This window comes from Clytia hemisphaerica, unplaced genomic scaffold (genome assembly GCF_902728285.1).
Source record: "Clytia hemisphaerica strain Z4C2 unplaced genomic scaffold, Clytia hemisphaerica genome assembly, whole genome shotgun sequence".
Lineage (NCBI taxonomy): Eukaryota > Metazoa > Cnidaria > Hydrozoa > Leptothecata > Clytiidae > Clytia > Clytia hemisphaerica.
Window position 1 is genome coordinate 1,583,872 of NW_027103721.1, and position 143,407 is coordinate 1,727,278.

Sequence of the window (143,407 nt, forward strand, 5' to 3'; positions counted from 1 at the left end):
ACTTTAATGGGATAAATTTTCGCGGGGATTAAAATTAGTATAATTGGGACCATCCGCGAAATTTTAAGATTTCGCGGGGACTGAATTTTGCGGATGACATTCTTAGAAGACAATATTTTCATGATTTTGTGTCTTTTTATTGCCAAATTAAGCATAGTGGTTGTTGAAATACGCATTATTAGCGCTTCTTCTGATGCTAGCGAAATCCGCGAAATTTAATCCCCGCGAAAATTTATCTCATTAAAGTAGGTTGTATAAAATCTAGGTTTTCAAGATCCTTTTAAAGCTCTAACTGAATAGAGAAGAGAAATGTCTCTATTTCGGCTATCACTGAAAATTTGACCGGTGGTAAATATGGCTATAAATCATTAATATTAATACTTCAGAAACATTGGTAGAAGCAAAGAGTAAATGGGTAGAATATGCTTGTTATAAATGTTATAAATATATTATAAGTTATATAGGACCACGACAACGCGACAATAGAGCTAATGAATGAAGTGTTGACCATACTTTCTCATTTTATAATGCATTTCTAATAGGCCATTTTACCGTAAAATGAATCATGGGTAACCAGGACCGATTGCATTCCTAGTAATAACTTTCAATTGGTCAGATGAAAAATCTTCAATTTGTTAGACCATTAGACAGAGGACGTTGCTTCATTTGTTCCATGAAATTGCTGATTGGTTAGATTCCAGTAATTGACATGTCCCTTCTTCGCTTCTGGCGCTCCTTTTATTCAAAAATGAACTTTGAAGAAAATCAGTTACTAACTGAGTATTGTTGTTAGATTGAGTGTCATTTTTCTTTTTTTATATATTTTTAAGTGGTTTGATTATTGTCATTTGTATAACCTTTCATCATGGGGGGGGGGGGTGGGTTTACCAGCAGACCGCATGTGCGGCGAAAAATTGGCTTTTAGAATTACCTTGACTACCCCCACCCCCCGGGTCCTTCACGATACATCATTCATTGACTAATTGAACTTTCATTACACCTTTCTTTTGCGCATGCTCAAAAGCATCCATCGCTTCCGTCAACGGGAAAGTCTTCTGTAGTAAACCAGTCAAATCAATTTTCCTCTGTTCAAAAAGAGCAAGTGCTTTATCAAAAGGTCCACAACGAGAGCCAATCAGAGTTAATTCTTTAACAACTACAGCGGCTGCATTGATTTTTGTGTTTCCTTCATGGGTGCTTTTCATGACTAAAGTACCTCTAGGACGTAATAAGTTAATAGCCTGGTTAAAAGCATCCTCGTTTCCAGTACATTCGACCACAATATCAAAAGCGGATGCATCACTGGATTCTACACCTATTCTGGTCTGTAAATTATCATTCTTCAAAATGTCAAGTTTTTCATGATGGCGACCAAAGACTGTCAACTGACTTGGTGTTAATGCAATCGTTTTGGCAATTAACAGACCCAATTTTCCATCCCCAATTATAGCGACTTTATGTTTTTCAGTAAATTTCAACTGCTCTTGTATTTCAAGAGCGGCAGCCAGTGGTTCCACAAAACAAGCGTCGCTATTGGAAACGTTTTCAGGAACAGGTAGAAGATTTTCAGCAGGCAGTGTTAAGTATTCTGCATGTGTACCTAACAGATAATGATTTGAAATTTGAAACAGATACCCGTATGTTAGAATACAGTCAAATCTCTCTAATCCGAACCTCTCTAATTCGAATCTCTTTTAAATAAGAATTAAATTATTGGTGAAGTGTTTTTTTCAAAATCGGGCGTGTTGGTTGATCGAAGACAATCTTTTTGATTGTAGAAGTAGAAGCACCTCTTAAGTTGATAGAGTAGGCGCTGAAAATTGTTTTTTTTTTTCTGTTAAAAATACTGTGTAATCAAATGTTATGAGATAAGTTAAATGTAAAAAGGGTAGATAAGACACCATTTAATGGGAATAATGTCTCTATCTAGAAAGTATAGCCTAACCAGTAAAAGCCATCGTTTCGACTACCTTCGAAGGGTCGGTGAAAAACCATAACAAATACAGCCCTGGATCAGTTTTATTGTGCCAAAACGAAATGCACTTTAATTTTCGATATTTGAAAATTTCAGTGGTTACAACATCAGTAGGCCTCATAAGAACAAATTTCAATTTCCAAATAGCTCACCGTGCGGAAAAAGTTTTATTCAACCAACTAAAAATGTTAAATTTAAAGATCAGTGACAGTGCACTCCAATGAAAACATACCTGACCGATTGATTATACCCATGACTGTACGTTTCGAGCAATGACTTTTCATCCCTTCCAAACAAAAGCGACATTGATGACAACAACAATTAATTTCACCTACCACTCTCTTACTGTACAACTCGCTTGTCTTGTCAACGACTTCACCTTTGAAAAAAAGAAATAAGGTTTTTTTCAATGATTAAAAATTTGTTTATTGACTCATTTCGAGGAAAATCCAATATCTTCCTTGAATTCAAAGAAAAAATCAAAAAAATGTGTCGTAATGTTGGATTTTGGTGAAAGAAAATTCTTCCAACATTTAGCATCCAGTATTGGAACCCTAAGTTGGTTGTTTTCATAATATGGATAATAATGTAGGGTACATACCTACAAACTCATGACCAATAATGCCAGTGTATGGATAGTAACCTTTCATCAACTCAATATCTGTATTACAGATACCAGAACGTAACACTTTGACTAAGACTTCATCTTTCGCAAAATCTTCAGGAATATCATAACGAAATGTCAATTCTTTGTTTTCAAGCCAAACACCTTTCATCGTTTTGTTTTTGTTGTTGAGATTCTAACGTTTTTTCCAATCTATGAAATGTAAATGGTAATTATAGGTTAGGTAAAATTTTCTGTAGGAATGAACTTTTTTTTTGACATGGGCATGTCTTGTGGGCATGGTTTGAAGAACGAAAACTCAAAAGTATAGTTTCAACATTATATCTCCCAAAGACTAATGATATTATGTAGAAATTCTCTTTGTTGAGCCATCTCCAATAACACCAATAGTAGAAATCAAGCATGGGTCTGATCCTTCAGGCTTAAAACTTTTGTTTTGTAGTGCCTCGCGAAAAATAATTTGCAAACGATTTCAGCAACGATATTCTTTCTCAAGAAAAAAGTGAGAGATTGTATAATATTTTTGCCCAGAAGTCCAGAGTTCTTCTATTGTTCTAAGAATAAGAGGTAAGATTTTATCACTTCCATAGCCCATGTACAAACATGTCTGCGATCAAATGTGGTAACCTGGTCAAGATTTTTCTTGTAATTTGGAAAGTCTCTTATAACACTATCAATTATGATGTAATGTCTTAATTATGATGTAAAAGCACGAATGTTATTTAAAGATGACGTCAATGTAGAGTTATGCGCTAACTCACGACTTTTGTTCATCAAGACGTGCATTAAACCAATCTTGCTTGATTTGGCGTGAATGGAGTATGTAGTTCATAAACTTGTTAATACACGTTTTTTTATAAGAACATCCAATTTTTTTAAAGCCTTCGGATGTTCTTAAGATTTTGGCCATCGAAGCTTTATGTTCTCATATAGTTTGTTCTTATAAATAAAAAAACGTGTAATTTAGATTTAGTGTTAGAGGGTAGGTTCTATATTTATGCCGACCATTAACGATCTTTCTGCTTTAATAAGTTATTCAACATGACATCCTAACTAGCAAAAGATCTACCCATTCAATTTTCCACCCGTACATTCAATTTTCCTGTGCTGACAGTTAGGACAGGTTGTTTTTTTTTTGTCAGAAAATCTTTGTAAGATTGAGCCTGTTGTAGAGGGTCAAGTTATTAGGCAGCAATCTGGCAGTCATGATAAAACTAACCAGGTTTTCTCGCGTTAACCTAAAACAGGTTTTTTAACCGTTCCAAAAAATTTAGTCAACACACGCAATAATGAGAGTGACAAAATTGTTGATTATTATGCTGTGATAGAAGGGGGTGTATTCATGATATATTCATTAAAGTATTTATGTCTACGAAAATATCCCGATTTTTGACAGTACTGTAGTGGAAGATTTCTTATGACGCACAATTCATGACAAATAACTTTGAAGTTTTAGTATTTTGATCAAGGTGAAAATTCTCTGAATATGAGTTCAAGCTTTTAGGTCAAAGTTAAAATCACGCTTAAAGTTAATTTAGGAAACTGGTAAATGTCGTAAGTGCCTTATCGGTCCCTTTTATTAAATGTTCTTAAAACTTGTTCTTAACTTTTTGGCCATCAAAGCCTTAGGTCCTTATATAGTTTGTTCCTTATAAAAAACGTGTATGATAATACATTCGTCAATAAATTACCTAATCATCGTTAATAGTCTTTCAGCAGCTGTGTAGTTAAGTTAAGTGCTTTTTTCCTCAATGTAGTTATAAAAAGGAGCGCCTAGAAGCTTTAATATAAACAGTGCACAACATTGAGTGTATAAACGATATCTGAAGACTTGGGAAATATTGGTCCAGAATGATTGGAACGATTTTGTTAGCAATACCTGGGTTTGTTTTATTATGGGTGCTAATTACTTATGTGGAACATTTGATCAGTCTGAGGAAATATCCACAAGGACCATTTCCTTTACCTTTGATCGGAAACATTTTGTTGTTGAGCAAAAAACCTTTTCTCGACTTCGATGAAATGAGCAAAACGTATGGCGATGTGTTCAGTATAAGCTTTGATAAGATAGAGGATGATTTCAAATATTGTTCAAATAACATGAAGAGAACCTTTTGATCATATTTGTGATCAGTTGGTCACAGCTCCTTTCTCTCTTTACATCAATAATGTCCTCTTCAACCCAACTCACAAATGGTGGTCTTTTTTTGCTAAAACAGGAAAAGTCAACCCAAAATCTTCAGGGTTTCGGACCAAAATAGACCTTATCAAAGTTTTTGATTTTTCTAAAAAAGCGATGCATTATGGGATTGTTTCGGGGGCATTACAATAGAATTCCCTCGAGAAATTCCTAAGAGACTTCTATTGTAATATCCCCGAAACAATCCCACAATGCATCGTTTTTTTTTAGAAAAATCAAAAACTCCGATAGGATCTATTCGAGAAAATCCAACAAAGGAAATCTTTGCAACTTTAGAAGTTCTTTAAATAAAAGCTGAATAAAATCTTTCATACAGGAACTTTTCACTCTTTTTTTCTATTTGTTAGGGATGAACCGGGTGGTTATTTTGAATTCGTATGAAGGAATCAAGGAAGCCCTGATGACACGTGGAACTGACTTCGCAGGTCGACCCACTGATAGCATCCCTGCCAAGATTGCCAGCAGAAATTTCACCAGTCTTGGACATGGTGATTATTCCAAAAGTTGGGCATTTTTGAGGAAACTTTCTTACAAGGGGTTGCATGTTTATGGTACAGGAATGAAAAAAATCGAAGATATTATTACAGAGGAAGTTGACAAAATGTGCTCCATATTGTCTCAAGAAAATGGCCAGCCAACTTTGATCACGTCCTTTATAGGTAAGTTCGAAGAAAATAGCCTTCTTGAAAATTTGTTCCATGATGCATTTTTTCATGCGGAAACTTAAAATGCGAAAGGAAGATTTTGGAATACCCTATTGGAACTAATTTTCGCGGGAATTAATTTTAGCGTTTTATTTGAACCCGCGAAATACAAATTTTTCCAATTTTACCGAAAAATTTGAAAAATCCAAAGGAAAATGAAAGAAATTTGTCCAAAAAAGGGCAAAACCGCGAAAACTTAAACCCGCGAAATGCAATTTTTCCGATTTTTTTTTCGACCGCAAATATTAGTCCCCGCGAAAATTAGTTCCAATAAGGTAATAAATTAGTGATTATTGACAGTTCTTTGAACTTTTACTAGGCAATTCTTTGGTCAACACCATTTGTCATCTTTGCTTCAACAAGACATACCATGCTGACGACCCAGAATTCAAACACATTATGAGTTTCAGCAAACTAATCGATGTGGGACTCAGTCCTGGACAAGCCATCGTCATATTTCCTTGGCTTCGATTCTTTCCAGATACAGAAAAATTCAAGAATTTGAAACTGGGCACCAAACAAAGAGACGATTTCACAAATAAGATGTTCAACGAGCACATTGAATCATTCAATCCGGAGAATATCAGAGATCTAACCGATAATCTTTTACATCTTTCGTTAGATAAAGAAATGTGGAAAGATGCTGGATTCGAAGAAGTCACTCAATCCCAGTTAGAATCTGTGGTAAACTCGATCTTCTTTGCTGGGACTTTAACACAACTAGCCACATTTCAATGGTTCGTAGTATTTATCGTACAAAATCCTGCGTATCAAACTAAAATGTACCAAGAAATTGTAAACAAATTTGGCCAAAAGCACCAAATTACCGCCGAAGATAAAGAAAATCTACCTTACAGTGAGGCTGTTTTAAAAGAAACCAACAGATTAGGTTCAATTGCACCTCTTGCCATACCACACAAAACGACCGTTGACACATCAATTGGAGGTCATCCAATCTCTAAGGGTACTAAAATTCTTCTCAACCTCTACAGCATGCATCACGACCCTGCACACTGGGATGAACCAGAAAAATTCAAACCAGAACGTTGGTTGAATGCTGATGGAAGTTTGAAGAAAGAAAAGCCCTCACATTATTTTCCATTTGGTGCGGGAACTCGTGTTTGCCTTGGGGATAGAATGGCGAAAATACAAATTTTTTTGATCGTCACAAGGTTATTGGTCAACTTTGAAGTCTCTCTTGCTCCTGGAGAACCAATGCCCGATTTGAAAGCTGGAATTATGGGATTGACATATTCTCCTGCAAGCAAATTTAAAATAGTTTTGACACCTAGGGATGGGAAGAAGGTCAATTGAGGAAATTGGATGATTACAAAACTTTCAACATTTATAAATGAACTTTACAACGAGTAAATTACGTACCAGAAAAGATTTTCCATAACTATATACAACTCGTCATAGAAGCTGAAATGGGAGGAGAATGAAGGCCATTATGCAAAAAGATGAGAGTAATGTTGTTGTTTGACGACGTCTATTACAGTGTTTGCCTTGGAGAAATAATGGCCAAAATGCAACTATTCATGATGGTGACCAATTTCTTTCGCAACTTTGAAGATTCATTGGGTCCGGGAGAAAAGTTACCGGCTTTGCGAGACGGAATTTTTGGAATAACATTAAACCCACCTGTTTTTACGACAGTGCTTAAGAGAAGAATACAAGGGAACTAACGCTTTATTGTGTAATATTTACCGTATATATTGATTAATCATAGCTTGAAATCGAGGCAAACAAATTTCTACCTTTTCCTAAGCGCTTGATGCACTTAAAAGACTTTACGATATAGCGCTGTTGATTTACCCAGGGATATGTTATAGCGGAGCTGGATAACGCACATTTGAAAAAGCCTTGTTCTACAGGGTGTCCCTAATTAAAGTATCGAGTCGAAACACAACTATGAGTAGAAAGTTTTATGTGCGTGTTCACAAAATTGTATTTTAAGCTCTCCCTCTTTTTTCTTTGTCATTACAATTAATTTATACGTTGTAACTACCTGTTGTAATAAGGCTGTGTGATGGAGAACGTTCTTATATTTTAGCGATAACACACACAAACTTTTCTACTCAATCGCATGTTCAAACTCGATACTTTAATTAGGGATACCCTGTATCTCTGTCCCTGACAAAATTTGATATGAAATTAAACTTTTTTAATTACAAATTCGTGAAATTTGGATTTCTTTTTAGCCAATGATTCTGCTGCTGCATTTATTGTTCACGATTAAAAACTTTTAATTATCAAGAGGGTCTGTAAAACATTGGTGAATGACAATTAAAAAAAATGAAAAACATTTTTTTCATTAGTAAAGTTATAAGAAATTTCTTCTGTAAGATTATAAATAGCTCTTTTTCATTTGAAATACCGCGCTATTATACCGCGGGGTGCCTCACTTTCTAACTGATATTTTCAGATAGCAAAGTCGGTATGTCTGATTATGGAAAAAATTTCAAGTCAATTGAAACAATATTTGTCAAAATATTTACATCCGAAATTTTTAAAGAGAAATCATGAAAGCTTCTCAAATTCATAACACACGCTGATAAAATTAGATTTCATTTACAAAGAAGCTTTTGGGGTATCTTTTGCAAATATTATTTTGATGAAAAGCGGGGACATCATAGCAAAATAGGATAAAATATATGCAAACGTACTGCATGAATACTTGTCTGCTTCATTTTTCTTATAAAAACAGAACACTCAAGGGGACAGAGATGGATTTCTATTATGAACAGTTTACAATAGAAAAGACAAAGGAGCAATCCGCTAAGGAATTCCCGTCCTTCATCCAGCTCCGCTATAACATATCCCTGATTTACCCAGATCAATAGACCTTTTCATAAATTACGTCACGGACATCACTTGCCTCGTTTTGAAATTATTGCCATGGTGATTAACTCCCAGCGGATTTTATTAAAACTACTTTCTATTCATAAAAAAAGGATTTAATGTCTCAAGGGACATAATCACCATGGTAATTGTTTGAATACGAGGCAAGTGATGTTCGTGAATTAATTTATGAAAAGCTCTATGGCACCCAACTTTTTTTTGTTTACTGAGACGGACCACCAGATTGTGGTGGTCTTGAAAATATATATTGGCAACCTGTTATTTATCTTAGTTTCCATTCTAAATTACACTTAGTAGAATATCAGGATTGTACAAGTAACATATTTCGACGAAAAAGGGGAAAAAGCATATTCCATCCATCAGAGTTTTGAAATAGCATTTTTTAATTTATTTTGAATTTTTGGTGGTAAAGGATGAGCCACTTTTCAAGCTTTGTAACTTTTACATCTTAGTTGTTTTTGCTATTTACACTCTCAAATAAGTATTTGCAATTTAGCTTCAGTTTTCTATAATTATTAAAAGTGTACAAGGATTATTCAGTTTTTCAGGTTGGTGGTTTGTTGTGCTTTACGGGCACTTTCATTCAAGGTAAGAAATATTTTTTTCTATTTTGATTCCAACTAAAGACTTTTTGCTTTTCTATTTTAGTATCGACAGACTTCTTAAGAAACTTGATTACTCTAGTCTCATTGTGTTTGAGTCAACCTCTCCAACACCCTTTTTATGAATACAACAACATCACTCCTGCTCAAGACTACTCTGTACCAGAGTGTATCTCACGATTATCGTAGCGTAGTCCTCTACGGCAATGAATTTTGAAATTAGCCGTAGATGTTGGGTTTGTGTACAGACAAGCTCAAGACCGTCTTTTGACAAAATTCTCTGTGATAAACCCATGTGATATATATTCATAGTTACAGTACACAAATAAAAGTTTCATAAAGATGATTTCACTTTATAAAGAATTTTCAAAATTTAAAAAACCTGATATCTAGCTTTAACATTATCTTGTGCTTAGAGTTATTATAGGTTATTTTGAACATTGTATAGGTGTTTCGAAACTCTGAAGATATGAAGTTAATGGTGGAAAAGGATTTTCAAGTGTATCGGGGCCAGGATACTGGTATTTTTCTAAATTAAGGACAATGAGGGGAGGGGATTGAAATCGCACCACGAGGAGAGAAGGATTCTATAATTGTATTCATTTGTTATCCCTATCAAGTTTCTGATGATATCAAATATCGTTATGATTATGGACATGAATAAATCCATACCAGTTTCTCAAATCCTTTGGCTGAATCCAATCTTTCTGATATTTTATGGTGGCGATTGCTTTAACAACGGGTTTGGTCGTCAGGAGAGACCTGGCAGGCACAGCTTTCTGTGCTCGTATTTTGATTGGCTTAGAAATCTCGAGAAAGAAATTATTTTACGCGTAAGGACTTTTGAAAATTCTCTATATCACGTCAAGAGATGAGAAGATCAATTTTTCCAACAAAAAGTTTACAATTGTGTTACTTTATAAGGTTATGAGAAGGGTGTGTAGGTGTAATTTGGCTCTCTCGCCAACAGTATATCAATAAAGTGTTAGAGCAAGATTTTTGATTAGTTTTCACCTCGAACTCTCTCCAGTTGGCACAAAAAGTGAATGATTCTAACGTTAAAATGACGTTAAATGAACGTTGTGTGCCATTTGGGAAATCAGACCACCAGTGGCAAATACATTTTTTTGAGGATTGATACATTAAGGTTCTACTGACGGGGTCTAAATTCCTGACGTTCCAGCAGAAAGCTCTTGAAAGATGATACACTTTTCTTTTGTTAAAAATTTCAGTTCTGACATTTCGTAGGTATGAAAGTTTTTGCAATAGCTATTTGTAATATGACCTGTTAAAAGGGTTTAGGGAAATATATGGAACGAAAACCTGATGTATTGCGAAAACAAATTTCGGTGTTGTGTGTAAACATGACAGAATTAGGGAACTTAGAAAATTGACCTAAAACATGTTCTTATAGTTATTGTGTTTTCAGCGGTTATTCAAATGTTAGCTGCTGCAGGTCTTTCAATGGGGACGAGAATCCAGCGTAGTCTCTATGGTGATGGACTTTCAGGGCTTTTTTTTCAGTCAGGACTAGACTTTTCACCGTTTTTATTGAAGATAAAGTAACGAATGGAGGTGTTTGTTGACGCTTTTACAAGGCGAAATTATACAAAAACGGCCGGCAGGCTTTCAATTCATCCCGAAGTACCCCAAGTTAAAAAGCCAGATGAGAGCTTTATTCTTGGAAAATATTGAACTTCAAGTAAGTCCCAAACTGGCGCATGATAAAAGTAAGTATCAATCAAGTCAACTCAGAATATGTCAGAATTAATAAGACATTATTTAAACCCCTTTTTTTGGTTAACTTTTCAGAAAAAAAAAACCACACTAATCAAATGAAATTTACCTAATTCTTGTAAAAGGATATCATTGGTTGTATAAAACAAGCCTTATTGCATTACACCTTGCTACATCCTATTTCCTTTGCTTTTTGTAATAATAGAAGCATTATTGCGTTATTTAGTTGTCATGTGTGGTCATACCATTTTCTTAAATTCCGGTTTCTTGCAAAACGCGCTCTGATTGGTCTAAACAGTAGTCTGTAGTCTGTTCTTTATATTACCCAACATCTTGTAAAAAAGTTCAGTAGTGATTTCAGCAAGTACAAACAAACATGAGCTGAGAGACAAGAAAACAGAAAAATAATGCAACAACACTTTTGATCAAACATGACTTAGAACGGTCGATAGGCTTGTATGAGATGAAATAAAATTTTCGGGTATTACAAAATTGAGAAATGGATCTGTTATTGTCAGATTCAATTTTTCTGTGTGAGAAATATGCTAGACTTGAGCTTATATTCAATTTTCTTCTTGAACTGGGTTGACTCGATTTTAGGTGTGCTAAGTCTTTGAAACTCGGAACATTTCACTACTTCAGAGATGTAGTCAGGCATGGAAAATTTGGCAATAATGTTTTCCCCATGATTTCAAGTCTTTTTACACATCAACCCCTCCCCCGACTTCAATCGTTGGATTAGGCTTATATTGGGCTAATCATTAATCTGAAGTTTTGGGCCTGAGGGCTGAAGGAGTTTTTTGGTATAGCAGCTATAGAGCTGTTTTTATAATGTAAATGTTTTACTACATTTACTCAATGAATACTCGACTGTTTTGTCAGAAACCTCTATACTAAGCAGCAGCAGATCTGAGGTGGTATTTACGACGGATAATGTTTATATTAATCATACTCTTTACGAGGGAATGAAAACTCTGCCATAAATTTTTTATGGTCGAATGTAAATATTCTCTTTAATATTTAGAAAATCAAAATAAAACAACATAAAATGAAGCCACAAACTCCACCATATAAGATCATCGAAGCTGTTGGTTTAGTTTTCATCATTTTGGGTCTGTTTACATGTGTAACGTTTTTGTTCCATTCAGACTATGCTTATTTCGGACCAGCAATGATCGGTCTTGGTATTTGCCTAATGTGTGGAGGGCGTTATATGTATTACCGTTTATATAGCAAATTGGAGAATAGTTATGACCGCCATGTTGATGACGTAGAGGCTCCTGTTAGCTCTGAGGAACAACAACAAAGGACTTCGATAAATTCTCAAAATGTGTCTGTAGCCTACAGTACGAATGGTGGATACGCAGCATCACAACAAGGTGTGTAGATAAAGGTTTGTGTTTTTACTCATGTTTTCTATCTTTAGGTAACTTGTATTTCTCTGTGAGTCGAAATTACTTTTGCGAGGCAACTAAAACGTGAAAATTTGCAATTCTCGTGAATTTAACGAACTATCCCTTATTTTAAAGACAAAAAACTTTCGTTTTAAAATGCGCAAATTTGTGAAAATAGTAAACCTTTCAGCTGATGAAAGATTGTTATGTGCTATTCTAAAGTCACTTTATAAGAAATAAGCCCTAGAACTTTTATGTTAAAAACCTTGAGCTAAGCTCGCTCCCGCTTTAAATATTTAAGTTTTATTAGAGCCTTTACAGGGGGGTTTGTACTTTTACGGTGTGACGCGATTGGCCCTTTTTAAGTACAGTATTACGGGATTTGACGAAAAAAAAGACGGGAAAACGGTATTTCAAAATCAGACGGTGACGGTATTTGGCCTTATTTTTTGTCATTTGCCGGTATTTCAACCTGTACAAACCGCTGTGACGGTGTTATTATTTTTTTCAATTTTCGAGATTCCCGGATTCAGCAAAAAATATGACGGGAAAACGGTATTTCGAACCCCTACAAACCCCCCCCCCCATTTACAGTCAGTTGAAAACCGGCTGCTTTCGCAATTTTGGCTATACTATGTAGACATTAAACCATTGCAACATTTTACGTGCCGAAATATAGAACTTTGATGAAAACAGCTCTATTGGAAGGCAAACTTTCTCATAAAAGTCACGCGGAAATCACGAGAAAGTCTGCGCTGTGATACATGGTTAAACGAAAAACTAAGGTTCATATTTCAAATATTACAAAACCGAAATCGCATATCACAGTATCTTTCTTTGTAACAGAAAGTGCAAAAATTTCTGTTTGACCTCATTTCACAAAAAGACTCTTTTTCTGCGCGATCTAAAAATCCTTAAAAATGCGGGTCCTATAATCTATACTTAAGGGCTACATACACTACACAATATATTGCCATGCAATATATTGGCAATTTATTTATACAGACAATATATTGTTAAGGTGTCCGCAATATATTGTCAGCTCGATTTGCAATATTCCAACAATTTTTAAAGAAAAAAAATTATTTTTTATAATAGAGTACCTGATGTTTACTTTGTACATTACGGCTCCAAAAACTATATTGTTAAATATTTTTCGTCAATATATTTTGTTTATATGTTGTCCTTTTAGACTAACTAACTAGTTTTGTTAGACACAGAGAAATTGATAAAAATTGCTACGGCTTCAACAATGCAGACTCAAAAAGAACACCAAAAAATGAATCCAAAATTTTAACGAGTTTTTGTGTTGTCGAGTTTTTGTTAATTAGAAATTGGACTATTTAGGACTATTTAGGAAGTGTTCATCGAGCTTCATTTTTCTTTACTAAAAATTCTTATTCATTGTTTTCTTCTTTTAGATGTTAGAGAGGGATCAAATGTGATTTAGAAGTAGAATACCATCCACAGATTTCGAAACATATTTCTTTCTTCGGAATATAAAGAGATGCAAACTTCCTGTGAAAGGCTTGACCGTGTTGTCATTTGCAATTTTGTCGAAAGTTAGTCTGTTTTAGGACTTTGATTGGTTGGAATGTACTAGTTATCTCGGCAGGCACACGACGCGGCAATTCAACGTTCTTCTCGCGTTATATGGATGTTATGGTCGTGACATGGATGTTGTTAAGATGTTTTGTCCTATCTTGGTTGGCCTCGAAAAGACTCAGTAATTTTTGGATACCTATAATAAATAGAAAACACCAACCACCCCGGAGCTATTCCTTGATAATCGATATTTGTTCGATTTTAGTCATTTCTCGTTTCAGAAACTAAAACGTTCATTTTAAAACCATCAACAATTAGGTTTTGTAAGAGCGTTAATGATACACATTTTTGCCAAAAACTATATTCTCCATAAAAAGTTAAATGTTTAAAGGACATTTTTGCTAAATTTGTATCATAATTTTCACTATTTTGATAGAGCCTTCACTAGGGCGACTTTGTTTTAAATTCACAGAATTAAAGTGTTCCAAAGCCTTGGGCATTAATGTTAAGCTTACTCCTAAAGTAAAGGTGTTTTTATATAGGACATTTCTTGGGATGGGGGTCAAGTATTTTATAAATAGTAATTTTTTAAAATGACAACTATGAAATTTTAGAGACGTAGAAATTTGAATTATTTTTAAAATAGAATAAAAATGAAAATAAAAATAAAATTAGTCACATACCTGTTATTTTTCCTTACTTTTCTTGTTTTTGTTCTTCATGTAACATGACCATTATTTATTTCCATTTATTGTCAACTAATATTCATCAATCTTTTGATAATTATTGATTTTCTCTCGTTAGTTTTAGTCATATTTTTTTAGTCTGTAAAGATAATATTAAGGGTTTTACTGAAACAAATCTGTCATTAAGAGCATAATAGAATTAGCATCAAAATTTCCTTTATTGAATTCATTAGTTAATAGACCTTTTCATAAATAAAACAATTTCGATGGTGATTGTGTCCTTTGAGGCATTAAATAATTCTTTTTATGAATAGAAAGTAGTTGTATAAAATCCGCTGGGAGTTAATCACCATGGCAATAATTTCAAAACGAGGCAAGTGATGTTCGTGACGTAACTTATGAAAAGGTCTATACTGAAGATTAGAGAGGTACTTTCACGCACACTTCGCCGATCTAATCACTAAAAATCACGATTAAATCACGAAATTCTTTAATTTCTGATTTTTTATATAATAAGTTAACAAAAGAAATTACAACGAAATACAAATACCTATTTCATTAAAAAAAATACAAATAAACCTACCTATACCAAAAACAGAAATTATTCCAACTATTTTGAAAATTCCTCAAAATTTGAGGGTTCATCAGTAAAACAAAAAATAGAAGTTTTCCTTTAAAATTTGGAAAGTTCACGGTAAACTTAATTTATATCGATTATGTAGATTAGACCTTTTCCCTTTTTAAATAACATACAAAAAGCGCCCCTGGTACAAATAACGCCCCTGATACAAAGACGCCCTTTTTAAGAAGGGATTGGGGAATTTATTCAAAGTTACGGCTTGTTTAATGAAGTATTGAGAAACCTAAGCAAAATGTGTATGAAAATACAAAAGCTGTTGGGTAAATCATTTCTTTGTAAAATTTACATCATCATCAACCTTCGTTTTGAAATTCCTGATAGAATACCAATAATTAACTGTCGGGCTGGATCAAGTTGTAGCAAACAAATACAGAAGTCCTTTAACGAATTGATAGATTTCATTTCCTCCCAATTTTGATTCACCATAAAATCGATCAACAAATGAAATTGGTACCTGAAAAATGGGAAGATAATATAGGAAAAGCTGACACAGAATTTGAATATCAATCTATAAGGTTACAGTTGTAGACTTTCAAGAACTTAGTTCGGACGTTTTGCACCAGGATGATGTAAAAACTCTCTTCGTCGAAATAGCTATAAAAGTTTTAAGTTCGTCAAGTTTAGAAAGAGTCGGTCGGCTGGCGATAAACCAACATTTTTTTATGTCCAGCCTTTCTCCATTATTAGAATAACTACAAGAAGACCCCCTCTCTCCCCTTGATACGGCTAGAAATACACGATAAAAATACCTCTCCAATTGAATATTCGAATTGTCGTGCTCGAATGATCATTTCCATTTGAAATATGTAACCTTTGGATACGCAAGCTGAAACTAATTTACCGAGTACGTCCTTCTTGTATAACCTAAAGATTGTGAGAATAAAATTTCTAAAAGTCTGATCACGATGTTCATGATATGCACCACTGGAGAGGCTTCCAAGAATGTCCACCCAATACGTCACTTTTTCTATTGTTTAAGTGACGTATTGGGTGGAAAATTTGAAAGTTCTCAGAAGACTCTCCAGTGGTGCATATCATGAATAACACAAAACAGCTTTTTTAAACGATATTTCGATCCCTTACGTGCCTATTTACGAAAGATGTGGATTCTTCTTGCAACCAAGTGGGCAGTGTCCAATGACACTAACACGGTCTCCTCATGAAAAACAAATTGATTGTGCGAATAAAAAATTGTTGGAAAATATCTCAAAATATTTAGTTTTCATTTTCAAGAGAAAAAATTATTTTCAATTTTTATATTTTTTTTACTACGTGGACAGACTTTCGATTTGAATATAGAATAACGACTTCTATTTTCATAAGCAAGGAAGGGCGAAGGAAATTTTTGCTTATACAAAAAAATTAAGAATTGCAAAAAATTTGAAGTTCTTGATTCTTTTCGACAAAGTCAGAAACCAAAGGAAGTGATTAATTATACAAACCTGAAACTACCAGTCAAATCAGATGCTCCGGGTCTCAATAAAACTTGAGTAACATAATTGGCTCCTCGGCTGAACGCAAGAACAAAAATTCAAATGAAATAATAAAAATGGCGGTGTATAAATTTGCTTTTTCAAGAACTGACTTTAATCTCTTGGTCTTGAGATGGGTAATTATTTACTTCTCTTGGAATTACCTTATTGGAACTAATTATTTGCGGTCGAAAAAAAAAAATAGAAAAATTGATTTACGCGGGTTTTAATTTTCGCGGTTTTGCCCTTTTCTTGGGACAAATTTCTTTCATTTTCCTAGAGGATTTTCAAATTTTTAGATAAAATTACAAAAAAATTGTATTTCGCGGATTCAAATTTTTCAAAAACGCTGAAATTAATTCCCGCGAAAATTAGTTCCAATAACGTGTAGGTATTATAAGGGCTTTTCAATCCGATAGATGCAATCATTTATGTTCAAACTATCAAAAATATTCAAAGGTTGGAATTACAGAAAATTGAGATACGATACAAAATATTGAAAACCGATAGAATACCTGATCAACTTTCGTTTGAAATCCCATCCGTAAACACCTCCGTTGCCAACGTATCGAGTTCCTGATACTACATCATAATCGTGTTTCTGTTGCAACCTATAATATCAAAAGAAGAGTGTGAGAAGGATGAGTTTGACTTAAATTAAACGCACAATAAACATACCGAAGAAAATAGTGACTTAAGTCAATTCGCTTTGAATGTTTTGCTATCATTAATTTCATAGCAATATATTTCGCAGGTCTATTGACCTCTATGAAACATTATTATAGAGAATTACAGTTCAGGCACAAGGGCCTCTAAACCGTTCTTGTACAAAAAATCTTTTTGAAATATAATTGTTCACGAGGGCTAGTATTTGATTCAAAAATCAAGAAGCTCAGTTTGTATCACGCCTTATCCTACTGTCAGTCTAATGCATTTGGTTGGCTAAATAAAATAGACACTACTTGCCAAAAAATATAGATTTGTTAGGTAAAGAGTAGTTTTGTCACTTTTTTGCTTTAAATTTTCTTTAAGTATTTTTTTGGAGGAATTATGAGCTCAAAACAAAAATCTGATTTGAAAATATTTACTTATTTTTGCTTTAGCTCTATTTTTTACTCATCCTTGACCTTGTTGGCCGTTTTGTTTTGATTTTTCTCCCGCCGCTTACCCAGTCCCCCAAATGTCAACGTGGTCATATTTTGCACATGTGAAATATTGAATATCGCAAATATTTCGATATTCTCAAACAATCAAAATGCTTATATTCTTTTGGGTCGGCAATAATGAGGAAAAGTCATCATGAACCAATCAGATTTATTGTACACCGGCCAACACGTTTGAAAACGAAGTCAGTGAAAGGAGTGAAATTTCACCTCAAAATATAACACTTACGCTATGAATTCAGGTATAAACTTCGGCTGAAAAAAACAAAAGAGAAATAAGATTCAGATTAACTTTTGGTGTAAGAAAAAGTTAATTCCAAGAAAAAAAAAGATTTCTTTTTTGGATTTAGACCATAATACGAGTCTGAAAAAGCGGTAATCTGAAAAATTGATTCAGTTTAAACTGAAGAATGCTTAAATATTATTTCCAGGATAAATATCGCACTCATTTCTTAGCTACATTATATAACGTTACCTTACGTAATCTGCGTAACGTAGAAAAGAAAACAATCAGAAAAGTTGAAAATTTTTGTGAAGTCATTGCAGTGGTACATATTATGAGGCCTTCCCAGCGGTAAGTCTGATCACGATATCAAGCAATTTTTAGTCAGCCAACAGCTGATTATTCAAATAGGCTTTTTCACCATCATCAGACCAAAAGCAAAAAAAATGTTACCCCGACATGCTCATTACGTAAGCCGTGTTTCCCCGATTTCTAAAGTTTATATCCGATCGGGTTAACTTTTAGTGTACTTTTAGCGTGTGTTGTTTTTAGAAAACATAGATGTGGTGTTTCAAGATGGCGGCTGAAGCGGCTCAGTGTTTTAAGTGTAAATGCAGGAAGAAAATGCATGTTGCAAGCTTCAATTTCTGTCATATCTTTTTTATAATGACTTTGAAACTTGCCAAATCAAACACATGATTTTCATCAAGGGGATTCTTTTTTATATTTGTTGAAGGTTTAGCAATTTGCTCAAGTTTTTGTTATTTTTACCTAGTTGAATTTCCAAGAATTTCTGCTTTTTGTGTTTTGCAATAAATAAACATAGTTTTCCTGTTTGCCTCTAGCTGTAGGTAGAATTGATCATGTTATAATGTTATTGGAATATGATAAAGTATAAAAAAGTACAGCTACTGTCTAAATTTGATAAAGACAGGATGCAATCATGTTTTTGGACTTGGACGTGTTTGGCTACAACAACAGCAGAGGGCGACAATCAAAAATATGTCTGTTTGCGTAGGCCAACCAATCCAACCAACTTGGCAGACGAGATGCCGGAGGAGAAAATTGTTAGAATTTTTCATCAAGCGAGCAAATAAATATTAAAAACTATACTTTGAAATCATTTTCAAAAAACCCGACTAGATTGACTCAATTTTAAGAAAATTTTTGACGCGAACGAAACATATATTTGATTGCCGCCAGAACACTGGATAAATGACGACCACATATTATTTTTTTATTGTTCGCATATCTGGACGCAGATTGTGTTTTGTGACCTTGGCGCATGTTTTGGGCTTTTTTGGTTGGAAACACCCACCTGTTCATAATAGACCTTTTTTCAAAGAGGCCACCCTGTTGAATAATTATGTAGTCCAGCAGAAAAACAATGATAAAACCATGCATAATCATTACAATATGCATGATAAAGTAATTATGCATGGCTCCATCATAAAAATAAAATTTTATACAAATTATCATGATATATATAAACACTACGTGTACTGTAATCTTTTAGAAGGGTTTGTCCATAATAGGGGGTGTCCATAAAGGGGTAACCTACCTTACTAAAATACAGTTTCTGTTGAAATTTTACAGAGACTGGACTACTTTTCGAAAAGTTTTTGAGGCAAATTGTGTTTTTCTAGAGTATGTGACTAGCTTAATTGTTAAATGACAGTCAGTTACAATTTCTAGAGTGTGAATTTCTAGTAGGACACATGAAGAATTGTGACAAAGTGTTATTAATAATAATAATAATAATAATGATATATTTCCGGCATTTCCAAAATTTACATTTGGCTCTTCACCTGAAAATTCTGTATATAATATATGTGCAATGTCTAGAAAAAAATTGCAAAATAACCTGGTAGTATACTGAAGAAAAATTGGGGCCGTATATGGACAAGCAGATAGGGACGAAGCGGTGGGCTAGTATGACGAATAAAATGATTGGGATTAAGAAGTATAAGGGGTAAAATGTGAATAGTGATAGAGCTAGACTAAAACCTAAACAAATCCGAGTATCTGAGTATGCTAGCTGAGGCCATCGCAATGTGTGCTATTATAAAAAATTAACGAATATATTTAAAAAAAAAAAAAAATACTAACATAATGTTATAAGCTAGACTAGACTAAGGTTCAAGTACTATTGGTGGCTAGAGGTAAAGTAAGCGACAAAATAGATCTAAGAACTCAGTGAGATAGAATCACGACAGAGCGTGAGATAGAATGAGTAAAACTTGCATAGATTGCAACACCGAAGGCTGTGTAAAAGTGTACTGGACCTTGCAAAACACGACCAGTATTATGACATAAATAAGTGAGCTATCAACTATCTAAATTAAATTAATTGAAAATAATTAAACATCAAATGGAAAAAAAAAAAAAAAAAAAAAAAAACTTCATAGAACTAGAATATAATAAAGTCATATATATGCACTGAAGAAAATACAGACTAAGTAAACCTAAGAACAGATGGGCTAAATCTAAAATCAGAATGGAGACTTGGGAACCAAGGCTACGAGTAGGGATATTAGAAGAATTGAAGTCAGAATTAATTAAAACTAAAATGGCGCGTGAATCAAATCGAGAATTAGACTAAAACTAGGTATAAGAAATAATATAACATAGAAAGCACCAGCTAGGAAATAGCGAGTAGCGACGCAGGGACTACAGTTGGTAGAAGAGGTACTACTGCAAGCTCCTAGCTAGGGCTTGTCGAAAAAAATTTTTTTTGTTCTTGACAAAAGGCTTTGTAAGTTTCTGAGTCACGACAGTTAAACAGGTAGTTCATTAAAAATTTTAGAAGCTTCAGATTCAAAGGAACCACTAACATTACAGGTTTCACGCAATTTAGTTCCACCAATTACATCCGTTCGAGTTTTGGCTTGCACATATTTCTCCATAGGGAGGAATTTGGGCCAGTCATTCATATTCACTGATTTCCACGCAAGTTTAGCCAAACTGTATTCGGTCCGTTCTTTGACAGGTAGCCATTTCATATCTATTACGTCAGACTTGCGAGAGTAGCTCTTCCGGACGAAGCTAGCTGTGGCATTTTGGACTCGTTGTAATTGGTGAATAGATATTGTGGTGCGTTGTGAATTACGGTATTACCATAGTCTATTTTACTCAATACAAGAGATTCTGCCAATTGGCGTCGTACACGGTATGGTAAATATCGTTTGATGAGGGATAGACTCTTCAGCGTGCCATATGCTTTAGTGACGATTTTTTTGACATGTTCATTCCATGTTAGGTGTTCGGTGAAGATGATTCCTAGCAGCTTGAATAGGGGAACACGCTCAATCACATTTTCGTTATTTGACTTGATTTCGAATTCAAAATTATGCCTTCTTGCCATTTGAGATGTGGCAAAGAGCATCGATTTAGTTTTTCTGGCGTTAAATATCAAGTTCGAATCCAGCGACCATTTCTCAATTACGCTAATATCAGAGTTCATTTCAGTGACACAATTTTCAAGCTCGTTTGGTTTGGTGTGGCGATATATAGTCGTGTCATCAGCATATTGAACACATTTTGCGGTGGTTTTGTTGCCATGTCGTACACGTAAATGTTGAAGAGAATGGGTCCAAGTATGCTTCCTTGGGGGACTCCATTAGTAACTGTGAGAATGGATGACTTCTTGTCGTTGATCTGTACGTACTGAAGTCGATTGCTCAGATAGTTGGAGATAACATAGAGTGACTTTTTTGAGAATCGTAGTGTGTGAAGTTTTTTGATAAGAGTTTCAAAATCAACTGTATCAAATGCTTTTGAAAAGTCAGCGAGAACTGCAAGAGTGATTTCGCCTCGATTCATCGCTTTCAGGATGTCGTTTTTGATTTTGATGCAGGTGGTTATTGTGCAGTGACCCTTTCGAAAACCAGATTGATGTATTGATAGTAGTTCTTCACTTTCTAGATAGTTTGTCATCTGTGTCAAATCAGTCTCTCGTATAACTTTTGAAAGGATCGGTTAATATGAGATTGGACGTAGTCGCTCGGAGCAGGGGACTCATTTTTAGGATAGGGCTGATTTCGAGATCTTCCACTGGCGGAAGACGGATTGTCGAATGGAAGAGTTGATAATATGGCAAATGGGACTACAGATTTCATCGATGGCGAGTTTAATGTATTTCGACGGTATCTGGTCATGGCCGGTTGAGCAGTCGTTTCGAAGATTACATAAGGCTTTACGAACGTCAGCGTAGGAAACTTCGTTATGTCGAATGGATGTCTTGTGCAGGTAATCGTTTGATGAGTTGATGTAGGATTTGCTTGATTTAGGTTTTGAGTTAAGAAGTCTCCCGGCTGTTGTTGAAGTGGACATTGAGTGTGTCGGGGTCAGCGTATCTTTTGTGGTGATGGTTTCAGGATGCGATGGATGGTTACCATACTTCTTTCGGTCTTTTGGAGGATAGTGCGCGTCGGTAAAAACTGGATTTTGTTACTCGAATAAGAGTTTTTAATTCGTTTCGGAGTTTACGAAACAGATCCCCAATCTTTTGCTCGGACTGCGGGGAATGACCATTTGGTTCGTAATATCTCTTTTCCTTTTGCTTCTCGCTGATGTTGAGATCTTTTAACCACGGAGCTGGTGGGCGCGTTAATTTCTGCCTTATGAGGGGTGCGTGTCGGTCTAGACAATCGGTAAAAAGTTTGTTAAATATGTCTAGTTTTTCTTCAGCGGTATCAAAAGCGTAAACAAGATTGAACGTATTTGTCTGATATCTGTTTTAAATGCTGCTAAATTAAAGTTTTTTCTCATTTCGAATAAATTTATATCTGGGTTCAAACCGTGGCTTGCGTAGATTACATATGACGAAGGCAGCATCATGATCGCTCATTTCGTCGCATGGGATAACATCATCGTGGATGACTTTTGAGAATGAGGTAACGATATGGTCAATGCAGGTTTTTCCCTTCCGGGTTGGCTTCTTCACTTGTTGACGTAAACCGAGACGATCGAGGGTATCTTTATATTCGTCAGCAACGTTGTAGTTCTCTTTCAGGAGATCGATATTTGTATCACCAGTAATCACGATTGGATCAGACCAGATGGTGTGAACGTACGATATTAATGTTTCGAATTTTTGAAGCCAAGCACGTTTGTCAACGTCTTCGGAACTTGGTTGATAGAAACGGCTATAAGAAAGGGACTTTTCTTTCCCTTCACTTCAAACCACTGGTGTTCGATCGTTGTATCTTTCTCGTCAATGTCAGTTCTTTGGGCGATGTTTAATGCCGTCTTTGAAGTAGGCTCCCACGCCACCGCCCACGTTTACCATTTCTGTTATTGTATCTGAAAGGATGATATCCGGAGAAGTTGAGTTGTCGGATGAGTGCAGGATTGTCAACGAGCCATGTCTCAGAGATTGTTAGGATATCGAACTTGTGTTTTAGGAGCATGGCTTCAAGTTGGGCAGTCTTATTTTTGATAGATTGAATGTTAAGGTGCGCAATGCTGTAGTTGTTTCGGTTGGCATTTAGAAGATCCAACTGGATTTGAGTATCTTGTTGCGCTGGGATATCATTCACGGTCGAGGGGTCTGATAGTAGAAAGTCTATATCGACATTGTTGAACGGTAATTCAGTAAGCAGACAGTTGTGACACGTCCATAAATTGTGTTTGTCTGAGAAGTTTTTTACAGTTTTATAAATACATTTTAGTGAGTCGAGTTGAGACAAACCTTGCATTCCAAGTGGTGCGAATTCTTACGGCAGTTTTGGCCAAACAGGACAAGCGAGCGGACCCGGATTAGTTTCGATGTCACCAGAGATGAGGAGTCGAAATGTTGCCGAATGATTTGCGTACAGATGGATCGGTGCACAAAACCTCCGTTTGTTGTTGTGATTTTGACGTCGAGTCAAAAAGTCTTTGTTTTGAACTTTAAATTTCGATTTCTCGTGGCTTCTTCCCATTTGATGTAGAAAGAGATACACCATTACGACGAGCGCAGCTTCCTTCATCTTCTTTAGCAAAAATCAGCTCACTTCTTTTTAATTTGAGTGAGAATTTTAAGAAAAACTAATTTATTTTCACTCTTTTGACGTTAGTTTTCAAAAAAACGTCTAACCGTTGAGAAGTCGTTGCAGTGAAAGTTATGTGAGATTAGAATTTACTTAATCTACTTGTCCATTTACCATTTCGTATTGCATTGTTTTGTTTTGCTTGGTTATTGTAAACATGCTACTGGAATAAATATAATAAACAATTATTTAAAAAGAAAACTACTTGTATTTATAAATGTAAATGATTCGTCTATTTGACGTGCCATTTGAATTTTTTGATAAAATCCTTGTACAGGTTTATAAGGCGAGACAATTTAATTTGTTGTTCTACACGGGCCCGACCGACCCTTTTTTGCTAAAATCAAAAAATAATAATCTTGAATTTCCACTACAATATATTTTACACACTAGTTATTTGTAAGAATTAAACTTGAATAAAGCTGAAAATTAATTCAAGAAATTGAAAAATCATATTAAAAGCATTCCATACACTAAAATTTCATTATGATCTTCATCGAAGATAAAAAACAAAGTGAATTTTTGATCCAGATACTTTTTGGAAAATTTTCTCGGTACCTTACCAACCCTATAAATTAGAAATTTATTCTAATTAAGCCGAACGACCGACCCATATTTTTCTAACGATCTGTCCGTAGAGAAACAAATTAAATTGGTCACAGGACATATGTAAAATTTTGTGATTTGTCCCTAGATTTTTACTTTATCTTCAAAAATGTTAAAAGTTGAATTTATAAATTTAATTAAATGCTTAACATACGGAATGTTCATTTTCTACTCAATCTAACTACTCTCGGGTACCTAATAGCCGGGGGGTTTGGATAAGCAGGGGGGGGGGTGTGAAAAAATCTCAAATTAATAAGCGGGGGGGGGGGGGGGGGTGGAATAAAAATGTCCTGGGTGGAAAATGTTCGAAAAGGAGGCTGATACAGCAGAATTAGGGCAAAAGAGGGAACTTTCAAAAAAAAATTTCCCAAAAATCAATAAGCGAAGGGGTTGGAATAAGAATATCCTGGGTGGAAAATTTTCCAAAAATTAATTAGCAGCCCCCCCCCGGCTATTAGGTACCCGAGAGTACTAGGAGTTTAGAGTAACCTGGACAAACATTTTTAAGCAAAATGTGATTTTTTAGCTCTTAAAATTTTCCAATTTCGCTTGCTTCTTTATGCATCCAGTCCTTCCTTCCATCGCAGCTACTTAACTTCTTTACAAGCTATTCAACTAATAATCTAGCTTATTGGCTGACTTTCCAGCCGCGGCTGGTTTATTTGTCTTCAATCAAGATCACAAAATTTTTTGGCTATTCACGTATCCCTTTGAAGAAGTCAAAATCACGCATCACGGCTCAAAAATCTTTCAAATCACGATCACGTTTTGACCTCTGATCACGCAATCACGAAAATTTGTTTCCAAATCACGTAATCACGCTAGAAAAAAGTTCCTATCACGCCATCACAAAAACTGCTTGCGGGCCACTTTTATGAATAAGTATAAAGTAAATCTCCTACGTGATGTGAGAGATCAGCATCCATGATAATGATAAAATCTCCTGTCGCAAACTGTAATCCATGGATATATGCAGTTCCTACATATAAATTGAAAATTGATACTTAATCGGAAGAACAATCATGAAAAAAAATTAGCTGGAAGAAAGAATTTGTTCACTTGGGGATCATTTCTTCCTGATCAAATTTTAAATTAGTCATTTTCCTGGCTAATATATTATTGAAGTTATTCTACACAGAATGCACTGCGTAGAATAAGAATAGCATTTTTAAAGCATCAAAGTGGTTAAAAATAAAATGACATCATTGTACAAACCTAATCCCAATTTCTTTGCCCTTGGCCTCAGTAACTAAAAAAGGAAAAAAATTAATCATTAGGTTAAAACACACCCTCCACCCTCCAACTATGAAATTATGAGACTTGAAGTCTTGAAAATCATTGAAAAACACAACTGCAACCTTGGGTCACTTAAAAGGCACTACTCATGGCTGAATAATTATCCATGTTTTAAAAAGTTGCGTTTTTTAACAGAAGAACAAAACATAATTCTCATACAATATGTTCTTCTCCATAGATATCGATTAGTTGCTTAGCAACGTCTTGTGTACCGTCTGGGCTGCCATCATCAATAATAATGATCTCATAATTGATGTTACTGTAAGAAGAAAACAGTCAAAAACTTAAAAATGAGGTCAAGAAAAATCGTAAGTTGCCAGTGTCCCTTTGTTATATTTGTTATATGGGATGCTGGTCAGCATAAAAATTCTCTTCCTCTTAGCAATTTTTTGCCAAGCAAGTTTTTTGAGTTGATTTCAAAGATAAATGATATAAGGATATTATGGTACACAAGATAAAAATATTAAAAGATATCTTTCATCTCAAAAATTAAAAGAGCACACTACTCCGAGTTTCGTGCTACTGCACTTTTCAAATGTATAAAATAAAATATTTAGAAATTCTCTTAATTTAAAAAGTTGAAAAATGTTTAAAAAATTGAGATAATTGTTGCAATGCAATACTGGTACATAATATTGGTACACAAGCTCATAAACTTTATTGATACTCAAAATTGGCAGGGATTTAATTTGGCGAGTTGGTATCATAACTACAGGTTTTTTTAAGAACACCCAAAGTTTTTGAAGACTTTGAATTCTAAGCCTAAAAATGTTCTTAACATGTTCTTAATTTTACTATTTTGTGAGCATTTTTGTTCATTCTCCAAAGAAATTGGGCCTCTTAGAGTCCATCGAAGCCTTATGTTCTTATAGTTCTAGTTTGTTCTTATAACAAACGTGTAGGTGACTAGGCACGATTAAAACTGGGTCATCACGAGAGACATTATTATTACAGGGTGATGAGACAACAATGTACTGTAAAAGAGTGAAATCGAATTAAGAATATGCATTGTAGGATTGTATTAGGCATCTTTCAAATTTATAAATATTTGAAATTGTAGAAATAAGCCTTTTTAAAAAGAATAATTACATATAATAAACTTTAATAAGTTAAGTGAAAATGAAATATAGCAGGTGGTGGAGGGTTATTAGAATTACTTTCACAATGTATCAAATTTAGAAATAAACAAAATTAAAATTACCAATATGAGCGTTTTATATAAAAGTGCTTCTTTATAAGTCTACAGTTCATTCATTCATTCATTCATTCATTCATTCATTCATTCATTCATTCATTCATTCATTCATTCATTCATTCATTCATTCATTCATTCATTCATTCATTCATTCATTCATTCATTCATTCATTCATTCATTCATTCATTCATTCATTCATTCATTCATTCATTCATATGTTTCCATACGTTTCTATTTGTTTCCTTCTATTTTCCCTTCGAATACAATGGACACATGTATCACTATAAAATTCAAGATCTTGGTCGCATAACACATTTCTACATACTTTACATTTCTTTGTTTGATTTTTCCTCCCTTCATGTGCCCATTGACAAGATTCACAAATCTTGTTGCGTAAGTTAACGTCATGGTCAGACAGAATTTCAGAGCAAATTGGACATTTCTGAGTCATGTCATTGTATATTTTTGAAGGTTGCGTCTTTGTATTTTCGTTTCCCATTATCGTAACTTACATTCGAACAATATCCACCAAACTAATCTAGTCTCTTGTAGATGCTGTATGTCAATGAATGTCTATGTAAAATATGTCGATCTTTTATTCCAGAAGCAGATTTGAAGGTTCAGCAGTTTTCACATTTTCTTAGGTTTTAGAGAGTTGCTTGAAAGTAGTTTCTAGATTGTATTACACCTTTTTCTATTAGAATTTTTTTGAAGCCTTTGGATGTCCTGAATTTTTTAGGGTTTCAAGTTTATAAATTGTTGTTATTTTTTTCAATTTGTGAGTAATTTTATTTAATTTCCTAAGAAATAAAAGCCCTAAAATTTTCTTAAATCTGAAAGTGTTGTTCTTTTGTGCTCTGGTCTCTACACACCTTATGTTTTCTATTTTTGGTTCTTGTAATTAAAACAACTTAAGGCTAAAATAGTAATTATGACCTAATTAAAAAATGTTTATTTTGTAAATTAAAGGAAACCTACTACTACTAATTCTATGTTTTCTTTTCTTTTAAACAAACCTTGGATTCGATATACATCTTACGTCTACACAAAACTAATGTTCATAGATGTTTATTTCTCAATTTTATAAAGCTGACGAAAGTAAAGTACAAATTTCCCCTTTGATTGTAAAGTATAATATGCACGCCTCCCCCTTAAATTGCGTCAGAAATGTAAAATTTTCTTGATTTTTGACAAACACTTACTATTATCCGTTTTAAAAACCTGAAATGGGATAAAAATCGAAGACTATAACTTTTTGATAAATTATAAAGATTAAAGTAGCAGTAAACCTCATACAATTGCAAGAGGAAATCCCTGACCTTGTTGGTTATAACTAATCAAAATTTTGATAATGTAGGAGTTCCTTAATGTAGTTCATGGCCCAAAAATGTCTCAATTTTTTCAAAAAGTAAATCTTTTACGTTTTTACGTTTAGTGGTAAAAAAGGTATTAATTTGACATGAATTTTAGCAGGATAATTTAAAAATTCCCCATTTACCTTCATTTTTTGAATATAAAATCTCATATAAAACTTCTGATCTACCTGGCTCTTCACAAGTTAAAAATGCAAAAATTGCAGGTTTTCAATACAGTACTGTACTGTACTTTTGTAATTTTGTAATTTTTTTTTTGAATTAGGCAACCATCATAACATGTTTCTTTCACGTTGCCGGGTGACCAAGCCTGGGTACAGAAGCAGCCAACGAGCCCATTTCCCCGAAATATCTGTTTCCCTCCAACTGATGACGTCATCAGAGAGAAACAGATCAATATTTCTAGGAGATGACATAATAAATTGGGGAACATATGTTTCCAAAAGGATGATATTGCATTGGAAACAGATTGAACTTTCTGGGGAAAACAGATATCAATCAAAAGGGGAAACAGATGAAATTTCCAGGAGAGAGAAACAGATATCCAATTCCTTGGGAGCTTGGGAGAACAGATTTTAATTCGTCAAAATTTTAATTCTGAAGATTGTGGAAACAGACCAAATTCTCTAGGGAAGATACTTTGAGATTAGAAATTTAGGTTTTGAGGAGAAATAGATCTTCATTTCTAGGAATAAGATTTTTAAAACTTTTGGCTACAGATCAAATTTTCCAGGAGGAATATGCCTGGGAAACAGATGGTTACTTGCTGGATGCTTTCGTGGGTATCCAGATTCAAAATTTCTTACCTCAACATACAAAGTTTCTAAAATTTTAGAGTCTGGTGCAACTAAAAAAGTCTCATACAGTTTGTTTGATACCGTATGAGAATGAACCCTTGTTGACAGAATCTCAAAACTTTGGAAACCCAGACTACACACATTACTTACCATATAAAACCTCTTACAAACTCAAAGAACTTTCAAAACTACTTTAAAAACTATATACATCAAAACATCAGCCACATTAATAAAGGCTCCTTTCCAGCAGCCAATTTTATTTAGAAATGAACCTGTGTTTTCATTTTCATTTGTTTGTGTTTTTGCAATGTCAGCTTTTTCCATCAATTATGCGCGCACATACTGTAGAAAAATATCGAAAAATACCCGCTTTGATGGTTAACTGTGCCCAAAACAATGTGAACTTTTAATGAACTTTTTTGTCATTGTAAAGAGGAAAGATAAAATTAAAATTTGGTATATAACTTAACTTAAATGACATGCAACCAAGGCTTTTTTGTTCTTGTATTTTCGCATATAATCCTAGATGGCAAATGGAAGGGCAAAAAGGTCTACCACCCATAGTATACCATACTGCTACATAAACTGGTTCATTATGAAATCAGAGGACCAGCTCTTGCTTTACTCAGGTCTTATCTCTCTAATCGTACTCACTGTGTCAAAATATAAAAACACACATTCTGATCATGTCCCCATCAAACATGGTGTTCCTCAAGGATCTGTTTTGGGCCCCCTGTGTCATTCATCATCTATATAATTATCTCCATCGCTCCCTAGAAAACTCAGAACTATTCATTTCGCTGACCATACTAGTCTTATTTGCTGTGATGAATCTATAAAACATCTGAACAGAAGGGTTAACAGAGATCTTGCTCTATTGGTCCATTGGCTGAGAGCAAACAAGATATGCCTTAACGCCTCAAAAACTGAAATAATTCTATTTAGAAGTCCCAGGAACACTTTTACTAAACATCTTAATTTCAGACTCAGTGGACAAAAACTTCATCTCTCAAGCAAGCTAAATATCTTGGAATTCTGCTAGACGAGCATCCTTCTTGGGAACCTCAAATTCACAGTGTCTCGAACAAGCTTTCTAGAACTGTTGGCTTCCTGTTAAAACTCAGACATTTTGTGGACTTCAAAACACTTCTGTCTACTATACTTTATTTGACTCACATTTAAACTATTTTCTTCAAACTTTAGGTTATACCACTCAAGCCTCTTTCGAAAAAATTGAAGTTCAAAAAAAATAAAGCCTTGAGAAACATACACTTTAAACATAGCAGACACTCGGCTTGCCCACTCTTTATTAGATCTTCTATATTGCCAATCAAAAAACAACTCAAAGTAAAGAACTGCCTTTTTGCTCTAGACCATATTGAAAATAATCTAGCTAAATACTTTTCAAACTACCTTAGATACTCTCCTGTACACTAAAGTACAAGACAGTCACCCAAGAAACTTGAACCACCAACAACCAATACCGTATGGTAAAGTATGGTTCTTACAGTGTAGCTTCCCTAATAACTAAGGACTGGAAGGAACTCCATACCAAGGTTTTGATTCAAGACTTTAACAAATGCTCTAAGCAAACTCTTAAAAACATTTACATCATTTTATTTTAACTAAACTTGCCTCTGATTAGACTCTGGCTATTTACTTTCATCTCTCTTTGTTCTTCTTTATTCTTTTGTTCCTTTCTTTATTATTATATTATCTTGTTTATTATTCTCTTTCTCTGGTCTGAACTTTGTAGGAGAATGTGTTTTTCTATAAGGAATTTTATAATACTTCATGGCAGATTAAAAAGACAATCAGAAAACGAAAGTTTCTTTGTTTTTCATTTTCGCATTTATGGGGAAGAATGAAATTTTCAAAAGATGCTTTATTCGATATGAGGATTCCCTTTTCCGTAAAATCGCGATTCCCCATGGTTGCGAAATGGTGGCTAAGGGTAATTCCTTTGTTCTTATGCTTTTTTGTTCTATGTGACGTAAAGACGCTTCACAATTCGATGTACTTCCACTAACTGGTACCGTGAGATCGGGTAACTTTTTTACCTTAATTCCGTAAATTTTTGCGCGCCCTTAATTTATGCGCCTTTAATTTTTGCGCAGCTCGTAAAATAGAATATTTGCGCATCCTTTAATTTTCGCTAATCTTGCAATTTCTGGGATATTTTCTGGGTGTTTTCAGTGGTGTATTCAAGCTAGATTTTACCAGGGTACATTTACCATGAATCGAGGTCCCATTTTAGTAAAAAAGCCCTAAGATGAGATTTCTACACGTTCAGAAAGATTACAAAAACGTTCATCCTTTAATTTTCACCCTTTTTTAATTTTAGGGTAAGGCCTGGGTCTACAATAAGTTGTGTTCGCGTCTTCTGACCGACTCACTTTTTATCTTAAAAATCCGACCCTTTTCTAGTCAGAAAGTCAGAAAATTTGTCGGATTTTTTAGCGATTATTCAAAGAATTTAGTAGATTCAGCGTAGCCAGCGTTTTGATCATTGCGTATTTTTAAGATTTTTATCTGCAATTTTGCAAAGATTTTTGCGCTAATGCCGACCGACCAACTCAAATTTTTGGGGAACAAGTGCAAATTAGTGCAAATTAGAACAAGTGCAAATTAGGATACCTGTCGGCAATCTCTCCTACCTTGGAGAGTTGTATCCTAATTGGGAGATCTAGGTATCCTAAATAGGAGAGCAGACACTTTGACCTGAATTTTTTAAGTTACTGCTTCGATCTGCGTTTGGAAAACTATGCAAACCTTTTCTTCATCGAGATTTGCACCACTGACCAAAATTTCAAGTAATTTCTCTGGCGGGTTCCTTGAAAATTAACATCCTTGATAATCTGCTGTTCAGAGCCTAAAATTTTGCAAGCTAAAGATTTGTTTTTCTTTTTACGGAACGGCCCGCTACGGTCCGATTTTCGCACAAAAAAAGCGTTCGCGTATGCTAGTTAGCACATTTGAGTGGTGTTTTGGGCTATAGTTTTGCATTCCGCCAGCCAAACTTGATGAAATTCAGTACACAATCTCATTTGCTTATTATTTACATCTTGGAAGTGGTAAGATGGTGCGGATGTCTCTGGTTGGTGAAAAATACAGGTTTTTTGGTTTTTAGTATCCTAATTAGGATGTTGATTGCTATTTTGGATACTTTTTTGTATCCAATTTAAAATACTCTCCTAAGTAGGAGAGATTGCCGAAGGTATCCTAATTTGCACTTGTTCCTGACTGCCAGGCCTAACCTTTGGATGGTTTTAGATCTTGCAAGGCTGCTTTTTATTAATTTCTGTTTTGCTGCCCTTGGTTGGCTAGGAAAGTTTTGGAAACATGGGTTTGCAATTTCATTCTCTAGGGAGACCGGGAGACCAAGCTCTATAACTTTAGAACTTTGTATGTTGAGGTAAATTTTGTTTTTTCTAAAATTTTAAGCTTTTAGTTTGGCATCCAGCTAACCTGATAACAGATGTTTGTAATTTTCTTACGCGCACAGTAAACCTCTGAAGACGCTTGAAAATTATACATCTGAGGAAAAAAGTCCTCCCGTGAAAAATTCTACAACAAGAGTCTTGATGATGTTCGCCAGAAAGTTAAAAATTGATACGCAGCCCTATTCATAAAAACAATCACACAACTTTGTTGTCGTTCCTAGTCCTTTTAGACGAAAGAGGTCCTTACAATTTATATTCATAAGATTATTTTCACACATTCCTTTAGAGCTTTAGCGTGGTGTGCAGAAAACAATCACAATCTGATCTCAGGTTACATCCAGCAGGCTGATACATAGTGTCCTCCCCCCCTTTATAAAGGATTCTGATTTTGGCCCTTTTTTTAAAGTATGGGGGAAAATGAAAAATTTGAAATTTGCTGGGGGAAAATAAAGAGGGGGGAAAACCATAAATTTAGGAGATTTTGACTGGGGGAACTTCACTGATCTCAAGGTGATCTTGTTGCAAAACCTGTTTAAGCAATGAAATCAGCAAATCTTTTGGGATAAACCAACTTTTCAATACAATTTCATTTTTCCAGCACTTTCCAGGCTATTTTTTCAAGCTTTCCAAAATTTCAAACTTGATTTAAGGCATTTTTATGTTAACCATATGGGGGAACCGCAAAATCTTCAAATAGCTGGGGGAATTCAAAAAAGAGGGGGGAACCGAAAAATTTTGAAAAATGGTGGGGGAAATAAAAGAGGGGGGAATGGAGAAAAATTTTGATTTTTAGTGGGGGGAACCAACCCAGGAGGACACTATGTGATAGCTGCTCTATCTATTTATCATAGAGATGTTTTTACAACTTGTGCTAGTACTTTTAAACGTATATTCATCACTTTGTTCATATTCTACATCCTCTTGTACATTTTATTTAGGATGAGAGTATCGGTAAATATATAATCTATCTATTCATCTATCTATCTAGTATATTATGGCCTGAACAAACATTTTTAAATAAAAAATTGATTTAGCTAGACCATAACTTTTTTTGAGTTTGACAAAGAAAAATTCAGCCTGGTGAAAGAAAAGTTTCTTGTGGAAAGAATAAAGAAAAATACCTTTCAGTGAACGTTTTGACTAAAAGCCAGACAATCAAAGGGAGGTTATCCTTCTCATTGTAAGTTGGTAAAAGTATAGAATATTTTGATTTTGATGCCGCCATCTTGAATGGACCACTTGGAAAAATGATTCGAATAGAGCGATGCTACAAATGCACGGATTTTAGAAAGTTGTGGTGTGGCAATCGCATTCCTTTATTTATCTAATCTTTGTTACTAAGAAACGTGTTTTTTGTAAGAACATCTCTCATTTTGAAGCGAGTTTATGTATTCGCACTTTAGAGGACGGCCTGACCAAGTGAATAAACTGAGTTGATTCCGAATAACCCGCAGTGTCAACCCAAAAAATCAAGAACGGTTAAAAAAGTCAAGAGAAGCCACCGGCTAGGAAGTATGATGAAATATCTGTTCTTGAGGCCCGTCTTGAGGTCCCTTTTTCCTGGAAAAAACAATATGTTCTGTATCCTGGGCTCTCCTGGTATCAATTGTTCGGGGAAAAAATGGAACAGCTTTTCTTTAGGAAAGTTTATTTAATTTTAACAAATCTAGAAAAATATGAGGAAAACCACCAAATTTCAACAAAAAATGAAATCACCTGCCAAAATCTTGATCGATGATGAGACTCAAAAATGTAACCAACCAATCTACCGAACATAATTGTGTTAAAGATAACGATAAAATGAGGATCGAGTGTCAAAAATGCCAAGAGAACACTGCATTATGCATGCACCGGATTACCGACTTACCAATTACAAATGTTTCTAAATAAAGGGGCTCCCCCAGGGGCTGGCGTGACGCGTGAATGACCCTTTTTCTGTCGTGAATACGTGAATTGGACTTTTTCAACGCGTGAATACGTGAATTGAGATATCCACGTGAACGTGAAAATAATAAGATTTGACCAGCGTGAATTCGTGAATCGAGATTTTGAGCGTGAACGTGAAAAGAAAATTATTGTCTAAAACAAAACTGAATAAACCTAAATATGTAGTGTTTTCTTGCTCACTTCGCTCGCATAATCCTTGATATCATATTGACCTATTGCCATTGTAAAGTTATTCAAAATAATCAAAAATTGAAACAGAAACAAATATTTTTTCCTTATTTTTCTAAGGGCACATTTTGTGATGCAAATATTGCATCCAGCGAGAGTGTTTTGAGCCAAAACAAAAAAGTCTAAATGAGAAAATTTTCTTCGTCGGCGCTAATGATGGTCGTCTTTCTGTAATCGCTTATATTGTTACTAAATGCAGTACTTGGACTTGGAGACAGTGGAGGGTATTTGGTTCTTCGATAATTTACAAAAGTAGGTAGATAGTTCTAAAAAATTTTATATGATTGCCTCATCGAACATTCAGAAAAAAACTGACGCCGCACCGTGTAAGGCAGGTACGTCACTCGCGTACCAGATTTGTACCAGTAAATGGTCAGTGTTGAAAATAATCAAAGATTCTGAATGAAGTGTTTGACCAAACAAGGCATATTAGGGTAACAATAGTGTGTTAAGGCCGTTTTCTCAGCAATGAAAGAGTGAAAGTTGTCAAAAAATTTTCGCGCTCGCTTCGCTCGCTTTTTCTTTTCCACATCTTTTCTTAAATGAGACAGGGGGTCAAACTTTGGAATTTGCGTCCTCTTGTTGTATCACCTCTTTGAAGCTCTCGACTTTCCAGACCATGAATTTGAGCCAAACCTCGATTTAAATTTATTCTCAAAATAAAATATATTTAGGGCCTGCGACGAAGAAAATTCGGGGGGAAACCTTAAAGCTAAGGCTTAACTTTGCACTTACCTCCCTTAAAAAGCAAATTCAGGCAGGGTTATTATACCACCGTACGCCAGAGAGGTAGTTTTTTGTAGCTTTGGCGTGATAAACGTGATAGACAGACCTTAAACCATAGTCATTATAAAAAACCCCGGTCTGGTAATGTATTGCTGTAGCTTTTTGTTCAATTTTCTTTTGTTACAAACAAAAGGCAAGTTGCGGTTTGCATACTTTTTGATCACGTTACCAAATTCTCCTCTTGGGATTGGCCTATTTTTTAATCACATGATCAAAAAGTTTAAAAAATAAATCGATTTTGGTACGTAAGCTCCATCTTTTAACAATAAAAAGAGACAAAAGCCTTCCAGACCAGTGTTTTTATAATGACTATGCTTAAACATTGCCCTATGAAAGCTCCAATAATTGTAAGAGGTCTTAAAAGGTCGACGCTGTCGAGAATAAGGTCAAAAAACTGCAGAAAACTTTATGTTGGCCATAAAAAGGTCAGATTTATCCCAATAAGGTCACAATCGTTTAACAAAAGAATTAAAAGCAAAATCAGCGCGTGAACGTGAAAATGGTTTTTTTCGCGCGTGAATACTTGAATTGGCAAAAAATTTTGCGTGAATACGTGAATTGAGGGTCGACTGGGGGGGGGGGCTCAATAAAGGCTACCGTAAATACCTTTGCATAAATTGTTGTCCTGTTGATTACAGAAAAAGGTGACTGATCAATCAGGAAGAATCAAATGTTGTACACACAGTTACAAAGAAATATCAGCGTGTAAAGGAGAGTTTGGATATAACTATGCTAAGTGAGTGAATGTAGTGAGATTACTTTAATAGACTCCTGCCCTCCCCAGTCGAATATATTAGCACACCAATCGTCTTTGGCGAGAAAAAAATTCTAAAATTTTATTTCTTTTCCAAAATATAAACGTTCATTGAATTCGTGTACCTTATTACACAAATATTACTAGGCAAGTAATCAACGGCCTTGAAATTGATACACAAAGTAATATTCGTGTAATAAGGTAATGCAAAACAGGGGAAACTACCTGTTACGAATTTTTGGTAACACATCAATAAATGACACAACCATGTTTAATCACTTTCGGTAAAAGTGGTATCAAATTTCTTAGAAAGACTTGTGATAAATACTTGTAAACTATACGTTTTTATACCCATATAAGAACATAATGCTTCAATGGCCAGAATAGCCAAAAGCTAAGAACATCTTTAGGCTTTGCAGACTCGAAAACACCCTTATTCTTAGAAAACTGGACAAAAATACTCACAAAATGGTGAAAATAAAAACATGATGAGATTTTTTTAGGCTTAAAACTCAAAAAGTTAAAAACATCCGAAGGCTTCAAAAAATTTTAATATTCTTATAAAAAACATCATAAATACTTGCAAATAATGCACTTACTAATAAGCTGACATATAAATGCTGATAAGAAAGAAATCCGTACTTAGCTCAGAAATTACTTTTTGTACGCATTCAAACAATCGTCAAACTTTGATGTAAGAAGCGTAAGGATGTAATGTAAGCTTGATCTTTTTTCCTAAAAGCAGAACTCTCTGACAATTTTTTTTGGATTCAAATGTCAACTTCTATATTGGTTGGTAGAATATACCAAAGTATAGTTACTTTTGATTGATTGGCTGAAATGCTATTACAGATTTATTGTTAATGATTGCGCTTTACTTATTAAATTCGCAAAGAAGATCAATTGAAAAATCAATATGTCGAAACTACCATACGAAGGTAAGGACAATTCCAATTTTACAAAACTTTACATAAAAAAATCTAGCGTTCGTAGCTTCCTTACAATCATCTTATCAGAAAAGAACCCGGGTAGGTAGAGACGTGCCCGTTTTCTTTATAAGAACATCCAAAATTTTTGAACGCTTTGGAAGTTCTTAACTATTTTGAGATTCATGCCTAAAAATGTTCTTAACATGTTCTTATTTTCATCATTTTGTGAGTATCTTTGTCCATTTTCCTAAGAAATTGAATGTTACAGAGCCCGCAAAGCCTTAAAACATTCTGATTGTTCTGAACATTTTGGCCATCGAAGCATTATGTTTTGATATAGTCTGTTCTTATAAAACGTGTATATGCGTATGCTCCCGTGAGTATCACTATGTATGGCTAATACACGGTGACCATAGTCTTTTTAAGAATACCGTGGCTTTCTTATATTATGCTGTGACGACAGAAAGCTATTCTATTCAACGCGTATCTAGGGAAAACGAAAATAACTTGGGCAATCACCCAGGGTCGTGAATCGAAAATTTCCGACCCCCTCGGAATTCCGGACCAAAAATTCCCTTACCCCTATGGAATTCCGGGTCTAAATTTCGGTTACCCCTATGGAAATTCATACCATATTCCGACCCCGAAATTCAAGTAACCCCTATGGAATTCCTGCCAAGAATTTCGGGTTACCCCTATGGAATTCCAACCCAGAATTTCGAGTCACCTTCTATGGAATTCCTGCCCAGAATTTCGGGTTACCCCTATGGAATTCCGACCCAGAATTTCAAGTCACCCCCTATGGAATTCCTGCCCAGAATTTCGGGTTACCCCTATGGAATTCCGACCCAGAATTTCAAGTCACCCCTATGGAATTCCTGCCTGAGTTTCGGTTACCCCCTATGGAATTTTCAATCTTTTCATTTAGTACACCCCATCGGAATTCCGACCTCCTCAACAGGGGGGGGGGGTACGGACTAAATCTGGAAAAGCCCATTGCACCAACGCGAAAAAAACTTCTCGTGTTCCCAAGCCTTAACACCCTAGTTAAGGGGTAAACAGGATTTGAACACAATCGATTGTAGTGCAAAGTCTGTGATCGAATCCTTCACACTACCGATCGGCTATTAGATATTGAGGTTAAATTTAAGGAGAAAGCTAAGCTAAGCTGCGATGCTGACGGTATGCGTATAGACGAAAATTTTGGTTGAATTTTTCTAACACTACAAAGATGTTGAATTGTTATATTGAAGAGAAGCTTCAAGGTATTGAAGCTCGAAGTGTATTTCGCTCATTTCTAGCTCACGTTCACTTCCTTTGCTAAATACAAGGCAAAACACCCCGACAGCAATTGCTCTTCTTAATTTCAAGAAATCTTTGAGGGATGAAATTTTTAGAAACATTCGAAGTTTTTAAATAGTAAAATCAGATACTTGCTAGGTATAAGAAACAATTTGACAACACTCCTGATACTGCTACCCTACCGAGATATCAACTGCTGGTTATTTGACGCAGCAGGGATAACTAATGATTTAGAATTTAACTTTGTCAGCAATGTAAATTTGTATTAATCAGGTAGATAATTAATTAATTAATACGTATAGAGTAATTAGTTTCGACAACGTAAATAATTCATCACAAAAAAAGACTACCACATCACAAGCCCATCACAAGGTGCTTTATTACAAAAGTCTGAAGCTTTTAGATAAAGATTTAACTCGAATAAGATCTTTTGCTGTGTTGTGTATGGTGATGTAAATAGTTGAAAAGATTTGGGAAAGGGATATATCCCATAGTGGGAAACACTGTCTCTCCTTTTGGAAGAGTTTCTATATACTAGAGTGTTTATTACTGTCACTGTATGTTTTGGAGATTGAAGTTTAAAGCCCGAAGAACCTTTATTTGCGCCGCTTTAGTTAAATTGACGGATTGAATCCAGCGCTTTCTTTGTTTTCACTATTGATGTTTTCACACAGTATATTTTTCAAAATTTAGCAATTGAATTTTAACTTTCAATCTGCCGTCTGTGTGAGAGCCACGCGGGTCACGTGTCTTAGATAAGAAATAAAGTGGCTTCATTTCCCATCTAGCCACTTCAGGACTTTGAACTCATTGGAAAAGGAGACAGGGATGTAAAATCTTGATGTTATAAAGAGATGAGAGAAATCCGATACAACATATTTTTCTGGCATATAAAGTTACTGTCTAACAACCATAAACTTTGATTTGAAATGGTGTTTAAAACAGAGCTTTCGTTGTTTAATGTTAACGAAAGCAAATCTTTATCATAGTATTTTTTTTCCAAGGGGAAAACCTTTCAGAGAGAAAGTGTCATTAAAAACAAAAATATCAGTTGCTTTTTTCATAACTTTTGACATCATCATCACATTTCTAAGAAACACTGATTCTTTCCGGTAGTTAAAAAGTGAAATTATTGCTATATCATTATGCTAAAAGTTTTTTTAGAGTCGATAGGGATCATTTGACTGGAATAATTGTTTACGTGTTCTAATTCATACTATGTGTTTGGTTTGGTGTCATCAAGTTTAAAGCAACGAAGGAGCTAGAGTAAAATAAAGAATGCGCTTATGACCATTCCCCGGGGGGGGGGTACTACCCTTGTCGACCGACGGGGATGCTCCGCTGAGGTTCGAAAAATGGACCCTACGTGGGACTCGAAATTTGTGAAAAAGTGACCCTGAATGGGACTGATATTCCAAAATTTTCTACGTTTTCCCCAAATTTTCCAAAAATAGGCACCCTACGAGGGACTGATTTTTCTATTTTGGTGTTTTTGCGACCCTACCTGGGACTCGTGGTGGTTAAAAAAGGTACCCTGACCAGCGGAGCATCCCCGTAACCCATCTTGCCCTAGTACCCCCCCCCCCGGGGACCATTCGTTATTTTAAAAGCAGCGCAAATCTTAAGCTCCACTTTTCCTTGCCTGAGGAAGGTTGAAGATTCCTGCCTAACCCTCCGAGTTTTAAAATCAATTGTTATAGTGTCATTAATGCTTTTCTCAGATTCTAACTCAAACTAAACTTTTCTTTATAGAGTTTTACGACGAAGAGATGAACACAGAAATTCATATTGACGGAGATGGTGTATCATCAGATAGACATGATCCAATACTGAAGATGAGAGATTATCTGAACAGCAAACCTGGATATGCCGTTCTAACTAGTATTGTAAGTATTGAAAAAAATCATAGTAAATTCATTCATAGTATATCAGCACGAATCCTTTAGTAGATGTGGATTCCAGCAATCTAACCTTTCTACTACTCCCAAATACTCCAGGAAATACAAGGGGGGACTCACGTTTGCAAACCCAAAATTCCAATTGACAGTAAAAAAATCAAAAATGGAAGTACTCTATTAAAGATAGTGACAGATAGTAACGATAGTCCAATACTGAAGATGAGAGATTATTTGGTAAGGAAATCTGGATGCTGCACTAACTACCATTTTGTAAAAACGCCCCCTTCTCACAGACCCAGTGGGAAGCCTTCCCCACTGGAAAAATTGGCCAAAACATTTTCCCCAGTGGAAGATTATACTCTAGTTTTTGTCCCCGCTGAAAATCCTCACTGCAAATTATTGTGCTATTTTCTCCATCCCTATTGAATTCTCTGGCTAGAAAACAATGGAATTCAAATCCCAAGCTATGAAAAGCATGGGGATATCAATATCGAGTTTTAGTTCGTTATTTTTACCCCCACTGGCTGATAAAATCCCACCGAGTTTGTGAGAAGGGGATGTGTAAGAGGTTCTAGACAAGGTTATCCCTCCAATAGTTTGTATTCATAGGATATGAAAATGTTTTGAATTATTTCAAGAGGGTAAATTCTCTTTGCCTAGGGATAAATTTGTTTTGCCAAGGTATGCTTTTCCCAGTGATAAATTTGCTTTCCTCGGAGTAAATTTTGTTCTGCCAGAATTTCTGTGATGGCTGTTCTTACTGTTTTCTCATTTCATGTTTTTCATGATTTATTCATCTATATTCTATTCTATATAGTTTTTCCTGACCGCTGGTTGGGTCATATTAGTCACGTGGTCACAGAACAAAGAAAACCATTGGCAAGCAGAAAACATAAGTGGTATCACATCTTTCTTTTTATTCGCAACCATTACACCTTGGGCTATGATGCTGTTTTTGATGACGTTAATGGCATTAAGAAGGAAAAAGAAAATCAATGTTTGGTTTTGTATTGTAAGTAAACATTTACACGTTTTTTTTTTTAAGAAACACACTTTTAAGAAATATGCTGAGGCTGAGAATGAGAAAATATTTATTTCTTATAAATATAAATTAATATATTTTGTTTTTTTTTAAGAACCTTCCAATCAAAACAAATGCTTTTTTCCTTGCATGAAAAATAGACTGATTATATCAAAAAGTTTAGAAACATGTAAAAAACATTTAAGGCTCAAAAAGCCGATTTTTTAAGAAACACTGAGGCTGCTTGGTAAAACTAGTTTCTTAAAAAACTAAAAACGTGTATACACCCCTGTCTCTATACAGCCACATTTGAACTTTTTTCCACAGTGAGTATGAAGAATTTAATCAAACCCCAATGGGAATAAAAATTATATTGTTTCAAGCTAAAAGAATTCAATAGAAATAATTTTTTTCATAGAATTTCAAATGAAAATCAAAACAAAGTCGATTTTTTAGTTTGATCAAAGCTGTAGGGTATTTTTTCCTACCTCAGACGTAATTTTGGCCAAATTTTCAAGCAGTTTTTATGCTATAAGTACATTAATCCTTTTGCTTCGGAATTCATCATTTTAGATTGGCTATTTCAGTGTTTTCTGGTCAATCATCGTTATATGTGCTTCGTCCGTATTATATCATAATGCAACTTTGGTATTATGTCAACGATATAGATGTAATGTCCTCAAATACGTGGCAGTAAGTCTTATAGTTTATAGCTCGGGTGGTACAGTGTTGTACAGGGTGGTACAGTGTTGTACAATGTATAATGCTTTTTGTAGAGCGTTATTTGGGAGTCAAAGACGGTATATTGTTTTTTTTATAACCCGTTCTTTGTGACCCGGTGAATTGTTGCTTGCAGAAATTTAATTGAATAAAATAATGAAAAGAAATTTTCTTTCTGTAAACAATCCCCCTATATTTTTAGAATATTGCAAATCAAGCTGACAATATTTTGCGGACATCTTTTCAATATATTGCCGGAGCTCAAGTGTATGTAGCCCTTAAGGATAAACTAACTCTAAACTGACATAACCACTAGCAAAGGCATCCCAGAGGGGATGTCAGTTTAATGTAGGTTCTTGGAATAAAATCAAGATACTTTTATTTCTCACCTGGGACATTTTTGGCGGTGTCAATTAGTTGGCAGTGTCATGCCTTTTATTTAGAAAGTATTCAAAAACTTTTTCTACTATTTTTAAACCCTTGGGATGCCCGGTACGGACATTTGAAAGAAGGACTGCTATCAACGTAATATATTTTTCTATTTCAGGCGAGTCTTGGTATAATTGGTGGTCTATCACTTGCAGTTCAGGCGTATCTTCACTTAAGAGTACTAAAGAAAAATTGCTGTTGTAAAGAAAGCGCTCCATATAGCAAAATGACTAAAGGAAGAGGGATTTGAAGCTGAAGAAATCTCAAAACCCCCAAGCTGAATAAATATGGATCCTCAATAGCCGCCGGTACCAAAACATCAAAATAACACCTATATGGCGTTCATAACATCCATCTCGCTCGCAACAGTTTATGTACTCGAGATAAATCGAAGGAGACGATATATGGCATAGTTACCATGTTCCCAAAATAGCCGTCCACTTTGCTCGACAAAGGTAAAAACACCAAAATACCGTCGTCTGTTTAGGTGAGCAAAGGCGATATATATAGACATACATCAACTATCGACTTTTTTTTTTGCGTCGACTTCACTTACCGTTGCCCTCGATATCCTTCGATACATAAACTCGCTAAAAATATGAACAAATCGGTATGGATGTTGAAAAACGTCGTTGCCCGTGAAGAAAATACGCTGCGATCTTCTTTTGAGGGGTCTGGTAATAAATTCACAAGAAAATGACATCAAAATTATTTGTTTTACGAGAATGTCAATGGAATGACTACAGACATATTGACGTCATTCTTCCTGGTATTTGCCATTTTTCCATTGCTTTTGCTTATGCTTTTGGGGCTAGCATGCTATTTCGACAGTTTTCTTTACACTATATATAATTTGTATCGTAATTCCAATTTTTTTTTAAATCTTGGATTCTATTTCCTAGCTCTACGTATTTTAAGCAATTTAAATGTTGTAACGTTTCAATTTGATATTTAATTATAACATAGAAAGTCAAAAAAAATTCTTCCTGGTAAATAGATTTATCTTGGCTTGGGTGTGACGTTAGAATATTTAGGTATTTATAAAAAAATTGAAAATATTTAGTTTTTATACTTATAGTGGAAAACATTTTACAGTAGTTATACAGTGGAAAAAATAAATTCAAAAAATTCCACATCGTTCCATAACTTTATATTTAAATCTTTATATTCAAATTTTCTTTCACTAGAGATTTTCCGAGATTGGGCTGTTCCATTAAATTGGGGGGGGGGATTAAAAATATCAAAAATATATAAATATATTTCCCTTTAAAATATAAAAAAGAAACTCTTTTATACCCCCTGGAAATTCTTCTCCGATTACTCCCTTGAAATGTTCGTCCGTTGGTCCGTTCCCACTGACCTTTATATATCCCTGGACCAAGCAATATCTGCCATCTTTGATTGGAGTTTTTTTAGAATTGGTACCATTGAGTTTAAAGCCCGAAGGGCTAGAGTTCAACCTCTAACCTTTCTCAGGCAAGAAAAAGTGAAGCCTTAAAAAATGCGCCGCATTTTTGACGACAGATTGAATCTAGCAATTCCTTTGTTTATGATGGATATTTTTTTCGAAATTTAGGGGTAAATTTTAGTTTGAATCTGTCATTTGTGTAAAAACCAGGCGAGCCGCTCAAGGCCGCGCAACTTTGGTAGGATTTGTTGGCTTCAAATCCTACCAAGGAGATTGACTTCTAGCCCTTCGGGATTATACTTCATTGATTGGTACCCAAGGGGAGAAGCCGTTGCAATGCTAAAAATTAACGTCTAACGCCGCTACATCATCAAAAGAATTTGAGGAAAAGTAGACCTAGCGCTCTCGATGCATTTACACCGCTATCGAGTAGTGCCGACATTAGGGTACCAATTTTCAAAAAACTCCGATCAAAGATTTTGCTTGGCTGGGATTGAGAAGCTTTGTCCAGGGTATATAAAGGTCAGTGGTCCGTTCCACTATATAGATATAAAATGGAATGGCCCTGTGTAAGAGGTCTAATAGTGATTCTTCGTTGTTGTCATGAGCCCATCACCAAAGCCAAAGTTCAAACCCCAATACTTTAATATTACCGTTTCAAGATCTCTAGAAATCTTCATATATAACACACTGGAGTAAGTGATTCGTCGGAGAAAGAATTGATATTCAACTTCGATGTTTATAAATGTGAAAAAAGAAATACATGAATGCTTGGACAACCAAACCAATAGTACAAAGGAAACCAAATGCCTAAAAGGTGAGAAAACATTTCTTATTAATGAACTACCGTGAAGTTGGGTAACTTGCATCAGTGGAGGCTAACATGCATAGCCCTCAAATGAATGACCTGGCTGGTCCTTAAAATACAAAGTTAAATCAAAACAAAAATGGCAGAGTAGAGCTGCGAGCGGAGCTGCGTAGTTCATTTGTTTTGAAATTTTGCTGCTTTGATTGGTCATTCATTTGAGGGATGTGCATGTTAGCCTCCACTGATGCAAGTTACCCGATCTCACGGTATCAAAATAAAAAACAGTAAAAATTAGGTGTTAGAAAAAAGTCAGCATCACAATCCTATAACGGCGGTTCCCGGTTCAAAACCTCCCTCCTTCTATAATCCATCCAGTTCAAAATAAGCTGAGCAGACCGGTCATGGACCCACCGTTTAAAAGTCCAAGATTTATAACTTTCTCTTACTACAAATGTGCAAATGCACGACCCTGGCTAACAAAGGTTCTACGTTTCAAATTTTTTAAACCAAGGACAACTTACAGCTGTTGCATCCACCATCCGACAATTCCATAAAGTACATTTATGTCTTTTAGCTTCCAAAGCAATGAATCCACTTGCAACAATGACCAATGCTCCAAGCAATCCTCCAAGAACCACCATCTATAAAGTTGAATTGTAATGAAGAGATCAATGAATTAAGAAATAGTACCAGATTCTTAAATTTCATCATCACATAACTATGTTGAGGAGGTGTAATGTCCAGGGTGGTCTGGAAAATAAACAATCCAAGATGGTCTGGTTTTTTTGAATGATAAAATCCAGGGTGGTCAGTTTAACGAGGTCGAAAATCCAGGGTGGTCCAAAGAAAAGGGAAAAGAAAGTCTAACAGGGCTCCTGAAAAATTGGGAAAAAAATCCAGGGGGGTCACCTTTTAAAAAAAAGATCTCCTCAACATAGGGGTTACAAATCTTTTGGAATAGCCCAATGCTTAAAAACGTTTAAACGGAGACCGAGACAAGAACCAAGAGTCATTAGCAGATGCTCAGGTAAACTCACCATTGTAAAACATCTTTGGTTCATGCATTTACCAAGGCTGAAGGTTGCAAATAGTACACACATCAATATCCAAACCATGAAAATCGATATGAAAAAGAAGTTGACTTTCCACTCAATTTCTTCAGCAAATTTTTCACGCAACTCGTCCCCATACCTCCAACTAATGATTAAACACCATGTGATAGAAAGGAAAACCTGTAATAAGAAATCAATATAAATAGAAACATATATGAATACAGTTGACGCACTCTAACTTGATCTTAAAAGGAAATTAGATTTTCATCGGTAAAGTGTCATTTATATGAGTTTCTTTTTGATGTTCACTTTCAATATAACCGAGTTTATGTATATATACGTGTTTTTCTGTGACGGAAACGGGGTAAGGTTCTAATTTGACTAGATCCTGACCAGCTGAGGATGACGGTAAATCAGCACTTTTACCGTCTTCGATTTTGCGGGTATTTTTCTAAATCGCTTCAGTCACTTTACCATCCTCAAAAGTGCAAAATACATAAACTCGCTATTATCGAATAATGGACCATATCGAATAGCAGAACGTCGAATTAGAGAATGTAAACTGTATAGAATTACGAAGTTAGCCTGGAAAAACAGCATGTGATTCTAGTCTCATCACTTTATTCGCATAATTTCGACAAAAGAAAAATTCAAAAATTTCAAAATAGTAGAACTCCCTAGAAGGAGTAAAATAAATAAATTTTTGTTGTTTCTTGCCTGTGACCCATCCAAATATTCAAGTTTTAATAATGGAAAGGCAATCACTGAAGAGTTTTATCCCTGGAAGGGTTTATTAAAATCGTGATATCGTGATATCGTGATTTCAGTAAACCATTGGCTAAGGGCATCATAAAAATTTTAATAACAAACTTTTCTCAATACAAACAAATTTGAATACTTACAATATTAATCAACATGGTGGCGCCAATGGGCGTTTTAATGAAAGGGCGGCTTGTTTCACCCATCCTCGTAAAATTTTCTTGAATCTTTAACTATTGGGGAAAAAAGGTAAGAAGAGCTTTAAATTGCTTAAAAATTAGATAAAATTTTAAAACTTTCCTGATAAAAGTAGTACTAAAGTACAGCAGAGTCTCACAAACTCGACACGGACGGATCCGGGACTAGGAAAATTTTTGAGTTAAGGAGACATTCGAGATATAGAGGTTCGAGTTATGGAGACTTAACTGTAATAACACCCCCGTGTCACAGACCCGCTGGGCACCCCCACCCGTTGAAAAAAAAGTCCAAAATTTTGTCCCCGGGGAAAAAAACGGGCTAAATTTGCCTCCGGGGAATCCCCACTGAAAAATTTTAATTTTTCTAGATCCCCACTAAGTAGCTCTTCAAAATTTTTATTTCCCCGCCGGTCCCCACTGAAACTTGAAGATTTTGAGAAAACCCCGCTACCCGCCTATGCTCAAAAACATCAACAGAATTTATACAAAACTTTAGTTTGAAAACTGCTAACTGCTATTCTATCTTTGATTAACTCTTATAACTGATAATCTTTATCTTTAAGACTGACTGTTCATTGTCAAGCAACTTCATCCAGCCAGCCAATTTTTTTTAACATCCAATTTAGATTGTCTACCATATTTGTTTTGATTTTGAAATACCTTTAAATATATATTTTGCACGCTCGCAAGCTAAGCGAAACAAACTGACTGACTGAAAAAGGAGAGATCGACCAAGGACAACTGGCTAGCACTGATGGCGATACTAGACAAGAACAGGGAGGTGGGAAGAGACACCTACATTATTTGCGCCGATGCAGAAAAGTGTTTCGACCAACTCTGGCTGGATGACTGTCTAGTAGACCTGAAGGACTGTGGCATGAGAGAGAGAGAGACCCAACTGTTAAAAGAGCTAAACCAAAGGGCAAGAATGACGGTTCGGACACCTTGTGGAGAGACCGAAGAATTTCAGGTTGAGGAAGTAGTCAAGCAAGGTACAATATTTGGACCATTGCTGTGCTGCTGCAACACATCAAAGATAGCAGAAATTGGAGAAGACGCAAGAACAGTAGTCAGCCCAAACCTATCTATAGCCCCCTTGACTTACGTAGATGATATTACAGCTGCAGGGACTCCCTCATTGGTTAAGTGTGTTGGGAGAAAGCTACAAATAATGGAGCATGAAAAGCGGTTCACTTTCAACACGGGAAAAACGAATTACCTGATAATTAAAACCGGAAAGAGGAAAGAGGAGGTTCAAGAGCTGGATATGAATGTCAAAAGAGGAAAAATTGAAAGAGTTGCAAGCTACAAAATCTTAGGCAACTGGATCACAGAAGATGGCAAACTTTCTGAGCAGTTAAAGGAAATTGAAAAACGGAGTTGGGCTATGTTAAATGAGCTGAAAGGAACAGTGAAGGAAGAATGGTTGGGATCAATGTCCACAGATGCAGCACTGCTAGTTTATGAGAGAACAGTCGTCCCAACTCTGATATACAACCTGGAATGCTGGACAAGGATTGACAAAAAAGAGACTGAAGAATTAGAAAGAATCCAAGCGAGAATACTCAAGTCCATACTAAGAATGCCATCATCAACACCTTACTTTGGCATCCTGAAAGAGACTGGGATATGGCCGATTGAAAAGAAGGTGGTCTATCACAGAATGATGCTCTATCAAAACCTTATAACGTCAGCCAAAGGCAGATTAGGAAGAGTGGTGATAGAGGACCAGGAATGCAGTGAAACAGCAAAGACCAATAATTGGGCATCAGAGACAAGAAGAATTGCTAGAGACATTGGGGTAGACTTGAACACTGCTAAGGAATACAAGAAAGAACTATGGAAGAAAACAATAAAAGGGAAAATTGCTGAGCAGATTGAAAGGGAGTTGGATGAGAAAGAAATGAGAAAGATGAGGCATCAAAGTGGACAAAGGTTTGAAAGGAAAAGTTATCTAAATAAAATGGGATTAAAGGAAGCTAGTGAAACGATGAGAAGGAGGCTTGAAATGATTGATGTTGGTAGTAACTTTGGAAGGAAGAGAACATGCAGGCTATGTGAGGAGAAAGAAAGCACTGAACACATGATAGCATGTAGAAGTACAACAGCTCCTGCCGAATTGACAGTAGAATGCTTGAAGGAAACGGACGATCTTAACATCATTAGACAAACAAATCAATTTCTAAATCTCCAAATAGAAAAAAGAGACAAAGAGGAAAAACTAAAAGAAACATTGTAAACAAATCAAAAGGAAAAAAAAAAAGAAACAGATGTCTTGCACCTTATACGTGATTTAGCGGAAGAAGGTGCTTGTTGATGTAACACTGTCAACAAAGAGGACGATTATAAGATTCAAGATTCAAGATTCAAACTGACAGATTTCTTTACCTAAGTAGTACGCGCTAAGCTAGGCTAGAAAATCCCGATTTTTTGTGATGAACAGGCCTGTCTATGGATTGCTGTGATTATGATGTTGATGAAAAGGAAGACAGAAGGAAAACAAACTTGGAAAACTTTGCAAGAAGCTGAGTCCTGAGAGGACATGTTTGTCTGGATTTATTTCTATCTCAAGAAAAAAGAACAGTCATAAGACGAAATTTATACAAGGGAGAGAATGGATATTGTCATTGTAGAAGTAATCAAAAATTATGGGAATGATTTGCTTCTTGTTGTGAGGAATTTTTGGAGGATTTTATTTTGTCCATCATGGACCCATGGCCTGCAAAATACAGCAGCAGCAGAAGCATATGATAGGGCTATCTAGTCTAGTGACCAACAAAGACAAAATTGTTGAATTGATTGCATATGATACTGAACCTGTCAAATAGTTCCGATAGAAAGAGTTTGTAAACAGACTTCTCAAGACCATGAATGTGATTTTTGTTATCAAAATTATGAATCGGTCAATGATATTGATAATTTGACGTGCTTCTTCCCAAACTCAGAGCTCAAACATCAAACGACATTTCTTGAACTAACTTGGGAATATGTTTTAAATTCATTTTTGATGGATTATATTCCTGTTACGCTAACATCCTGACATGCATATATACACGAAGTAAAGAAACCCAAGCTATGATTTAAAATAAAGAACCAAGAATTCATTTGCTTGACTGAGAAATGTTTTTCATTTTTTTGGAATTATAGTGAATTATTTTATGTTTTGGCTGGTGTCTCTTGGAATTTTAATGAAAGTGACATTTAAGGAGAAATTAATGTAGAGGCATTATATTACTGTTTGTCTAGTTTTTACATTTTATTTCATATTTAACCGTAAGTTGGTCTAATGTCGACATCGGTCGTCTAATTTCGACACCCTTCTTTAGAGATAGGAACAATAGAAACTGAGGAAGGTCGGAATCGCTGATTGACTTTGATTAGCGCGGTGAGAGAAAAAATCTTTAGTCTATCAGTGATTTCGACCTTCTTATTATTCCTATCTATAAAGAAGGATGTCGAAATTAGAAGACGGATGTCGACATTAGACCAACTTACGGAATTTTGTTGAAAAATGTCCATTAGTTTCATTAAAGCTTGATAATAGATTTTTATTTTTCAAAACAAATGAACAACTTTGATTCAAAAAAGCTTCAACATAACTTTTTTTTTCTCTCACAGAGGTTTTGATATAATAGATTATACACAAAATTTCTAACAATTTTCTTGTTCATCTCTTTTGTATATTTTTATGGCTCTCTCCCTTTGTGAGGCATAGGATCCAACCCCCCCCCCCAGAGATTTGGGAGTACCTAAAAAAAAAGTGTTAAAAAAGCCAGGTACCTGGAAGTATTCTTAAATTTAGGGGGTACCTGATATGTTTGGGGGTACCTGCATTTTCATTAGTGGGGGCGGGGGCTGTTGTTTTTGTATGAAGTCATCACCCTTGAATTCCTTGAAACCCTTGAAACACCATTGAAAAGGCAATATTATTTTGGGTCCCTTGAAATGCAAGATTTATACCCTTGAAACCCTTGAAATGCCAAATTTTGTGGCCATTTTCAGCCATTTTAACTTTCAGAAATACAAAATTTTTCCCATTGCATGGGATACAAACATCACAGTGACTTAAAAATGAGAAAACATACTTTTGGAACCCCTGAGACTCAAGGGGATATTCCACGTTCATTCTTAGGGGGTTTACCTTTTAACCCGTTAAGTGCCACTGGAATTATATGAGCTCGGCAGGTCTAGGTGATAGAATGGGTGGTTGTAAAATTATCAATTATCAGCCAATTTAAGGGCCCTCCTTTACACAAAAGTTGAAAAATCAACCTTTCTCCTTTTGTCGTGAGATTTCCTTGAAATCTTTGAAAACTAGCAAAGATCAACTAAAAACCCTAGAAACCCTTGAAAGTTTGTGGTATATAAAAATCTCTTGAAACCCTGGAAAATTATAGTCAAAAATGACACCCTTGAATTTGTTTAAAAAGTAGTGCTTGCCGCCATGGAAGTATAAGAGCACTAAATCCCTTTTTGTATTTTTAACAATAAAAAAATTAAAAAGGGGGTAACTCAAAGTGGGGTTACTTTAGAATTCTAAAAATTTTGTAATAGAAAATGTGTACATTATTTTTGTTGAGATACCTATTTATTCAAAAGTGAATGGATTTTAAAAGAAATTGTGAGATCTTTTCTTTTTCTATCATAACTTTTTTAGCTTTACGGTTTTTAATTTTATAAGCAACGCAGTGCTAAAGGGCTCAGGCCTCAAAATGGCCTAAAAGCAACTTGGCTTAGGAACTCTAGGCCTGAGTATGAAAAATTTTTAAACTACTAGGAAACCCATTATTTTCCTTTTCCACTCTGAAAAGACCTTGAAATTTTGCTATATTACGACCAAAAAACTGTTGTTTTACTGTCAAAAATTTGAAATTTGAGGCCATATTTAGCCAATCTAGAGGGTCCTATTTTCAAAATTTTTTTGCCCCCGTCGGCCCCAACCATGGTGGCGCCTCCTTAGACACTTATCTAGCCGTTACGTCATAATAACTCTTTTTAAATCCTAAATCCCTCCTGTAAACGTAATCAAATACAATCGAATCCGAAAAAAGTGGGGTAATATTAAATTGAGAGTCGATTGGTTCAATAGTCGATCTTGTACCATTGAGATAATCTGGTCATTAGGATCATGGTATAAGAAATTTATGTCCGCGATCATGAGTACGTTGATCTCATCAAATATATATGGCAACTGTCCTAAGAAAGTAGCTACTTCAATACAGCTTGTCTATTTCTTGTTATAGCTGTCATGTTAGCAAATAGTTGCTATTCTACCTCAAGACTGGGTGGGAGGAAAGAAAAAAGTTATTATGCATTATGCATATCCATATAATTACATAAAGATTGAAATAAAACTGCTTGTTTATCACACTTACTGTACTGTTTCAACAAACTTGGAAAAAAAAGAAAATCTCGAAATCCCCACTGAAATTTTTAATCTAATTCTGTGTCCCCACTGGTATTTTCTGTCTTTGAAAATTCCCCACTGGATTTACAATGAAAAATTTTTATCCCCGGTGAAATTTTAAAAGCCACCGGGTCACTGAGACAGGGGTGTGTAATACGAATACGAAAAAACCCATCGGTTGAATTTGAAGAATCCACTTTTTTTTGAAAAAAAAAAAAAAATAAAATAAACATTGTCTCTCAGAGACATTCCATTTTAACAAATAAATAAATCTTACCACTACACTTTCAATTTTTCTTAACGTCAGTCAAAACATGACTTTATTGTAACATTACAACCACATATAAAGTATTCAAAACAATTCTCCATATAAAGCAAACTGCCACCAAAGAGAGAAACGTTTTTGAAACAATTTTTCTGTTTTTGTTGATTGACCAATCACAATAATAAAACACCATTTTTTTAATAATGAATTTGGCTAATTAATGCAATATAGCCCTCATTAACAAATGACGTTACTGAAAAAGATAATTACCAAATACTGTCTAAGAAAATGTATTTCTGTTTTTTAACGGAAAAACGGTTTTCCGGATAATAACAGGCTTTTAAAAATGTTTTCTTAAGTGAAATAATTTTCGCGATTTTCGCTAATTTTGGCCCTTTTCTAGAAATATAGTATATAGCGAAAAATTGCAAAAATCAAAGCCCCTAGGAAGATTTTCAATTCACGTAAAAAAGTCCACGCGGAAAATAACCCACTTAACGTGTAATATTTGACCAGCTTTTGCACCAATGAAAAGTTGTTTCATTTTGTGAATATGAGTTAAAACAGGTTAAAATAGTAGTCGTTTGGTCTAAAAATTTGGGGAAGGAAGATTTTGAAGGACAAAGATTCACCCCTGTGTCAAAAGCTAAGTTTTAGTGAGCAAAATATTTAACGTGATTCAACCATGGTAGAATTAAAACAATGCATCTGGTGGTACTTGGATTGTCAACGAGTGTACTGTACTGTATTAAATATGATTCTATGAAAAAGTACTGCTAGATTACGCAAGCCGTGGAATAAATGAAGACTAATCGTTATCCTCAAGGTATCAAATAGTAAATACACTGAACAAATGAATAACTTGTGAAAAGTCAAGAACACTTCTTGTACGACGCCCTCTCTAAATTTATCCAGCTGTACAACCACTCAAAACGCTAATATAGTAGTTTTATCTAAACGATTCTTAGTTCATTTTCAACTTTTAAATCCAGTTTAGTACAGTACTTCGGAGAAAGAGAATCTTTAAAAACAATCATGAAGTTTTTGGCTTTGTTTTTACTTACCGCATGCATTTTGAAATTCGGTTATTCTGATATATTGGCTGAAGGTAGGCGCTAGCTTTCAAACCTTTCCTTGATAACAGACGTGGCTAATCTTATTTTATAGGTGGACGTTAGTTACATGGGGTTTTCTAGAGGTTGTTGTTAAATTATACATGTTTTAAAGGCGGGTTACACGTTTTTTATAAGAACAAACTATATAAGAACATAAGGCTTCGAGGCCCAAAAATTTAAGAACATTCTAAGAACATTCTAAGGCTTTGGAGACTTAAAAACATGCATTTTCTTAAGAAATTACATCAAAATGCTCAAAAAATGCTGAAAATAAGAACATTTTAAGAACATTTATAGGCTTCAAATCCAAAAAACATCCGAAGGCTTCGAAAATTTTTGACGTTCTTATAAAAAAAAAAACGTGTATTAGCGTATTGAAGTCTTACGGCTTCTAAATTAATTTTTGATCGTTTAGAATTTGAAGATGAGGATACGGGATCAGGAGATGGAGGTCTCAGCGTAAGTCACATTTCAATGATAAAAACACATGTCGTCGTTTAGAAATCGAGTGTCCCCCCCGGGCTTAAAATATTGACAGATAATTAATTGCGATTGACGTTAAAAGAGGGCAATATATTTAATGAGGTTGATAGGTGTATGAAAAAAGCTAGAGCGAAAAGTAGTCCGTCTATGAAGCTAAAAGAAAATCGAGAGTTTTTCAATTTATGGGATAGCTATTTTAAAATGATTTTTGTAGTGTAGTAATCAGTGTCGTAAAACTTATTCATTTTTTCAATCTACTGTATAGTGTGAAGGGGAGAGATACGTATGTTTGAGAAAAGCTGGATATGATTGGTTTGCAAGAAGACAATGTGAATCCTCATATGGAAAATGTGTTGCTGAAAGATACGTGAAGGAGGTTCAAAGATATCGGTATTGTGTCAATGTGGTAAGTGAATTGTTCTAAATATTACCAATAAAATACTGAAGTGATTTGTCTTTGAATGTTTACTAAGTCTTGCAGGATTTTTGGAAAACCCCACTGGTGAATTCCTATATTTTTGCTATGTAATGTTCTTTTGATCGAGTTTTTTCTTCAAGTACAGAAATATTTTCATTGATTGGGGTCCACACCATCCTGCAGGGGAGATGACCGCTCAAACCTGGTACCTATTTGTTGGCCTAGGGGCCCCAAGGTCTATGTTACATAGCTTCAGCCATTACGGCTGAAAACTTTCGATTTGCCACACCACCCCTTCACAATTGGATGTTTTTTACCATCAAAGGCGGATTTTCCTTTCCCCAAGAGGCCAGTTGTAAAGGCACAAGCTTAAAGAAAGTGTGCTAGCGAGGTCTTTGTTCGTAATTCCATAGGTCATGTCTCCCCTATAATCCTTTTTTGGTCAAATTTGACCGAAAATATAATGATTTATTTTCTCCTTTTAAAAGATTGCTTAAAATTTAATCTTAGAAATCGTAACATTATCTTTTTTTTATTTTTAGTGTCAAAGACAATACAATGCATGCAAATACAACATTCTCAAATGCAACTACCGCTTCTATATATGCAAATTTAGATGCTAAAAGAATATTTTAATATCATTTCTTCACTGCAAAAGAAAATTAGATAAGATATAAAATCGTTGACTTATTCTCTTCTAAAGCCCATTTAGCGTTTCACACTGACATCCAGGTTGTTAAATATTATGATGACGTCACATTTTTTTCTGAAACAAACTGGATTCAACAGCATATTCTAAGCTTTAAATGGCTATTATTTGAGCAAGAGACTTGTTTTAAGATTTGTCTTCAAATACAATCTGTAATGAAAGGAGACTAGAATGATTTTAATAAGGGTCCCTTTTTCACACCCTCTAAAGTCTCTCAAAGGGGTACAAAGACCATTAAAAAGCAAATTCATTCCTTACATAGACGTCCAAAATTCACGAAAATCGAAATTTCCGCTCTCAAAGGGTTGCGGTTTCAAAAATTTATCCCCAGGTCTATTCACGAGAGATCAAAAGTAGCAGTGGTATTATTTTAGTATTGAGGTCCCATTCAGGGTTATATGTATGGCAAAAAACCCCTCAAGAAATAGGGTAAAAAGGGTTCATTTCCAAGCTTCAGTGGAACAACCTCGTCGACAGGAAAGGGTAGTAGCCCCGTTGCGTTGTATGAATTTGCATTACCAGGAATTAGCCTTTCGTGTATATGAAAAAAATAAACTGAGAGTCTGCCTCATAAATATTAGTCAGGAAAAACTTTACAACTGAGACATATCAAAAATAAAAGCCAAAATAAAATAGAAGGCGTTAAATTTGTCAAGAAGGTTAACCATATGGTCCTAAAAATATTTTGCGATAAAAGCATAAATTCAGGAAAGGAGTGTTTTTCTGATTTAACTGAAAATAAGTATTATCCCCTTATGTAAACTCACACCTTCTTTGAAATGTTGTCCGAGACAGATGTCTGAAATTAAAGATCTGAGAAGGAGAAGAGCTCTATTTCCTTATTTGACTGTTTTATAATGCCTTCTTGGATAGTACGAAACTCCACCGCACAGGGTACACGCTGTTTTATGGACTATATTTGGAAATATAAAATGATAACATTATATAAAATGATGAAGATTTAGAATTCCACAAAGATTTTTTTGAAAGAGTTTCAATTGAACGATATAGACAGTGCCTGGACTGTTTAACGTGTATATCATAGGGTCATTGCCATGGAGTTTTGTAGTTTAATTTCTTGGTACTTTAGCATTTGTTGGTTGATATCTTATCATGTAAAGTTAGGTAAGTGAGTTCAACTTGGAGATTCAGAACACCTTTTATTACCTGGCGGTTTTTAAGTAGGCTTATAACATCCCTGTCTGCTGAGCATAGCAAGTTTATGTATTAGTGTGTTTCTGCGACAGAGGCTGTAAGCTTTAAAGTTGTCTTCATCGTGACTAACTGAGGAGACGGTTACTCACCGTACTCACCACTTTTACAGTCCTTGATGTTGCGGGTCAGAATTGCGGGTTTTTCCAAATCGCTTCAGACACTCCGCGTCGTCCAACATATAAGCGAGATTATGTATCAGAGATATTCTACGGCTACGGTTGCGGGGCTGCCCGCACAGGTCGTCACCAAAGGCGACATGTCGTTGTCTACTTTGCTCTGTACGGGAAAAACACCAAAACATCGTATAAGCAAAGTCGACATAATGCCGTACGTCAAATATCGAACTTGCTTTCACCCGACATTACTTGCCTTACTCGCCATTTCCCTCGCCGCTTTAGCCGTAGCCGTAGAGAATTCCAGATACATAATCTCGCTATAGGTTCCAAATAAACGGCGCCCCCGCTTGTTAATTTTTCAAAAATTTTCCAACCCCCCAAACCTTATAAGGACCCCCCTTTATTAATTTTTTATTTTTTTTTTCAACTTTCAAAAAGAAGGTCCCTTATTCTGCTCTAAATAGCCTAATTTTAGCCTATATTTACCTTATTTTTGGGTTTTCGTAATTACAATTTCCAACCCCCCGGCAGGGGAGCCGTTTATTAAAATCTTGAAAGTTTTCCAACGCCCCCCGTTTATTTGGAAACTAAGAGTGAACTTGCTAATTTTTTGGTCAGTTTTAGTCAAAATAGCTAAGATGCCAGTAATGTTGTTTTTAACGGGTGAGGGATTCAAACTTTATTGTTTACAAATCAAGAGGGAAACCACGTTTACAATTTGAAATAGATAACAGGCTGTAATGTCACCTTATTATACAGTTATTTGTACGAGGGCTAGACAAATTTCGAGCGTATTAAAAACCGCAATACCTGTATTACAATTTCTTTCTAGGACTTTCAAGTACAAACAGTTTTGTGGATTTAAATGACTCAAAACCATTTTACCATAAAAAGGTAAAACTACTTTTTTCATTGATTAAAAGCAATTTTGAGCAAATCCACGTGTCAAATTCACGCATCAAATCATGAACTTCAGCTGTGACGAGTTCGGGGAAAAGAGGAACAAAATTCGTATCTAAAATTTTGAAGTTGATTTGAAAAGTCTCGAACGAACAAAGGTCCAACAAAAAACTAAAATATTTTTAAGTATAACACAAATCAAAAGATATAGTGTCTCAATCTCTTTCCTCAGATGGGAATTGAAGATTCCAATGCTTGATTTTGCTTTCACTTTTCAGAGAGTATTAAATATGATCAATTTCTACAGAAGAAGGAAGACGGCAAAGCAATTAGAAGGTATTTAACGATTTACATTAAAGGGATCTGTAATCGATGTACTTCTTAACATTGTCTGGCTGCTAAACCCTGGCTAGTAGGAATCAAAGAGGGATCCCACAACCCATCAATTCTTTTCAATTTTACAGCCGAAGGCTAGAAGCGAATGTTTAACCTCTTCAAAGGAAGCAAAAGTGATGCCGTCGGACTTGCGCCAAAATTCGGATGCTCGATAAAATTTAGCACTCTTTGTATTCATGTTTTATGTTTTTCAAATTCTGGTAAATGTTTCTACCAATCAAGCGTTTGTATGAAAACCACACGGGTCGTGCAACTTATGTAGGAAATAAGTGGCTTCAAATCATTCAAAGGAGATTCAACTCTGTAGTCTTCCGCTATACCTTATTGGGGCCTACTGTGCATAAATAACATTGATAGAATTGTGCACTTTTGGCTAAAATCATCAAGTTTGACATACACCTACCCTACTAAACGGTTCTAGCCCTGAATCCACTTAAATTGTTCCCTTTTTTTACTAATGATTCATTTACGCTCTCTGATTCGATGTTCTTCTATTGGATAAGCTCCATTGGATGATATCGAAAGCCACCGTTAACAAAAAAACACTCTAACGATACTTCTCGACCATTCGATAAGCTCCCTTACTCGATGAAATGAATCCAATTTCCCTTGAATATCGAATTAGTATAGAGCAACAGCTGTAGTTTCTAGTCCTCTCGCTGAATTCTTTGCCATCCTACTATAATAATACAATGGAGTCTCAATAACTCGAACACGCATTGGGAACAGAAATTTGTTCGAGTTAAGAAAATTTCGACTTATGGAGTAAGGGTTATGGAGGCATTGTTAACTGAAGGGACCATGAAATTTATTCGAGTTAAGGAGGTATGTTGACTAAAGGAACGATTGTCCGAGTATTCATGTTATGGAGTTCCAGTTAAGAGACTGTAATTCTTGAAGTTGTAACTAATGATTTGTTTACCTTTAGAGAAAGATAATGACTCGACCAATAAAGTAAAGAAGATAAAAAGCAAAGATATGATTCCAATAGGTAATAATGTTTGTTTCGATTACCTAGTGTAAACCCTTAAGGGGGAAATTTTGGCGGGAATTTAATTTGGCAGATGGCCGAATTTTTTTTCTCCAGAGGAATTTAATTTGGCGGATAACTTGAAAAATTAAACTTGGTGGGAATTAAATTGGTGGATGAAGGACATTTTTGTCAAATATGAAATCATTTGTGCACAACATTTTCAAAGAATATGAACGAAGATTCAATGAAAAACTTTACATAGTCTCGTGTGTATGAGAGATCGAAATTCAATGTTGTGGCCCTGTAAGATAGGAATCAAAATCGTCAAAACAAGAGATCGTCTGTTAAGTTAAAATGCTTGCAAGTTAAGAATTTTTATCAGCATTTTATTAGCTCTTTTATAAAAAAATGCTCAGAGGGCGAGTTCGAAAATACGGGTTTCATAATTTTTTCATAGCTTATCAAATACCGAAATGTGAGCCTCGTTCTACCATCATATCTATCGACAAAGCACAAACGTCTGAGGGCTATACTCTGTTTCCACATTGCATCATGGCGGATAGATGTGGTGGTTGCTGTAGAGAAGGGAATATGGACTGTGTGGCAGACGAATTGAAAACGAAATCGGTTTACGTTTATAAAGTTGCGAAAGGATTCACCGCAGGTAGGATGTGGATTATCTTTTCTCTAACATTGGGCGAAGAAAAGTAAACAAAAAATTCCCTGACATGAGTCTCCATAACTCAAACATGCCCGGGGAACACAAATTTGTTCGAGTTAAGGAAATTTCGAGTTGTTGAATAAGGTTTGTAAAGCACTGTTAACTGAAAGATTGCTCGAGTAAAGGGGACTTCCAAGTTATAAAGGTTCGAAGTTAAAGAGTTATCTGTAAAATCTACTATATTCCAACCAAATCAACAGACAAAGGACAATTGTCCCAATAATCTTAATCAGAGGATTGATTTTTAACAGTTGTGGGAAAAGACGAGATTCCGAAAAGGTGTACTCGTACTAGACTTTCTCAGACTTTTCACAAAGTTGATTTTCAAAAGGCTACTTTAGAAGATGTTGCTGTTGATGTTGTTCAAGCATATTCTAATGCTTTCTAAAATTCCGAATACTTTCTAGAACTGTATAAGAAAGAAAGAATAACTGGATTAGTACTTGGCATCGGCAAATTTTAAATTTTAAATATTGTAATTTTGTTCCTTTTTTCAGACAAAATCACCAGTCTACAAAAGGTGGATTACATCAATCACGAGTCATGCAAATGTAAACATAAGTTGTATATCAACCAATAGGATTCATTTCGAAACCTTGCCTAAAAGAATACGTACAACTTCCTCAAAACAATACATCTATAAATCAAGAATTTGGGTTTTATCCAAAACTTTGGAAGAAGAATAACCAGGATATCGCAACCATACCTATTCATGGTATGCACCATTGCAATGTCTCCCACGGACCCAACAGCTGATTGGCTAAAAGTGACTTATTGAATGATTTTACGTCACTGACAACCAATCAGCAGTTGGGTCTGTGATGTAATGTCAGAAGACATTGCAATGGTGCATATCATGAATTTCCCTTAATCTCTTTGGCTATTTTAGATAAATAAACTGAAAGTTTCATTTATTTTTGGAACTGCTAGTTTCATTGTTTTCATGTGCAATATCACAGTTTTTAATTAAGTATTCAAAATAGATATAAAATTCACATAAAGAAAATTTCATGCTTCTGTTTATGCTAAAATTTGGTCGGGAGGGACCGTAAATCTACTCATTAGAGTGAGAATCTTTCCTTTGGTTAGTCCGAGCCTTGTCTGAAAACGACAGGATCTGATGTTAAAGATGAAGGATATATAACTAGTCAATTTTAAATGATAGCTTGAATGTGATGAGTTTTTATTCCTCAAAGTAATGATTTTTTAAAAGCATATATTTACAAAAAATATTGAAAAAGTCTTTAGTTTAGTTAAGATATTTGATACTTTAGTTTTTATGGTATCAAAGCATTCGACCGCCAAGGTTCCCAATACAGCAATACTCTTCAAACTGAACGGTTTGAATATTCCCAAGTGTCATATGTCATGCCGCTACAAATTGTCCCAAAAGAGTCAAATAAACGAGTGAATACTAATCACTTACGAGTGCACATTTTGATGCATAAACTTTTGTTCCATATTTTATTTTTTCAAACCTGTGCTTTTTTTATTTTCCTTTGAATTTTCCTCCTGGCTTGGCCTTCTTCTTGGATGCTGGTGTCTTTTTATTGTCTTCGCTCTAAAACAATGTGCGGGAAATATGATCTATTATGTCAAAGACGAAATGAAACTTTGAGGGATGTATCCTATCCTGTACCCTATTAGATTTGAGAATTCAGGCGACTCCTAGGACCCCTTGTTTAAAATGTGCCAAACCAAAGTCAATCATTAAACTGAAATAATCAGCCTCATTTCTCAAACATACTGGTAAGTTTCCAGCTTCTCCTTTTTCAAATATTTTTGGGTATGGCCCCCCCCCCCCGAAAAAAAAAAAAAAAAGTCATAACGATATGAATGACAACGCACTAAATAGTAATTCTAGTTACTAGTACGGGTTTCCTTGAGCATTTTTTTTCTGAAAACATCGAATAACATTCAATATAGCAAATATACAATGATGCACTTACAGGGATTAACATGTCTTGTTTTGTATAACTCGGGCGATGTTTCAAGAAAAGAATGGCTTAGTTCTCGACGTTCCTGAGTCAAAACTTGCCACAAAACTGAAGAAAATCGGCTATCGCCCACGGTTCACTTCAAATATTCTAAGCAAGATTGTTGTATTTCATATCACTGTGAAGTAAGATCCTGCAAAATACGATCTTACGGGCGTTTCAATGTTAATACTGAGAAAGTTTGATTACCTTTCGTTTGACGGCCGGTTTGTTGGACGGAATGACTTTAAAGAAGCTATCCATTCGTCCTTGCGTTGAAGATTGTTTAGCTTTCAAAATCTTCTTTGCCCCGTTACGGATACGCTCTTCACTGGAACAAAAAAACAGTTGATATCGAAGTCTTTGAATAACGGATACTCGAAAAAAAAGGATGACATTCGCAAAAACAAAACTTAAATAGAAAGCTCTTTCATCAATAGTTGGATCAGAGGCTATATTTAAAAAACATGCTAACCTGAAACCATTTTGTTTGCACATGAACTCTACCAGTTTGTCTTCATCAGGTTTCGTCCATTTCAACTAAAAGGTAAGGTGTTTCTGGGTGTTTTTGAAAGGTAAAAATAGAATGAAGCAATGTTTTTAATAGAAAATAAGGTTTGTCTAGGTTTGCCTTGGAACTATAAAATGAGTCACGTCACAGATATCTAAAACATCAAACTATTCCTATTCCTATTATTCCTTCAATAGCAACTTACCTCAACTTCTTTTGCCGATTTAACTTCTGGCTCTATAAACAGTTGTCTTGCTTCCTATATAATGATACAAAGACGTGGGATATGTAATTAGGATAGCAAGGAAATGTAACCTGTACGCAACTCTTCTTCGCTGACAAAAATACCGCAAACCACACTGTGGGTGCCGAGTGGTACTAGCTAATAGCTCCACTTCAATTTATTCACAATTTATACTTTGAGAAATAAGTCTTTGGAAATTAAATAAACAAAGGGCTAGGGAAAATTTCAAACCTTGAAGAGCCAGTTCTCTGGGATTTGATATTTCTAAAAGAGAAAGGAAGAACAAAATTAATAAAACGGACCCAAAAATTTTATTGATATGATAATCATCATGTTTTTTTGTAAACAGACAATCAAGACTTGACACTTTTTGTTTGCAGTGCTAATTTTTCATTGGCTCTTAATGAAGTTCAATCACATCTTCAGCAAAGTGGTTGATAGCTTTATAAAATTTTCGAAATCTAAGTTAAAGTTTACTTCTTGTTGAATATACGAAACCTGTAAAAGTATTCTTGATATAAACGAGTCAGATTAGGGAATTTTTTCTATCGAATAAAAACCCCAAAAATCCGAGATTTGACCAGTCTATTACTAAAAATAGGAAAACAGAGGTCAAATTCTGGACTTGGTTGATTGTTTCTGTGTGAAATAAAGTAATCGTAATTAAATATCTAGTTAAGACAATTACCTTGTTTCCAGTCTCCAGATGTTTTAAGACGCCTTCAATGGATTTATGTTCACGGATTAACTTCATCGCTGTAACAGGACCAACACCTTTGAAAAAAAAAAAAAATGAAATGAAATCATTTGAGAAAATTCAGTATCGAGAAAAGACTTGTCTCCTCCTGCAGCTTAGTTCCCTCCAAAAAATTTATACTGGGGGGGGGGGGGTGGCATTGTTACTTCTCCCCTAAATTTATTGACGAAATTGAGAATTAATCAATATACACTCTAATGTGAAAATAATACGAATTCAAAACAAGGTTTCCATTGGCATTTGGTCGGGCCTAACATTCTCGTGGCACTGGCGGTTGTCACACTTGATGTCACCAGAAGTAGAATGAAAATAGTACGTTTTACATACCTTTGATGGATTCGCAATAATCACAACCAAGTAATATACATAGGTCCACAAACTAAAAGAAAAAGTTTTGAGAATGAAAAAATCGAAAGTCTATTTGCTGCAAGTGTGTTACCAGTCACATTCATTTGACAAACTAGCCTCCAGGAAAAGAAATTTAGTAAGATCAAAATAGTCAACTGGCCCACACATGATTAACGCAAAATTTACATTCTGGTTTGTATTTAACAGTATTGTTTGTATTTAATTGTTTTTTTATTTATTTATTTTTTCTATAAGTTACGTTAAAAGTTACAACTTCTAAAAAGAAATCATTTTGGTAAAAAAACAGCAAAAAACAGCAAACAACAGCAAAAAACAGAGGTTTTCAGTCATCTTCTAAAGAACACGTGATACACGAGAAATAGAACCAACTATTGTCGGTGTCCCATGGTACCTGCTCTTTCGTGAATTCAAGCTCGTTAATGACTTTGTCGTAGTGAAATTCTTGGATTGGCATCTTCCTATAAGAGAGGAAAAGATTAATCTTGTAGGTTAGACGACTCATCATAACCATGGAAAACAAATAATAACCCCCTTTCCAAAACCTGCGATCAGCCATTGTAGTACCTGGGTACTTCCTCAATCTCCTCAAACTATTATATATCTAAGTATATTTTACTTGGCTCTGCTTTTCATTGAGCACATCAATCACAAACAATACTATATCTAAGTTTACCTTTACTTCATTACAGCTACTTGTTTTAAATATAAGCCCCTCGAGTAGTTTATTCGAAAGGGGCGTTTATTGAAAATTTCTCCTCAAAGATGGGGCGTTTATTGGAGGAAGGCCACAAAAAGAAGTGGAAGTTTATTGGAAGTTATAATGGTAAATGATATGCGCCATGAAATATTCAGAAATCTAAAACGTAAATAGAAGACTTCAAAACTGGGCAAACTTTATCGAGAAATCTGTAGTCAGTTAGCCTATCTAATGTGTGAAGGAATATGATGTATATGAAAGCCAATCAGTACCTTGCTTCACTAAAAGTGAGATGACGCAACAAGATATTCGTTCCGAACGTCAACGAGTCCATATCTTCAGAACCCATAGCATAGACCTACAAAATAAGGAGACAAAAAATAACTTGCTTTTCAGCAGTAAAATTTATGAGATAGCGTGAATACTTATGGGAATCAAACGAGAAGGCTCTTCATTCGTTTGAAGCTTAGGCTTGCGTGTTTTAATACATTTTTTTCCTGGAGCTTTGTAATGTGACATAACATTAAGAGAGAAGTTACTCATTTAACAATGTCAAGCCCAGTCAAATTTCTGACAAAGTCAATACAAAAGCTTCTTGACAGTAGAAAAACGCTTTTGAAAATAAACAAAGAATGAAGAGGATAAAGGAGAAGAAGATAATGGAGCCCATCTATACCTAGTTTACACATTACATTAGTAACCCCCACCGGGAATTGCTTATCAATAGGTTTAAACATAATAGACAATTTTCACAAAAGATGTTTATCAATAGAGATTTAAAATAAAAAAATGTTTAAAACACAGCTGATTGGCTTCGAAAACTCTCTATTGTTTCAATAAAACCTCACTGCGCATGCGATTTATCCGAAGATTTTTAATATTCAAAACAAGAGCAGTGCTCATATCCCGAAGAGTTTCACGCTCGAAACAAAGAAGATAATGGAGCCCATCTATACCTTGTCACCTTTCACAAGTTCAGCACATTGGGCTTCTGCTTCACAGGGTGCCTGAAAAGAGAACAGGAACAAAATAATTAAAATAGTTAAAAATACAGCGAGTAATTTTATCATTGCGTCTTATTATTGTACGTTGGTTAAATCGCAAATTTTCGAAAATAGGAAACTGTCTCTGAAAAAACTCCCCCCTGTTTGATTCAAAATAGTGAAAAAGTTAAAAAATATATTAGCTTGATTTTTTCGAAATCGTTTAGAGGAGGGTTCAACTTAAATTTTGGTATATCAAACTTTAAAATTGCTTCATTAGATCAAAAGTTATGACAAAAACATTTTTTTTCAAAAAGAGCGAAAAAGACGAAAAAACAGGGTATCAAATTAGACAAGAAAACACTGTATTTTATTGACAGTAAAGTTTTACTTTTGAACTTCTGTGCATCTTTTTTGTTTTATTATTCGTTTTTAATGGTTTTTATTGCCAATTTAGAGCTCATCTGGGATTCATTAATGAGCATGAAGTTTCAACAAGTTACAAACTTTTATCAAAATGTTTCCAAAAGTTTCCAAAGCCACAAAATCTTAATCAGCTGAAAGCAGCAATAACAAACGCTGCAAATTATCTTGACCCTCAAATGATAAGGTCTGCTTTTGCTGGTATGGTCGATCGTGTAAATAAATGTATCACAGTTAACGGATATACATTTCCAAATGAATAAAAGATTATTTGTGTCTTTTTTTCTAACAAAAGATTTGATACCCTGTTTTTTCGTCTTTTTCGCTCTTTTTGAAAAATCTTTTTACTCTTTTTGTCATAACTTTTGATCTAATGAAATAATTTTAAAGTTTGATATACCAAAATTTAAGTTAAACCCTCCTCTAAACGATTTCAACCTAATATATTTTTTCACTTTTACGCAATTTTGAATCAAACAGAGGGAAGTTTTTTCAGAGACACCCGGTATAACCATTACAAAGCCATAAAAGGGATTCAAATATAACTTTACTTATCCCAGGAGGTTTAGGAAAAATAGAGCAATTTTCTAAACATTCACAAGATGCATCATAAAAATGTCTCCTGGACCTTGCATCATTGACCCAAAAGCTTACTGTTTGCAAGTTGACTGATTTAACGTCACTAACAATCAATCAGCTGTTGGACCTATGATCTAAATGCTAGAAGACATCAAAATGGTGCATATTTTATGAATAGAATAATTCTTACATCTACGTATGGTACTCCCATATACTTCAGAAGTTCTTTACATTCTTTGTTGTGCTGTGGAGTAACTTTGACCTAAAACAAAAAACAACCTTTCAAAAAGTGATAATGATTAACATCTCTCCAAACAGACCTTGAGGCTGAGGCTGTTGCCTTGACGACAACCAGGTTAACGCCACTGAAAGATAGACCTATCAATCATGGACTAAGTTAGATAAAATCAAATCTAAAAGGGCCAAAATCCTAGTACCCCTATATTATCCCAGTGAGTCCCACTCTGGGGTGACACATACTGACTGGAAAAATCTATGCAAACAGATTACAAAAAAGACCGGTGGCTAAGTAAGAAACAGAAGACAAGAGAATGTCTAATCCTGCCAATATGTACTTACATCTTTCGGATTAGACAGTTAATAAGTTAAAAATAGATCCGTCATTTTAATTTGAGGAAAGATTCAGAACTTTAATTAATTGACATGAGAGGTTTCCTTTAAGCCAATTCTCTATGGATCATTTGTTCTTCTGGTCAAGAGCTCGCTATTTTCTTTTAATAAGGTAAAAACCTCACCAATCGTCTAGTAAATTTGTCCACATTTTCTTGATCACCTGCAGAAAGAAATAATAGAATTTCACATTGTCTATGGACATGTTATAACATGAAAAAGCAGAACAGAGTCGGAATTTCTTAATTAAGGAACTGACAAGGTAAATTAGATTCAGATGAATTGATTTGATTTAGATTCAAAAGAGTGCGCAATATTGCTGATCATAAAGCTCTCTTTAAGCATCTGTAAGTTTAGGAGATTTTGCATAATTATGACTAAAATTATAAATTTTCCACTTGAGTCTGGCTTTCTTTAGAAGTGAAAAGTACAAAAAACTCGATGATTTTGAGATCTTGGGAAACTTTGCTGTTTGAACAGTGGATGAATCTGTTTTCCAGCATGTTGTGGAAGAAATAATGTAATTTGACTAACCAGCTTCAGTAGCTGCATCTAATTGTTTTTGTGCTTCTTCTCTTCTCTCAGTACGCTTGGCAAGCTATAAAGAAAGTACCAAAAAAGCACCATTGAGTTTAAACGGCTAGAGTGGAGTTCTCATCCGACTTTCATAATCAAGAGAAAGTGAAGCCTTTGAAACATGGTTTTAATCTAGCGCTTTCTTTGTTCTCAGGCACTTTCTTAAATCCAGTATTAGTGTGACACCCCCCTGGATGCATTTCAGATGGGAATTAATCGGCTTCATTCCACATCCTAATGTTTCATCTCTAGCCTCTTTGAGGCTTTAATTTAAGCTTGGTGAGTAGAGCACATTTTAAGAATCAAAAGGTTGGTGAAAACACTACAATGTTGCTGCCAAGAACTGTTCTATGTTTTCATTAACAGTAATTATTATAAATGAGGTAAGTATTATTGAATAAGTAATTTTAGAGTTTTAGAGCTGACAAAAATTTGAGACAAGAGGACTTGTGATAAGAAGGAAGAGGTTAGGTGGTAAACTAGAAGTTAAGAGATAAATTTGTTTGCGAGTTAGGGAGCAGGGGGAAGGGATAATAATATTGTTATTAAGATTGGAATATTTATGAATTATTATTACAGTGGAGTCTCCATAGCTCGAACACGCACGGGGAACAAAAATTTGTTTTAGTTTTATAAGGAAAATTCAAGTTGTGTAGTAAGGTTATTGAGGCATTGTTAGCTGAAGGGACCATAAAACTTGTCCAAGTTAATAGAAGCAGTCAAGTTGATCAGTTTCGAGTCAAAGAGATTCTAGTGTATCAAATAAAAATTTCTTAACCAACCTCTCCAGATTTTAAGGATGGTGGCTTTCCATCAAAAACATAAACTGGTTTGATTCCATTATCCAACATCCTGATGGTTCGGTAAAATAGCCCCATCAAATGACTAGAGAAATAATAAAATTCGATCTGAGATGGTACATTGAGCTTTTGAACAAATTAATTCATTAAAATGATGGAGGTGATCATCTCGGATCACCAGAATTATTTGCTTTTCATGAGATGCTCTTGTGAAATCTAATTCCATAGTGACCTTGCACATTGACAAATAAATACTGATAGAAGGACAGACCAGACAGTTGCAAACTTAGTATTTTTCTCAAACATGTGTTTACGAATCACTCTAAATTAGTCTAACAGTAACACTTTCCCATATCCATGATACATAAATTGAACAATATTGATTATAAAAACTTTTGGAAAACAAATCAGGGAAATATGGCAGCGATGTAAGTACAACAATGCTTCTTTGGTTTCTATTATTTTCAATCAAAATATCACTATCAATCAAACCATACCTAGTAGTTTCTCCAGCTTCATTAGTCAACTGACTTCCTTCTGCACGTACAGCAATCAAGAATTGATAAATGGACATAGATGCATCGATGGCAATCTTACGACCTAAACAAAGTAAACGCACCCATACAAATACACGTCATTTTCTCTGCACCCTAATGAAAAATATTTTCTGGAATATCACTCAAGTGTGGGATCACACAAACGTTGAAAAATTTCAATTGACCTATTTTGTGTGAAATTTTACTGAGCCTTTCAAAATCAATTAGCTCATAATACAATCAACAAAATGTGGTGAGTAATTTTTTCTAGTTAGGTCAAAAAATCCATCACGGTGGCCAGTTGGGTGGATACACAGATCCCACTGGGTCATAGAACGAAGGTAATAAAGTACCTCTTTTACAAACATTTTGGTTGTTCTCTTGTTTTTAAGTTCTAGTTATCTCAGGGAAGCCTTCTGAGAAAAAAAGAGTGTATTTCCTTAGGTATCGTAAGCTATACAAGCACAACGAGAACCTATTGGGAGTTTTATAAGTGTTTGTGTTTAAAATTCAAAATTCGTCATCATTATGATTTTAATACACCCTATCAAAGAAGAATGGTTCGCTTTATTGGTTTCACACGTTCGTACTTCTCCACGTGCTATTTTTGAATTCATTACAATTATTCATTTTCTAAGGTTTTATTATTGAAAAATTTATTTTTTGTAAATGATGTTTCAGAGTTTATAGAAGTCTCAGTTTAAACTTGTACACTTACTTTGAATCTTTGAAAGATTCATGAAAAGGTTTTAATTTTCTGTTTGTTTTATTAGAACACAATAAAGATGGATAAATCTAACGAAACACTGAATAAGTATCTTTCAAAATTATATCAACAAGACCAACTTGCAATGGAGTACCATTATTCAACAATTCAGATGTTTGATAATTCTAAATTCTTATTATCAGGAAGTATGGTAGAGGGGGCATTTATATGCCGCCTTGTTGGACCAAGTGGAAGGTTAGAAATTGACAAAATGCATGTGATTGAAAACTACTATAATGCCTCTTTATTACCGACAAATCATGTAGGGTTTTACAATGTTGAAGGTAATTGTGATGAATGGCAGAATCCATTTGATAAACTGATCCTTCCATGTGACATTGTTCAGAAAAAATGGACCCAGGTTCCTTTTTCTCCAAATCTCACCTCCACAATAGAAGGAAATACACCATCGCAAGCATACCAGTTTAATTTGGAATATCATCAGGATAAAAATAATACCTTTCGCGAAGTATTAAAAGAATATGGAATATTTGATGTTAGAGGAAACTTCACAAGTCATGATATTTCATATTTTGACGCATACGTATTAAGAGATATAGATCTGGTCCCTAGCATTCATGTAAAGTCTTGGCCTACAGAATGTTTAGAATGGTTTAAGCGGAAACGATTTTGGCCCAGCAAAGAAGTAGTTCATCAAATATATTCTGATGGTTGCTACGTTGTAGCTAAATCTTATCAAGACGGCGGGTATGACTGGCGGATTTCATTTTCTCAAGCAGAAAGAATTTTAATGAAACACACGAGTATCTTCCAAAGAAAATGTTACCTTCTAGCAAAGCTCATTTTCTATGGAACTGTCAAGTACTGCAGTACAAATAAACATGGAAAAGAAATTTCATCATACCTTTTAAAAACGATGATGCTTTATAAATTGGAAAAAACTAGCTGCAAAAAATGGAAAAAACTAAAAAAAAAGAGTGCCTTTATTGAAGTTATGTGTGACTTATTTTTAGAATTATCATATGCATTTAAAAGAAGAGAATTGACCTGTTTCTTTTTAACTGGTATGAATTTATTAGATGGCTATCAAACAGAATATCTTAACAGGATGGCAAAGCTATTCAAACACATTGCAATGGAGTGGAAAGTTGGTCAGGCAAATGGTAGAAATATGGAGGTAATGAGAAATTTTCATTTTCAAGTATTTCCAACAGATCCAGATGTAAAACAAAATCTAGAGCAACACCTTCTTTGGGCAAAACAAGAATATGATAAATATGGTAAAAGATCAGTTTATTGGCTGTTATTTTATATTTTAGCACGTAGTTTACCTCGATTGGCTCGATGGTTTATTCTATTTGGGGTTTATATCGAGTTTCTTCTCTTCCACTCATTAAAAGATTTAATTGTAGAAACTGTTTACAGCAGAAACATACTGATAAATTATATGCATTTGTTTCGATTGTTCTTTTCCTAGCAGAATACTATACCAATGGGAATTCGCTGACTTTAAAAACTGTTGCAATTTGCCATCTAGCAACTATACTTCTTGTCAGTTATAAAAAACATCTTAATAATGCAGAATGGTTTCACACACACACAAAAGATTTTTGTTTATCACATCTTGTTTTATGGCCAAATGTTTTTCCGAGGGGTGCTACCAAACTTGTCGAATTTGTGTACTTTAGAATATCTATCATTACAGACTTCTTCACACATCCTGAACTTGCTTATATGCATAATTATTTACTTCAGGAAATTTGGAAAGGTATTAAGTCCTTTTTATTCTTTATATTAAAATCCTCTTTAAAATATCAGATTTTTTGTATCATAGGATATAAAATAATTTTTCTCTTCATTGTCAAATATTCAATAACTTTATTATACGTTAATTTATATGGGGTAGCCCCAAACTTTTTACAGTATCTTTAATTCAAGCTGAAAGATATAAATTCATGAAGATAATTAAGACCTTAAGCAAAGAAATTGCCTTTTTAACACTTTTTTCAACGAAAAAATTAACACTTTTTTCAACGAAAAAATAGAAAAGCTTTTGGCTTTTTGAGTTGCAGAATTTTTTAAAGTTGAAAATTTCGCATAATATTTGAGCATTATACTACGAAGACGCATGAAACGTAACGCCTAAAGCATTATGTATTTTGAATGAAGCGTTATACAAGTATACACATAGGTCACAGATACCCTGTTTTCTTATAAAGAAAAGAAAGGATTCCTAAAAAATGCGACTAAAAAATTCCCTTTTTGTGTAAAAAAAATCTTTCAATTCAGAAATTGTATACATAACGTTGAAAGATAATTCAGAGAACTGCTATCCTGGAGAAAATAAATTTAAATTTTTTTTAAATGAAGAAGAAACAAGCAATATGCTGAATGGACCTACCTGATGATGAAACTTAGATAGCAATAAGGAGAAAAACAATCATTAAGAAAATATAGCAGTTAGCGAAAATGCATTAAATTTCATCATTGATATTTGATGGGGGGGAGGGGTTTAGGGAAAAAAGAAATAGAAAGTTCCGGTTGCAAATTTGCAAAAGTTTTGTTGACAATTGAATCATGCTTGATGGTGTCATTGTTATCAATAATTTTTTTAAGTGAAAAAACAAAGAAATATATGGAAAAAGCCCAATTCAAATCTGCAAAAACGGCGATTTCCGGCATACTTCCGGCATTTTCAGCCTGAAAAACATGATTCTCAAAAATCCGAATCGGCCACACTTAGGACACATCTTCATGCAAAAATCGGGAAAAACGATTAATGAAATCTCGAGAAAATGGCAACAAACCGGTTTTGACGGCATATTATCGGCATTTTTGGCCGAAATTTTTTTCCTTCAAAAATCAGGCTCCGTCACATTTTAGGTATTGCCATTTTTCATCAGTCTGCAAAATTTCATGAAAAAATATAAAGTACAGCTCGAGAAATTCAAGAAAAATCGTTTTTCCGGCGATATTCAGCTGTTCCGGCGATTTTTAGAAAGTCCGGCATCAAAAATCAGTTTTATTGACAATTGAACCATGCTTGATGGTTGGCATTGTTATCAATAATAATTTTGCGTGCAAAAACAAAGAAATAATAGGAAAAAGTCCAATGAAAATCTGCAAAAACGGCGATTTCCAGTATATTTCTGGTATTTTCGGCAAAAATAGAATTTTTCTCAAAAATCGAACTCAGCCATGTTTTGGGCATTGCTATTACGCATCTATGTGCAAAAAATCAGAAAAAACTAATGATGAAATCTCGAGAAATTGCCAAAAAAACGGTTTTTCCGGCATATTTCATGCATTTTCGGCCGGAAAAAATGTTTTTCGAAAATCGGGCTCCGTCACATTTTAGGTATTGTCATTTTGCATCAATGTGCAAAATTTCATAAAAAAATATAAAGTACAGCTCGAGAAATTCAAAAAATACTGTATTTCCGGCGAAAATAGGCTGTTCCGGCGATTTTTAAATAGTTCCGGCTTCAAAAATCAATTTTATTGAAAATTAAAACATGCTTGATGGTGGGCATTGCTATTAATAATGTTTTTGAATGAAAAAACAATCAATTATAAGGAAAAAAGCCAATGAAAATCTGCAAAAACGGCGATTTCCGGCATTTTAAGCCGGAAAAAATTTTTTCTCAAAAATCGGACTCGGCCATGTTTTGGGCATTGTTAATACGCATCTTTGAGCAAAAAATCAGAAAAAACTAATGATAAAATCTCGAGAAAATGCCAAAAAAACAGTTTTTCCGGCATATTTCCGGCATTTTCGGCCGGAGAAAGTTTTTTTTCCAAAATCGGGCTCCGTCACATTTTGGGCATTGCCATTTTGCATCATTGTGCCAAAAATCAGAAAAAACTAATGAGCCAATCCTGAGAAAAGCTGGTAACAGACGGACGAACGGACGAACGAACGGACGAACGAACGGACAGACGGACATCGGTTAATTTATAGGACCTCTACCCCACCGGGGTAGGTCCAAAAATGAACTTTTCATTCATTGATGTCAGAAACTTCATTTTGTGCTTTGAAAATAAGTCACTTATGACCTAGACTTCTTACAATTGCACAAAGTTTATATCAACTTCATTCTATAAACAGTAGATTTTCCTAAAATTGAGAAAATGGCTAGCCAGAAAAATCTGTTATCTGTCGTATACTCTCTTTTGCTTTCTGATTTAAATGATGGCACTCCACCGTCAAAATTGTTAAAAGGCAAAAAGTAGTTGAGTTGAGTAGTTAGGCTTCATAGGATATTTCACAAATAATAACTTTATATTTTTTGAAAAGTATGGCATGTTGGTTGTTGGATTGTAGTTTTTGATACTTTTAAGCTGCCAACTCTCCCACATTGAGTCAAATTCCAAGGACTTCTCCCACATGAAAAATTTTATCTCTGGCAAGTCCCAATCATTCGAAAGATTTTAGATTTTCAAGAAAAAAATTGTTGATTATGGTTCTATCCAAGTTCAATTGAGGTTCGATCAGTTCAGTTCATATACTTTTTCCTAATCAGGATGTAATGTTGATAAATTATCCAGCATTAAAACAATGATAAGAAAAAAATTAGTGCACACTTTTCTAGTGGAAAAAGACCTGGACTTCGGGTAGTTGAAAAATAATTTGGAAATCAGAGAAACAAAAATTCATGAAAAATGCATGAAATCAACGCCAAAGTGATAATTTTCATAAATTGTTTCATTCAGAGATCCCACTGGCATTTTTGAAAAAACATGCATGAAAAAATGCCAAAAATAGCAGAAAAAAATGCTAAATAATGCCAATTTCAAATGGAAAAACATGAAAAACATGCTAAACAGTAGAGATATTAATCAACGAAATCCCCGTGTTTCTCGTACCTGAGAACAGTGATGTAGACATGATGAAAAATCGATTAACAATTTTACCTTAGCTTCCCTGAATTTTCTAGCTCATTTAGATATATACTGTATAACTCGTACAGCTTGTACAATACAACACTCATACAACAGTGTCAACTAGTCTCTTTTTGCAAATTATGCTGATGAAAATTGCCTCAATAACACAAACATAAGTAGAAATCATTTCACTTAGAATTTATTAATTAATTAAGGCAGCAATCTAAAATGTAGCCCGCTATGGTTGGACAATAGGGAAAGTTTATGATTTTCAAGATGCAAAAAGCGTCTTTTCAAGGGTGGAAAACTAAATAGAAAATAACAGACTGAAATGTAGGAACAATATAACTAAGAATCAGAAAAACGTACATAAGGCAAATTTTAGCTTATAGGGAGCCCTGTTCTTGAAAAAACCAAGGTTGGCCCCAAAGGAGAAATATTTAAAAATCATATGTATATCCAGACACTACAATCATGGTCGAAATGTATTGGGAATTTAGCTTATTTCCTCTTTTTTCTAAATTTGGAGTTTGGGCGAGAAAGTTAATTTTGGGCCATCTCTCAAATTTAATCGGATATTTCAATTTGGCTCGGGTTTATAGACCTCCAGGCTATATATTATGAGCCTTATTGGACCATTTTTGAACATTTGGATACTCAGATCCTAAGCTCCTAAGTTTTAAGTCTCATATCAAAACTCAGAGTTAAAAATCTACCCTTCCAACCTACTTTAGAGCACTTACAAATTGATTGTGGTTTCAAAACTTCCCGGTGGATTTCCCTTTTTTCTCAAATAATTACGACCATGATTGTAAAATACAAGCAATCATGCAAGAGACATGTTAAAAAATGGTGCTTTAAAAAACCCTGTGTTTTGACAAGGTCATGGACCTGTATAGACCCTGGAAGAATAATGAGGTGGTTCAGTGACATGTGGTCTTGAAAAAACCTCCAAATATGGGCTACCTGTTTTATAAAGTAGAGCTTGAACGGAGTAAAATGATTATGCCTGACACATCCTTGTTTTAACATTTCTGTCTATGATATTTATTGAAAACTTAGGATAAAATTCAACGTTGCCCACCGCACCATGGTTGGGCAAGGGAGAAAATTTTAGAACTTTGGGGGACTGAAAGTGCAATTTTGAGCTATCCTGAGCTATCTTTAATGAATAGTGTGAATATCAAGACAGAGAAGAGACAATATAAACAAAATTCCCTGATATTTCTCTAAAAAAACATGCCAAAAACCATGAAAAATGCCAAAATTGCAAAAATCATGAAAATCATGCAAAACATGCCGAGTGGGATCTCTGATTGCTAAATTTTGGCAAACAACCAACAATGAAGATTTAATTTAATTTACTGAAATTTGCCAAATTTAATTTCTGCCAAAATTAATCCACTTGAGGTATATACTGTATAAAGTTGAGCAATTTTTGTAATGTTGGACGTAAGTACAGTTTGACGAATAAATTCCATAAAAAACCATAATAATGGTAATTTCTGGCATTTTCAGACAGAAAAAAATCTTCATGAAAATCGAAATCCATCACATTCTAAACATGCTAATTTGCATTTTGAAAAATCAGGAAAAATTTATAATGAAATTTGCAGAAAATGCAAAAACCGGTTTTTCCAGGTTTTTCCAGGTTTTTCTAGGATATTTCAGGCATTTCGAACTGGGAAAGTATGTTTTCAAAAATAAGACTCCCTTACATTTTAGGTATTGCTATTTTGCACCAGTGTGCAAAATTTCATGACAAATAGACAAGGACAACTCAAGAAATTCAAGAACAACCGTTTTTCCGGCAATTCTTGGCTGTTCTGGCAAATTTTAGAAAGTCCAGGCTTCAAAAATCAGTTTTATTGACAATTGAATCATACTTGATGGTGGGCATCGTTATCAATAATGTTTTTGTGTGAAAAAACAAAGAAATAATAAAAAAAAGGCCAATGAAAACCTGCAACTTAATCCTGCAACTCAACCACACAATAGATAGATAGGATAAAATTGATCTATCTGCAAAAAAATATGAAATCTAACGAACAAAGTGTTGAGAAATACCGCCCAAAATAAATTCATGGGTGCCATTATTGGTGGCACAAAATTTGGCCTGCTAACCTATTTTGTATTGTTGTATTGGGTGTCAAATTTTCCAATTCTTGATTTTGTTTTTGTGCTCATCACTTTAATTTTGAATCACATTTCATGGGAGTGGAGAGATGTCGACGCGTTATGTAATGCTAATTGCTATTAGTAATTACACGTTCAATTCGAATCTATGATCTGTTCCCTCTTAGTGAGGAGTTTAATACCCTTATAACAACCGTATTTTATAAGCATTGAATACTGAAATTCAAATGACGACCACGCAAGAAAGATAAGCAAACGATTGGATCAAATGTCAAACATTTTGAAATTGATTGGTTAAAAAAGTCAATTGATTATTTTTTCTTCAGCCATATAAATTTTTTCTTTGTTTGTATCAGGGAGAATACAAAAATTAGGGTTATGAACTCCACCATGATGGTTGGGCGACAAAGAAATTTCCAATTTTTCACCCTCAGTTTACCCCCTTAAACGGTATATTTAAGTAAAAAAATTACCCACCCTAAATTTAAAATTTATTTTTCTTTGGTCCCCTTAAACATAAATTTCAGAAATTTCTCCTTAAAATTTTGTCCCCCCCCCTTATTTTAAGGGGGGCTGAAATCATGGTGTTGTGTCAACTTGTCAGTATTGTATTGTTGTAAAGGCAAAGATATAAAAGAGGTAAGACTAATCCAGATATAGGAGTTTAAGCTTAGACTGGCTGTTGGGAACATGCATCTTTTTGTATTTTTTGCAAAATTTATGTTTATTAATTTGGAAAGGCCTTTCCTAATAAGGAAGGCCTTTCCTAATAAGGAAGGCCTTTCCTAATTAAGTAATTCAGGAAAATTGTGAAATACTTTCCTAATAAGACAAAAATTCCTGACTGAGCATGGTCAGGGCTGATAATTTTATGTTTAGAAACATTCCCTCTCCAAGTTGAACAATAAACTGTATTTCAAGAAGTCTCGAAACAAAACATCTAACAAGATGATTATAATGTTAAGATGTCAATTAATGTTATTAAAAAAGAGTGAGTTATAAAAATAATTACCTCTATTATTCTGAATCCGTTGCTTGTGTTTAAAACGTTATCAATTTTGTAATAAAAAATTATGTTTTGAATAAGAAGCAATTAATGTTTTGGTTCAATTGGTTCAGTGTATCAAATCTCTCAGTTTAGTTGACACTTTGGTATCTTCATTGCGTCGCGCGAAAGGTTTGTTTTTATTTTAGTTTGTATCTTTGAAAAACCCCATCGGTTTTGGGCCATCCCAGAAAATTTTTGTTACCCCCCGTCGGACGACGCGCATTTTTTAATTTTTTATAGCCTCAGAAATAATTTTTCTTTTCCAGTGGTGGTCGGAAATCCCACGAAATGGGAAAATGAAAATCCATGTACTTTTGCAAAATGCATCGGAAATTCCACTCTTTTTTGCCTTTTTTAATTCAAATTGCCTTGGAAATTCATACATTTATCCAGACGGTGTCAATCGAACAACTTCGAACAAAAATCGCAATCGAACCAATCGTACGTAATCGAACGCGATCGAATAATTGCGATTCGATTGTCGAACGTAATCGAATCTTAATCGAACGGCCGATTCCTGGGTAATATTCGATTGTGTTCGATTGCGTTCGAGTAATGTTTGATTGATAGTTGACTACTATGTTCGATTGGTTTGAGTGATTGTCAATTACATTGGATTAATGTTCGATGAGTTTGATTGCGATTAAATCAAATTGGATCACTCTGTTAGAGCTTTTTAGCGTGGGCGGCCGAGTGCTTAAGTACCATACCAAAGCGAATAAAATCTAACACACAATTGAATCAATCGAACGTAATCGAATACAATCGAACGTAATCGAAGCAATCGAACAGTAAATCCTGGGTAATATTCGATTGTGATTCGATTGCGTTCGACAATCGAATTGCAATTATTCGATTGCGTTCAATTGCGTTCGATTGATTCGGCGTTCGATTCGTTCGATTGACACCGTCTGGATTTTTCTTTTCTCACCTTGGAAATTTCGAATTTTGATGAAAACTTTTGACCTCGGAAATCCTGTGTTGTCAGCCCCCCTGCACGTGCGTTTGCGTAGGGTAAAATGGCGAAATGCGAAAATCGAATTTGGCAAAAAAATTTTGAAAAATGACCCTACAAGATTTGACTATATCTTTTTATTCCATGAAGAGATTACTTTCAAATAAAAAATGTATTAACAATGAATGGGTAAGCTTTCTAGAAATCCAAACATAAATTGCATAGCTTTTACCAAAAAATTGCACTTTAGGATCAGAAACAGTCAAAAACCAGCTTTTTCCAATTTTCTTCGAGTTACAGGAATTAATTCCTTGTTTGTTTTGATCTGAAATTTTCAGTAGGGGTGGCCATCGTGGTTCCCTTGCTCATATCAGGGGGGCCCGAGACGGGGGTAAGAGAATTAAAGTTTCTAAGTAAAATCTTAATTATCACCCAAAAAAGTGCCTATTTTATGTCCATATCTTTTAAATAGATTGTCCCAGCCTTATCCCTCTTTCAGTAAAGCTTCCTATACCTTTTGTCCTTCAGAAAAACCAAAAATATTGGCCTTAATTGCTTGCTTTCAGTTCCTGTAGCCAGTAGTGTGACCCCCTGTATTTCTATTTGTGACCCCCTGTATTTCGCGCGGGTTTTTTAATAGATAAGTCACATGACTCAAATCCCGCAGTCTTATTGGACTAGAGAAAGCGAAAGTGAAATCGCGCGATCTGATTGGATGAAAAAAGACTGCGGAAGCTGGAAACGAATGGAATTCTCTAGAATTCTCATTTTAAATTCAAGATGGCGGCGAGAAAAGCACGTCTTTTGCTTTGGACGAAAGGTTGTAAATTCTGGTTGATTTTAAGGTTTTATCTTATCTTATCTCATTTACTTTAATTAGTAGAGGCTTCTTCAATGTTTGGGGAAGGTAAGTCTGTAAAAGTTATTTGTTTTTTGGTGGAAAAAAGTGTTTAAAAAAGCATCTTTTGTGCTCAAGGTTTATTTTTCTTTGCAAATTTTTGTCTTCAATCTTAAATAGACGAACGAGTATTTGACTGATGGTTATGATTTTTTCACAGAACATAGTAAAACTATTCAGGAGCTTAGACCTTTTTACAGAATTTCAAAAAATCTGTTTGTTCTGGAGATATATTGAAAAGTTTAGACATGGGTAGTTTGCGTTCGTGTTTCGCGTTCCCAAACCAAACGCACGTGCAGACAAAATCTGGAATGGCCCTTTAGGCAGGGCTGTCAGATTTAGGACCACTCACGGTAGAAAATAACTCACAAAGAACCAGAAAGTCAGAAAAACTACGAACAAGAGACTGGAAAGTACGAAATAAGTCCAGATCTGTCTTTTGTCTTTGTGAAGAAGCCACCTACAACCAAGTACGGACTTTGCGACGGAACAGAAAATTTTGATGAAAAAATGGCTACAACTTTTGGTATATACATCACGTACATCACTTGACGTTATCTGTGGGAGGTGGGGAGGGTTCAGATTGTCAAATGCGTTGTCAAATGAATATGGACGGGTCCCCTTAGGCGGTTTTAATCCTGACTGACTGACTACTGATGAACTTAACTTACCAAAATAATTCTTCATTTCATTTTCTTTCATTGCAGACGGTGCATTATCAGCAAGGAGTTTTGTAAGTCCATGAATACCCATATTGCAGGTAGAACTGATGAAGTATCTGTAAAAATGATGATTTTTGATAATGATTTGTGAAAGTTTGATTTTCGTCCATACGTCCAAGCTTTCCAAACCATTCATTAAAAATGCTTTCCCGCTCGAATTTTATTTTAACCTAACTGTAGATTTTACTGCTCCATAGGTTTCACACTAAGCGTAAAAATTTTGAGGAAAATTACATTGATAAAAAAAGCGCGCGAATAGAAACTAGAAGATTTAGTATCTTTGATAGGCTAGATCTCCCGCGTAAACAAACATCATGGCAACACGTGCTCCAGACACAGTCAGCACATGTTGTTCAGGTTCTAAAGGTAGGTACGTTTTTTATGTTTTTGTTTTCGTTTTGGATGTTAGAATTTGTTCTATATTCACACTTTCTTCACAAACTTTGTAAACTGATTTTTATACACCTACCTGTTTAGTAAAGCTGGGAGCAAACCATCAAACATGGTTCTTCAAACATTTGAACTTTTTTGTTGAATGGTTTGCGTGTCTCAAACATTTATTTTGTTCCATTACAATGACTTCTTTCTTTTGTTTACTTTTCAAATCACGCGTTCGAAGTCATATTCAATGTTCGATTAGCAATGCAATGTCTTCCTTCTTAGGGAAACCCCGAGTTGAATGTTTGAAAAAATTATGAACTTGTTCAAACATCGTTTCAAATATGTTTTTGGATATTTTTGTTGAAAAGATACGATTTTTGACCCCTGCAAACCGTCAAACATCGATTTCAAACATGAAACGTCACAATGTTTGAAGAACAATGTTTGTTGGTTTGCTCCCAGCTTAAGCCCCTTTTGATTTTTGTAAAATAACAATCTTGTACCGTGAAGTCGGGTAACTTGCATCAGTGGAGGCTAACATGATGCATAGCCCTCAAATGACTGACCAACCAAAGCAGCAAAATATCAAAACAAATGAACTACGCAGCTGCGCTTGCAGCTCTACTCTATACCATTTTTGTTTTGATTTAACTTTGTATTTTAAGGACCAGCCAGGTCATTAATTTGAGGGCTAGCTATGCATGTTAGCCTCTCTACTGATGCAAGTTACCCGATTTCACGGTACTTGTCTTCCCGACCCGACCGATGTTTTATTATTATTAGATTTTATCATTTCATTATCACTGCTGTGATATTCATCCGGGACAAATTCTTCATATTGTAGGACTTGCAATCCCATTCTCCTTTGTGTTAAGTACTTGTGGATGTTTACTATTCATAAAATTAAAAGAGAGGTGAAAGGTAATAGCGTCAACTGTCGCCAACTGCTCTAACTTGGGACTATCTGACAAAACATGGGATGGCAATTCGGCCACCATTTCACCAAACCTCCAAAGTCATTTGATTTGAATTAATCGGGAGTCAATGAACAGTGTATTAAGAAATTAACGATTTCTCTTTCGCACCGAGTAGGCTTTTAATTCGAAATATGAAAAAAATCGTAGTGGAACACATGAGAATATCAGGAAGGAAGAAGACCAAATTAGTGGCAAAACGATGGAACGTTTAATGTCACTCGCACAGCAAGTTACACCCTCCTTATTTGTCAATCCCATCGGGTGATAGTGATAGGGGGTTAGGCAGCAGGCGTTCTCTAATTCTCCAATCGGCATCCTGTCATTTTGAATGAAAACAAAAAGTTAAAAAGGGCACGATATCAGTGAAAGTTATCATGACATGTCATGACAGAAAGTATGATTAATAAACTTGGTAGAGTTATCAAAACAAATTTGTTGTCAAATAGATTTAACACATTTAATCATTACAGCACTCATTAAAAAATGGCGTTCGTGTCTTTTCTCACTTTTTTAGCCTAGACGATGTAGCAATTCATTCATCTTCATTGAAGCACTCGAAGTTTACTGAAGTTAAGCACATAAAATATTCTTATAATTATTGATATTCACTGAAACACCGTTCGTTGTGCGCTGAGGTGGAGTGCGTGACGTAACTTGCGTGGCAACTAACTCGCCTTCTGTTGGAAGATCGTATAGGGCGTTTTGGCTTTACCACACTTGAAGCAGCGGGTGCCTTTGTCTTTCCGCAACTCTTTCCACCATTTTAGATGGCCTTAACAATAGATCCATAATCTTGGAAGCTAATTTGTTTTGGTCTCCGGCTTTGGGAAGTAGCAATGTTTTTGGTTGTTTTTGATGGAAAATAGTAAGAAACTCAAGTTTACAAGTGTCATTTAGTTTTTGCTGGCTTATAGAATGGCAGGATCCTGGATGGTTTCCCTAACTGTAACAGTAAGTGAAAAAATACAGGCCAGATATCAACAGTCCCATGTTTCGACCAATCGTCCTAAGTTAGAGCAGTTGATGGTATATAACGTTCGCGGTTTTCCAATCATTTTGAAATGAACCGTTGGGATAGATTACAGATTGGAACTTGTGCAATTTTCTAGTTTAAATAATTATGACGTGGTTAGCAGACGATATCATCCACCAAGATGCAAGTGAAATTTTTCAATCTGCGGACCTAGACAAGGGTTTGGTTATTATCAGTTAAGGTTAGGGTAACCTGATAACAGATTGTGTATTTTCTGACCCAGTACGCTGAAGCTCTAAAGACGTGGGCAAAAATATACAATCTGAAGAATATGGTCGCGCACCTGTACACGGACCGTGTAGAATTTTATTTAAGAGGAACAGGTCCGAGTGCAATGTCGACAGGGAAGGGTGTCATGGCCGACAACCTTTGGGTCAGGAGATATGTCAAGTTCTCTCAAAGCAAATTCAGATTATCAGAACTTTTTTGGAAAAGCAAAACATTATTGTAAATCACAAACAAGGTTCTTTAATGGATGAATATGCTTTAAACTGATCACACAACAGAAAATAAAATACTCAAAATATAATAACATCATACACAAATATCACTTAAAAAAGAGAGAGAAATCATAAACAAACATCTTTATATTATCAGTAGAAGAAAACTGAAGCTATGGAAAATGAATACAACCATTACTGAATACTTTTATGTAGCCTGGGAATCCAAGCTCATAATTTTAGAAAAAACAAAAAATACCTCACCTCAAAAAGTTCTAAAATTATAGAGCTTGGTGCAGGTAGATTAGTCTGACACAGAATGTTATAAACAGTCTGTGTGTGAACCCTTGTTAACAGACTTTCTGAACTTTGGAAACCCAGTCAAACACACATAATCAACTTACCATAAAAACTCTTTCAAAAGCTCTAAAGACTTTCAAAACTATTAAAAACCACATCAAAACATCAGCCACATGTATTTAGACACCAGCCAACAGCCATTTTGTTTTGAAATGAATCTATGTTTTCATTTTCATTTGTTTTCCATAAATTATGCGCGCGCATCGAAATTATCAAAATGCGCGCGAAAGTACTGCTAATTAATACGCCGAAAGCTGGCCAATCAGCCCGAACCTGCATTGCAGGGAAAAATGCCCCTGCAGGCGAGTTACCTGCACCAAGCGTTAAACCAGCAGCAAAAATATCATAAACTAGACTGAAAAAAGTTTAACGCTTGGATTCCCAGGCTAACTTTTATGAATCTTATAAAGTATAAAGACCAAAAAACTTGAGTTTTAAAACAATAACAAACATCCATTTTCACCTTCCGCCTCCAATTTGAAACCTTTCCACTCGCAAAGCATTGTGGGACATTATTCTAATTCCTATCTACAAAACGCACTTTCCATGGGGCGCTATTTTAATTTTTAAGTTTTTCGGCACGAGACAAAAAGTTGACTCAAATTTTCCGTAGAGATAGGGCCATTTTCCTCAGATGTTAGTTTTTAGCGATCTTTAGAGCTTCAGCATGTCGCGTTAAGAAAACTCCACAGCTGCTATCAGGTTAGGTTAGGCAGTCTGGGAGATCCTTCTAATTGCACGCTTAACTTTCGCGGGCGTAAACTTGTAAATACACGCTTATCATATTACGCCCTGTGCAATTGCACACTCAATTTTCTGCCCTGCTTGAGGAAGCTTGAGTGAAATAGTGGAGTTCAGTTTATTTCAAAACGGATGAGACCATGGTCAAACAGACGGAAATTGATTTATGCATCAGAATCTATACGTTGAATTTTGCATAAAATAATCCTGGCATATTCAATTTTTTCTCGGGAAAACTTGAGGAAAATCGTTTGTTTTGAGCTCATACAAACAAAAAGTGCTTTCATTTATTTTCTAATTTTTTGTAAATGATGTATCTCAACGGCTAGTTCGAAACGCAGGTCACAGGTCACAGGTCAACAGGTCACAGGTCACAGGTCAGTGATGACAGGTTGACTCTAATCAATGTCATTGCAGAGGAAAATGTTTGGAAAACACAAAGAATTATCAAAAACATAATTCTCAAGCAATTTCATCCATATAAAACCATTTCAAACATCAAAATTTAACCATGTGCTTTTATCGATCTTTCGCAGTTTGCGCCGTGTATAACGCAGACCAGAAAATTTTAAACCATATTATACGTATAACAGGTATATTACATATTGTAATGTTTGTAATGTTATATGATGGTTACATATAATAAAACTCATCGCTCTAAAACTACCTTCTCAGAGAACTCACGAGCTTCTGATTGGTGTAATTTTATATCCAGCCATATTGTTATCATCACATTCGGTATGCTAAATATTTTTGGTGTTTTTCTCTTGTAAGACATGATATTTTGTGATTCTGTCAACATTTTTGTCAAAAATTGTCATTAAGTCATTAAAATAACAATTGAATGATTAATTAGTTTCATCCTTCTAAAACCACTCTCTTAGGGGACCTCACAAGCTTCTGATTGGTGCCGTTTTATATCCATTCACACTATCAACATCACATTCTGTATTATAAATATTTTTCGTGTTTTTGTCTTGTTAGGCATCATGTTTTATGATTTTGTCATTATTTTTGTAAGTAAGTGTCACTAGGTTGTTATTTTATTCAATTGTCATTTTATAATATCGTATTACTTTTTTGTAATTTAATGCGTTATGTATTGATGTTATGTTATGTATATGTTATGATCTTATTATCTTTTTTCCGGTCTGCACTTTGTTGACCTGTGACCTGTGACCTGTTGACCTGTGACCTGTGACCTGCGTTTCGAACTAGCCGGTATCTCAATCAAAGCAATTATTATAATACTGATTCTGGGTGAAATTGATAGGTAAAAGCACGCTAAAAACTTTTGGAATTTGATAGCTGTTCAACTATGCGTTTAAAACTAAGCATTTTAAAGCGCGCAATTTGAAGGATTTCCCAGACTATTAGGGTTGGAACTCCAGAGTCACAATATAAGACCAAAGGCCTTCTTGAGGGGCATTCATACCCTGAAACTTAACTTGTAGAGGCACCAATAGAGTTGGGAGCTTTGTCTTTGTCTGTAAATGACATGCTATAAGTATTTATGAATAACAGTATGTGTCTTGTGTCTCGTTGGCGCAAGCGATTAGACATTGGGTTTTAAAAACTAAGGTTGCTTGCATTTGATGGTTCGAGCCAGGGTAGGAGAACTATTTCAACGATACGGGTGAATTTAAGAATAATAATTAGAAAACAGTTAGAAGCACTTGAGAAAGTCAGAAAATCAAGAAAGAAGATAGGAAAGTAGAAAACAGGGGGAGATTAAGAGAGGATACATCCTGGTGGATGATATGGTTTGCCCACCTTAAGATGTGCTCAACGCAGAGCGCTATTATAGTTGTTTTGGCGAACGTGATGGTCTTTTGAATAACTAATTACTCCACAGCAGTTACCTAGAGACAAGATAATTTATCATGTTTTTATTGTCTGAGGGAAAGTTATGTATGTGGAGTAAATTAGTTATTCAAAAGACCGTCACATTCGCCAATTAGAAGGGGAATGTCGACATTAGACCAACTTACCGTATTTGCCTGTGTTTCCTTAGGAAGGGTTGGTTTTTAGCTTTTCTTAAGCTCTGTCGAACTAAATCCTCTCAAACTTTAATAAATTCTTTCTACTAATGCCAGACGTAATTACCCAGATCAATCGAACTGTATTTTTAAGCGAACTGTGTCAAACTCAATCAAACTTTGTCGTCCAATAATGTTTGAATAAGTTCAGTTGTTTAACTTTAATTGAATACTCACAAATTCTTCAAAATATAAAGTTCGATTAAACCAATTTTTTTTTAAAAGAGAATTTTAAAGTTTAATTAGTGATTACATTAGTGATGACATTAGTGGAACTTTGTTGAATTTAATCAAACAGTAGTAATTTGTGACAACCCTTTTAGGCCTCTTTGAGTGGGCACAAACGGGATAGGTGAAATGAGTAGTGATTGATCCTTGAAAAAAGATTTTAAGTAATCAGCAAAAACAATTTATCTGCCTGAAAGTAGAAAATAAGGCTTCTATTTTGAGAGCACTCTGGACGGTCTTACCCCCCCCCTGCTCCAATAATTTCTTAAAATACACCAAAATGATACATATTTTACTTTTTTGTTACATGCTAGAGTTGGGCTTCCTCTTCATATTGCCAAAAATGTGCGGAAATCTTTTATTTTCTCAGGAAACAAAGCCAATGCTTTAACACTGTTGCTTGGGTAACTTGATCAAAGCATATCAACTTTATTGTAAACATCTTTCCATATTTTATATCACCATCAGTAACTATTTAGATAAATAAAATTTGGTTATCAGAAGTGTATAATCAAAACATAGTATTTCAAAATAATATAAAATCAACTTTTCAAAGTTTTCTGGATGTTTCATACACCCCTTATATGCGTTTATCCAAAGATATTCTCTCTCAGAGGGAAAACTTGCTTGTGTCAGTATTTTGTTTTTATCTCAAAACTTCTAATATTTCTGATTTTTGCTGATGTCAGCAAAATACATCTTGGTGCTCACAAATTTAAAAAAATGACATTTAACACTAATCGTGTTTTAACACTAAACGCATGCGACTAAGAAAAAAATGTACTTGATTCAGTCTTGGTCTTATTAAGTTTGTTTATAAATCTTAGCTAGAGTTAAGCCTCAGATTTTTCTTAATTTTGTTCTTAAAATTTTGTTCTTAATTTTGTTCTTAGGTTTGGCCAATTTTAAGCCTCATGCTCTTATAAAGTTGTTTGTATAAAAAAAGCGTGTATTTTAAACTTTGAGACAAAAATTTTTGTCAAGAAGCTTTTGAAGTAAAATTTTTTTTGTGTCGTCCAGTATACCTATCAACTCTTGTACTGAAAGCTTCAGGAAAGGAGTCATTGATATTTTCGTTGATTAGCTCAAATTCACAGATACCAACATTGAATATCATTCTATATAAGAAAACTTACCCAGTCCTGTTGTGAAAGTTTTTGATACGCATTTTTCATATTAATCTTTGTGTTTTCTCATTTAATTTTTTTATTTGCTTATTTAGGTTGATATCCATAAACGTATCCCTGGACGGTGTGGGAATACCAAATATCAGGTATGATTTTCACTAAAAAAACCTTATTTTCTTCTTTTTTGAAAGTATTACTGCTGATCACCTTTAATCTATCATTAAGAGATTACAAATTTAAAAAAATCTCTTTATTTGGCTGGACTTAAAAAATGTTTGTTTGCAGTCTTCCGACCGACTGTACCTCGAAACCTGCCGACACAAAAAAATAGCTGCAAATTCTAAAGAACGTTTTTAAAGTACTATCTTAAGCTTAAGAATCGTGAATCGTGAACCGCGAATTTCCTTCTTAAGTCTATTTCAAATTAGCTGGCAGTGTTTTTTCAAACCTCCATAACTTTTGATAGAATTTGAATTAAGTAGCAATTTTGTGCTCGTTGAAAAGACAAAATGGAGTGGAATATTGTTATAAAGAAAAACCTCAAAAAAGATCAGAAAAATAAAGATTGAAAATGAAAAAAAAGAAAATCAACTTTTTCAATGATTGTGCTAGAATTATCATTTTCACACGAGTAATTTTTTGATCTTAGAACATCATTAATGTGAAAAAATCTTTCAAAAAAATTTATTCCATCGAAAGATAAAGTCCAAAGTTCATCAATAATTGACTTCAAAAATCATCAAAAACAACAAAAAGAGCCCTTTTTTAAATCAACCTAGGCCAACCAGTGCAAAGTTTTGAGCTGCATTTTTTGATTGAAGGAAAATATTTTTCCGCATTTATGACGTTCTAAGATTGAAGAATTTCTGATACAAAAATGAAGATCATAGCATTACTCTACAAGAAGTTGATTTTCTTTTTCTTCTTTTTCACCTTCGTTTTTCCATTTTTTTAACTTTTTTTCTTTTTTGATAATATTCCACTCCGGATTATCTTTTTAACGAGCACAAAACCGCTAACTAATTCAAATTCTATCTAAAGTTATTGAGGTTTGAAAAAACACTGCAAGCTAGTTTGAAACAGACTTTAGCTTTTCCGTTTTCATTTCAAAATTGCGCAAATGTAATTTGTTTCCGATCAACCGACCCATATCTAAAATCCAGGGTCGGCTGACGGCAAATCAAAATCTTTTAAGTCTAGCCTTTACTGTTAGACTAGTTTTTCTGTCAAGTTTGATTTTCTCGATGTTCGGATTGTATTTTTTACTTGTAGTACTATAGTTTTGACCTTGGTCTTCTATAAACTTTAGTGTTTGAAAAAATGACCAGTTTCAATGTCTCTACTTGTGCAAGATATTGGCAAGTGTCATTGTTTTCGGACGCAGTTCAGTTCAGCGTAGGGGTACTTGAATCTCACCAACCACTTCAAGACAAATCATTAAGCATTGACTATCATTTAGGGTTCTTTGAAAATTGATCTATGTTTCAAGTGTATTGGGGGTGTTTTCTGATGCATATAACACATGATTTTGGCTCTGTGCTCGTGGGAAAATTTCTTGTTTAGTTTTTAACCAAAATCATGACAGGTTGTTTGTTGTAATGACTAATGCAATTTTCTGGCGCTCTAACCGGTTGTTGCCTAGACTCCCTTGTGAGTTACCTGTTTTGGATGAAAGTTGTTTATTATTTTTACCAAGGAATCTAGGAAGGTTTTTTTCTTGGTTTTTCATGACAAACAACAAATAAAAAACAAAAGTATTGAATTGACAATCTTAAAATTTTAAGCATTTTTTAAACCAAGTATAAACTATGTTTTTGAAATTTTGACCAAGAATTTTAGCTGTGTTGGTTCCTTTACTTACTCTGGGCGTTTCCACGTTCTAAAGTAAATTTTCTGAGTTTGTGATGTTGTCTGTATATTTTTGGAAACAAATTTTGAAGGGTTTTGTTTTGTTAAGAGCAAAAACACGTTGGCGCCTTTAGTATGATAAGAAACAATTAAGTGTATTTGTAACCGTTAAGTAAATAAACTTAAAGAAAGATGACCTTTCCTCGTCATGTTTTATATAAGAAAGATTTGATAACAGATTAAAAGAAATCAAAAATACTATGTTTTTGTTTTCCATTGAAGTTGTTTATGTCTTTGATAATATCCGTACATGTTAGTATATGAGTCATCTAAACCCTTCCTTCCTCATGTCTTGAATTCAAGTTTTCTAAAACCATCCCCTTGTCACTGACCCGGTACGATTTTCTCAGTCAGTGGGGTTAAAATAACGGACTAAAGCTCGTTGGGAATTTATATTTTCATGTTTTTTATGGGTGGGGATTTGAATTCCATTGTCAATTCAGTGGGAATGGAAAATAGTACAACATTTTGCAAGAGCCTGTATCACGATTAGGGGTTCATTGATTTGCAATATAAGGTTTTTATCTTAATATTATTACACTAGCTTGAAAAACAAGCATTTGGTGCTTTTGCCAACGACAAAGAAACTTTACGATTCTCCGATAAATTTTTCAGTTTTCTGGCTGTCATCTACAGTAGAAAAGTTAAAACCCGGAAATAACTCGAAAGCCCACGGGAACGCAATTTTTTCTAGTTAAGGGAATTTCAAGTTACGGAGACTACTGGTTTAATATATTAGGTATTGTCAACTTAAGGGACAAGATAACTTGTTCGAATTAGGGAGATATTCGGGTTATAGAGGTTCGAGTTATAGAGATGTCACTGACTACACTTTGAAGATCAAACTGTCCGACTTTTGCATCTTGTTCTTATAAACTTATGAAAAATTGAAGTGGGACACTGGGAGACAAGTGTGCGGTGGGTGGTTTAGTAAACATTGTCTCTTGAATCATGACATTTTGACTAAGGCCTTTTTGATGTACCTTTTTTATGAGTATATTTCAAGTGTTCTCTCAACAATACTGGAGCCACATGTCTTCATTGTGTTCCCTTAAAGGTGTGGGCTGTGGTTTAAAGTTGGCTAATCAGGCCATATTTTAGAAAGACAAGGTAGCGTCCGTTGGTGGCCAAAAAGGACACTTTTTCTTATGTTTTTCCACTAAAAAGGCTGTTTTTATCAAAATTTTAGTAATTTCAAGAGGGGCAGCGTCCAATAATCGGACGCTTACAGGGCATGAAAAATGGCCTGCTAATTTTGAATCTTGTCAGCTTAATAATTATGAAATTTAGTTCCATACCATGCCAAAGATAATAAACTGCGTAGAGTTAAAGGGTAGCAATGAAATTGGACCTAAAGGGTTGATATTGAATGTTTACTTCAGACTAAAAACGGAAAATTTGATATATTCGAGTCTTAGAGAGATACGGCTATTCACTGCAGTGTAGTCTACTGTGCGTCAAAATTCAGATTTATAGGTTTGGTCTTCGGTGATCTTTGATTGGATTAATCTGATTCAAATTTCCTTGTTTTAGCCAAATTTTAGGAAATTAACTGAGAAGAAATGCTTTCTTTTTCTTTCATCCTTTAGAGGACAAATATAAGTCCATTCTGTGAAAATTCAAGTCTCTAGCACTTTCCTATCCGGAATTATCTTGATTCCAATTTAGAGGGATCTCAACCGGGATGAGAACGGGATATAGGGATCTCTCGAAAACGAAAGTGCCCAATAACTGGTGAACAGTTTCATGTAACAAAAAACTTTTTTTCCTACTTTTACATTGCTATATGGAGACTTTATAGACCAAATATCATCTTCTTATGATCACTACTTGAGAAGATACAAGAGATATTAGCCAAAATAATCCCGATTTTACAAAAGTTCCAATGAAAGATCACTGTGATAAAAAAATGTTATGATGCACTAAGGCTGATTTAAAGATACCCCTTTTAATGTTATAGAAAGGCTGTATTAACAAAAGAATTTCTCCAAATTTGTGCTCGCGTGGCATTGGAAGAAAACTGTTCATTTTTTGTTTTAAAATGCTTTGTAAGCAATTGATTGGACAGTGCCGTAGGAAACATTTTCATATTGGGGGGGGGGGCTGAAGTTTAGTGACACCGCGAGGGCCAACGATGGTTTGGCCCGAGGGGGGAAATTTTGAAAATTTGAGCTCTAGATTGCTTAAAAATACACTCAAAACATGCAAATAAAGACAATTATGACAAATTAAAAAAGAAAAACTTTGCATTTTGCAAAATAACCAATTTTGATAAAATTATTGGGGGGCATAGCCCCCCCTGCCCCCCCCCCCAGTTGCTACGGCACTGTTGGAGATGAATGTTCAATGAAATCATTGAAGCTGCACTAACGGACTGTCACCCGTAGCGTGATGGGAGAGGGCAGTGCCCCCATCCCCAGCGACCAATTTTTTTGGGGGTACCGAAGGACAGGGGGAAGAAAAAAGGCACCGGTGATTACTAATTTCAGCGCCTCTTTGCTTTTTCACACCTTAGAATTAGCAGCTTTCAGCTTGCTCCACCCACCATACTACTAACTGTCACTTGACGTTTTTCCAACATTCATTTAACGTTAAATGTACACGTTTGTACTGTTAATGCTCCATGGTAACTCCCGTCACTTTTTCATCTGTCAATGATGTAGAATCTTTATTTACTCAAGGACCCTCTTGGAGAATAAAAATCTCTAAATATAGTTTTTGAAGAGTTTGCAGTATACTGTAAAACAGTCTAAAAATAATCTTGATTTTTGAACTTTTATAAGAAAGAGAAAGTGGGTTAAAAGAAAACAAAGTTCAACCGTCCGGGCTACTTCGATCGACGGTTTGTACCTGAGAAGTTCGAAAAAATGATTTTACGTTGGACTGACTTATTCCGACCCTTTTTCCCAAGATTTGCAAAAAAATTGGCCCTGAATGGGATTGGATGTCCTGACTTTTCTCAATATTAAAAAAGAAAATACTTCTTCTGGTCTTAATGATTATTGCAAAGAGGAGTTTCTTGCATTGTTTATGATTATAATTATGCTTTGTTAAGTTTGGAGTTTTTTTTCTTGAAATGGTCTGGTCCCCGATGACCTACAGCCACTTTCGGTATAACTGCTTAAAAGAAGGCAATTAATTTTGAATTTAATTACCCAACTTTTTCCCTGTTTTTTTCCTCGTAGACGTAGACTTATATTCTCAAAAGATAGAGGAGGTGGCCAAGGAGTCTCTATGATAGTGAATGACTTTTGGTCTGGTTAGAATAATTTTAATGAGGTTTTTATGAAATGACATTTTATTTTTTTTGTTCAAATATATCTAATATAGTTAATACATAATAATTGCTACATACTTATTTGTATATACTATCATGATTTCAATCAAATTACAATTTAATTATCCATATTGACATGTTGATATTACATCTCAAAGCAATTTATCATTTTTCATTACAACCCTGAATCTTTCCGGTTTGTCAAAACTAGAAAACAGGTTTTCACAATAACACTCAATTTCAAATTGAAATAGTAGGGTCATCTTGGTCACGTGCGTTAAAATTATCACAGACCGTCAAACACCCCTACAGATCCGGTGGGACTAGTCTATACAATAGACAGCTCCAGGCTTCTAGGCCTTACTCTTGTAAAGTAGGAGTTTATACACTCAATTTCAAATTGAATAAGAAGGGTCCTCCTGGTCACGTGCGTTAATAAAGCAGGTCTTTTGAATTTATCACAAGACCGTCAAACACCCCTCTCATTGGAAACTTACCTTACCATCTTACCAGGTCGAGCTTGCTAGAATCTTGCTACAAAACTTGATAGATTTGTGACCTTAACAGAGATTTGAAAAAGGTTCAAACTTATAAATGCCGCAGATGAGATCAGTAAAACCTCTAATTAACGGACACTCTAAAAGGTGGACACCTCTGATTAGCGGACAATTTCATTTTCCCCGGCCGTTTCCTATTCAAATCCTCATAAAAAAGTTTCTAAAAGGCGGACACTCAATTAGCGGACCCTCTGATTAGCGGACCCTCTGATTAGCGGACCCTCTGATTAGCGGACAAACTTTTTCGCACGAAATGGCCAAAACCCCTATTTTAGCTCTCCAATTAGCGGACATTGAATATCAAACGGGTTACAGACGTCCAAAATTGAAAAAAAATTTTAGTTATTTTTATTTCAAGCACTTATTAATATTAGTCTTATTATTCAAATTATTTCTACAAATTTCCAGTTTTCCCTTGACCCATTCAACGAATTTAGGTGGGCCAAAGAAATGATAAGTCACTGATTTTCTTTTATTTGTTAAAAACTAAATTGTTGCGTTTTAATAACCTTTCTCTTGTTCTTCTATGGCCTAGTGTCTGCAGATAAGTACTTTAGACCCTAATTTTGTATTTTCGACACCCTGGAATGGCCTAATTTTAAAATTGGAGCTCCGAGATCAAAAGTTTCTAAAAGGTGGACACTTCTAATTAGCGGACACTAACCCCCTTTTCCCCGATGGTGTGCGCTAATTAGAGGTTCCACTGAAGTAATGATGCGTTCTTTAGAAAAAGTAACAAAATTGTTTTATTACTGGTTAACGACCAATTAAATCAAATAAGAGCTTGTAAAAACTCCATCTCGTCCCAAATGCCGCTTCTTCTCACGAATGGATACCTTTTTAATAAACTTTTCAAATTGACTCTGTAACTTATTTATACATAATCTATTGATTTTGAACATTTTTACTGTAATAATTTCATAAAAAATTGTGAGATAAGGGATCTTTCTTTTTCGGATACACTGTTTTTTTTGTTTTTGTTTTTATCTAAAGCGCTGCTTATCCCACACATCTATAAAAACACACACACCTATGTTATTGTTCGCCAATCAGACATGACAAATCCCAGGCACACAACGTTCTTTCAACGTTTATCTAACGTTCACAACGTCTAATAGCGTCAGATGAACGTTGAAACAACGTCTTGTGTCCGCTGGGATACGACGTAATTCAAAGAAAAAGGGCAAAGTCATTAATAAATTTAGTCCGAAAACAGACCTCTTAATCAAAAAATGATTTGTCATCGATTGTTCTTGAATAGCGTGGTGTATCATCAGAAAGAAGTTACGTTTCAAACATCTTCAAAATCGCCCACCTATCTTTCAGATAGCTACTTTGAAAGACCTAACTGCGCACTTTTAGACGTTTTCGATCTACGTAATCCCTTTGAGCTTTGAACTTGGGAGCGAGTTACCTAGCAAAAACACTACTATTATAATCGCCTACTTACTGCCCTTTTTACATAGAATTCACGTCAAGAGAGGTAACTGGAAAACGGAAATCGCAGAAATCTCCCACCCCAGACCAAATGATAATTCTAAAATGATGACTATGTATTCTTTTGAGGTTAGTCATTTGTCACGAGTACGAATGTCAAGTGTCAAATAAGATGAATTTTACTAGTAAAGTAAAGTATTTACGAGGGTTCCTGATTATTGTTTATTTACTTGTCATGGTTAGGCAACTGTCATCACCACAATACATGTCAATCCCCATTTCCCTCTAGACATCCTTGTCCTGCATTGAGGGACTTTGTTATCTGAGACTAAAAAGTTCTATGAGACAGAATCATTGACTTTGAAGCCCGAAGGGCTAGAATAGACTGCATTTTTTGAAATCTAGCGATAGATTTTACTTCCAATCCGGCGTTTGTGTAAAAACCACACACGGACGCTCTGGATGGGAAATGAATCCACTCCCTTCGGGCTTGGTGACTTGGGCAGAACGGTAAGATAGAAGGAGATCTTGTGATACAAATTTTGATAACATTTTTCAAAAAAGTAGTTTCAAGTTTTGGACCTCAGCCGCACAGCGAAGGCTATTACCCCTGGGCCTAAATATTTAGTACAAGGTGTCCTGAAAAAAGTGGAAAATCATTTATATACCATCGGGTACCTAATAGCCGGGGGGCCGCTAATTAATTTTTCGAAAATTTTCTACCCAGGACATTCTTATTCCACCCCCCCCTCCCTTGTTTATTGATTTTTGGGAAATCTTTTTTTGAAAATCCCCTCTTTTGCCCTAATTCTGCTGTATTAGCCTCCTTTTTGAAAGTTTCCAACCCAGGAAATTTTTATTCCAACCCCTGCCCGCTTATTAAGTTTTGAGATTTTTCCAATTCCCCCGCTTATTCCAACCCCCCGGCTATTAGGTACCCGAGAGTAGGTTGAAATCCTTATGCTTTACATGACCTTTATGAGTGTTCTATTTTCAGAAGGCAACTTTTGAGCCGCACATTAAGTTTAGCCTGTAAAAAATCAATGCCAGGTGGCATTGGTGAGATTTGAGTTTATACGTCGATTCATTCCTTCGAACCAATTTCACTTTTTCAGTTGGGGATTGAATACGTCATTCATCGATCTTACTTTATTCTGTTTAGTTCACAGATAGCCTAGACCACGCGCATCCCCAAAATTGATTTTGATATAGGGGATAAAATTCCCGAACCGGCAGGCTGTCGATACCACGAAAACATTCGTAGGGTGCATAAAATTCCTAAATTACTATCTGTCTTAAGTGAACGGGAAGTAATCTTAATAAATAATTGCTGCGTAATTAATTACGTCATAATTTTAAATACCGTAACTCTTTTGGGATATTATGTCACAAAAATTTATGTTTTGTCCAGATCAACCAGTGTGATTTCGGACAGCTCCAATAGGGGACACTATTAAAATATCAAACGTACATAATCTAGCTAATAGCTACTAAATCATATTCAGAACTAATACCCAATGCCAGGATAGTTGTTGATTTTTCCGGAATTTCTGGCTTCATTATTCGTAAATAGAAATTATTAACGAAGGTTGGTTGACCCAAAATGAACAAAAATATAAAAATGCTAAGATTTCGGTCAGCCAAAAATTTTTTTTCACAGGTCAGAAAAATGACAAAAATAGTTAAAATTATGAAAATTTGTTGTTAAACCAATTTAACATTTTTTACTTTTTTCCTTGCCCACCCTTAGTTACAAACATGCTTTTTTGGTACAACGTTTACTCGTTATGTGGAGCTTGACGTCACTAAACTAAGTGGTAGGATTATAGGGTAGTATATCGGAAAAGATGTGTCATAAAGTAACAAATTAATAACAAAATTAGTTGAGTCAGCGAATTTTTCATAACAAAGTACTTTTAAAGGAAGTTTTATGACGTAAATTGAACGATTGAAATTATTATGTTATGACCTTTATTTTTACGGGGGAGATTTTCTGAACACCCAAGTAAAATTATATTGTTGATGTTGTTGTGGGAACGTGCTAGGGATAAACAAATATGTCAACAAAAATATTGAGATCAATAAAATTTGTCAATAAAATATGACAATGATTTCCGTCTCGGAAAAATAAAAAAAATCTATTGAAAGAGAAATCTAAAAACCGATATTTTTTGATATTTCAATTTCTTTTATATAATTTTGTATGATCAAAACATCAAAGAAGGTTAATGATCCATGACATTCAATTTGTATAAAAAAGAAAAAGTAATAAACAATTTAATGTACATTCTATTTTCTTATAAGAACGTATTGGACCCAAGAACACCTTAAGAACAAATGCTTGGACCTAGTATGATATTTTTCAACAACCTGATTTTGCTTGCTGTGACAGTTATCGTTGGCATTAGACGCTCTTGTCTCACAGCCCCGGTGGGTCTTCTTCTGAAAATTGGGATCAAAATTTCAATCTAAAGCCTAAAAGGGGCAGAAATTTTATCGTTCCAAGCTCAACATAATCCAGTGATAATAGTTTTGGGGTGCTTTTTCCATTGAATTTCAAATAGGGACTAAATTCAGTTAAATTTTCTAGCGTGTGGGGCCGAAAATATGGAGTATTTTTCCCATCGGCAACGAAATTTTGGCCAAATTTTGATTTGGGGCGGGATGCCCACCGGGTCTGTGACACAGGCGTGTCTTTAAGGTAAATAAAACAAAAAGTCCAAGATCCAAAAATAGGAATAATATTAAATGAATGTAAGTTAGGAAACACAACACTCTTACTTATGATTCTTATAAAAAGCATGCATTTAATTTAAGTCATTAAAATGTAGTGTTTGTTCATTGTTGTTTTTCTAAACGTGACAAAATGGCGTGGGAATCAAAAATAAACGAGTGCAAAATTTGTTGATCTACAGGCATATAAAAAGAGAGGGACGACGTCTTTTGTAACAGTCAAACATATGTATCAATTGAGTTCACACAAGAAAAACAACAAACACAGAGTAGAAAATTATTTTCAAGCGAGAAAAATATGGCGAAACGTTTAAGTCTTGATTTGGGATCCAGATTCAAGAGAAATAGCCTTGACATGACGGATCCAACTCGATTAAAGAAAACTAGTCTGGATATGACTGGATCAAGAACTAAAAAGACTAGCCTTGATTTGGGAGAAAGAAGCAAGAAAACTAGCCGCGGTGATTCACCTATTGTTCTGACTACTATAACGAACGAACATATTATCCCGCTCGACGTGCTTTGCGAGAGGCTTGGTACCAACATGGACTCAGGTATGAGTGATAACGACGCAAAACATAAACTCCGAATAATCGGTAAAAATAAATTCGAACGTCCAAAACGTCGATTTATGTTCGATTTTAACGGATTTAAAGTACAAAGACAAGACTTTTCCAAATCTGAATGGAAACGTATTTTCGGACATCAAATACCGGACGAGGTGACCGTATACCGGGACTCAAAACGTAAACAAATTTCCGGAAAACATTTAGTGCGAGGAGACATTATCGAGTTGCAGAAGAACGATATAGTTCCAGCTGATATTCGAATCATAGAATCATGTGACGTCATCGTAGACAATAGAATCATTACAGGAGATTTTCATGAAGTTCGAAATCATAATGACATGTCTAATGATTGTTTACGATCGCCTAATATGGTTTTCGCATGCACTCGCATTTTAACTGGGTCTTGTCTTGGTATTGTTTTGCGGACCGGCGAGGAAACAGTATTTGGAACATTAAAAAACTTTGCGGAAAAAGTTAAAATTGAAAAAGCAAGAAGAAAACATTCCTTTGAATAGATTATTCTTTTTATTGTTAATTTTTATTGTTATTTTTGGTTGATTTAACCCAACTTTCATGCTTTACTAAAAAACAAGTCAAATTTTTGTCAACTTCATTTCTAAAATGGCTTAAAAGCATAAGTTTCGAGTCACAACATTGCTTCTCAAAATAGATCTTTATCTCAGTTAAAATTGATAATAATTATAAATTACTAAATTATAGGATTTTAATAATAAAAATAATTTATTTTAAAATCAAATTGTATATATAATAAAATGTAAAGTATTGATATTGAGTATGTATTGTAGAAATTATTATGTTTTTTTATCACAATAATTTATTAAACACTGCCATTGTAAATAAATGTATCTTTCATGAAAATAAAAAAGTTTCAAACGGTAATTTCGTTTTCACCATATCTATTTGGGCTGTTCCATCAAAAATCCACCACAGAGTGGATGATCCTTTTCACGCCAAAAGAAATCTTTGAAATGTGTGAATATCCGCCCCTGGAAGATAACAAAATTTTCAGAAAAACCCTTGGAAATTTTTCTCTTCCCCTCACTTTCAAGTGAGTTAAGACGAACTAAAATCAGTCTGGAACCCACTGGAAATTTTGAAATGGTCTGTTCCTCTAAAGAATTCTGCATTGTTATGCGTAATTTGTCGTTCTTTAAACCATATGTAGTAAATTCCCATGATAAACAAAGAGGAATTAATATGTATGTGGTACAGTTACTTTCGGTCGGGGTTGTGGATGGCGACATTTGTCGTTTTTTATGAAATTTGTCATTCTTTTTGTCTATTTTTAGTAAATGCAGGATTCTTTAGATAAGCCCACTCATATTGACTATTAAGGTCTTAGTTTGCTCTTTTTTGTTCATTCCTTTTCCTAAATAGACCAGAAACACTTATGTAAAAACAAAACCTTTAAAGGGACTCAGTTTGGAGGCAACAAATGTTGGCGAATAGCAAAAATCAAAAACATTTTACGAGGAACTTATTTAGGCGAGGCAGCAATTTTGTTAATTTTGGACAGCACTAATTTTGGCAAATAGCAGGATAATTTGACTCTTTTTTTGAATTGACTTGAGTTCTTTGCACCGAAATTAGGAGTCAATTTTTAGGAAACCATGAATAATAAACCTAATTCTGGCGAGGAACTGATTTGGCGAGTTTGCAATTTTCTTTTATTTTGGTGAGAACAAAATCGCCAAAGGTAGTGGAAAGTGGTACTTTTCCTGTTTGTGTTTTGTTCACTCGTCTTTATATTATCAATGCTTGGTTTTCATACAAACGGAAAGTTGAAAATAACAACTACTACTACTGGTCAAAAATCTTGATAACATCTTGGAAGAACTTTCAAGATCTTTGTAAGATCTTTGCAAGATTCTTGAAAGATTTAATAAGATCTTGTAAGTTAACCCTACCAAGAACTTGTTAAAATTTGCGTACGTTCTTGCAAGAACTTGAAAGATCTGAAATATCTCAAGATCTTGCAGGATCTCTATCAGATTTTACAAGAATTTTGACCAGGGGAGGCGTTAGAGATCGCGAAAATACGATAAGAATTAAAAATACAATGCTTTCCATGCTTAAAAGAGATTCCTGATTTACCTTTAATGTGTTGCAAGTGAAAGGCACGTGTCCAAGAGAAAATTTTATAAAAGTTCATAGTCCAACGCTAGAGGAAGTTGATGTCTTTCGTGATGAAAGCCTCAATCGTGATGTAGGTATTAAATTGACTTATTTTCTTCGTAAAGTCATTACAACTCTTAATCTCGGATGAATCATGGACCAGCGAGGATGTATTGTGTGAATTTTATTGTTCCAGCGATGGACCATGCACAATATCACGAAAATACATGCATGGCTAACATAATAAAATCTACATACAATCTTTATTTTTTACGCCAAATGAATTTAAAAAACCGACTCAATAATAAGTTTATTGTCTCGAATAAAAAGATCGTAAATCATTTTTTGGCGAAAACCTGTCTATACGATCCGATTCTTTTTGTAAATAAGATCAAGTCACGATATTTTTATATTTGCGCTCAAGGGCAGTTGTTTTCAATTGGGAATATACTGGCACTTCAAAATTGTCACCATTATTCCTATCTGATGGGACACTTTCCCTCTCTCTAAGACCTTTTTGTAGGCGACAGGCAAACCGCCATCTTACATTTTCATCAATCCTGCGTAGTGCCAAACTACTTTCAAATCAAGATAATCTTCAGTGTAGAATGTATTTTAAAAGCACCAATAGTCAAAAAATGATTTACCTACAAAATGTTTAATTATACTTTATATCAGAATTTTGACGGAATTTGATGTCGAATTTCAGGCGAATTAGTAGAGATTCAAATTGTCTTTTCAAAATCATTAATCACTTTGTTTAAATCATAGCTGTGAGTTAGCAACTTTCTGTGGCTTTCCTGTCGTACGTACATCGAGACAGGAAAGTTAGCCCATTAAACTTAGGCTAATTTTCTCAAGTAGAGGGAATTCAGTTTTGAGGCTATTAAATCAGACCCTTAAGATAAACTAACTGGAAAATGCTCAAGGAGATTTTAATAATTATCCTCGGGAAATCTGAAATTTCTAAAATAAGCTTCAATTTGTCATAATAAATCAGAAACAAACTTGTGAATTTTTCTTTCAAGATGTTATAATTCATTCATACTATTTCATTCTTACAATCGCCAGATGTTCTATCATTTTTTCACCGTATGTTTGGTAGCTGAGATATCATAGTACCGACTTAATAGGTTTAATTTGTTGTTATATGTAGGCTGCTTTTCGTTTAACCTCAAGTATTTTATTTGACAGTTCAAATTGTCACTTTTCGCGAATCAGAAGCTTTTTCTTTTCCTTGTTGATAGTTCTTCTTTATCTCACGGCTCTTTATCTATTTGCTTTGCTACGAAGATTCTTCGGGAGATAAATGTTTTTGTTCCATCTTGCATCAATCAATGTTCCAACTGATTTGATGAACAAAATTGAGGTTTGCTGGTTAAATTCTTCACTCTATGTATGACACTGATGTGTTTTAACGTTGTCTTTGGTCAACACAATAACAGTTGTATTGAATATGCTGTATCATTCACCAATACAATCAGCATTTGATTTCTAATTGTTTGTGTTGTATCTCGACCTGATATTTCTTATCGTCTTTTGTTGATGTTATCGCATTTGCATGGTTTGAATTCAGAGTGTTCCTTCTCCTAGATGAGTTGTCTTCACCACGACTTTAAAGAGCCTCATCTACCCTTGCGTTTCATTTTGGACTTCAGCTTCTCCTAGACGGACTGCCCTCCCGGGCTACGGAGCTCCATCTACCCCTTGGCTTGAACTTTCTGTCTACATGCGCTTTCGCATTTCCTAAAATTAAAAAATAAAGATGATTGTTTATTTCATGACATTTTCTTTTAAAAGAATTCAATGATATGTGCAAGTCAAGATGGCGTCGTATATTCTAGCGGTAGTACCTGAAAAGCAGTGTGTAACTGCCATCGACTATGAATCCCTTCTCAAAAGAAAGTTGTGGTAAAAGTTGTGTACTTTTTAGATGAAAGAAATTAAATTCATGTTTTAAAGACCATATTTTTTTTCAAAGAGACAATTTTAGATCTACATTATCATAGCTGTCGACCGTAGTGTAGTAGAACATCCGGCTTCGTAGTGCAAGGTTGTGGGCTTAACCCCCCCCTGCCGGGTCATACCAAAGATTCCCAAAATAGTACTCAATGCCTCTCTGCTTGATGCTCAGCAATTAAGGGAAGGATCAAGGTGAAGTGGATTAATCCAATGAGAAAGAGTGGCGCCTTTCACTACCTTCGGGTAGATAACTATCGAAAGAGGAGCCTATTCAGATTGCCTCCGACTGCAGTCGCAGACTTACTAACTTAACCTACTTTACCAAAAAGACTAAAAGAAATCTATTTCAGTCAAGCTGAAACAAAAATACTTACGGTAGGAAGTCCGAAGCCACCTTCGTTTGTTGTATGTGCTTGTGATGGTTTGAAAGCAGCTTCATTGCCCTTCTTTCGGCCGCCAAAAACACGGTTGTTGTTTGGCTTTTGGTCCTTGGTTTTTGGTGATCGCTTTTTGTGATCCTAAAAGTAAGAAAATACAGCCTATTAGATTAGCTCTCTTCCATCCAATTTGAGTTGAAAATATGTAATTTGTGAATATTTTTGTTCGAAATTTTGGTAATCTTACCTAATCTTTTCAGTAGTTTGGAATGCTGAAATTCGTTATGGTATCAGAAAAAGATCTATTTTTCAAAATCGCAAAGCTTCCCCGCTGAGGCTTCATCAGAAATTATCAGAAAGCAGAGTTATAGTTAGTTTCTAGTACATTTTATGTTGGAATTTATAAATACCTTAGGTAAACCAAAGCCACCAAAATTCAATGGGTTTTTATCTTCCACGTACCAACGTGCATTTGCTAGACTACCACTGGAGGTTGTTTTGGGCTGCGTTCCCATAGTTTGACACCCGTTGGAGATTGTTTTGGCTTTTAGCTCGATTGTTTGACAACCACTGGAGGTTGTTTTAGGCTGCAACTTGGTTGTTTGACAACCACTGGAGGTTGTTTTGGGCTGCGCTCCCATAGTTTGACAACCGTTGGAGATTGTTTTGGCTTTCAGCTCGATTGTTTGACAACCGCTGGAGGTTGTTTTGGCTTTTAGCTCGATTGTTTGACAACCACTGGAGGTTGTTTTGGGCTGCAACTTGGTTGTTTGACAACTGCTGGAGGTTGTTTTGGGCTGCGCTCCCATAGTTTGACAACCGCTGGAGGTTGTTTTGGCTTTCAGCTCGATTGTTTGACAGCCACTGGAGGTTGTTTTGGGCTGCAACTTGGTTGTTTGACAACCGCTGGAGGTTGTTTTGGGCTGCGCTCTCATAGTTTGACAACCGCTGGAGGTTGTTTTGGCTTTCAGCTCGATTGTTTGACAACCACTGGAGGTTGTTTTGGGCTGCAACTTGGTTGTTTGACAACCACTGGAGGTTGTTTTGGGCTGCGCTCTCATAGTTTGACAACCGCTGGAGGTTGTTTGAGGTTGTAGCTTGCTTGTTTGACAACCGTTAGAGGCTGTTTTGGGCTGCGTTCCCAAAGTTTGACAACCACTAGAGGTTGTTTTAGGTTGCAACTTGATAGTTTGCGAAGCTGCGTCTTTACCTTTCCCTCGTTTTGCTTCTCTCTCCATGTGTTCGATAATGGTGCTTGTGAGAGACTCATTTTCCGCTCGCAATTCATTGTTTTCCTTCCTCAAAGGTAGAACGGTTTTGTTATGGCCAGCGGCCTTCCTTTTTAGAACAGAATTCTCGAATTGGAGGCATAGCTGACGCTCCTAAATAAAAGGTGTATAGATGCATATGAATAATATGAGAGATGAGCTCGCTAATTTCCATTTTTTGAGTTTTAAGCCTCTCTCAATATACTATTCAAATTTTCTTATTTTCATCATTTTGTGAGATTTTTTTTGGAATTTACTAAGAAGTTGGGTTAAATTGAAATTAAATGAAATTGAATTAAGGTGGTTAATCAGCGGAATTTCAATTTAACTTGGTAGGTTGCAAACTTTTTCTATTTCTATTTGGTTTAGTTGGACGATGCTTTTAGGTCCATTTTCGTAACTATAGGTGCTTTTAATGAGCGCCCTGTCAGTACCTTGGACTGACTACCCGATTCCCCTCAGGGTGAAGGGCCGTTCACTTGCCAAGTGAACCGCTGTGAGCGGGAAACGAACCTCAGTCGCCTGTGCAGCAACAAAGTCAATGACCACTATACCACAGGCCTATAAGTTGAATTTTCCATAGCGAAATTCCTTAAGTGTTCCTCGCGCGTCTCCGAGTTATGGTGACTCCATTATCTTCGTTTAAAAGACAGAAAATCTGTAAAAAGATGTTTAAATAATACCGAGATAAGAATGCTCAACTTACGTCCATCGTGCGACGGAGGTCGACGTTTAGTCGAATTATTTCTTTATCTTTTTCTGAAAGTTTTCCTTCCAGAAAATAAATGGTATCTTGCAATTGCAAGATAGTTTGCTGATCATTTGTCAATGTATGAATATCCATATTAGCCATTATATCACTCATGATAACAATATAATGATACAAGATTCGAGTAAAAATTCTCTACGAACACTTTACTCAAATCTGGATTCCCGAATAAAGAACAAAATTTTCAAATTGTTTTTCTAATGTTTTTTTTTTCTAACTGACGTCAAATATTTTTTCTTTTTATTTGATATCATTTTTTGTATTTACTGACGTAAATTCTTTTTAATAAAAAAATCACGTGATCACATATATTTTATTTTTGCCTGTTAAAGAGTGATTAGCGGTCACCATCGGGGAAATGGGTTAGTGTCCACTTATTAGAAGTGTCTGCCTTTTAGAAACTTCTGCTCTAGGAGTTCCGATTTTGAAATAAAAGGCCATGCTGATAATTCAGATATTTTCCTTCATATATTGGATGAGACTGCGTCCAAATAAGTACTAGTTATCGCATGACTTCGAGTGCAATACGAGAAATATTTTACGAGTTCCGAGATTTTTCCGTAATATTTTTCCGAGCCTTTAGGCGAGGAAAAATATCGGTAAAATCTCGGAACGAGTAAAATATCGAGTATTGCACGAGAAGTCATGTGATAACTAATTTATTGTCGACTCAAAAAAATTGTCCTGATATAAATTTCTTTTTGTTTTTGTTTTAAAACTTACTTCCGCCTTGCTTCTTTCTTCTGTGTAGTTTCGAATATTTTTATTCGAAAATCTAATTGGAACGTTAGATTCGAACAATAAAACATTCGATATGTTCCCGCCGAAAATATTCACACAAAAACAAAACAGAGAAGCATTTTCGATCATTTTCGGTCCAGAAGTTTTGTTTTGAAGAGTTGAAGATTTTTCAGAGATGTATTTGAAAGTTTCTAGATTGATAATTCAAAATGCAGATAGTGTACAGTATTGTTTCGATAGAGAAGAAACCTTTCATTATTGGATTAATCAGATTGATCTTATTGATAACATTCAGTCTTTTTCTATGTTTTTGTTTCGATGCATGGAAAAGAATAGCAGAGGAAAGGAGTTCCATGATGGAAATGTATGCTTGTAATAATGGTTGAAGAACAACATTTTTTCAAGAGCAAAACAATTTGGATATTTTCTTGATTATCGTCAAGCTCTAAATGTCTCGAATTTTAGAAGGATGATTGTTGAGTTGAAAAGTCAAGGACGTACCTCGTCGAGAACGAGAATTAGGAGAAAACTTTTATAAAAATCACTCGTCATTTGGTTTAATACAAGACATTTCACTTCCCTTGCTATGTTATGAGAAATCTTATTGGCAAACATTCAAGAATCTCAAGTTTTTTTGTATGCATTGATAAAAAACTGTTTGGTTATCACACGGACGAATTTTATACCAAAAGCTGAAAATATTTGGGTGGTCTCAAGTAGTTTTATAATTTCTTAGTTCATCAGATTTGATTTTAGTGTTATTTATGGAAAAACTCCAAAGTAAAAGTTAATCTGAAAATATTTTTGTTGCGTTTTTCCCTTTGACTCCCAAGTTAGTTTCTCCGAAAATCGGTTCTTTTCGGCTGCTTTGTTTTGATTTTTCTCCCACCGCTTACCCAGTCCCCCAAAAGTCAACGCGGTCATATTTCCATACTAGAGAAATATGAAATATCGCAAATATCTCGATGCTCTCGACCAATCAAAACGCTGATATTTTTTTGGGTCGGCAATAAATGGTTTATTATCCGTTCATCGTTAAAATATTTCTCATTTTCAAACTTAATTCCAATTTATAAGCTCGTAAATCTGGTTTCTTTGTAGTTTTTTATTCAAAAGTTTTAGTTTTATTTTGTGACGTAATGTCAAAAAGAAGATGCTCAATTGTCATTGACCTCGTTGTGTGACGTCAATTTTTGAAATATAGCCTCTATGGAAGCTATATATTCGAAAATATTGGACAGAAAAGAAGCCAATCAAATGTCGCTATTTACGCGCGTCGGATAATAATAAGCAGTTATTGGACATTGTTAACCGGTTACTTTTTCGAAGCGGGCTACACGGCTTTTTGCGCAATGCAATTAGTTCTTTTTGCATGACGACGAGCCTACACTACCCAGAGTTGCCCGTCGTTAGGAAAATTCATTGTGACGTCACTTTTTCAAAGGAAAATGAACAATGCGTTGACATTATTTCTCTCATTTTTTATTTCTGAAATCAGAAATTATAACAATTTTTTATCTCTTTTCGCTTGTTTTTTTTCTCGCTTAATTTCGCTATTTTTCCTGGATAAAGCGCTAAAAATCAATCGAAGCTGAAGGAAACGGTTAACAAATACAATAATGACCGGTTAGTGGGGGCTGTACTGAAAATATTGCCCTCGGTTTCAGTACGAGGCGAAAAGAGATCAAAAATTGTTATAATTTCTGACGTCAGAAATAAAAATTGAGAGAAATGATGTCAACGCATTGTTCATTTTCCTTTGAAAAAGTGACGTCACAATGAATTTTCCTAACGACGGGCAACTCTGGACAGTGTAGGCCTGTTGTCATGCGAAAAGAACCAATTGAATTGCGCAAAAAGCCGTGTAGTCCGCTTTGAAAAAGTAACCGGTTAACAATGTATTAAAGTCGAATCCAATATGCAAAAATATTTGGCGTGCGAGAAAAGATATTGGACGAGGCTTCGCCGACACCAAATGCCGCTATTTACGCGTGTCGGATAATAATGTATTTTATTTGCTATTATATTTGATATATCTTTAGACTAGTAAACTAGTCGGTTATTACTTATAACCTTATAATAAAACTGTCAATCAAATAATGTAAAGACTAATTAAATATTCAGCGCGCGCGAGAGAAAAGGAAAATAACCGACTAGAAGCTACTTCCAACGCCTTTTTTTCTTCACCTAAAATTGTAAGGAGAGACATACAGATTTCTGTATGTCTGACCCGTGCGGAATTGCATTTATTTTTCTTTCTGTTTATTGCGTTTTTAGAAATGCTCATTTATTTATATGTTCCCATGTTCAATGTTACGATGAAATATCATTTAGTCAAAAAAGTTGGATGGATTCTCAAAAACTTAAAAAAAGTTGTAAAATTAAACAACGTTTTTTGAGGGAAGTAGCTTCTAGTCGTTGAAATTCAAAAAAGAGACGCAACTTCACCCCTTCGATTCTTTTTATTTGGAGCTTGATTTTTTGTATATGGGTCTGTTTTCAATGACTAGTTTACTAGTCTAATATATCTTCGATATTTGTCCTTATTCACATGTCTAAATAATACTTTCGGATTTGGCTGAATTTATCACACTTATTCCTTAAGTGAATATTTTTGTAGGTGATTTTCTTTCCAAAAACTTAGATTTTTGGGGCTTTGACACTAGTTTATTTCTTTGTTTAGCTACAATCAAGCCTAAGTAACAATGCCTGAATACGTTAATAATAACGCGAGTTTTGATTATTTGCTGTTTTTGCCTTTGTTTGAATCATTTCAATTATTCTTCACCCTCTAGGTAAAAATGATATATTCTCTTCTCTTCTCTTACTAGGGTGAAAGCTTAGTGACCTCAAAATCTTTCCAACGAACGTATATCCCGGATCTTATTTTGTTAAGTGTGCAAGTGAAGGGATGTGTCCGCAAGAGAAAAATTTATAAAAGTTTTTTATACCCCTGTCTCACAGCGCCGGTGGAACTTTTTTCCTCAGTGGAGATAAAAATTCCTATTGAAATCTCAATGGGGTAGAAATTCTAATGTCCAAAGGTTAAAACATCCAGTGGGATGGTTTTGGAGTGCCATTTCTAAATTGAATTTTGAGTGGAGTCAAAATCAAAGTCAATTTCCCAGTGGGGCTGAAATTCCAGGGTATTTTCCACTGGGGACTAAATTTTTGCCAAATTTTTCAGTGGGGCTGGGGTGCCAGCGGGTCTGTCTTTTTATCAAAGAATACGAAACTTAAGTTTTAAATGTTATGAAAAAACGACTCAAAAAAAGTTCAAAAGTTTACTGCCTCTTTGATACTTTTACCTTTAGACTATCAATAACTAACAAAATAATAGCTGTCGAGGAGCTTGAAAATACACCAGTGAAATTGTACATTGTTTATTTATGCAAGGCTATTAAATCAGAACCTAGGTAGACCCTTACGATAAACTAACTCCAACTGGAAAATGCTCAGGAGATTTTAATAAATATTAATCCGAAATTTCTTAAACAAGTAATGCATCTTTTCGACCGTAGCCGCCAATTGCTGCGTGCACCCTGAAACCGCCCCAGTCTTTTTTTTCGCGCCTAAAGACAATAAAAAAAAGTGAAAAAAAGGGATTGGATCGAGTCTAGAGGGTGGTAAATTAAATTATAAAGTGGCACGCGCCTGACCGCGATCGAAAAGGTGTATATTAAAAACAGAAACAAACTCGTGAATTTTTCTTTCAAGATGTTATAATTCATTCATATTTTTTCATTCTTACAATTCAGATGTTCTATCATTTTTTTACCGTATGTTTTGCTGAGATGTCATAGTACCGACTTAGATAAGTTTGATTTGCTGTTATGTTGGCTGCGTTTCGTTTAACCTCAAGAATCTTATTTGACAGTTCAAATTGTCACTTTTCGCAAATCAGAAGCTTTTTCTTTTCCTTGTTGATAGTTCTTCTTTATCTCACGGCTCTATCTATTTGCTTTGCTACAAAGATTCTCTGGGAGATACTGAAATCTATGTTTTTGTTCCATCTTCCATCAATAGTTCCAACTGATTTGATGAAAAGAATTGGGGTTTGTTGTTTTAAATTCTTCACTCTATGTATGGCACTGGTGTGTTGTAACAATTGTATTGAATATGCTGTATCATTCACCAATACAATCAGCATTTGATTTCTAATTGTTTGTGTTGTATCTCGACCTGATATTTCTTATCGTCTTTTGTTGATGTTATCGCATTTGCATGGTTTGAATTCAGAGTGTTCCTTCTCCTAGATGAGTTGTCTTCACCACGACTTTAAAGAGCCTCATCTACCCTTGCGTTTCATTTTGGACTTCAGCTTCTCCTAGACGGACTGCCCTCCCGGGCTACGGAGCTCCATCTACCCCTTGGCTTGAACTTTCTGTCTACATGCGCTTTCGCATTTCCTAAAATTAAAAAATAACATTTTCTTTTAAAGAATTCAATGATATGTGCAAGTCAAGATGGCGTCGTGTTTTCTAGCGGTAGTACCTGAAAAGCAGTGTGTAACTGCCATCGACTATGAATCCCTTCTCAAAAGAAAGTTGTGGTAAAAGTTGTGTACTTTTTAGATGAAAGAAATTAAATTCATGTTTTAAAGACCCTATTTTTTTTCAAAGAGACAATTTTAGATCTACATTATCATAGCTGTCGACCGTAGTGTAGTAGTAGAACATCCGACTTCGTAGCGCAAGGTTGTGGGCTTAACCCCCCCTGCCGGGTCATACCAAAGATTCCCAAAATAGTACTCAATGCCTCTCTGCTTAATGCTCAGCAATTAAGAGAAGGATCAAGGTGAAGTGGATTAATCCAATGAGAAAGAGTGGCGCCTTTCACTACCTGCAGGTAGATAACTATCGAAAGAGGAGCCTATTCAGATTGACTGCAGTCGCAGACTTACTAACTTAACCTACTTTACCAAAAAAACTAAAAGAAATCTATTTCAGTCAAGCTGAAACCAAAATACTTACGGTAGGAAGTCCGAAGCCCCCTTTGTTTGTTGTATTTACTTGTGATGGTTTGAAAGCAGCTTTATTGCCCTTCTTTGGGCCGCCAAAAGCACGGTTGTTGTTTGGCTTTTTGTCCTTGGTTTTTGGTGATCGCTTTTTGAAATCCTAAAAGTAAGAAAATACAGCCTATTAGATTAGCACTTTTCAATTCCAATTTGAATTGAAAATATGTAATTTGTGAATATTTTTGTTCGAAATTTCGGTAATCTTACCAAATCTTTTTGGTATTTTGGAATGCTGAAATTCGTTATGATATCGGAAAAAGACCTATTTTTCAAAATCGCAAAGCTTCCCCACTGACGCTTCATCAGAAATGATCAGAAAGCAGAGTTATAGTTAGTTTCTAGTCCATTTTATGTTGGAATTTATAAATACCTTAGGTAAACCAAAGCCACCAAAATTCAACGGGTTCTTATCTTCCACGTACCAATGTGCATTTGCTGGACAACCACTGGAGGTTGTTTTGGGCTGCAACTTGGTTGTTTGCCAACCACTGGAGGTTGTTTTGAGCTGCGTTCCCATAGTTTGACAACCGTTGGAGATTGTTTTGGCTTTTAGCTCGATTGTTTGACAACCACTGGAGGTTGTTTTAGGCTGCATTCCCATAGTTTGACAACCGCTTGAGGTTGTTTTGGCTTTCAGCTCGATTGTTTGACAACCACTGGAGGTTTTTTTAGGCTGCGCTCTCATAGTTTGACAACCGCTGGAGGTTGTTTTGGCTTTCAGCTCGATTGTTTGACAACCACTGGAGGTTGTTTTGGGCTGCAACTTGGTTGTTTGACAACCGCTGGAGGTTGTTTCGGCTTTTAGCTCGATTGTTTGACAACCACTGGAGGTTGTTTTGGGCTGCAACTTGGTTGTTTGACAACCGCTGGAGGTTGTTTTGGGCTGTGCTCCCATAGTTTGACGACCGCTGGAGGTTGTTTTGGCTTTCAGCTCGATTGTTTGACAGCCACTGGAGGTCGTTTTGGGCTGCGCTCTCATAGTTTGACAACCGCTGGAGGTTGTTTGAGGTTGTAGCTTGCTTGTTTGACAACCGTTAGAGGCTGTTTTGGGCTGCGTTCCCATAGCTTGACAACCACTGGAGGTTGTTTGAGGTTGCAGATCGATAGTTTGCGAAGCTGCGTCTTTACCTTTCCCTCGTTTTGCTTCTCTCTCCATGTGTTCGATAATGGTTGAGGTGAGAGACTCATTTTCCGCTCGCAATTCATTGTTTTCCTTCCTCAAAGGTAGAACGGTTTTGTTATGCCCAGCGGCCTTCCTTTTTAGAGCAGAATTCTCGAATTGGAGGCATAGCTGACGCTCCTAAATAAAAGGTGTATAGATGCATATGAATAATATGAGAGATGAGCTCGCTAATTTCCACTATTTTTTAAGAATATCTAAAATTATCAATGCCTTCGAATGTTCTTATAACTTTTTGAGTTTTAAGCCTCTCTCAATATACTATTCAATTTTTCTTATTTTCATCATTTTGTGAGAATTTTTTTGCAATTTACAGTACTAAGAAATTGGGTTAAATTAAAATTAAATGAAATTGAATTAAGGTGGTTAATCAGCGGAATTTCAATTTAATTTGGCAGGTTGCAAACCTTTTCTATTTCTATTTGGTTTAGTTGGACGATGCTTTTAGGGCCATTTTCGCAACTATAGGCGCTTTTAATGAGCGTCCAGTCAGCAGCTTGGACTGACTACCCAATTCCGCGCACATGACATGGGTTACCAGGGTAAGGGTTCGTCGTTCACTTGCCAAGTGAACCGTTGTGAGTAGGAATCAAACCTCAGTCGCCTGTAACTATAACTTATAAGTGGAATTTTCCATAGCTAAATTCCATAAGTGTTCCTCGTGCGTCTCCGAGTTATGGCGACTCTACTTTATTTATTTAAAATACAGAAGAAGTGTAAAAAGATGTTTAAACAATGCCGAGATAAGAATGTTCAACTTACGTCCATCGTGCGACGGAGATCGACGTTTAGTCGAATTATTTCTTTATCTTTTTCTGAAAGTTTTCCTTCCAGAAAATAAATGGTATCTTGCAATTGCAAGATAGTTTGCTGATCATTTGTCAATGTATGAATATCCATATTAGCCATTATATCACTCATGATAACAATATAATGATACAAGATTCGAGTAAAAATTCTCTACGAACACTTTACTCAAATCTGGATTCCCGAATAAAGAACAAAATTTTCAAATTGTTTTTCTAATGTTTTTTTTTCTAACTGACGTCAAATATTTTTTCTTTTTATTTGATATCATTTTTTGTATTTATTGACGTAAATCTTTTTTAATAAAAAAATCACGTGATCACATATATTTTATTTTTGCCTCTTAAAGAGTGATTAGCGGTCACCATCGGGGAAATGGGTTAGTGTCCACTTATTAGAAGTGTCTGCCTTTTAGAAACTTCTGCTCTAGGAATTCCGATTTTGAAATAAAAGGCCATGCTGATAATTCAGATATTTTCCTTCATATATTGGATGAGACTGCGTCCAAATAAATGGTTTATTATCTGTTCATCGTTAAAATATTTCTCATTTTCAAACTTAATTCCAATTTATAAGCTCGTAAATCTGGTTTCTTTGTAGTTTTTTATTCAAAAGTTTTATTTTTATTTTGTGACGTAATGTCAAAAAGAAGATGCTCAATTGTCATTGAACTCGTTGTGTGACGTCAATTTTTGAAATATAGCCTCTATGGAAGCTATATATTCGAAAATATGGGACATAAAAGAAGCCAATCAAATGTCGCTATTTACGCGCGTCGGATAATAATAAGCAGTTATTGGACATTGTTAACCGGTTACTTTTTCGAAGCGGGCTACACGGCTTTTTGCGCAATGCAATTAGTTCTTTTTGCATGACGACGGGCCTACACTACCCAGAGTTGCCCGTCGTTAGGAAAATTCATTGTGACGTCACTTTTTCAAAGGAAAATGAACAATGCGTTGACATTATTTCTCTCATTTTTTATTTCTGAAATCAGAAATTATAACAATTTTTTATCTCTTTTCGCTTGTTTTTTTTCTCGCTTAATTTCGCTATTTTTCCTGGATAAAGCGCTAAAAATCAATCGAAGCTGAAGGAAACGGTTAACAAATACAATAATGACCGGTTAGTGGGGGCTGTACTGAAAATATTGCCCTCGGTTTCAGTACGAGGCGAAAAGAGATCAAAAATTGTTATAATTTCTGACGTCAGAAATAAAAATTGAGAGAAATGATGTCAACGCATTGTTCATTTTCCTTTGAAAAAGTGACGTCACAATGAATTTTCCTAACGACGGGCAACTCTGGACAGTGTAGGCCCGTTGTCATGCGAAAAGAACCAATTGAATTGCGCAAAAAGCCGTGTAGTCCGCTTTGAAAAAGTAACCGGTTAACAATGTATTAAAGTCGAATCCAATATGCAAAAATATTGGGCGTGCGAGAAAAGATATTGGACGAGGCTTCGCCGACACCAAATGCCGCTATTTACGCGCGTCGGATAATAATGTATTTTATTTGCTATTATATTTGATATATCTTCGATATTTGTCCTTATTCACATGTCTAAATAATACTTTCGGATTTGGCTGAATTTATCACACTTATTCCTTAAGTGAATATTTTGTAGGTGATTCTCTTTCCAAAAACTTAGATTTTTGGGGCTTTGACACTAGTTTATTTCTTTGTTTAGCTACAATCAAGCCTATCTAACAATGCCTGAATACGTTAATAATAACGCGAGTTTTGATTATTTTTTGACTTTGTTTGAATCATTTTAATTATTCTTTACCCTCTAGGTAAAAATGATATATTCTCTTCTCTTCTCTTACTAGGGTGAAAGCTTAGTGACCTCAAAATCTTTCCAACGAACGTATCCCGGATCTTATTTTGTTAAGTGTGCAAGTGAAGGGATGTGTCCGTAAGAGAAAATTTTATAAAAGTTTTTTACACCACTGTCTCACAGCGCCGGTGGAACTTTTTTCCTCAGTGGAGATAAAAATTCCTATAGAAATCTCAATGGGGTAGAAATTCTAATGTCCAAAGGTTAAAACATCCAGTGGGATGGTTTTGGAGTGCCATTTCTAAATTGAATTTTGAGTGGAGTCAAAATCAAAGTCAATTTCCCAGTGGGGCTGAAATTCCAGGGTATTTTCCACTGGGGACTAAATTTTTGCCAAATTTTTCAGTGGGGCTGGGGTGCCAGCGGGTCTGTCTTTTTATCAAAGAATACGAAACTTAAGTTTTAAATGTTATGAAAAAACGACTCAAAAAAAGTTCAAAAGTTTACTGCCTCTTTGATACTTTTACCTTTAGACTATCAATAACTAACAAAATAATAGCTGTGGAGGAGCTTAAAAATACACCAGTGAAATTGTACATTGTTTATTAATGCAAGGCTATTAAATCAGAACCTAGGTTGTAGTGCAAAGGGATTTGAGACTGACAGTGTTCGGAACGTTGATATTGTTCAAACTAAAAGGTAAATTACAATTGGTCAAATAAGTTTCAAAATAAAAAAGTCCAAAATATTTGAAAGATTTTCTAAGTCCAAAATGTCTATAAAAGTATAAGTCTAGATGTTTGAAAGTATAGTGTGTAAATATGAATTGAAAAAGTATAAGTCTATATGAGTGAATAAGTTTCAATGTACTGAAAATATACAAAGTCTTAAACCTAAGGCACAGAAAAACAAAATGGCTGACACATGAAAAAAGCAAAGAAACAAAAATGCAAAAACAAAAACCTACCAGGTAGCCAGTGAATAAATACTGTGAGTACCCAGTGCACAAGTGAAAATCAAAATGAATTATTATTAAAATTTGTGAAAATCTGATTTCCTTGACATCTTGACTCTATGACTGTCAAGTCAGATCTGAAGTGAACTGAAATGTGTGCCTGTATTTATATAAAAAATAAGTCCCTATCCATATTATGTCATTAAATTAACTAAGTGAAAAAAAGCAATTAAATGAATGAATAATTAAAAGTAATTATCCTAGAGTGACACATTGTTGACAAAAATGAACTTTAAAACAAAAGACACTCCACATGAGAATTGAGAAACTGATGTGTCACAAGGGACTGAATGAAACAAAAGAACAAAGGAAAACAAGTGAGACTCAATGAAAACTGTGAAATAAATTTTTTGGTTTTTCTAATTTTATAATTTTTATGGAAACATATTCAACAATACCAAGGTTGCATAACACTCCCGGCCAAAGCAAAACAATTTATTTTCCAGTTCAGTCTATTAGAACAGTTCAGTAAACAAATCTGGATCATCAATACCATGTGCAAGAATAAGACTTCGAACCGATCTCGAGGTTTCACGTTTGACATTTTCGTTTGGATTCTTATATTCTACCACGACACGTCTGACATTTCCATCGTCCCCGGTTTCGATTGATTTGATCATCCCGTACGTGTAGGTTTTGCTGATCACTGAATTGACTTTTGTGAATAAAACAATATCGCCAATTTGAAGGTTACGATCTTGGCGAAACCATTTGCTTTGGTGCATCAACTTTGGTACATGACTCAAGAGCCAAGTTTCGAACCATGAGTCATAAATTTTTGTATTCGTTTTCAGAATCTTTGATGGATCGTCTGTAACAATGAAATCTCCAACAGGACTGCGTTCATTATTTCGTCCAAGAAGCAATCTGTTTGGCGTTAATAGATCCATGTTTTCAACAGCTGTGACGTTGCCAACAGCTAGCGGAAGATTGTTGCAGGTGTTGGCAATGGTGGCTGTCAGTGTTTCCCATTGTAGGATTGAAAGTCTTTGATTGTTGAAGGTCTTTTCCAATGATAGATTGATGTGTTTGATCTTTCTCTCTACCTTTCCATTGACATTATGTCCGCCAACTGGACATGTTTGAAATTCCACGCTTCTTTCCTTGAACATCCTTGATTTGACATCAGTGTAGTTCAACTTCATGCCTTTTGTAGCTTTGACGAGCTGTGATCCTTCGTCGCAGAATACTTTCTTTGGAAAACCATATCTCGTTGAAAATCGAGTAAACGCTTGGATGAATGCTGAAGAAGAATAGTCGTCCATGACATTGATCATCACTGCAGAGGTGGAACAACAACAATACACAACTAGCCATATCTTTACTGTTGTTCGCTTGTGTGAAGGTGAAAATGATTGATATGGTCCACTGAGGTCGATCTGTGAGTTATAAAATGCCGGAGCAACTGTTAGACTTGAAGGTGGAATTGGTCCCATGATGGCTTCAATCCGCTTCTTGAGGATGATACGACATTTTGTGCATGTTCTTCTGATTAGCTTGACAAGCGAGCGGCCATTAATGATGTACACTTTCTTTAGAATTTCTCTGATAGTAGTTTCAATGTCAGAATGACATGCAGAGCTGTTCCAGTGGATGTCATACACAATGCTGAAGGCTATGGGTGAGTTTCCATCGATTATAGGTACACAAAAGGATGAGCTGGATAGGTCCAACATGGCAGATGTGAATCGTCCGACGATTGTTGTCTTTGTATCTGATAGGATGCGCCCATTGTATGTTAGTATCCCATCTTTAAGTGTTGAAATTGGTTCATATTTTCGTGGTTCGACGAGATGAAGAATTTCTTCTGTCGCCTTTTTGAAGAAATAGAGCTCAGCCAAATGGATTTCATCGTTTGTTAGCTGAGTTGATTTGGATGAAGACTTCTTTCTTGTGATGTTGCAGAATTTGATAACGTAAGCAAGAATTCGGATGACTGTCGAAAAGCTTCTGTGGTTTGGGTCGATGAGATAATTTGAGTGTGTTGATCTCTTCTTGAATTCTTTGTTGTTAATGTGGAAGATTTGAACTTCTTTATTCACCTCAGAGATCTCTGAATCACTTAGCTTCAAATTTTCTGCACTCTTGATAGGAAATTGTGAATGATCTAAATGCATCCAATCAAAGCCATTTATCCAAGTTGAGGTCCTGGAAACATCTTTCAAGGTTGCTCCCTTTCGAGTGCCAATATCTGCAATCATGTTGTTAGTGTTGACGTAGAACCAATCTTGATTTGAAGTGAATCGCTTGATTTCGATGACTCTGGTTCGAACATACTGCTTGTATGTTTGTATGTTTGTTCTCGTTACTTATCCAATGTAAAACAATCTGACTGTCTGTCAACTTAATTGAAGATTGGTGCCACGTGGTTAATGAGCGTTTGACGATCTCTCCTGTATGGGTGTTTATCACAGCAGCATACAATTCTCCTCGTGGTTGAGATGTTCCTTTTGGCACAGTTCTTGTTCTTGAAAAGATCAGTTGACACGAGTACTCTCCATTTCGCCGTAGAAATCTTCCATAGATTGAAACGCAAACCATTGAGTGACTGGCATCTCCAAAGTCCAGAGTGTCCATCTTTAAGTCGATTGCATCTTCTGGGACTATGGCTCGATTAAATCGTAGATCTCCTATTTCCTTCATCATGTCGAAATTTGATTCCCAGATGGACCGGAGGTTATCGGGGATGATATCGTCCCAATTGAGTTGTCGCTGTACTAGATCCTGAAGATCAATTTTCATTGAAGCTATTAAGGGTGAAACTTTACCAGTCAAATCAAACAATTCAGCAACTTTGGATGCACATTGTCTTCTTGTTAAATTTGAAGGTATACCTTTTATTGATTGTTCAGGTTTCCTCCCACGAATCTTCTTGTTGAAATTGAGTTCCCCAACATTGAGAGCTAGCTCATCTGATTTGACAAGCCATCTCATACCACCAACATGGATTGTTTCTCCATCATCACTGAGGGTGCTTGGTGGGTCTTCTCTTGAAAATGCTATACCTTTCAATTGGAATCCACCACGATTCAATACAAGTTCGAGCTCATCTGCACGACGATGAGCTGTTTCAAGGTCTTTCTCGCCAGTTACACAATCATCAACATAAATATCCTTTTGCACAATGTTGTTGACTTTGGGGTATTCCTCCTTTGATAACTGAGCAATTTTGCGCAAAGCGAATTCGGCTTGGTTGCTGGACGATTTGACTCCGTATATCAGAGTCTTGATAACCTTCTGTTCTGGTGATTTTGATGGATCCAAGCTGTTTTGCCAAAGATATCTCTGATAACACCAATGACTCTTGTGTAGCTTTATCGTATTGTACATCTTCTTTATGTCTGTATGGATAGCTGTTGGTTGGACAGACCATCTGATTAATATTTCTTGAAGATGATTCAGGTTATTTCTGCCTTTTGCCAATACGTCATTTAGGCTGAAACCTGAAGCTGTAGGTTGGGACGCATCGAACACAATTCTACAAGGCGTACTAAAGGAGTTAGATTTCCAAACGGCTCTCCATGGAATATAATAATGCATCTTACAAGTTTGCAGTTGGTCCTGGTCTTCTTTTGGGAGGTTGCATACATATTCAACATATCCAAGTTGCTGCAGCTTTGCTTCTGACTCGAGAACATCTTGCTTGTCCTTTTGATTGTTGGGATGATTGAGTTTTCGAACTTGTTGCTGATATGTTTTCATTGCCTTGTCCTTGTTGTTGACCAAGCGTGCTTCTGGATCTGCTATGAAAGGAAGGAGTGCTGTTGCAGTCTTGCTCTCCAAATCAACGGTGATGGATGAATTGATGATGCTCTGCTCGATTTCCTCTTTGCAGCTGATGACATCATTTGATGGTTGCTTGCATGCTTTGCAGTTGCGACAATCTGGGCAGCGATATGATATCTCACTACCTGTTGCTTCTACTTCTTCAAAAATCTTCATTGTTGTTGAAATGTGGGTAGGTGATTCATCGTGGAAATTTTGTTGCACGAGATCTGTTGGATTGCATTGGCTGAATCCTAGCAGAGGGACAGCTGATTGGCTTCTAATCATGTTGAATTGATTTGAAAAGAATGTGGAGGATGTCAATGTGTTGAATTGCTGATGAATTTTGGTGAAGCTGTGATGTGGTCCACCGACCACTCCTCTTCCCCCAGTTGAATTGTTGAATTTCGATTCGTACAATGCAAGACCTGATGGGAGTTGGATGACCATTTTTGGGTGATGACGAAGGTATTTGACTCCAATCATCATATGCACTTCACCACCAATGTTGTTTGGAAGCTTTGGAATTGGACTGGTTCCTCCTGATGAGATGTGATAGTCAATGATGTCTTGTTCAACGACGTCTAATGGATATGTTGGGAATGTAGATGTGATACGATCGAGACAAACACCGGAGAACGTGACTTCTTGATCATCGTGAAGTGGGATAGTGACACTGAAGATTCCATTCAACGATTTGGTTTGACACTCACCAACGCCACCAAGTATGACCGGTTCGGATGATATCTTCTTTGCTTTGCTGCCGAGTAGCTCTATTGCTTTCTTGCTGACAACGAAATCGCTGCAACCATTGTCGTAGAAAATTAACAAGTTGTTGCCATTGATGGATATTTGTTGAAGGAGATACACACCACGATCATCGCATATCTCGTTGCTGGCTTTGTAGAGTTTGATCTCCCTTGAGAATTGAGGTAAAGCTGGACTTTTGATGAAACGCTTGACAAAGGTATCGAGAAGTTGTTGATTTGATGGTTGAGTCTTGTGCTCCTCACAAACTAGCACATGCTTCTTGATGGTGTCGTTTTGATGGGATGGATGAGCACAGACAAAGTCGTGTTGGCACTTTCCATCGACATGTTTTCCCGAAGATGCATCTGCTCCAGGAAATAAGCATTGAGCGCAAAATCCCTTCTTCTTCAAGATGGTGTATCGATCTCCAGGTGATTTGAATACGAATGATTTACATGTGTAGTACTGCATGATTTTCTTTCCATTTCGGCTTTTGGTTGCAATGTGGTCTGCTCTTCCCTCTGGTGAATTGCAAATGCTGCAGTGTACGTCATCACCGTCTTGATTCCAGTGACATGAACCATTACGTCTGGCACCAGCATTCTTGTCATCCTTCTTCTTGATTGTCTCTTTCTTGAAATTTAAGAGACGTTTTTGTTCATTGACTCGTCTCTCCTTGATTAAGAATTCAATCATCTTTTGCCAAGTTTCCTTTGGGCTGAGATCCTCTTCACCAAAATCTACCAAAAATTGAGTTGATCGTCTTTCACCGATGACTTCATGAATATCTGAAATGCTGCTACCATAGTACAGATATTCTTCAATGTTGTGTTTTTCTGCAAGGGACGACACATCCTGCATGATATTGATTAGAGTGCTTATGCCGGATATGAGCTTCTCAGGATCTCGTTTGTTGAAGTCGATACTTTTGAGTTGATGAAGTCTTCTGGATAACATCACTTTTGAGTCACCGAAGGATTTTTTGAGTCGTTCCCAAATTTCGTCTATGTTGTTGATGGTCTTCACCATTGTTAGTGCTGCATCTGTCAGATAATTGTTTCGTAGAAGATCTGGTAAAAGTTCCTTCGGAGTTGAAGACAAGTGCATTTTTTCGAAGTTGGTTCGAAACGTATAAAAATCAGTATTGGAGTCATAACCAGAGAACTTCTCTAATTTGATATTGAGTTTAGATTTGTTAAACTCAGAATGTTTGTCAAGTTCTCGCTTACTAATTTCCTTGGTAAGATTGAGGACGTAAGCCTGTTTCTTCTCATCTAGGTCGACATATCTTTGCCCAGTTTTGCGGATCATGATAAGTGTTTCGGCACTTTTGATAGGTGAGTCAAGGCATTCAGTATAACTTTCTGTGATTTTATCAAATCGTTGATGAACGTTCGAAGAAAGATTTTCCCGTAAGAGTAAAAGTTCAGAGGATTCTGCTTTGTCCATTGCACAATCAAAAGTTATCTCTAGCTTTTCAATGTCTCTATTGATGCAATCAAGACGAAAGTTGATCTTACGTTCTATTTGGGCTGCTTCGTTATCTTTGATTTTGGTCTGACTCAGGTTGGCTTTTGATTTTCGGTCGTAAATGCCTGTTATGAATTCTTTAATTGACATAATTGCTTGATTAACAGAAATCCTCACATCTTCCTCGAGTTCCTCTTTTCGACGTTTGATTATGACCTCCTTTTTGCGAATTGAGCTTCTGATTTGTTCGAGCTTTGTGATGATAACATTTGAATCTTCAGGACTGAGATCATTGATTGGGATTTCTTCCATCATGTCAATAGCATCTTGTGCCAAAATCATTAGATCGATGGCTTCATCACTTGGCTCTGCCATTATGGAGTCTAGTTGAACAGTTTGAGTTGTGTCGGAGTCAGTATGAGTTGCGTCGAAGTCGGTGTGAGTTGCGACGGAGTCGGTGTGAGTTGCGACGAAGTCGGTGTGAGTTGCGTCGGAGTCGGTATGAGTTGCGTCAGAGTCGGTATGAGTTACGTTGGAATCAGGGTGAATTGATTCACGAATAGATAAATTATGAAAATGAGAGGTGAGTTCTTCGCCAATGCTTCTGAGGGGAATGATTCGGCCAGTTGAATTGAGTTGGCTGTAGTCGATCCTTGTGATACCTCGTCTTGACATTGACAATTGAATTGAGTTGAAGTGTCTAACTGTTTGAATGTAGTGCAAAGGGATTTGAGACTGACAGTGTTCGGAACGTTGATATTGTTCAAACTAAAAGGTAAATTACCCGGTAAATTACAATTGGTCAAATAAGTTTCAAAATAAAAAAGTCCAAAATATTTGAAAGATTTTCTAAGTCCAGAATGTCTATAAAAGTATAAGTCTAGATGTTTGAAAGTATAGTGTGTAAATATGAATTGAAAAAGTATAAGTCTATATGAGTGAATAAGTTTCAATGTACTGAAAATATACAAAGTCTTAAACCTAAGGCACAGAAAAACAAAATGGCTGACACATGAAAAAAGCAAAGAAACAAAAATGCAAAAACAAAAACCTACCAGGTAGCCAGTGAATAAATACTGTGAGTACCCAGTGCACAAGTGAAAATCAAAATGAATTATTATTAAAATTTGTGAAAATCTGATTTCCTTGACATCTTGACTCTATGACTGTCAAGTCAGATCTGAAGTGAACTGAAATGTGTGCCTGTATTTATATAAAAAATAAGTCCCTATCCATATTATGTCATTAAATTAACTAAGTGAAAAAAAGCAATTAAATGAATGAATAATTAAAAGTAATTATCCTAGAGTGACACATTGTTGACAAAAATGAACTTTAAAACAAAAGACACTCCACATGAGAATTGAGAAACTGATGTGTCACAAGGGACTGAATGAAACAAAAGAACAAAGGAAAACAAGTGAGACTCAATGAAAACTGTGAAATAAATTTTTTGGTTTTTCTAATTTTATAATTTTTATGGAAACATATTCAACAATACCAAGGTTGCATTACATAGGTAGACCCTTACGATAAACTAACTCCAACTGGAAAATGCTCAGGAGATTTTAATAAATATTAATCCGAAATTTCTTAAACAAGTAATGCATCTTTTCGACCGTAGCCGCCAATTGCTGCGTGCACCCTGAAACCGCCCCAGTCTTTTTTTCGCGCCTAAAGACAATAGAAAAAAGTGAAAAAAAGGGATTGGATCGAGTCTAGAGGGTGGTAAATTAAATTATAAAGTGGCACGCGCCTGACCGCGATCGAAAAGGTGTATATTAAAAACAGAAACAAACTCGTGAATTTTTCTTTCAAGATGTTATAATTCATTCATATTTTTTCATTCTTACAATTCAGATGTTCTTATCATTTTTTTTACCGTATGTTTTGTAGCTGAGATGGGATCAGGTGCAGTTAGCGTGGTCACTGGTTGGATTCTTTAGTAGTGGAGAGCACTGTTAAAGAATATAACCTAATGTCGTTTAACCTAATAATGTTATAAAATACAGACCAGAAAGTATTTCACTGTTAAACAGTCCAACCTAGTCCACTGTTAAACAATCCAACCTATATTCATGTCCGGTCCACTGTTAAACAATCTGACCTAGTCCACTGTTAAACAATCCAACCTAGTCCACTGTTTAACAATCCAACCTAGTCCGCTGTTAAACAATCCAACCTATAGTCATGTCCGTTCCACTGTTAAACAATCCAACCTAGTCCACTGTTTAACAATCCAACCTAGTCCGCTGTTAAACAATCCAACCTAGTCCACTGTTTAACAATCCAACCTAGTCCGCTGTTAAAACAATCCAACCTATAGTCATGTCCGGTCCACTGTTAAACAATCCAACCTAGTCAACTGTTTAACAATCCAACCTAGTCCACTGTTTAACAATCCAACCTAGTTCACTGTTTAACAATCCAACCTATCCATGTCCGGTCCACTGTTAAACAATTTGACCTAGTCCACTGTAAAACAATTTGACCTAGTCCACTGTTAGACAATTTGACCTAGTCCACTGTTAAACAATCCTACCTAGTCCACTGTTTAACAATCCAACCTATAGTCATGTCCGGTCCACTGTTAAACAATCCAACCTAGTCCACTGTTTAACAATCCAACCTAGTCCACTGTTAAACAATCCAACCTATAGTCATGTCCAGTTCACTGTTAAACAATCTGACCTAGTCCACTGTTAAACAATCCTACCTAGTCCACTGTTTAACAATCCAACCTAGTTCACTGTTTAACAATCCAACCTATCCATGTCCGGTCCACTGTTAAACAATTTGACCTAGTCCACTGTTAAACAATCCAACCTAGTCCACTGTTTAACAATCCAACCTAGTCCACTGTTAAACAATCCAACCTATAGTCATGTTCGGTCCACTGTTAAACAATCCAACCTAGTCCACTGTTTAACAATCCAACCTAGTCCACTGTTAAACAATCCAACCTATAGTCATGTCCAGTTCACTGTTAAACAATCTGACCTAGTCCACTGTTAAACAATCCTACCTAGTCCACTGTTTAACAATCCAGCCTAGTCCACTGTTTAACAATCCAACCTAGTCCACTGTTTAACAATCCAATCTAGTTCACTGTTTAACAATCCAACCTATCCATGTCCGGTTCACTGTTAAACAATCCAACCTAGTCCACTGTTTAACAATTCAACCTAGTCCACTGTTAAACAATTTGACCTAGTCCACTGATAAACAATCCAACCTAGTCCCATCCCTTCTCAAGGAGAACTATTGTTCGTTTTAAAAATCGAAAAATCTGTGGAGCTCTTTTACGCTCCAGCAAAGAATTTCATAAAACAGCAATACAGGAAAAAGCTATATCTTATCAGACAAAATTTTCATAAACAGCAACTTGAGTAACTATAATCGTTTACTATGGGGGAAATCAAAAGCATTGTTGAAGGATAATCAAATTCATAAGTTTTGGTCGTTCAATGGAAACGTTTATATAAAGATTAATGAAAATGACAATCCCCGACAATCCTTTAAGGATTGGCCATATTAATGACCTTATTTCGAAATTTCCAATCTGTGACTGCGTTTAGACCAACTGGCATTTGTAATTTGGCATTTCCTCATGAGGGATTCGATTTTAATAGCTTTTCCATTGTATTTTCTGTCATGGCATTTAAGGAATCGTCTTTTTAGAGTCATTACTGAAAAGGTGATTCCCTCAAGTTCAACTTTGACAGATCAAACAATGAAAAACATGGAATTTCTCAAAAACTGCAGTCATTAAGACTGAAACTTTTTGCCGTAGGGCTAGGCTATGGCAAATCTTGCAAATTTTACAATCTATAGAAAGAACTGAATAAAAAACGTCAAATACTTTAAAAAATCAAAAATGTCACTTTTTCTCTCTGTTTTGGTTCCTTTGTTTGATTCGAAATGCCAGAAAAGGGGATTCCTTTGCTCAAAATGGCATTTCAAATGCCAACGAAATGTCAACACGCTGGCATCATTAGGCATTTGACAAACCGAACAATTGCGCGGAACAATAGAATTCAAAAGAATACTGCAAGCAATTACAAATGCCAGGCTGGTCTAAACGCAGCCATTCTCAATAATGTTTGACATTTGATTTTAATATTGATGGTTTTATGTGTAAGGCTTGGGGTATGTTTTGTTTCATTTCGTTCGTAAGACTTAGGGTAATTCTTACATTTTCCGTAAGTCTATCCTTGTGTTTATTTTTTTTGTTTTTTTTCTTAACATTTTTTTGGTTGTTCTATACCTATGCAGGGGGGGTTTCAGAAGGTACCCGATTCCGCAATTCCGTCAATTTTTTCTCCAATTTCCGTCAAACCGTCTTAAATTGAACCAAAATTCCGTCCCGAAAATTCCTTTGAAATTCAATATTTTTGTCGAAAATTCCGCAAATTTTGAATATCTTTTACCAATTCCGAAACTCCGCAATTTTTTTGGCTAAATTCCGTTTTTCCGCACTAAAATTGTCTAATTTTCCGTCTCCGTCAGAGAACCCAATTTCCGTAATTCCGTCTAAATTTTCGCCAAATTCCGCCACTCCGTCCGAAAAAAGGGCCGATTCCGCTCCTCCGCCAACCATGAAACCCCCCTATGCAGACAGAAGCCTGTTCCATATGCGCTAGAAAATTAAAAATCGAAAATTCTAACTACTGTCCTAGGTGCAAAAGACGATCCCACGCTAAGTGTAACGGCATAGAAGCAAAATTCATTAAAAATATCTGCCTCTGCAAAACTTGCAGAATTGACGCATTACCTAATTTTGATTCTGATGATGAATTACCTGCTGGTAAAGACATAAATTACTTAAAATCATATTTTGAGCATTTGAATTCTATCTCGAATACTTTTTCTAACATTGATTCGCAAAAAGACGACCAGATTAACGAGTATGACTATAATGACCACGTGATTAATTTTAACTGTAAATATTACAGTACTCAGGAATTTACCTATCTTCCTCTCAACAAAATTCACTCTCTTGTTTTCATCTTAACATATGTTCTCTAGATAAACACCATGACAATCTCATGACAATATTATTTTCTTGGTTTGATTGGTGGATTCTTTGCAACATTAGGTAATGTTTTTGTCAGGTTTGTATCGAAAATCTCGTGCTTACGTAGTTGGTGGTTTGGTCTCTACCGAGAGGAATGTTCGAATTCCAGGGATTATCTTTTTTTCTCACGATTGGTCGAATCGTTCGTTAAACGTTTGCTTTCAGAGTTCATTCCAAATTTTGATTGGTGAATTAACAAAACTATTTGATTGGTTGTTATTTGGAGAATAGAAGGCAGCTATCGTTGTTGTTAGCTACGGCGTTATGATTGGATAACTTTTATTGATAGAAGTTAACTTTAGAATAAATATGCTATTTACATTTAGTAAAGGATGTACTCGTGACAAAACCTTTAGCCAAGCAAGCTAACATCGATCTTAAACTTCTATTGCATTGGTTGAATGCAATCAAGATATCTCTGAATGCTAACAAAACTGAGCTTATTATCTTTAGACCTATTAGAAAGAAAATAAACTACGATCTAAAAATAAAAATCAACGGACACAGACTCAGACCTAGTAACTTTGTGAAATATTTTGCTGTATACATCGATGAACATCTAAACTGGAAGCACCACATTGATTTTGTTTGCAACAAATTAAAACGTGCGAATGGTGCGCTGAGTAAACTTCGGCATTATGTCGACAAGAAAACGTTTTTAGCATTATATTATTCTTTATTTCACTCTGGGGAAAACGCATTCTAACACTACAAAAGCAAGCTCTGCGAATTATGACATTTTCCGATTTTCGAGCACATTCCTCACCTCTCTTCTTGGATCATACTCTTTTAACCTTTTTTGACTTCGTAAAATACCTAAATATTCTTTTTATTTACAAAATCTTTAATCGAATGTTACCACCTCTTCTGCAAGAACACTTCATTTTGAGTCGTCTTGATGATGTTGAGCGTCATGAAGTCATGCGATGTAAATCTGGTCTGTTAAAACTTCCCGAGGTCTCCACAGTAACTTATGGCAATTACTCAGTACTATATCAATCCATTTTATCTTGGAATGAACTTCAGAAATTCTTGACCTTTGATGATATGTCAACCTTATAATTGGATCGTCTTAAGGACTTAATTAAATTATATTACCTGTCGCAATATTTCTAATTATTTTTATCAAATTACCTATTCTAGCCATAGATTCATTTATATCTTACATTAACATAGGTACTTATTTTTATAAAAATTTTTGTAGATTTATTTCTTGTAACTTAACAATTTTGCGACAACCTCCTTAGTTTAGATTTTTTTCTATGGGTGTGGTCGCTAGTCTTGTTATAGACAAATAAATAAACACTACTACTACTAGTTTCATTCCTGGTCACTGGGCTTTTAAAGAAAGAAGAGACTCTCAGCTATCCAACGAGCTATGAAAAAAACTCTAAATCTTATTGGTTCAGGAGGTATTGGCATTTATACTTATACTTGGTGGAAATACAGTACATAGTGTGATTTGCGTTGTTACTAAAAGAGGTAACGAGTGGTAACGATGTGGTAACGATGTGGTAACGAGGTAACCAGTTAAAAGCGGTGGCCCTAAGGGCTCTAATTTTGAATAACTCGATTCTTGTGAATGAAGAGCAGGACCTAATGTTTCTAGTGAATGTGATATTGGAGTCGATGGTCCTGTTGAATGTGCAGCAGGGGTTGGTGGTTCTGGTGAATGTGCAGCTGAATATGGTGGTTTTGATGATTTTGCAGCAGGAGTTGGTGGCTCTGGTGAACGTGATAGTTGAGTTGATGGTTCTGGTGAATGTGATAGTGGAGTTGGTGGTCCTTGTGATTCTGCAGCAGGACATGATTGTTCTGTTGATTCTGCGACATGAACTGGTGACTTTGCAACAGAACCTTGTTGTTCTGGTGATTCTGCAACAAAACCTAAAGCATCTGGTTATTCTGAAGCAGCAACTTGTGATTATGGTGATTATGCAGCAGGGACTGGTTGTTCTGGTGGTTATGCAACAGATCCTTGTGGTTATAAAGGTTCTACAGAAATACATGTTGGTTCTGATGCTTCTTAGCACAAAACTGTTAGTTTTGGTAGATCTACATCAGGACTTGGGATGGATGGATTATCATGAATTTCGAATATATTGTATTCAGGTGTTTGACAGTTTTCTTTAGGGCTAGAATTATGATAAATGCTATCTAAAGACATTAACAACTGTCAGTGTTTGACTTATTTTGCCAGATACCAAATATTAGTAATAATGTGTTGGCTTATAGGTTTGGACTATAAGCTCCACCATTACATCCACAAGAAACTCAAACTCCTGCTCCACAATCATATGCACCAGAACCACCAAATCTACCATCAAATTCATCAGTAACTCCAACTTCATCAGCAACTCAAACTTCATCAGCAACTCAAACTCCAACATTGCATTCAACAGAACCATCAACTCCACCATCACATTCACCAGTACCAGTATATTCACCAGAACCATCAACTCCTGCCTCCCATTCACCAGAAACACCAATCCCTGCTGCTAATTCAACGGAATCACCGACTCCTTATGCACATTCACCAGAACCACCAACTCCATGATCACATTCACCAGAACCACCAACTCCTGCTGCACAATCATCAAAACCACCAACTTCAGCTGCACATTCACCAGGACCACCAACCCCTGCTACACATTCAACAGGAACACCAACTCCACTATCACATTCACTAGAAACATTAAGTCCTGCTCTACATTCACCAGTATCGAGTTATTCAAAATTAGAGCCTTTAGGGCCACCGTTTTTAACTGGTTACCTCGTTACCACCTCGTTACCACTTGTTACCTCTTTTAGTTGCCTTTTTTGCTACAATGAGCTAGGAAAATATGAAAATGCCAATACTTCCTGAACCAGAAAGATTTAGAGTTTTTTTTATAGCACGTTGGATAGCTGAGAGTCTCTTCTTTCTTTAAGAGCCCAGTGACCAGGAATGAAACTAGGTTAGGTTGTCTACTCGTGACAAGGGATAGGACTAGGTTGGATTGTTAAACAGTGGACTAGGTAGGATTGTTTAACAGTGGACTAGGTCAGATTGTTTAACAGTGAACCGGACATGACTATAGGTTAAATTGTTCAACAGTGGACTAGGTAGGATTGTTTAACAGTGGGACTAGGTCAAATTGTTTAACAGTGGACCAGACACGACTATAGGTTGGATTGTTAAACAGTGGACTAAGTAGGATTGTTAAACAGTGGACTAGGTTGGATTGTTAAACAGTGGACTAGGCTGGATTGTTAAACAGTGGACTAGGTAGGATTGTTTAACAGTGGACTAGGTCAGATTGTTTAACAGTGAACCGGACATGACTATAGGTTGGATTGTTAAACAGTGGACTAGGTAGGATTGTTAAACAGTGGAATAGGTTGGATTGTTAAACAGTGGACTAGGTTGGATTGTTTAACAGTGAACCGGACATGGCTAGGTTGGATTGTTAAACAGTGGACTAGGTAGGATTGTTTAACAGTGGACTAGGTCAGATTGTTTAACAGTGAACCGGACATGACTATAGGTTGGATTGTTAAACAGTGGACTAGGTAGGATTGTTAAACAGTGGACTAGGTTGGATTGTTAAACAGTGGACTAGGTTGGATTGTTTAACAGTGGACTAGGTCAGATTGTTTAACAGTGAACCGGACATGGCTAGGTTGGACTGTTAAACAGTGGACTAGGTAGGATTGTTTAATAGTGGACTAGGTCAGATTGTTTAACAGTGAACCGGACATGGCTAGGTTGGATTGTTAAACAGTGGACTAGGTTGGATTGTTAAACAGTGTACTAGGTTGGATTGTTTAACAGTGGACTAGGTCAGATTGTTTAACAGTGAAATACTTTCTGGTCTGTATTTTATAACATTATTAGGTTAAACGACATTAGGTTATATTCTTTAACAGTGCTCTCCACTACTAAAGAATCCAACCAGTGACCACGCTAACTGCACCTGATCCCTGAGATGTCATAGTACCGACTTAGATAAGTTTGATTTGCTGTTATGTTGGCTGCGTTTCGTTTAACCTCAAGAATCTTATTTGACAGTTCAAATTGTCACTTTTCGCAAATCAGAAGCTTTTTCTTTTCCTTGTTGATAGTTCTTCTTTATCTCACGGCTCTATCTATTTGCTTTGCTACAAAGATTCTTTGGGAGATATTGAAAATCAATCTTTTTTTCCATCTTTTCATCAACGTTTCAACTGATTATTGATGAAAAGAATCAGGACTTGCTGGTTAAATTCTTCCCTCTATGTATGGCACTGATGTGTTTTAACGTTGTTTTTGGTCAATACAATAACAAAACAGTTGTATTGAATATGCTGTATCATTCACCAATACAATCAGCATTGGATTTTTAATTGTTTGTGTTGTATCTCGACCTGATATTTTGAATCGTCTTTTGTTGATGTTTTTGCATTTTCACGGTTTGAATTCAGAGTGTTCCTTCTCCTAGATGAGTTGTCTTCACCACGACTTTAAAGAGCCTCATCCGCCCTTGCGTTTCATTTTGGACTTCAGCCTCTCCTAGACGGACTGCCCTCCCGGGCTACGGAGCTCCATCTACCCCTTGGCTTGAACTTTTCATGTCTACATGCGCTTTCGCATTTCCTAAAATAAAAAAATAAAAATGATTGTTTATTTCATAACATTTTCTTTTAAAGAATTCTTGATATGTGCAAGTCGATATGACGTCGTGTTTTCTAGCGGTATCCCTTCTCAAAAGAGTGGCGCCCTTCACTACCCGCGGGTAGATAACTATCGAAAGAGGAGCCTTCAGATTGCCTCCGACTGCAGTCGCAGACTTACTAACTTAACCTACTTTACCAAAAAAACTAAAAATAAATCTATTTCAGTCAAGCTGAAACAAAAATACTTACGGTAGGAAGTCCGAAGCCACCTTTGTTTGTTGTATGTGCTTGTGATGGTTTGAAAGCAGCTTTATTGCCCTTCTTTCGGCCGCCAAAAGCACGGTTGTTGTTTGGCTTTTGGTCCTTGGTTTTTGATGATCGTTTTTTGAGATCCTAAAAGTAAGAAAATACAGCCTATTAGATTAGCTCTCTTCAATTCCAATTTGAGTTGAAAATATGTAATTTGTGAATATTTTTGTTCGAAATTTTGTTCAGTATTATGGAATGCTGAAATTCGTTATGGTATCGGAAAAAGATCTATTTTTCAAAATCGCAAAGCTTCCCCACTGACGCTTCATCAGAAATTATCAGAAAGTAGAGTTATAGTTAGTTTCTAGTCCATTTTATGTTGGAATTTATAAATACCTTAGGTAAACCAAAGCCACCAAAATTCAACGGGTTCTTATCTTCCACGTACCAATGTGCATTTGCTGGACATCCGCTGGAGGTTGTTTTGGGCTGCGTTCCCATAGTTTGACAACCGTTGGAGATTGTTTTGGCTTTTAGCTCGATTATTTGACAACCGCTGGAGGTTGTTTTGGGCTGCAACTTGGTTGTTTGACAACCGCTGGAGGTTGTTTTGGGCTGCATTCCCATAGTTTGACAACCGCTTGAGGTTGTTTTGGCTTTTAGCTCGATTGTTTGACAACCACTGGAGGTTGTTTTGTGCTGTAACTTCGTTGTTTGACAACCGCTGGAGGTTGTTTTGGCTTTCAGCTCGATTGTTTGACAGCCACTGGAGGTTGTTTTGGGCTGCAACTTGGTTGTTTGACAACCGCTGGAGGTTGTTTTGGCTTTTAGCTCGATTGTTTGACAACCACTGGAGGTTGTTTTGGGCTGCAACTTGGTTGTTTGACAACCGCTGGAGGTTGTTTTGGCTTTCAGCTCGATTGTTTGACAACCGCTGGAGGTTGTTTTGGGCTGCAACTTGGTTGTTTGACAACCGCTGGAGGTTGTTTTGGGCTGCAACTTGGTTGTTTGACAACCGCTGGAGGTTGTTTTGGGCTGCGCTCTCATAGTTTGACAACCGCTGGAGGTTGTTTTGGGCTGCATTCCCATAGTTTGACAACCGCTGGAGGTTGTTTTGGCTTTCAGCTCGATTGTTTGACAACCACTGGAGGTTGTTTTGGGCTGCAACTTGGTTGTTTGACAACCGCTGAAGGTTGTTTTGGGCTGCGCTCTCATAGTTTGACAACCGCTGGAGGTTGTTTGAGGTTGTAGCTTGCTTGTTTGACAACCGTTAGAGGCTGTTTTGGGCTGCTTTCCCATAGTTTGACAACCACTAGAGGTTGTTTGAGGTTGCAGCTTGATAGTTTGCGAAGCTGCGTCTTTACCTTTCCCTCGTTTTGCTTCTCTCTCCATGTGTTCGATAATGGTACTGGTGAGAGACTCGTTTTCCGCTCGCAATTCATTGTTTTCCTTCCTCAAAGGTAGAACGGTTTTGTTATGCTCAGCGGCCTTCCTTCTTAGAGCAGAATTCTCGAATTGGAGGCATAGCTGACGCTCCTAAATAAAAGGTGTATAGATGCATATGAATAATATGAGAGATGAGCTCGCTAATTTCCACTTTTTTTTAAGAATATCTAAAATTATCAATGCCTTTGAATGTTCTTATAACTTTTTGAGTTTTAAGCCTCTCTCAATATACTATTCAAGTTTTTTTATTTTCATCATTTTGTGAGAATTTTTTTGCAATTTGCAGTACTAAGAAATTGGGTTAAATTAAAATTAAATGAAATTGAATTAAGGTGGCTAATCAGCGGAATTTCAATTTAACTTGGCAGGTTGCAAACTTTTTCTATTTCTATTTGGTTTAGTTGGACGATGCTTTTAGGCCCATTTTCGCAACTATAGGCGCTTTTAATGAGCGTCCTGTCAGCACCTTGGACTGACTACGCAATTCCGTGCACATGACATGATGGGTTGTACCAGGGTAAGGGTTCGTCGTTCACTTGCCAAGTGAACTGCTGTGAGCGGGAAACGAACCTCAGTCGCCTGTGCAGCTATAAAGTCAATGACCACTATACTGCAGGCCTATAAGTGGAATTTTCCATAGCTAAATTCTTTAAGTGTTCCTTGCGCGTCTCTGAGTTATGGTGACTCCATTATCTTCGTTTAAAAGACGGAAAATCTATACAAAGATGTTTAAAATACTACCGAGATAAGAATGCTCAACTTACGTCCATCGTGCGACGAAGGTCGACGTTTAGTCGAATAATTTCTTTATCTTTTTCTGAAAGTTTTCCTTCCAGAAAATAAATGGTATCTTGCAATTGCAAGATAGTCTGCTGATCATCTGTCAATGTATGAATATCCATATTAGCCATTATATCACTCATGATAACAATATAATGATACAAGATTCAAGTAAAAATTCTCTACGAACACTTTACTCAAATCTGGATTCCCGAATAAAGAACAAAATTTTCAAATTGTTTTTCTAATGTTTTTTTTTTCTAACTGACGTCAAATATTTTTTCTTTTTATTTGATATCATTTTTTGTATTTATTGACGTCAATTTTTTTTATTAAAAAAAAATCACGTGATCACATATATTATATTTTTGCCTGCTAAAGAGTGATTAGCGGTCACCATCGGGGAAATGGGTTAGTGTCCACTTATTAGAGGTGTCTGCATCTTAGAAACTTCTGCTCTAGGAGTTCTGATTTTGAAATAAAAGGCCATGCTGACAATTCAGATATTTACCTTCGTATATTGGATGAGAGTGCGTTCAAATAAATGGTATATTATCCGTTCATCGTTAAAATAATTCTCGTTTTCAAACATAATTCCAATTTATAAGCTCGTAAATCTGGTTTCTTTGTGGTTTTTTATTCAAAAGTTTTATTTTTATTTTGTGACGTATTGTCAAAAAGAAGATGCTCAATTGTCATCAAACGAATTTTTGAAATATATAGCCTCCATGGAAGCTATATATTCGAAAATATTGGACAGCAAAGAAGCCAATCAAATGTCGCTATTTAAGCGCGTCGGATAATAATAAGCAGTTATTGGACAAAGTCGAATCCAATATGCAAAAATATTGGGCGTGCGAGGAAAGATATTGGACGAGGCCTCGCCGACACCAAATGTCGTTATTTACGCGTGTCGGATAATAATGTATTATATCATGAGTTTAATATAGACACTGGATAAACAACGTATGAAACGGTGGAGAGCGAAGCATTGTCTTTCTTTTGTTTAAGAAAACAATCGAGGATCTAGCTTTGTCCGCAAAGGACAACTGTCATGGCGGCTCGAAGTTCTCTGATTTTGAAAAATGATTAATAATCTCAATTCTAAAAAGTCCTCTATCTTTATCTTTTTGTACTTTTAGTCGCCAAAAATTTGGCAATAATGCTAAAATACATATGTATTAAATCTGTTGTGACAAAAACATCATCAGACAAGAAATATCAAACAAAAGGACTAAAATGACACAGAATTTTAAGTTTGCGATATTCTTCTAACATCTTTCTGAGAAGAGCTAAGATTGACATATATATTAGACTTGATTGTCTTGGCTTCACCGTGGTATGTAAATATTTTGGAGGCTCGTGGTGGATCGGTGGTTTTATTGAGGTTAAAGTTTGAAAATTTTTGGTGTCAACATTCAATTTTTTATACATAGCATATTTTTCGTATCTTTCTTGCAACTTGAAACGTCATAACGACACATAATTAACAATTGTTTTGATGCGTTCGCCTCTCTAAGTAAAACTTAATTTTCATTTGGGAATTCAAATGACTGTGTTAAGATGAAAAAAATGATTAAAATGTTACCAAAAATCGTTTAATGAAGGAAGGAGAGTGAACAATAATGTCCTTACTGCGGACAAGGCTAGAACATGAGAAATCAATGAAAATATAGCTCGTTGTTTATCCAGTGTCTATAATAAATTCTTGATTATATTTGCTATAACTTTCTATTGATCTTCGATATTTGTCCTTATTCACACATCTAAATGATACTTTCGGATTTGGTTGAATTTATCACACTTATTCCTTAAGTGAATATTTTGTAGGTGATTTTCTTTTCAAAAACTGATTTTTGGGGCTTTGCCACTAGTTTATTTAGCTACAATCAAGCCTATGTAATAATGCCTGAATACGTTAATAATAACGTGAGTTTTGATTATTTGCTGTTTTTGCCTTTGTTTGAGTAATTTTAATTTTTCCTTACCCTAGGTAAATAATATTGTCTTCCCTTACCAGGGTGAAAGCTTAGTGACCTCAAAATCTTTCCAACGAACGAATCCCGGATCTTATTTTGTTAAGTGTGCAAGTGAAGGGATGTGTCCGCAAGAGAAAATTTTATAAAAGTTTTTATGCCCTTGTCTCACAGCGCCGGTGGAACTTTTTTCCTCAGTGGGGATAAAAATTCCTATTGAAATCTCAATGGGGTAGAAATTCTATTGTCCAAAGGTTAAAACATCCAGTGGGGATGGTTTTGGAGTGCCATTTCTAAACATTGAATTTTGAGCGGAGTCAAAATCAAAGTCAATTTCCCAGTGGGGCTGAAATTCCAGGGTATTTTCCACTGGGGACTAAATTTTTGCCAAATTTTTCAATGGGGCTGGGTTGCCAGCGGATCTATCTTTTTATCAAAGAATACGAAACTTAAGTTTTAAATATTATGAAAAAACGACTCATGAAAGGTTCAGGCTCTTCATATATCAAAATTTTGACAAAACTTTGTTTAAAAAACGAACACTTGTTTAAATCACAGATGTAAGCTGGCAACTTTCCATGAATTTTATGCCGTCACTTACATCGAAAGGAGACAAGAAATTTAGCCGTTTAAATTAAGGCTAAGACCACTTTCATACGCTACGGTTCTGTTTCGCTCCGAAACGGAACGAAGCCATTCCATTGGATAAATTTAAGTTTCGCGTCACCTCTAGGCTCCAGCCAATAACGTAATGACTTCATTTTGTTTCGGATTGAAACGGAATCGATGCGTGTGAATATGGCCTGAGTTTCTCAAGTAGAGGGATAAGTTAGTTTTAACAGAACATCCTATTAACAGAACATCCTAAGATAAAAATTATTAGACAATGCTCAAGGATATTATAATAAATATCCTCGGGAAATCTGAAATTTTTTAAAAAAGCTCATTTTGTAATACTCTTTTACGACCGTAGCTGCCAATTGCCGCGCGGGCAATCCTTTGTCTGTTTTACCACCCTAAAACCGTTCCGGTCTTTTTTTCGCGCCTAAAGAATAGAAAAAAGTGAAAAAAAAGAGATTGGACTTGTGAATTTTTCATTCAAGATGTTATAATTCATTCATACTATTTCATTCTTACAATCGCCAGATGTTCTATCATTTTTTCACCGTATGTTTGGTAGCTGAGATGTCATAGTACCGCCTTAATAGGTTTAATTTGTTGTTATGTTGGCTGCGTTTCGTTTAACCTCAAGTATTTTATTTGACAGTTCAAATTGTCACTTTTCGCAAATCAAAAGCTTTTTCTTGTTGATAGTTCTTCTTTATCTCACGGCTCTTTATCTATTTGCTTTGCTACGAAGATTCTTTGGGAGATACTGAAAATAAATGTTTTTGTTCCATCTTGCATCAATGTTCCAACTGATTTGATGAAAAGAATTGGGGTTTGCTGGTTAAATTCTTCACTCTATGTATGACACTAATGTGTTTTAACGTTGTCTTTGGTCAACAATAACAATTGTATTGAATATGCTGTATCATTCACCAATACAATCGGCATTGGATTTTTAATTGTTTGTGTTGTATCTCGACCTGATATTTCTTATGGTCTTTTGTTGATGTTTTTGCATTTTCACGGTTTGAATTCAGAGTTTTCCCTCTCCTAGATGAGTTATCTTCACCACGACTTTAAAGAGCCTTATCTACCCTTGCGTTTCATTTTGGACTTCAGCCTCTCCTAGACGGACTGCCCTCCCGGGCTGCGGAGCTCCATCTACCCCTTGGCTTGAACTTTTCTTTTCTACATGCGCTTTCGCATTTCCTAAAATTAAAAAATAAAGATGATTGTTTATTTCATAAAATTCTCTTTTAAAGAATTCTTGATATGTGCAAGTCGATATGACGTCGTGTTTTCTAGCGGTATCCCTTCTCAAACGAAAGTTGTGGTAAAAGTTGTGTACTTTTTAGATGAAAGAAATTAAATAAATTCATAATTTAAAGACCCTATTTTTTTCAAAGAGATAATTGTAAGTCTACACTAGCATAGCTGTCGACCGTAGTGTAGTGGTAGAACATCCGGCTTCGTAGCGCAAGGTTGTGGGTTCGATCCCCTGCTGGGTCATACCAAAGATTCCCAAAATAGTACTCAATGCCTCTCTGCTTGATGCTCAGCAATTAAGAGAAGTATCAAGGTAAAGTGAATTAATCCAATGAGAAAGAGTGGCGCCCTTCACTACCCGCGGGTAGATAACTATCGAAAGAGGAGCCTTCAGATTGCCTCCGACTGCAGTTGCAGACTTACTAACTTAACCTACTTTACCAAAAAAACTAAAAAAAAATCTATTTCAGTCAAACTGAAACAAAAATACTTACGGTAGGAAGTCTGAAGCCACCTTTGTTTGTTGTGGCTGCTTGTGATGGTTTGAAAGCTGCCTTATTGCCCTTCTTTGGACCGCCAAAAGCACGGTTGTTGTTTGGCTTTTGGTCCTTGGTTTTTGGTGATCGCTTTTTGTGATCCTAAAAGTAAGAAAATACAGCCTATTAGATTAGCTCTCTTCCATCTAATTTGAGTTGAAAATATGTAATTTGTGAATATTTTTGTTCGAAATTTTGGTAATATTACCAAATCTTTTCAGTAGTTTGGAATGCTGAAATTCGTTATGATATCAGAAAAAAATCTATTTTTCAAAATCGCAAAGCTTCCCCGCTGAGGCTTCATCAGAAATTATCAGAAAGCAGAGTTATAGTTAGTTTCTAGTCCATTTTATGTTGGAATTTATAAATACCTTAGGTAAACCAAAGCCACCAAAATTCAACGGGTTCTTATCTTTCACGTACCAATGTGCATTTGCTTGACAACCACTGGAGGTTGTTTTGGGCTGCAACTTGGTTGTTTGACAACCACTGGAGGTTGTTTTGGGCTGCGTTCCCATAGTTTGACAACCGCTGGAGGTTGTTTTGGCTTTTAGCTCGATTGTTTGACAACCACTGGAGGTTGTTTTAGGCTGCGCTCCCATAGTTTGACAACCGCTGGAGGTTGTTTTGGGCTGCAACTTGGTTGTTTGACAACCACAGGAGGTTGTTTTGAGCTGCGTTCCCATAGTTTGACAACCGCTGGAGGTTGTTTTGGGCTGCAACTTGGTTGTTTGACAACCACTGGAGGTTGTTTTGGGCTGCAACTTGGTGGTTTGACAACCGCTGGAGGTTGTTTTGGCTTTTAGCTCGATTGTTTGACAACCGCTGGAGGTTGTTTTGGGCTGCAACTTGGTTGTTTGACAACCGCTGGAGGTTGTTTTGGGTTGCAGCTCGATAGTTTGACAACCGCTGGAGGTAGCTTTGGCTTTTAGCTCGATTGTTTGACAACTGCTGGAGGTTGTTTTGGGCTGCAACTTGGTTGTTTGACAACCGCTGGAGGTTGTTTCGGGTTGCAGCTCGATAGTTTGACAACCGCTGGAGGTTGCTTTGGCTTTTAGCTCGATTGTTTGACAACCACTGGAGGTTGTTTTGGGCTGCAACTTGGTTGTTTGACAACCGCTGGAGGTTGTTTTGGGCTGCGCTCCCATAGTTTGACAACCACTGGAGGTTGTTTTGGCTTTCAGCTCGATTGTTTGACAGCCACTGGAGGTTGTTTTGGGCTGCAACTTGGTTGTTTGACAACCGCTGGAGGTTGTTTTGGGCTTCGCTCTCATAGTTTGACAACCGCTGGAGGTTGTTTTAGGTTTCAGCTCGATAGTTTGCAAAGCTGCGTCTTTACCTTTCCCTCGTTTTGCTTCTCTTTCCATGTGTTCGATAATGGCTGAGGTGAGAGACTCGTTTTCTGCTCGCAATTCATTGTTTTCCTTCCTCAAAGGTAGAACGGTCTTGTTATGCCAAGCGGCCTTCCTTTTTAGAGCAGAATTCTCGAATTGGAGGCATAGCTGACGCTCCTAAATAAAAGGTGAATTGAATTAAGGTGGCTAATCAGCGGAATTTCAATTTAACTTGGCAGGTTGCAAACTTTTTCTATTTCTATTTGGTTTAGTTGGACGATGCTTTTAGGCCCATTTTCGTAACTATAGGCGCTTTTAATGAGCGCCCTGTCAGCACCTTGGACTGACTACCCGATTCCCCTCAGGGTGAAGGGCCGTTCACTTGCCAAGTGAACCGCTGTGAGCGGGGAACGAACCTCAGTCGCCTGTGCAGTAACAAAGTCAATGACCACCATACCACAGGCCTATAAGTGGAATTTTCCATAGCGAAATTCCTTAAGTGTTCCTCGCGCGTCTTCGAGTTATGGTGACTCCATTATCTTCGTTTAAAAGACAGAAAATCTGTAAAAAGATGTTTAAATAATACCAAGATAAGAATGCTCAACTTACGTCCATTGTGCGACGGAGGTCGACATTTAGTCGAATTATTTCTTTATCTTTTTCTGAAAGTTTTCCTTCCAGAAAATAAATGGTATCTTGCAATTGCAAGATAGTTTGCTGATCATCTGTCAATGTATGAATATCCATATTAGCCATTATATCACTCATGATAACAATATAATGATACAAGATTCGAGTAAAAATTCTCTATGAACACTTTACTCAAATCTGGATTCCCGAATAAAGAACAAAATTTTCAAATTGTTTTTCTAATGTTTTTTTTCTAACTGACGTCAAATATTTTTTCTTTTTATTTGATATCAATTTTTGTATTTAGTGACGGCAATTTTTTTAAATAAAAGAATCACGTGATCACATATATTTTATTTTTGCCTGTTAAAGACTAATTAGCAGTCACCATCGGGGAAATGGGTTAGTGTCCACTTATTAGAAGTGTCTGCCTTTTAGAAACTTCGGCTCTAGGAGTTCCGATTTTAAAATAAAAGGCCATGCTAACAATTCAGATATTTTCCTTCATATATTGGATGAGACTGCGTCCAAATAAATGGTTTATTATCTGTTCATCGTTAAAATATTTCTCATTTTCAAACTTAATTCCAATTTATAAGCTCGTAAATCTGGTTTCTTTGTAGTTTTTTATTCAAAAGTTTTATTTTGATTTTGTGACGTAATGTCAAAAAGAAGATGCTCAATTGTCATTGAACTCCTTGTGTGACGTCAATTTTTGAAATATAGCCTCCATGAAAGCTATATATTCGAAAATATTGGACAGCAAAGAAGCCAATCAAATGTCGCTATTTACGCGCGTCGGATAGTAATAAGCAGTTATTGGACATTGTTAACCGGTTACTTTTTCGAAGCGGGCTGCACGGCTTTTGGCGCAATGCAATTAGTTCTTTTCGCATGACGACGGGCCTACACTACCCAGAGTTGCCCGTCGTTAGGAAAATTCATTGTGACGTCACTTTTTCAAAGGAACAATGCGTTGACATCATTTCTCTCATTTTTTATTTCTGAAATCAGAAATTATAACAATTTTTTATCTCTTTTCCCTTGTTTTTTTTTCGCTTTATTTCGCTATTTTTCCTGGATAAAGCGCTAAAAAATCGATCGAAGCTGAAGGAAACAGTTAACAAAAACAATAATGTCCGGTTAGTGGGGGCTGTACTGAAAATATTGCCCTCGGTTACAGCTCCCACTAGCCGGTCATTATTGTTCTCAATTTCAGTTGAGTTAGAATCCGAGAATGTGTGTCTGCATGGTGTGTGTGTGTGTGTGTGTGTGTATGTCCCAAAACTTTGGGGCAGCCTGGAGACTTCAAAAATTGTTCGATTTGGCTGAAATATGGCACACTTGTTCCTAGGGTGAATATCTGGGTGCATTTTTTTCATTTTTCAGAAATTTAGATTTTTGGGGCCTGGGGACGAGTTTTTTGCCAAAACGAGGCTAAAGCTTTGGAGCAGCCTACAGGCCTCCAAAATGGTCGAATTTGGTTGAAATTTGGCACACTTGTTCATTGGGTGAATATCTGAGGGTCTACAATTGGGCCTATGAATAATTTGAAGCCACTGAAGTTGAGCCCAGTGCGTTGCGCACGTTCGACTATATTTGTAACAATGCCTGAATACGTTAATGATAACGCGAGTTCTGATTATTTGCTGTTTTTGCCTTTGTTTGAGTCATTTTAATTTTTCTTTACCCTCTAGGTAAAAATGATATATTCTCTTCTCTTCTCTTACTAGGGTGAAAGCTTAGTGACCTTTTGCCAAATTTTTCAGTGGGGCTGGGGTGCCAGTGGGTCTGTCTTTTTATCAAAGAATGCGAAACCTAACTCGAGATATTAACCCTTGAAAACCGTGTTTTTCAGCCAGAAACAGCTATTTTGTCCAGTTTTTGCGCTTTTTGAAGCTCAATATATCGAGTTAGGTACCGAAATCACCTATACTTGCAATATATCTCTAATCTTAATTTTTTGAGAGCTTTCTAAAAATATACAACAGGTCTCCGTTTTCTCGAGCTAAAATTTTCATTAATTTTTAACCCTATGATTTTTGCCTGAGACCGTCATATTTGTCCGAAAATCACACCAAAGTGTCCGAAAAAAATTTGGAAACATTGTAATTTCGATTCCCCTACCCCTTAGCTTTCCAAAAATGTATAACAAGTGCTTTGATCAAAACATTCGAGCGATTTTACAAAATGCCCTTTACTATTTACCGCCTCTTTGATACTTTTACCTTTAGACTATCAATAACTAACAAAATAATAGCTGTGGAGGAGCTTAAAAATACACCAGTGAAATTGAACATTGTTTGTTTATGGTTTCATTGGAAAATATTATTGGAGTCAATTATTGAGTCGTGTTATAATTGTTAATTGTTAACGTTACTCGTGTTATTGAGTAAATATTGAGCTGTTCTATAAAATTTCCATACTGGGGGTGGACAAACCTTTTCAAGTGAAAACAAATTTCTTGGAGAAGTGTATAAACCCCCTGGAAAATGGCAAAATTAGCAAAAGAACCCTTGGAAAAAAACTCTTTTCATGGCTTGAAGTGAGGGTGGACGAACTAAAAACAGTTGTTCACCCCTTTTGAAATTCAAGAATAACTTTTTACTCCCTGGAAAAATGAAAAACCACTTCTTTTGACCCCCTGGAAATTCTTCTCGGGCCCATTGTTGATTGTTTTATTAGAGAGATATTGTTCATTGTTTCGTTGGAGAGAATAGCAATGCCCGAAAAGTGACGGAGCCTGATTTTTGAAAAAAAATTTTGGGGGGCAGATTTGGGCCAAAAACTACCTAAAAATAAGGTTTTTTGGACTTTGTGCAAAATTACTTCATTAGTTTTTCCTGATTTTTGGCAGAAAGATAGAGTGCAAGGTATCCTAAAATGTGGCTGAAGTAATTTTTCTCGGAAAATTTTTTTTCGTCGTAAAATACGGATTTCGTTTTTTGGAGAAATTCCCTTTTACCATTTTCCTGTTAGCAGCTTTTCTCGGGATTGGCTCATTAGTTTTTTTTAATTTTTTGCACAATGATACAAAAAAGTGACGGAGCCCGATTTTTGAAAAAGAAATTTGGGGTGCAAATTTGGCCCAAAAACTACCTAAAAATAAGTCTTTTTTTGACTTGGTGCAAAATTGCTTCATTAGTTTTTCCTGATTTTTGGCAGAAAGATGGAGAGCAATGTTCTCTAAAAAGTGACTGAAGCAGTTTTTTTCTGAAAATTTTTTTTGGCCGTAAAAATCGGTTTTTTTTATTTGGGGAGATTCCCATATGTCATTTTTAGGGAAAAAGAGCGTTTCTGGCGATTGGATCGATATTTTTTTCTGATTTTTTGTACTTTGATGTATTATGGTAATATTTAAAATCTGATGAAGTCCGATTTTCCAAAATAATTTTTCGGGCAAATTTGGGCCAAAATGTGCCTAAAAATGGGGTTTTGCTGGACTTTGTGAAATTGCTTCATTAGTTTTTTCAATTTTTTTGGACAAAGATAAAAGGCAAGGTTCTCTAAAACACGACTGAAGCCTTTTTTTCCGGAAAATTTTCTTTGGCCGTAAAACTCGGATTTTCTTATTTGGGGAAATCCCCTTATGTCATTTTTAGGGAAAAAGAACATTTTTCGCTATTGGATCGATATTCTTTTCTGATTTTTTTCACTTTGATGTAAAATGGTAATCTTTAAAATCTGATAATAATGCGTGTATTCGATTTTTCACAATAAAAATGAAATGAAAATTGATTTTTTTCAATTATTTTCAATTTTTCATTTTTGTTTTTAAATTAAAAATTGAAAAAAGAAAAATTGAGAATCAATTTTCAATTTTTAATTTTTTGTCCCTGTGGGTGACATTTCTGTCATGATGATGTATCATTTAGGGTCGATGGGGGTCCGAACATGGCAAGAATGAAGCTAGGCTGATAGATTTGTCGCAGACTGCTGTAGATGTTATACATATTGTCCTATAATAGTGGGGTTGTCTAGCATAATTTAAGGGAAAAAAATAAGATCCAGCTGAAACTTTCTCCAGGCCTTCTCTATAGGATGGTTA

The 143,407-nt window shown here is 35.5% G+C and overlaps 9 protein-coding genes and 2 long non-coding RNA genes across 12 annotated transcripts; 4 read left to right on the forward strand and 7 right to left on the reverse strand.

Annotated features, from left to right (window-relative positions):
* Positions 1-968: 968 nt before the first annotated feature.
* On the reverse strand, positions 969-14,409 carry LOC136804421 (2-deoxy-scyllo-inosamine dehydrogenase-like). Its single transcript, XM_067061132.1, has 4 exons — positions 14,328-14,409; positions 2,577-2,792; positions 2,208-2,354; positions 969-1,600 (listed from the first exon to the last, which is right to left on the reverse strand). The coding sequence occupies exons 2-4, from the start codon at positions 2,749-2,751 to the stop codon at positions 969-971; spliced, it is 954 nt and encodes a 317-aa protein (XP_066917233.1). The 5' UTR covers positions 2,752-2,792; positions 14,328-14,409.
* LOC136804422 (steroid 17-alpha-hydroxylase/17,20 lyase-like) lies at positions 4,452-6,903 on the forward strand. Its single transcript, XM_067061133.1, has 3 exons — positions 4,452-4,650; positions 5,148-5,459; positions 5,824-6,903. The coding sequence occupies exons 1-3, from the start codon at positions 4,452-4,454 to the stop codon at positions 6,816-6,818; spliced, it is 1,506 nt and encodes a 501-aa protein (XP_066917234.1). The 3' UTR covers positions 6,819-6,903.
* A 474-nt stretch (positions 14,410-14,883) lies between the features above and the next one.
* LOC136804370 (dolichol-phosphate mannosyltransferase subunit 1-like) lies at positions 14,884-33,855 on the reverse strand. The gene is made up of 9 exons (XM_067061082.1): positions 33,693-33,855; positions 25,922-26,021; positions 25,682-25,715; positions 25,369-25,445; positions 17,835-17,860; positions 16,958-17,053; positions 16,413-16,481; positions 15,720-15,834; positions 14,884-15,424 (listed from the first exon to the last, which is right to left on the reverse strand). Exons 1-9 carry the CDS (start codon positions 33,794-33,796, stop codon positions 15,320-15,322), a joined length of 726 nt encoding a protein of 241 aa, XP_066917183.1. The 5' UTR covers positions 33,797-33,855; the 3' UTR covers positions 14,884-15,319.
* Positions 33,856-41,232: 7,377 nt separating this feature from the next.
* Positions 41,233-43,047, forward strand: LOC136804372 (uncharacterized). Its single transcript, XR_010846270.1, has 3 exons — positions 41,233-41,427; positions 42,010-42,129; positions 42,704-43,047. It is a non-coding gene; the product is annotated as an uncharacterized lncRNA (long non-coding RNA).
* A 10,406-nt stretch (positions 43,048-53,453) lies between these two features.
* Positions 53,454-55,162, forward strand: LOC136804435 (uncharacterized). Its single transcript, XM_067061145.1, has 4 exons — positions 53,454-53,589; positions 54,012-54,055; positions 54,345-54,485; positions 55,040-55,162. Exons 1-4 carry the CDS (start codon positions 53,517-53,519, stop codon positions 55,118-55,120), a joined length of 339 nt encoding a protein of 112 aa, XP_066917246.1. The 5' UTR covers positions 53,454-53,516; the 3' UTR covers positions 55,121-55,162.
* Positions 55,163-56,033: 871 nt separating this feature from the next.
* On the forward strand, positions 56,034-57,773 carry LOC136804437 (uncharacterized). The gene is made up of 3 exons (XR_010846275.1): positions 56,034-56,331; positions 57,370-57,431; positions 57,716-57,773. It is a non-coding gene; the product is annotated as an uncharacterized lncRNA (long non-coding RNA).
* Positions 57,774-60,677: 2,904 nt separating this feature from the next.
* On the reverse strand, positions 60,678-80,115 carry LOC136804373 (flap endonuclease 1-like). Its single transcript, XM_067061083.1, has 16 exons — positions 79,928-80,115; positions 68,570-68,672; positions 68,055-68,157; positions 67,231-67,294; positions 66,822-66,859; positions 66,257-66,328; positions 65,038-65,088; positions 64,354-64,439; positions 63,776-63,842; positions 63,343-63,394; positions 62,947-63,032; positions 62,490-62,522; positions 62,220-62,273; positions 61,979-62,043; positions 61,714-61,834; positions 60,678-61,088 (listed from the first exon to the last, which is right to left on the reverse strand). The coding sequence occupies exons 1-16, from the start codon at positions 80,112-80,114 to the stop codon at positions 61,017-61,019; spliced, it is 1,254 nt and encodes a 417-aa protein (XP_066917184.1). The 5' UTR covers position 80,115; the 3' UTR covers positions 60,678-61,016.
* Positions 80,116-110,386: 30,271 nt separating this feature from the next.
* On the reverse strand, positions 110,387-112,214 carry LOC136804423 (Kruppel-like factor 18). Its single transcript, XM_067061134.1, has 2 exons — positions 111,998-112,214; positions 110,387-111,355 (listed from the first exon to the last, which is right to left on the reverse strand). Exons 1-2 carry the CDS (start codon positions 112,154-112,156, stop codon positions 110,387-110,389), a joined length of 1,128 nt encoding a protein of 375 aa, XP_066917235.1. The 5' UTR covers positions 112,157-112,214.
* Positions 112,215-114,460: 2,246 nt separating this feature from the next.
* Positions 114,461-121,329, reverse strand: LOC136804374 (uncharacterized). 2 transcript variants are annotated; one of them, XR_010846271.1, is made up of 2 exons: positions 114,789-115,239; positions 114,461-114,513 (listed from the first exon to the last, which is right to left on the reverse strand). XR_010846271.1 is itself a non-coding variant. In XM_067061084.1 (2 exons), exons 1-2 carry the CDS (start codon positions 121,194-121,196, stop codon positions 114,509-114,511), a joined length of 330 nt encoding a protein of 109 aa, XP_066917185.1. In that variant the 5' UTR covers positions 121,197-121,329; the 3' UTR covers positions 114,461-114,508. The 2 variants fall into 2 exon arrangements, 1 of the variants encoding a protein (XP_066917185.1); XM_067061084.1 differs by lacking the exon at positions 114,789-115,239 and adding an exon at positions 120,872-121,329.
* A 5,974-nt stretch (positions 121,330-127,303) lies between these two features.
* On the reverse strand, positions 127,304-133,139 carry LOC136804424 (autotransporter adhesin BpaC-like). The gene is made up of 6 exons (XM_067061135.1): positions 132,993-133,139; positions 131,179-132,318; positions 130,783-130,926; positions 130,497-130,513; positions 128,436-128,605; positions 127,304-127,773 (listed from the first exon to the last, which is right to left on the reverse strand). Exons 1-6 carry the CDS (start codon positions 133,137-133,139, stop codon positions 127,304-127,306), a joined length of 2,088 nt encoding a protein of 695 aa, XP_066917236.1.
* A 2,993-nt stretch (positions 133,140-136,132) lies between these two features.
* Positions 136,133-137,968, reverse strand: LOC136804438 (uncharacterized). Its single transcript, XM_067061146.1, has 3 exons — positions 137,767-137,968; positions 137,354-137,497; positions 136,133-136,802 (listed from the first exon to the last, which is right to left on the reverse strand). Exons 1-3 carry the CDS (start codon positions 137,911-137,913, stop codon positions 136,782-136,784), a joined length of 312 nt encoding a protein of 103 aa, XP_066917247.1. The 5' UTR covers positions 137,914-137,968; the 3' UTR covers positions 136,133-136,781.
* Positions 137,969-143,407: the final 5,439 nt, after the last annotated feature.

Excerpts from the sequence above, each read along its gene's own strand:
- LOC136804421 (XM_067061132.1), bottom strand. The coding sequence starts at position 2,751 with ATGAAAGGTGTTTGGCTTGAAAACAAAGAATTGACATTTCGTTATGAT. Across the intron at positions 2,355-2,576 it reads TATTGGTCATGAGTTTGTAG|GTGAAGTCGTTGACAAGACA; the intron begins GTATGTACCCTA and ends TTTTTTTCAAAG. Across the intron at positions 1,601-2,207 it reads GGGTATAATCAATCGGTCAG|GTACACATGCAGAATACTTA; the intron begins GTATGTTTTCAT and ends ATTATCTGTTAG.
- LOC136804422 (XM_067061133.1), top strand. The coding sequence starts at position 4,452 with ATGATTGGAACGATTTTGTTAGCAATACCTGGGTTTGTTTTATTATGG. Across the intron at positions 4,651-5,147 it reads AACGTATGGCGATGTGTTCA|GGATGAACCGGGTGGTTATT; the intron begins GTATAAGCTTTG and ends TCTATTTGTTAG. Across the intron at positions 5,460-5,823 it reads TTTGATCACGTCCTTTATAG|GCAATTCTTTGGTCAACACC; the intron begins GTAAGTTCGAAG and ends AACTTTTACTAG.
- LOC136804370 (XM_067061082.1), bottom strand. The coding sequence starts at position 33,796 with ATGGCGGCATCAAAATCAAAATATTCTATACTTTTACCAACTTACAAT. Across the intron at positions 26,022-33,692 it reads GTCAAAACGTTCACTGAAAG|TAACATCAATTATGAGATCA; the intron begins GTATTTTTCTTT and ends TTCTTCTTACAG. Across the intron at positions 15,835-16,412 it reads GATTTGACTGGTAGTTTCAG|GTTATACAAGAAGGACGTAC; the intron begins GTTTGTATAATT and ends CACAATCTTTAG.
- LOC136804435 (XM_067061145.1), top strand. The coding sequence starts at position 53,517 with ATGAAGTTTTTGGCTTTGTTTTTACTTACCGCATGCATTTTGAAATTC. Across the intron at positions 53,590-54,011 it reads TTCTGATATATTGGCTGAAG|AATTTGAAGATGAGGATACG; the intron begins GTAGGCGCTAGC and ends TTGATCGTTTAG. Across the intron at positions 54,486-55,039 it reads ATCGGTATTGTGTCAATGTG|TGTCAAAGACAATACAATGC; the intron begins GTAAGTGAATTG and ends TTTTATTTTTAG.
- LOC136804373 (XM_067061083.1), bottom strand. The coding sequence starts at position 80,114 with ATGAATGGTTTGGAAAGCTTGGACGTATGGACGAAAATCAAACTTTCA. Across the intron at positions 68,158-68,569 it reads GAAGCTGGAGAAACTACTAG|TCATTTGATGGGGCTATTTT; the intron begins GTATGGTTTGAT and ends TTATTTCTCTAG. Across the intron at positions 63,843-64,353 it reads CTCACTTTTAGTGAAGCAAG|GAAGATGCCAATCCAAGAAT; the intron begins GTACTGATTGGC and ends CCTCTCTTATAG.
- LOC136804423 (XM_067061134.1), bottom strand. The coding sequence starts at position 112,156 with ATGAGTGATATAATGGCTAATATGGATATTCATACATTGACAAATGAT. Across the intron at positions 111,356-111,997 it reads ATCTCCGTCGCACGATGGAC|GAGCGTCAGCTATGCCTCCA; the intron begins GTAAGTTGAACA and ends CCTTTTATTTAG.
- LOC136804374 (XM_067061084.1), bottom strand. The coding sequence starts at position 121,196 with ATGGCAGAGCCAAGTGATGAAGCCATCGATCTAATGATTTTGGCACAA.
- LOC136804424 (XM_067061135.1), bottom strand. The coding sequence starts at position 133,139 with ATGGCTAATATGGATATTCATACATTGACAGATGATCAGCAGACTATC. Across the intron at positions 132,319-132,992 it reads ACCTTCGTCGCACGATGGAC|GAGCGTCAGCTATGCCTCCA; the intron begins GTAAGTTGAGCA and ends CCTTTTATTTAG. Across the intron at positions 127,774-128,435 it reads TCATGGAGTTGGTGGTTCTG|AATCACCAGAACAACAAGGT; the intron begins GTGAATGTGCAT and ends GTTTTGTTGCAG.
- LOC136804438 (XM_067061146.1), bottom strand. The coding sequence starts at position 137,913 with ATGGGAACGCAGCCCAAAACAACCTCCAGTGGTTGTCAAACAACCAAG. Across the intron at positions 137,498-137,766 it reads GTGGCTTTGGTTTACCTAAG|GATCACAAAAAGCGATCACC; the intron begins GTATTTATAAAT and ends TCTTACTTTTAG. Across the intron at positions 136,803-137,353 it reads GTGGCTTCAGACTTCCTACC|GAAATGCGAAAGCGCATGTA; the intron begins GTAAGTATTTTT and ends TTTTAATTTTAG.